The sequence below is a fragment of the Rattus norvegicus genome, chromosome X (assembly GCF_021556685.1).
Source record: "Rattus norvegicus strain SHRSP/BbbUtx chromosome X, alternate assembly SHRSP_T2T, whole genome shotgun sequence".
NCBI classification, from domain to species: Eukaryota; Metazoa; Chordata; class Mammalia; order Rodentia; family Muridae; genus Rattus; species Rattus norvegicus.
The window spans coordinates 30,945,061-31,077,696 of NC_141554.1; the positions used below are offsets into that span (position 1 = coordinate 30,945,061).

A 132,636-nucleotide genomic window follows, 5' to 3' on the forward strand; every position below is an offset into this window, starting at 1 on the left:
TGTCTGACCATGTGTCTGGTCAGTAGAGCAAACAGAGTCTCTCACCACAGTAAAGGCCAATCAGTACTGGCTTCTTTGATTTCCTGATTGGATGTAGTCTAATCCCTCACCTTACTCTTTATCTGGTTCTTTCTTGCTCCATCTGGCCTCTGCCTTTTCTCCTTTTCTACTGGCTGTTTTCATTCCCATATATACACATTTGTAATCCAATTTGTATGACTTTGAAATGACAATGTGCCTGGGAGGGTGGGGATGAAATTTGCCAAAACAGCCAGATATGGTGATCAACTGATTTTAGGATCTACAGAAAGGGAGAGGAAAAATGGCAATGGCAGTCTAGTGGTCATGAATGGTAGCAACCTGAAGCAAAAATGTCAGTAGGGACACACAACATATAGGGACATTCTGTAACACATGCGTCATCACAAACTAGATGCCTCCATGTCTGCAAAGGATCCCTCCCCACAACTTAAATCTTTGGCTCTCAGGTATTTTACATAAAGTTTAGTAATATTTGCCTAGAACCTACATGCTCCTCATTTTTACGATATTTACAATGTAAAATACTGTGTAAATGGTTGTTTTTTTTAACTGTTTAGGGAATAATAGCAAAAAAAAAAGAATTCTGTATATGCTCAGTACAAATATAACCACAGTAAGCCTGACTACACACTGCACAAAAGGACATTTTCCCCTCTCCTTGGCTAGTCAAATCCACAATTTGGGGACCTCGGGTATGGATGGAAGCCTGAATTTGTTTTTACAGTCCTCCACTCCTTTCCTTGGACACCTAATAATCATTCATGGACCACTAAAATGATGGAGCTAGCGAATCCCCTACACTATTGTCTTGTAGAGACTAATAAATACTTGAGGAGCAAAGAAATTTCTGTGTTTTAGAGGTAGATAGGAAAGACCTTTCTTGTACACCTTTGTTGGCAGTCTCTGAATCTTCACATTCTTTTTAGATACAATTCTCCCTGTTGTACAATAGTCCAATTTTTACGAGAAAATTGGAAGGTTATTAAAAAAAAACACTCAAGGAATGAAAACTACTGTGAACATTTTTGAGTTGCAGGGCGCGGAGAGCATGTTTCCCCCAAGCGACTTCCCGTGCGCAGTGAACTTCAACAGCTGGTTAAGACTTAAGTCATAATACTTTTACGTTATTGTGCTTAAAAATATGGCGGGCTGGGGATTTAGCTCAGTAGGGCTGGGGATTTAGCTCCGTGGTAGAGCGCTTACCTAGGAAGCGCAAGGCCCTGGGTTCGGTCCCCAGCTCCGAAAAAAAAGAACCAAAAAAAAAAATATGGCATGTTCTTGCGTTTTATGCTCTACTAGACTAGTCTATAGCTGGGTAATTTAGGGCAATACCCAGATTTCACTCTGGGGTCTCTGTTTCTCCGTTGTGAGACGTGAGCAGAACAGAAATTACCAGTTAGGTTTGAATGTGACCTGGCTTCCTGGCCAGAACTAGCTTTCTAGGTTCTCCGCTCAAACTGTGGGGTCATAGACACTGAGTAAAGAGCACAGAGAGGGGTTCTGGAGTCCAATGTAAAGAATCTATGTAGATCTCCTGAAGACCTCCTAGCTAGGTTGTGAGTTTGCTACCAGCCTAGATATCCTCTCGTAGTAGTGTCCCCTGTTTCAATCCAGGAGACGGTGGGTGTTCCTCCGCCGGCTCCTGTGGCTTCGCCTACTTTACAGTGGCTAGAGCTTTGAGTAGTCAACAGACCAAAGGCTCAGCCTCCACCCCCAGGTGCGCAGAGGGGAGGACCCCAGGCGTCTAGGGTCTGAGGGCGGGTGAAGAGCGGTGACTGCCCTCTCCAGGAGTCAGTTCTGAGCAGGCTGCGTCCGGGTGCAGCACCGTCCTCCAGGCTCTCCTTTCTCTCAGAGGTGGCCCGGGGGCGGACTGACGTGGCGGCGCCCGTCCAGGCCGCGGTGCGGATTCTCGAAGCTGGGGGAGGTGGTGTGAAGAGGGAGGGTAAGAAGGAGGGGCGAGAGGAGCCGAAGGAGGCAGGCAGAGGAGGAGCCGCCAGAGAGGACGTAGGGCGGGCAGAGTTGCTGAGCAGAGGTGGAGCTCGAGAGGGAAATGGAGGAGGAGCTGCGAGGGAAATGGAGAGAGGGGAGAGGCGGAGTAAGGGGCGGGGGAGGAGGAGGAAGCCTAGACCCAGAGCAGAGGTGGAGCCTAGGAGGAAGATGGAATGAGGAGCAGCAAGAAGAGGCGTGGCGAGCCTGGAGGGGGCGGGGCCTTGGAACACCCCGCCCTCCCGACCGGGCTGTGTGGAGCGAAGATGGCCGGACCGGCCTCTGGAGCGGAGGAGCGGCCGATAGAGGTGGCTGTAGCTCCGACTTGGGGACTGTGACTTTGCGCGTGGCACCTTCCTGGGCCATCCCAGCGCAGCGGACAGCGCAGCTAGCGGCTCACGAAGCCTGTCGGGCGCCGGTGCGCGGGCGCCCAGCAGAGGATGCGCCGGGTGCGGCGGGCGGCTCCCCGCAGCCGCCCCCGCGCCCCGGGCGCCCGGCCTTAGTGCTGGCGGAGGAGGCGGCGCGCGCGGGGCGGCCGGGCGGCGGCGGGGCCCGAGCCGTCATGCCTTGGTTGAGCGGCGGCCGGCGGCGACGGCGGGGTCAGTCGCGAGAGGCCCAGCTGGAGCCACCGCCTCCTGCTCAGCCCCAGCGGGAACCGCCAGCGCCCCCCGTCGCCGTTCCCGCACCCTCGGTGCCCTCGGTTCTGCCTCAGCCGCGGGCCCGTGAGAGCGCCGAGCTGCCGCTGCCTGCAGGCTGGGAGGAGGCGCGCGACTATGACGGCCGGGTCTTCTACATCGACCACAACACTCGCCAGACGTCGTGGATTGATCCCCGTGACCGGTAAGTGGGCCATCGGGGGCCGCGTAATTGAGCGAAAGTGCCACCACGGAGGATGTGCTGGAGATACGTCCAGCCCCAGCGTGGAATAGCCAGGAGTGCTCTAGGTGTCCCTATCCCTGGGCCCCCGGATCTGGATAGGTGTTGAGATGGGATCAGGACGCTTCTATTCTCAGGATTGGAGCTTTTCTGTAGTCCCTAAGTCCTGTTTGTGGTTGTAACGATTCCAACCTTTGGGCCCAGGGAGAGGATGGCGTACAGGAGGCCCTTAGGTCTGGGAGAAGTTCCTGTATCCCTGGTGTTGAGATGAGGATTTGTACTTCTCCACCGCACATCCCTTACACCCAGTACTTTGGCTGAGGACGGAAGGCGACCGCTTTAGAGTCTTCAGAAGGATAAACTCCTCTCTTCTCCTGGCCCCTTCTCGCGGGGTGGACACTCAATTGATTCCCTCAAGTCACCCGCTGTCCAGGGCCTGGGAGCTGGGCCCCTGGAATTTCCTTTCTGGAGTCTGACGGATGGCCCTCTTTTCCTTTTTCTGTGGTGTCCTCGCCCATCAATACCCCGGGCCTTCAGCGGCCCACCACCCCAGCTTTGGCGGGACAGGGATTCCCAGCCCCTGGCAGATGTGAGATGCGCTGTCACCTTGGATCACCAATGTGTGCGCCAGTTTTGAGAATGAGAGAATGAGTTCCCTGCCTGGAGGGTTTAGCCTGGTTTTCATCCAAAACCTGGTGCCAGACGGGCATTAAAAGTATTCCGAACCCTTCTGGAGTTAGGAGAGACTGTTCATAAACTTTTTTTGGTGCTCTAGTGCCTTTAAAATCAAGTGAGTTAAAATTCTGTTTGAAATAGCCTTGTGTATTGTGGTCAGAATGGGATATGATTAGTCCCATATGCTTTTGGAATAAGTGAAAAACAAGAGTTGAATTTAAGTTTCCTTTTTGTACATGGTATGCACAGGGCACGAAGTTGTTCAGTTCGTGTAAATAAATCTGATCAAGTAAAAACAGATTCTTCTAAATGCACTACCAGATTTCATTTAATTAGTGTCATGTAATAGATTCTCCTGCTTCCATTGAGTCAACTACGAGAACGCGCGCGCGTACGAGCGTGCGTGCGTGTGTGTGTGTGTGTGTGTGTGTGTGTGTGTGTGTGTGTGTGTGTATGTAAATGGGAATTCTGTTGAAACCCAGTGTTTCCACTGGTTATCTGATATCTTGTCCTCTGTGGAGCAAGTTCTCTCCACCCTGTCCTGAATGCCAAAAAGGAAATACTGTAGGCTTCCTAGTGATTTCAAGACTTGAAAAGGCCCGTGTGGTGACATTGTGCCTGCTTCCTCCCACCTACACAGGAAAGGCAGCTTGCATGGCACTGTTTGAAAATAAACTTTTGAGGAGGGAAACTGCTAACTTTTTTGAAGATTTCTATGGGTTTAGGTAGGGTAACACAAATCTAAACAATCATGGTTCCTGAACATTTTCTCTAACCTTTGCAGACCTTGGAATACAGACAGAAACCTACATAAATCCAATCTCAGCTTTATGGATTCAAAAATTCTTATTTTGAAAATCAGGTGACCAGTTGTAATCAAGTGCGAGAGCCTCATCTGTTTGACGAAACCTTGGATGTTGCTGAAATTGGTGGAACAGCTCAAAATATGATGTTCTTATGTTGTTGTATGTCTATAAAAGTCTTAAACAAATAGAAATATGAACAAATTAAAATAGTGTTTAAAGCAGGGCATGGCAGCATATGTCTGTAATCCCTTGGGAGGCTCAGACAAGAGGATCAAGAGTTCGAGGGAAGTGCTGTGCTTCATTGCATGACTTGGTCTAGATAAAAAAAAAGGTGTTTTGCTTAGGAAAGGGGAAGACCTACTTCATACAGCTAATATAACAGTTGTGGTTTTCCTGCAAATGAGATTTATAATAAAATACATAAATGTAAAATTTTATTTTAATGGTATAGCCAGCAATATAGGTGCATGTGTCCCACAGGAATCATCTTTTAGGATCTTCATTCACATCTGTAGATTTTGCTTTCCACAAATCTGTTTTGTTCCTGAACATTTTTTACTTATTTCAGATATAACTTAGATTGCAGGTTTTTAAAAGTACTCTTTCTAAGTGCTAAGTGTTGATTGAATGAACAAAAGTGGATATTTTATGCTTTTTTTTTTAAAGAAAAACGTGTGTACTTTCCTTAGACATTGTTTTTATAGTGAGTGAAAATTCAGCTGGGGACAGCTTGAACTTCAGCTCCCATAATACCTTGCACGAAATATGTATGGAATGTTCAGCAAGCCACAAACATTTCAGTGGAGCTTGCTGAAGGGTGTGCTAGTCATTCTTCCTCTTTGAAAACACAAGGTTGCCAATTTTTATAGGTGACTAGGAATTTTCTAAGGTTGTAATTAACTTTTATTATACGAACAAAACTGCATATCAGAGCACTATGTTTTCTCCATGTATATCTGACAGGTTTTGAAGCTTGTTTCATTCAGAGGACTGGAAAATGGTGTTCAAGAGACATTTATCATATAGCTTCCAAACAGGCAAAAAAATAAAATAAAAGTATGGAGGAATAAATGAATATGCTAGGTTAGATGAAAATTGTTGACTTTGGACATTATTTCATATGTAATTATTAAAATCCTTAATAGCATGAAGTATACTGCTGTAAAAAAATTACTGACTGCCAGAGGATATAAACAAAATCTCCTCTAGAATGTAAAAATAATTCTCTTCAGTGTTATTTTAATAACATTAGATATTTCCAGTTCAGCTTATTGGTGAATTATTAGACCTCTAAGTATTAAAATAGTAATGAAGAGCATGTGAGTGTAAGGCACCAATTTTACAGATATGGCTACACCTGTCCATGAAAAAAAGTCTATATTTTATTGACAGAACTTTTTAGTTCAACTATGAACTACTCTTTGGTTTAAATTTATTAATTTATGGGTAGATAACTGTTGATATGATTTCCATAGTGAGCTTAATGTATCCATAAATGTTGTTGGGAAATAATTTTGCCATTTCTATGGCATGAAGTTAATTTGAATGAGTCATGTGGAATTTATATTTTACATATATTATCTTAGTGTACAATGACCACCTGATAGAAAGTTATTTCTTATAGAAAATGATTACAAATCTTTTAAAACTTTTTTCTGCATCTCTCTGTCTTTCTGTCTGTCTATCTGTCTATCTATCTACATTCAGTTTATATCCCAATCGAAACTGCCCTGATTACAAATCTTATACTTGGAAAATATAGGGCGAAATTTTTTTGCTTGTTTTTAAAAAATAGTTTAGTGCCTTTAACAATTGTATGTATGTGTGTGCTTCCTGCATTGTTCTCTTGAATAACGTTGTTCACAGATCCACGTGTTGAAACTGGACATTTTGTTTCTTGTAGCCTAGTGCCATTATACAGTACTGAGAATGAAGAACAAACAGTGGGCAAAATCACATTTGAGAGCCACAAGATAGTCGTTAAAGGTGCCTGATGCCAAGCCTGATGACCTCAGCAACTTTCCCAGGACTTGTGTGGTAGAAGGAGAGAACTGGCTCCCAAAAGTTGTCCTCTGACCTCTACATGCATACTCTGGCACATTCCTCTCTCCAAATTAAAAATAAATCGCTGTGAAATCATATTTGAGATCAGAGCTGAGTGTAAATTATGGACTGCTATGATTATGTCATGGCATCAGAGTTGAGGGCCATTGGTTCACTAGATGAGATTTGACCTGGTACCACATGTAAAAATTCTATGGTATATTAAAAGTTCTCTGAGCAGGCTTTTTCTCTTTTTCTTCTTCCTCCTCCTCCTCCTTATCCTTCTTTTTTTCTTTGTACAGGAAAAGAACACACAAATTTATTATGTGCCCAAGACACAGAAGTATTTGACTCTAAGCTTTTGCCTTAAGGAGAAAACATTTCTTGGCTCTGGTATTTGCAAAGTTGGAGCCTTCTATAACAGAGCCAGATAACACTGCTACCTTCTTGGAACCACTATTCAGTATTAATTAATAGGAGCTTGACTATATTTACCTCACGGAGTCTATTTCTGGGTTATGTGAACTGTCTAAGTTGAGCTTTCCGATAAACAACTTAATGATTTTTCCATTTTTCATTCTTTAAGATTATAGATAGCGTTTGTATGAACACGGGGGAGTTTTTGGCTTTAAAAGCCATCAGGGGTCAGGTCCTGGAAAGAATCCTCCTTTTGTATCCATTTCGATGTTAACTACCACTTTTTAGTCTCATATCTTTTCTTTTTCTTCCCTTCTCTTTTTTATTTCTCTAAGAAAAGTAAATGGAAAAGTCATTGATTTCCAAAAATAGCTCTCGGATGTTTAGAAATCTCCAAGTTTCCTTCTCTTTCCTTTCACTCTGATTTGGGAAGTGGAAATAATATGTATCACAATCTCTGGCAGGTTCACTTCAGGAAATTGTGGGTCAAGTGACATGACAGGGTCACCTGGTAAGCCTGAGGTAGGACTTTTGGCTTCTTGCCCAGGGCCTTCTGCTGATGTTTGCCTTTCCAATAAATTCAATAAAATTAATATGATGGACTAAAAGTAAAGTTAAATCCTATGAAGCTCAATTGTCTGCGTCTAAATCTAATAAAACAAAGAAATATTTATGAAGTCTTGACCTTATGCTGGGACTATATATGGAAATCTGTTTTTGTTGTTGACGTTTTCTTAAAATAGGAAATATAGACTTTTTTTTAAAAAAAAGAAAAGGCAATAAAGGTCATGGGGAATGCCATGATTAATTCATTTCCTTAGGTGAAAATAACTTCTAAGGAAAGGAAGAAAAGTTCTCTTTTTGTTTAACATGCACTATTTATTTATAGTATATATTTTCTTCAGAATTTCACACATGTATATAATGTGTTTTGATCTGCTCTGTCCCTGTTCCTTCCCTTCTAATTCCTCCTCTATCCTCATCACTTTTCCCTTTTAATTTCATATGTTCTCTTTTTAAAAACTTACTGAGTCCACTTAGTGTTGCCTCTATGCGCATGGGTATGGGATTACTATATACTGAAGCTTGGGTAGTCTTTCAGAGATTTTTATCCATGATAAAAACCTCTCAATTGCCAACAGGGGTGGGACATCATGAGGTCCTACTTTTTCCATGCCACAATTTTTGGCCTACTTGTTCATGTTCAGGGCTTAAGCATGCAGTCACAGCTGCTTCAAGTTCAGGTTTGCAATGGCCCTTTGGCCCTGTCATGTCTAGAAGTCTCTTATTCTCTGTACCTTAACCATTTGTGAGTTTCTGTATTAATCGATATCTGCTACAAAAGCCACTGTCTCTGATGAGGGATGAGAGATCTCTTGATCTATAGGTATTTGGATAAGAGCTTAGGGGACAGTTTAATGCTATGTCAATTTAGTATTAGGTTCCCCCCCTAGGGGCTGTGATCTAGTAAGTCACAGTATTTTTGGCTCAGTTAACACTACTAGAAATTAATTCTATCTTATAGAATGAGCTTTAAATCCGGCCAGAAGGTGGTTGGCTACTCCCATAGCATATGAATGGGAATACCTCGCAGGGTTTACAGTTGAAGCCAGGAAACTAGTTAAGGGGTCATAGGAGGTATTTTAAGGTAAGGGAATTGAACACAGATGGAATGAAGGGAGAAAGGAAAATATGGAAGAAAAATGATTAAATGGTGTAGAGGATGGTAGAGCAGGTTAAAGGAGGGCATATGGGGAGGGATAACTTAACACTGAAGACCTTTGAAAACCTACTATTGTAGAAACTTCTTGAAACATTTACACACACACACACACACACACACACACACACACACACACAAGAGTTTAAATGGAGTTACCTTAGTAGTTGGGGCCTCTTCAGATACCATAAACTAGTAAACAAAAAATATAGTGCCAGGTATGCAGGTATGGGTCATCTTTTTTATCTTTTTGAGTTGTTGGCCAGTGGATTTCCAGTCACGCCCCACCCAAAAGTCTGATACTGATGGCACTGCTCTTGGTTATGGTATGACCTTATTAATGATATATTTGGGTCATAGGACATGGAGAGACCAAACTGGTACTGACTTCTATTTCCACTACCAGAGAGAGAAAAGTATTCATCAGTTTCTCTGCTAGGAGAGCTCTCCTGAATATGGAATGGGTTTTATCCTTGTTCATCAATGTCTTGGGGCAAGATATTCAAGTGCTTATAGAACCGAGTAAGATAAAGAAGTGCATGAAAAAAATGCTAGAGACAAGGAAATGCTGACCATGTACCAAACAAGTGAGAGACTGAATTGATATGACTGGCTCCGTGGTTGTATGTAAAGGGCTGAAGATTTGGGCCAGACCATTCCTAGCTGAGATTGCCACAGTCTTGGGGCCGGAAAAGCTAGGAACATCTTGTTCAAACTCCTCACACTTGAGAGCCCAGCCAAGTGGTGTGTTCTATCCATAGTTAGAAGGACATGGGCTCTTCTGACCCTTGACCCATTGCTTTTTCTAGCATGCAACTTATCCACTCAGTCCACGCCCATTTTAAGTATTCTACCTCTGTTCATTCAGTTGCTCATCTGTTCCATGGGGCATGTTGCACAGCTTCTTTCTCTTTGGCATTTTTCCCCAAGTTTCAGGACTCTAATTGCTGCACTCATGTCTTTATTTTTTCTCAGTAAGACCTCATGATGCAGTAAGGTTTCTCTCCATTGGATTCCATGCCTTTTTTTCGCACTGCTGGAGACATCTCAGGGGCTTGTTAGCGTCAAGCAAACACCTATAATTGCGTCAAACCCTACCCCCTGGGTCTGTGAATATGGTAGACATATGCTAAATATGTATCATGTGCCAAACATTTGCGTATATGCTTTCATCAGAAGCCCATCATAGTTGGAGGTGTATATGAACATGTGATTAAACTGAGGCCAGTGGGAGGCACAGTCAATGAAGAATAGGATACTTGACCCTCCCCTGAATTGGCTAAATTTTATGCCCTTTGTACTGTGCTGGGCTCACTGGTTATTTTATCTTGCTTTCATTGTTGCTTGATGTTGATTCCCCTCAGAGGTATCATGATCCCTTAAAGACAGATATATTAATGTCTTATTCTCTGTTAATAAGTTACCTTTCATAGCAAGATAAATTTCCCAGATACAATTCTGTTAAGGATCCTGTGATAGGGAGATGATCCTGCCTTATCTGGGTGGGCCCAGCATCACTATGGAGATTACTAGAGGGAGCAGAAAGATGAGGATAAGAGAGATGTGAAGATACGACAGTGAAAGCACATGGCCACGAACTAAGAAATACAGACAGCCTTTAGAAACTGGAAAAGGCAAATATAGGATACTTTCCTGGAGCCTGCAGAAAGGACTTCAGCCCTATACATACCTAGACTTCTAGCACAGCAAAACAGATGCTATGAGATATAATTCACTTGTTTTAGTTGAAGCCCCTTGGTTTTTGGTCGTTTGTCACAGCATCAATAAATATAACTACTGTATTCCCATGCTTTGTGTCTTGTGGAGAATAGAAGTATGCAGTCAGCTTGCTGTTTTGGAAAACAGCCTCTCATTTGTCATATGCCAGTGAAGAAGCAGGTGCTATGCATTTTCCACCAGTTCTGCTCCAGGATCCACCTTTTGTGTAGCTTGTGGTAGCTTGAGTGTGGAGTCTTATGTTGTCCACTGTGCTAGACTGTTCAAATAGGAGTGGTGGGCAGGTTGGCTATCTGACAGTATTGGAAGATTAGAGACTATTAGAGGCTTTTTCCGGTGATGATGGTCCTGCACTAGAGAGATCTGGAATCCTAGGTCATGAAAAGGCAAGGCTCCTATTGGAGAATATGGGAGGAAAACAGTAAGTGCAAAGGGTTTTGATAATGCCCTAAGTTATTTCAGTGACATGATCAGGGATTTCAGACTTCTTGCTGCAGTTTTCTGAGGAGCTGGGGTACTCTGGACTAACATGAAGGACTTCTTTTAGTCATTCTTGGAAGCCTTCATTCTTACCACTTTGTGTATTCAATAATATAGTTATAAGGGAGAAACCTGTTGGGTCACTTAAATGACTTAGAGTCCTCAAAGTTATCCTGATCATGAAAGTGTTACTAGACTAGGGTTTCTCTGCTATAGTAATCTTGGTGTTTGGGGACAGAGAGTTATTTGTTTAGAGGTTGTAGCACAGCATAGTTAGCATTATCTCAGGCCTCTATTTATTAGATCTAGATACTGGTAATGATTCCTTCCTAAACTCAATTTTGGTGATCAGAATTTTTTCAGACATTATCACATGCCTTTCGCATAGACAATACTTCTTGGTGACCATGCTTTGATGACTGCATTTTTATTTCAGCAGATTGCTAGCTCCTGTGATACTATATGTAAGCAGGTAAGACCATTGAGGACTGACTTGTTTCTCTATTTCCATGAAGAACAGACGTTCTACATAAGCATCTGAAAATCCTTGAACCAGCACTTCAAACTTTCAGAAATATATTGAATGCATATCGCTCTATTAGAGTAATCTCAATTGATAGGTATTTATGGTATATCTGTATATACAGTGGCACAGAGGAAAATGAATGTATTTATACTTCATTGTTTGTAGCAACCTCGAGCTGAGATGGTTCCCTATGTTGAATGTGTGACTGTGCATGTATGTACACTTATGTATGGTATCTGCTGCCAATGATGCTCTGACCCATTGAGTTCCCACTTAAATGCACAGAAAAGCAGTCAAAGGGGCTGCTTCTGCATTTGCTCAGGTCTTGAAAAAATGCAGAACAAGCACACACATCTCAAAAGGCTGCCTATGGGCTGTGGGATTCCCACTGGTTTTCATCTGGAAAATTCTCTATTTCTTTAAATGGAAGGGGCTCAGGGAAAGAGTGGGAAGAAGATGAGAGGAATGTTGATGCAGAGAACGAGGAGTACAGCCAGGCTGTCTGTACCACCCCCAGATGGCTAGCTGTGCAGTGTTGGTGGGTGGGCCAGACAGGACATCCTGAACAGCTCCTAAATATCAGCCTCATTCTTACCAGGTGAGAGAACTCCTACCTGGAGCTTGGCCGTGCATGTAACCTCATGTCTATTTTGACCTTCCAAAACTCTATGTCTCAGAATGTGGAGTTGACCCAATTTGTCTTTTTAAATAATTAGTCTGTCTATTGCTTAGTTTTAAACCTTTGAGATTTAATTCATATACTATAAGATAACCCATTTTAAAGGGGTACAACTTAGTGACTTTAGTCTATTCATGAGGTTGTCAGCCACTAATATTTGTTACCCCTCCCCAAAGAAACCATATGTTCATTAGCAGCCATTTCCTGTCTCCCTCAAAGCCAGTCAACCACTAATCAGTTTTCCATGTGTATCATCTCATAAATGACTTATGAGGTTGCCCCTAGACAATTCTTTATAATATTCCTGTGGATCTTTTTCAAAATGAAAAGTTAGGAAAAGGAAATTGGGGATTGAATGAACTAAGCAAAAATATGTTGTTGTTGGTTTAATCTCCTTTCCTTAAACTCATCCATACATTATTCTGCTTTGTCTACATAGTACCTGACATATAGTAGCATTCCTTCATAAATATTGAATGTGATCATGCTTTTGGGGACAAGTTTTATTGATTTGTAGCTGTCATTTTATATTTCTATATTTTATTGAGTTTTTCTCATGTGTTCTAGAGTACTTAAGAGCAATTCCTTCTTACAAAGATGTCAGTGCCTCTATTTTGTTAGACTGGCCTCTTTTTATCTTGACTCAGGATGGGATCCATCTTTAGCTCTTGTTAAAATCCCAGTTGCTCTTAGATACTAGATTTCAAATAGGGGAGGCTCTTGTTTTTCACAGGATATCTAACAGTATTTGGAGACATTTTGGCTGCTACAACAGGGGGAGAGCATATAGTAGGTGGAGGCAAAGGAGGGTGCTAGATAGTCTAAAATGCATATGATAGTCCTCATAACAAAAGTGACCTAGCCTAAATATTGATAGTGCTTGAGAATGAACTATGCCAAACATTTAGCATAAAAGTTTACAATTGGCTAACACAGAATTTCATGACCCAAATCTTTCCAGTTGAGCAGGGATGTGAGGAATGAGGCAGGAATAGTTGAAGAGAAGTCCTTCACCCCCATAAGGTGATGTGGAGCTAAATAATGTCCTGTGGGGCTAAGCAGCTGTTCTATTACCATTGTGTTAGGAAGGAACTGCTTGTGAAGTTGAAGTTAGGAAAACTGAAGGACTATTTATTCCCTTGCTAAGGTGTATGGATAGATGAACTATGCCTCTGGATTATCTACCCTCAGTACTTTTTCTCGTGCAAAATTAGAAATGTCTCCTTAACTTTAAGTCAGTTAATGTCTTTTTCTTTCTCAGCCCACTAGCCCACACAGGTATATTCATTTATATTTTCTACACAATGTGTCCTGTAGTTTTCTTTATGACTTGTTTGTTTGTTTGTTTGTTTGAAGAGAGCGTTTCTTTGTGTAGCCTTGACTTCTGTAGACCAGGCTGGGCTTAAAAATCACAGAGATCCACCTGCCTTTGCCTCCCTAGTGCTTGAATTAAAGTTGTATACAACTATAGCCCCAAATCTTCATTACATTTTTACTGGGGCCGTAGTCTGACACCAAGTACATATACTGACACTTGTTTCCCTTATTTTTAAGCATTTTGATTGCTTGTGATACTTAGGATGAAGTACTGTAATTGTAATGCTTCTGTGTACAACTCTTTTCCTTCCTTCCTTCCTTGTTCTGTTTTTTGTTTCATGTTTCCCTTAGAAGGGTAATGCTTCTAAATGTAGGTCCAAAAATGCTTTCTGGTTTATTTGTTTTGACACACTTTTGGAATATTTTAGCGTTATAGATGAGTTATAAAATTTGGGTAGCTTCCCTATTTTTAACTTCTAATATTATCATAGTAGCTTTGATGAAACTGTGATTCAATGCCAGTCTCTATCCAGATTAATGATAGGCGAACTCTAGATATTTGAATTTTACCAGTGTTTCTACCAATTTCCCTTTTCTGTGCCTATAATCCACCCCCCTTCTCCCTCACACACCAAACAATCTTGCTTTGAGACTTCATGGACTTTTGGAATCATGGAGCTTGGGAAATCAGATATAAGGGAGTGATGCTTTTCAGATAAAGGTGGCAGCATGTGGAAAGTTTGTATATACTTTTAGGAAGATCGCAGACTTCTGCAAGCCCAAATCTACTTTGTTGCTAAATGAGTATATGTTCCTGTACTTAACTATCATCAGCCTAGAGATATCAGAAAAGATTAATTCTACAGTGAGTCATTAAACCTTTTTTGTGATTTCCAAACACAACTTAAAACAGTGGGGTACAATCCCAAGTACAGGATAGTTTTCACATGAATAGGGAAATTATTAGACCAACTTAGAAACCTGAAGCTTAGTGAAACAATGTGAGGTAAAGTCAACAGATTGTATAATGTGATTACTGCTGTATCCAGAAACTAGAAATTTGTAGAGGTGGAAAATGGATTAATGGTGTCTGCATCTGGAAGTGAAAAAATCTGGTTTTGGCAAAAAGGCAAGAGGTATCTTATTGGATAATATCCTAAGATTGAAATGTATGTTGTACAACTCAGCAAATTTACTAAAATCATGGAGTTTTATACATGAAATAGGAAGAGTTTATTGTATGATGGCTATATACAGTAAAGTTTTTTACAAGCAATGTTTTTTAAAGAATTGTTTATTATATCTTTATGAGTACACTGTAGCTGTCCTCAGACACACCAGAAGAGGGCATCTGATTACCATTACAGATGGTTGTGAGCCACCATGTGGTCGCTGGGAATTGAACTCAGGACCTCTGGAAGAACAGCCAGTGCTCTTAACCACTGAGCCATCTCTCCAGCCCCTATAAACAATTTTTAAGGGGAAATCATTTTAAAATTCAGATAGCCACCTTGACTTTGTAGTTGAAGAGATCAGACTATATAGATTATATTTGGCAACCTCTTACCATGCAAAAGTATTTTGGGGCTGCATAAAATGTCCATACAATTGTCAGGGCAAGGTGCCAAGAAGCCACATGTTAATATTGCTTAGGAGCTTTGCCAACTGTAAGAGGAGAACAATACTATGCAACAGCCTGGTAATCATTACTGCCGCAGCTAGCTTTACTCAGAGCCATTGATCTTGTAGAATAGCTCACTCATATTTCTGTTTGTTTTAAGAAAGTTGAAGTGGTATCGGGTTACATGACAGGATTCGGATTATTCAGAAGGAGAATAGTGTGAATAGGGGATCAAAATTGGTATTTGGGCCTCCTTTAGGAATCAGCATTCTTAGGTGGTTGGGGGGGGGGGGGTAGGGGGATGGGATAGGGGGCTTATGGACGGGAAACCAGGAAAGGGAATAACATTTGAAATGTAAATAAAAATATCCAAGAAAAAAAAAGAAAAGAATCAGCATTGTCCCCCTACTCCCTGCATTTTGGTGATGAACCTTTGAAAATTGTATTATGCAGTTTATTTCTTTTTAAATTAACATTTGAATGAGTGGCCAGAACCAGGATAGACAGGAACTTTACATCATATCACTAATCATATGAACTGACTGTAAACATGGGACAGCTTTTCCAAGTCCCTGGTTCTATAATTTGTTGTGGGCTTTCTGATACTGTTGCCTCTTCTACAAAATGTAGTAGATTATTTTGCTTTCTAAGTGTTTTGGAGGATTCAGCAAGATGGTATAGAAACTTAAGTCAGTGTTACTGTAGAACAGGTTCTATATTTTATTGATCCTATGGTCACTTTTTATTTGTGTCTGTGTGTATATGTGGGGGGAGGGTGTTCTCATGGATGTGTAGGTGCATATGTGTTCATGTGCAAGTCAGAGAACAAACTCAGGATTCTGTTTCTCAGATACCATCAACATCGTGTGTGTGTGTGTGTGTGTGTGTGTATGTGTGTGTGCACATGTGAGTGCTGTGTGTGTGTGTGTGTGTGTGTGTGTGTGTGTGTGTGTGTGTATTTAAGATAGATTCTCTCACTGACCAAATGCTCACCAAGTGGACTAAGCTGGCTGTGTATGATTCAGATTTCCCATGTTTCTGATCACATGTACAAATCACTATATCTGCCTTTTTTTTTATAGATTCTAGGGATTGAAGTCAGGTTATCTTGTGTGCAAAGTAAGCAATTTACCAATTAAGCTATGATCCCAGACATTTTTTAAGAATCAGATTTTATGTAAGGTCAGGATCTTCAGCCCACATCTTCTTGTAGCTCAAAGAATGTGTTATTAGGTTTGACAGGGTTAGAGAGAAGCAGTGGAAAACAAGGAAGAGTTAATGTCACTGTAAGCTTAGATATTTTTCTAGCAGCATGTGGCCAAAGTTGTAAAATATCTTCACCCTTAGGTTCACAAATTCCATTGAAAGTGGTGGTTCTCAGCCAGGGATAATTTTTGCCTTCCAGGGGACATTTGGCAATGGCTGAAAACATTTTTGGCTGTCATAGCATGGTGGTGGGTGGGGATAGTATGGGCTAAGGTCATGTAGTGGGTTGGAAGCCAGTAACATTGCTCAGCATCCTACCAAGCCCAAGAAGGCCTTTCATGACAAAGAATGAGCCATCTCTAGTGTCTACAAAGTAGAGATCGAGTAGTTCTATTTTGTCCATATGGAACGTACAGTAGTGGTTGTAAAGAGCCATAGTGAATATATAATTATCTTCTAAGGTGAAAATTCTGTTTGAGGGGTGTTGGTGGGGATCGTAAAAGATATAGGTAGCCATTTTATGGAGGACATCAGGAAAAGCCTCTCCAGATTCAGAGATTCAGGCAGTGGCCTTTGAGCTAATTCTTGCAGAAGGCCAGATGGGATCCTATCATCTTGCTAAAGAGCCTTTAAGGGAGAAAGACCCATAGAGGTTGAAGTGAAGAACAAGAGGCCAATTGGAAGGTGATATTTGTAATCTATTGACATGGACTGTGGGTCTGATTCTAAATAAGCTAGGAAGTCATTCTATTGAGTTAACATTTTACTTGAGGTTTTCTCACTGTTTAGAAGACTACGGTGGTAGGAGCTAACACTAGAGAACTAGTTAGGAGATGTTTTTTTTTCTTAAAATCAGACAGTGATGGCTGAGGGCAAAAAGGAAGTGGCAATGTTCCCAGACATGTATTTTCTTAAGTCCCTGGATGCTGTGCTTTGGTCATGTGTATACTTCATCTTTCTTGCGACCCTCTCTCAGATCCCATGTCAGCTTGGGCAATATCAGGTCCTGTCAAAATGGATGGTCGTTCATAGTGGTTTGATCAACACGAAGGAGCTGACTTTTTCTCTGTATTATTCTCAGCTCTGCTGCTGGACCTACAAGAAATGTTGTGTGATGGAAAATGTAGGGTAGTGCATATATTATGTTCTTACTGTTTTACTACATGTATAGTTATGTATTTAAAAACGGTATCTATAGAGGAGATCCAAACACTTTATGAATGGACATGTTCTAGGTAATGGTGCTTAGAAAGTTTTATTATTATTTAAAATTGGTGATTACTTGCTAATGGACAGAATGATTAAGAGTCTGAAACAATGGTGCTTGAGACTCTGGTGATCACCTCTACAGAGTTTATCTCTACAAGTACATTAACTTTTCTTCAGAAGTACTATGGGCTCGTTTTATTTGCTATACATATATTTATTCAAAAGGCATTCAAGATAAATCATTCTGTGATTGACCTGATCCAGGTTAACCTAAGATTGTCATCTTGTTAATCTTAGTATTAAAAGCCAAGACACCAGAAACCAGCCTTCCCTTCTCTCCAGCCCATATCATAAACCTCCAAAATGTCACCATGTACATGGCATATTGACAAAAATGTCAAGGATTACCAAGAATAGCTTCTTGCATTCATATGCAGTTATAAGAGAAGGACAGAGTAGCTTTTGAATTTCAAGTGCCCCTGCAGTGGCCTTAACCAACAATTCTTGTTTGAACAACTTCCAAAGCTCAGCTCTACCGTGGGGTTTTAGAAATACGTCATACCTTGAATGTTAAAATATGAACACACATACTTCTTATGCTTCTAAAGTTACTAATGAAATTATTTTTTGTTCTATTTTTTGTTATTGTATTTATCACACAGTTCCCTCTTTAAAATAAAAGATGGCTATAATGTTTTACATAAACTGGTAACTGATTTTTTTCCCCTGACTTATTGTCAGAGTCTCAACTCTCAAGCTTGTGCCAGTTCAGTCAATATTTGATGAAACTCAAAGTCTACATTTCGTTCAGATGTGACCATTTTCTCTTGTCACTTAGAGACACATAGTGCTTCTTTCTCATCTTTTTAGGAATGGTTACTGGCCACTTACTATTTGCAGGAAACTACATTTTATTTCAGGAACCAAATCCATTTCTGTCTGATTTTATAGTTCTAAAACCATGTAAGTTAACCCAAACTGGTGGTGAGAAACAGGAGTTAACTGTTTTTCTTCTACCTTCATGCCTCATGAGACCGATGGGGAAAAATGCTTGACAAGCTTGTAGCTTGGATAATTAGGACTTCTGTCGGTGGTGAGATATTCACTGATCACTTTACAGAAGGGATGAATGTGCCTTTCAGCCTTTTATGTCTTTTCTGTGGTTGTTTTAGGTCTCACTGGTATTGGGTTGATTGTGTCTTCCACCCTGAGTTAATGAAGGGGCTTCAGCATAATCCAAACTACTAAAATAAATGGAAATCAGGAAGTTTTCCATGAAGCAAGCCTATGAGATAATGACACTTCAGGCATATGAGTTACTGACATTGGTTTTGCTGAAGTTGTTTGCCAGCAATATTTAATATTTGCAAAGGTAGGAGGTATAGGTGTGTGTGTGTGTGTGTGTGTGTGTGTGTGTGTGTGTGTGTGTGTGTGTGTGTCAGACAGAGAGAGAGAGAGAGAGAGTTTTCTCTTCCAAAGAACAGATCCACATGAAAGTTAAATTCTTCTATTAATGATTGCATTTTAAGTGAAAATTGTCCTCACCAGTTGTTTAAAAATTACAGATGAATTACAGATGAAAATAATACAGAAGTATAACATTTGATTCTCTGACATGCTGCCATCATCTGCAAAGTTCGTACTTGTAAAGTCTGCTGTTAAGTTACATTTTTAAAAAAAAATATGATGCTTTAGTACGTTTTCAGTTCTGTGTTAGGCCACATTTATAGCTGTCTTTAGTTGCATGTGGCTAGTGGAATACAGGTTAGACATACCTGGTATTAGATCATGATTCTTCTAGTAATTAGGTCTTATATTTACTGCAATGATAGACCATTTTTTTAAACACAAGGAAAAGAAGATACTCGAGAAAGTTATTGTTTGTAGCCTAGTCAATAAAAAGACAAATGAATAAATTTAGTGATCCTTCGTTGCAACTACTCCAGTGCAATTATTTAAACAGTGTCACGTTCATTGGACCTCTGATTTAATACCTGATATCTGACACAATAGCAAAAACTATTCACTGTGAAGACAATTACAATGTCATAGGCTTGAAGCCTGTTTTTATGGTGGGAATCACAAATGCAGTGTCAACCCACCAGCAGTCCTGTGAGCCTTCCTATCCAATGATATCTCTAACCACTGGTATTTGGGACAACTTCTAGTTGCATCCATCCATCCATCCTTCCATCCACCCTTTCTTTCTCTATTGAAATGATTATGGTTGCAGCTGAAGCTTCACCTACCCTGCTTGGTTTACCTATCCTGCTTAGTTCGGCAAAGAGTCCATTACTGTTTGCCCTTGTTTAGAACTTACAACAATCAAGCTGGCTCTTGACAAAGGTTCTCTAGTTCATCTGTAATACACTCTGTTTTTCTGTCAGGTTATGTAAACATGAGGCATTCTCACCTGCTACTTTCAAATACTAACTAGCTACAAGTACAATTAACCTGGGGGGACTTTATAATAATTATATATAAACACACATGTATCCCCCACGCATGTGCACACACACACACACACACACACAAACACACACACAGACACATACACACACACACACACACACACACACACACAGCCTCTTTCTAGAATATTCTGATCAGTAGGTTCTAGAATGCCCCTGATACTCATTACTCCTCCTTCCACAAATAAAATTTATTTAGGCTAAAATTTAAAATAAAATTTAAACAAAATTAACCACTAACATTTTAAACTGTATAATTCAGTAACATTCAGTACATGTACAGTATTGTGCAAATATTACCTTTATCTTGTTCCAAGACATTTTCACCAGCCTCAAAGAAAACCCTGTACCTATTAAGTAGTTACTCTTCATTCCTCCTTACCTTCAACCCTAGGCAGCTACTAATCTACTTCATGTATTGGTGAATTGGACTGTACTTCACTTCTCGTGTGAACAGAACAGAGTATGCATCCTTTTATTTCATTAGTTTTACTTTAAAATAATGATTTCGGGATTCATCTGTATTATAACCCAGGTCAATCCTTTTGCTTGTATAGCTGAATAATATTCCATTATATGGGTAGGTTATGTTTTATTTATCCATTCATCTATTGATGGACACTGGGGTTGTTTCCACTTTTTAAATAGTGCTGTCATGAACATCCATGTGTGTAAATGTTTGGACGGGGAACATTTGACCTTGGAAACTGTTAATGATGTCACTTGTAAAGGAAGAACAATTGTGGAGCAGTTATAAATGCCATTGCATTATTTCTTTGGAGCAGAGGCGTGAAATGAAGATCAGGACATGAGTCTGATGTTCTGCTGACCACAAAAATATTTATATTAATGTTGAACAGCAAGTTTCCTGCTATCAGCTTCCTTTATGCTGTCTAAGCCCCACCCATAGGGTGAGTGTCATGTGTTGGGCAGTAGGGATTTGTTATTTGTTTGCTCCCAGGTAGAATCAAATTCCTTGAGGTTAACTCCTGGCACTGAAGATCTCAAATAGCTTTTCTTCAGTGAATAGTTAAGCAAATGCATAGCACTTTGTAGTATTCATGGAGCTTTTCCTAGGGTGGGGTCCTCTAGTGCTCTCATCCTTAGCCAAGGTGACATGCCTGAGGCTTATTAACATCATTTATCCCAAACTTCCTGCACGCCTCACCTGGCAAGTGTTCTTGGTACGTGCCATCTGGCTGCCCAAGTTGTTCCTTAGGAAGGATTTCCCTTCTCTGTGTTCAGCTTGCAGGGGTCATTGCACACTAAGGTGTCCACCTGGCTTGGCTCACACACAGTTAGCCAGATGTAAAATGTTACAGAGTGGTGGGGGCTGTGTGAAGGGATGGTACTAGTCAGAATGAGCCAATGTTTTTGACTTAGTGGACTTTTACTCGTGTGTACCAGCTCTTATCTTTTGTTTGTTTGTTTTTAGGATTTTATTACAGAGTTTGAAATGAAATCTTCTGAGTTAACTGCTGACAGCCCACTGTAACAATGGCAGAGCACCCCCAGGGCATGCATACTCCACTTACCCTCAGAGATGGAAAAAAGGGGTGGCCATGCTGTATTCTGGGTAAACTTTTTAAACAAATGTTTTGGTTTTTTTTCCCTATGTACCTATGTGGTGACCAACAGTTACAGATGATTTTGGGGGTCTTCTCTTGATCTCTACTCCTGAAACAGTTAACCAAAAAGTGATTGTATATCAAGCAATTTGTCCCTAATCTTCTCTTAAAAGCACTCTCACATTATTACAGTGTCTTTTAAAACATCATTTAAAAGTTACTGAGTTGGAGACATAGCTCAGTAGGAAGAATACTTGCCTAGCATAGCAGCACAGCATAAAACTAGATGTGTGGTAAGCGCAATGCTAGGGAAATGGAGGCAAGGAAGATTAGAAGTTTAAGGATATCCTCAATTTGATAGTGTGTTTGAGACTAGCCTGGACTACTTGAGACCCTTTCTCAAGAACAACAACAAAACATCCCAGCTATATTTTAGAGGACTTCTATTTTGAGTATTCTCCATCCATAGCAAACCTCACATAGAGCAATTATTGAATGAATAACTTACTTTTTAAGACAGGGTTTTAAGATAATCTAGACCCAGCTGGGATTACAGTTGTGTACCACCAAGCCCAGCTAATGAATGATATTTTCAGTATGCATAATTTGTTGAATCATGACCATACACACACAGATTTTTTTATTTTATTTTGTTTTGAATTTTGGCTTTGCATGTTCGTTTGTGACTAGGTTTCTCTGTGTAGCCCTGCTGTCTTTGAACTTTAAACCAGGGTGGCCTTGAATTTACAGAGATTCTCCTGCCTTTGCCTCCCTAGTACTGTGATTAATGGTTTGCACCTCACCAGCTGCTACATATTTTTAAACTTATACATATTTTATTTATTTTTACATATGGCATTTGGGGTCCTAATATTCTCTGTGATGGGAATACTCTATATATTAGGGATGTTTGGCATCCTTCCTGATATCCACTCTTAGATACCAGGAACATTGCCCAGTTTGTTTTTGTTTGTTTTTTCCATGCAGGATTTTTTAAATGTAGCCTGGCTGCCCTGGAACTCATTCTGTAAATTAGGATGATACTTATTTTAGAGATTTGCATGCTTCTGCCTTCTGAGTGCTGGGATTAAAGGCATGTGCTCTTGGTCCAAGCTGGTCTTATGATAACTGAAAAATAAGTCTCCAGATGTTGTCAAGTGTTCTTTGAAAAAAACTGTGGCCCCGGTTTAAAGAACACTGTACTAGTGTAATTAGTAAACTGAAAGGTATCAATGTCTTTTTAAGATTTGACGTCTTGACCTGTTGTTTAGTGCTTACGTTTGCTCCCTGTTTTACCAATTTTTTCTGAGGCCTTGGGTTCTTCCATTGTCTTTGGCTTTCATTACAGAATGCCTCTGATTTGGGGCCTTCAACAGAGAGCATTTCTTTTCTCATAATACTGGAGACCAGAAGGTCCAGATCATGTTCTGGCATATTTTCTTACTGGTATGGACTCATTTTCTTTGCTTGCAGACAGTTACCTTCTTAATGTGTCTTAACAACAAGGGAATCAAGCTGTGATTCCTCTTCATCTTCTTTTGAGACACTATCTTACTATGTAGCCCAGGCTGACTTTGAACTCAATATCCTGTTGCCACTGCTTGTAGTCTTGTCAGAACCTTTAGGTACATCTTCCCTATAAGATTAAGTCCCGTGTCCTTATGACAACATTTAATTTTTAATACCTTTCCAGAGGCCCTATTTTCAAATACTGTCATTTTCTAGATTAGGGCTTTAACATGACCTTTTTGTGGTACATAGTTTAGTTCATATAGCATTCTACCCTTAGCCCCTCAAAATTCATGTCCTTCTTACAATTTTTTTCCATTTTAGTAGATGATTTAGTAAATGTAGTAAAAAAATAATTTTAGTAAAGTCTCCAATTTAGTAGAATGAATTCTGAACTCATTCCAGCATCAACTTGAACATCTGATGCCTAAAGTTTCTTCTAAATAGTATCTAAATCAGATTTGACTGAGATTTGTGTGATTCATTCTTAAGGCAAAATTCCTTCCCATCTCTGAACCTGTAGAACCAAACAAGCTGTGTGCTTCTTAAGTATACTGGTGTGATAGGTTTATGGTAGAGAAAGAAGCAGGAAAGGAAGGAGTTGGCAGATCCTAGGCAAGTCTGGCAAGGTTAATTCCATAAAAATCTTAAGGCCAATGTCTAGTCTTTGGCTTGAGACCCCACTTTGCATTACCCACATAGCTCTGCAAAAGCCTTGATTCTGAAACCCAGAAAAAAAATCATCATTCTTGGGCTGGTAGTAGAATGATCTGGCAGCTTTGGTGGTCTCTGAGTTAGCTTCAGGATAATTCTTTGCTTTTTTTGAAAATTTGTTTATGTTCAATTTTGAGCATCTCTGTGGTTTCATCATTTAGGTTCCAAGAAGTCTGACATCCTTCATTCATTTTTGTCCTGATTTCTGCATCCACTGAAGTTCAAACTGGCAGTGTGGTACAATATTTATTTATGACTGCTGCTGAGTTAGCTGACATTGTGGGGGAAATGTTTGTAGGCAATGTATGTAGAGCATGACTTTTCAGAATCATTTCTATTTCTATACCCTTTCATTGCTCCTTTTCTATCTTTAGGTCTGTCAGTCCATCCTTCTTTCCATCCATCCATCCATTTATTTTCACTTCTTTCTTACAGCCCCCCATTTGTCACAGAACACTCTGGGGTACACACTAGGTCCTGGGGAACAAGACCTCTTCATGATGCACAGACATGAGAGACATTTGAAGGCAATAGTTTTTCAGTGAACTCTCAGAACACAGAACTTTGGGATCAAGACTTTCTGGGCAATTGGTGAGGCAGCCTATCCTTGGAAAGGATAATATGAATGCATACAAGGATGGGATATTTTGATATCATTTCATTTTGGGAATTAAAGCCCCAGGATGCTTTGGAAGATACAGAAAAAAAGGCCTCCCTTGTATCCTCATTCTGAATGATGGAAATGCTAGGTCACCTCTCAAAGCCAGAGAAGCATGAACCTTTGGCCTTCTTTGCCTTCTGGATCTCAAGATAACTGCTTAGCTCTTTCATGTTCCCTCTCCCACCATGAGGTGGACCTTGAGCACACAAGGTTTGTGCCAACAAAGGAACTCAGCATGCAGTTCTGATAAGCATTATTCCAGTGGTACAGGTGGCCAACTAGTTGAGCTCATTAGCAGGTTCAGTTTACCTGACAGTTCCCTTTGATGATAATATTGAACTCTTTTTGGACAAGCACCAAAACTCTACCCCCTGAGGGAAATAGCTTGAATCCTATGTGCACAGCCAGGCTTGATTGGCTATGGCCTAATACCTGCATGCCAGCCTGAGAGCTTGCTAGGCTGCTTGGATTTCTACAGATATGTTATTTACTGTAGCTTTTAAAGGGGTTCAGTATGGCTGCTAATGACCTTCTGGATCCCATAGGGTCTGCCAGAATGTCTGGGCTATATGGCTTGGTTCCACACTCCTGAGTTGGAAGTAGTTTGTGTGATATAAAGTATTTACTACATTCTTTCAAGTGTAGCATTCCAGCTTCTTTGCAGTTTTAAAAGGGAATTTGTTATCAGGCAGCCTCATAGAGTTGAACAGAGGTCTGGCCTCCAGATGTTTTGAGTCAAATTTTGTTGTCTATTGTCCTGCTCTGGGGATTTAATATAAAACACCCCTCCCCCCCAACAAAAATACAATTCATATGAGTTGATTTTGAACAGAATGACAGTCAGTCCCTTCATCAGTGCCTTTTATTGGGGGGATGGAATCCTTTATTCTAGAGGGAGTCTAAATCTAGCCTAGGAACACTATCATTGAGTCATTGATTTACACATTTGTGTGTTGAACCTCTGCTGGAGACACTGTGAAACAGAGACCAACAATTATGTTCCTGCCCTTTAGGAGACTAGAGCAGGGGAAAGCTCTGTCTTTCAGAACACTTTAAAGGAAAGCCACTGTAGTGGGTGGAATGATAAGAAATGTTCACAGAGGAAACCTAGTTGTCCCTGCAAGTAATTTTCCCATAGAATACAGTGGACATATTATTCATTAAATCCTGTGTCAGAGACTAAGTGATTGACTTCATAGTGATATCTAAGACCCTGGCCCCACCATACCTATTCCCATTTAGATCTACCTCAAGATTGCTGATTTTCTGTTCTGCTTGCCAAATGGCTCCCTCCTGCTCACACCTCCCCTGTCTGCTATCCACTTTCTCTGCATCCCAGGGTCTCTTTTGCAAAGCCGATCTGCTGAGGACACATCCTCCCTAGTTCCTGGCACCTAGTGGCTCCATGCCACCTACAGAGCTCAGCTTGTAATCTTTATCAGGACATCCTAGGCTTTCTGCAGCAGCTTCCCTTCTAGGGCAGTTCCCCAGTCTACAGTGAGACTGACTTGTTAAGGTTCAAGAGTTTTGTCCTCTTCCTCTGCACTTTGGAGGTGTTATCTTGGTACCTAGGTTAAAACCAGCCTTTCGACCTAGAGCTGGGGCTTGTTTAACCCATAGTGATGCCCTGGGAAGAGAGCTTTGAAAATAGGCTTCCTGAAACTAGAGTTCTAATACTAGCAGCATTGTGAGTATCCCGAGTTGGCACATTTTTCTTCTAGGAAGATTAATTAATGCCCGTCTCTAATACTGAAAGAAATTCAGGTCCTAAAGAGAACCACTATCTCTGAGAGCTTATGCTCTACATACATTTTTGACATGCAAGTTTTTAATATCATAAAAGTTTGGCATTCCCCACCCTGTGCCTATAAAGGTTATAGATGCAGTTGGCAAAGATGCGTTTATAAACAGTGACATTCTCATGCCTAAACAAAACAGACTAAATGACTACTGGCAATGTGCTTTTGCAGGGAAAGGTGATTGGTGTAGAAAACAGTGAGTGATAAAATCCTGTAACTTTTCCTCCTAGAAGTATGGGGCAGGCTCCAACACAAAAGTCAGAACTCCATCTTTATAGTCTTTGAAAAGTTTACTATGAGATGGTAGGGCCCAAGGGACTGTGACATTGCTGCCTTGGGATGCCTGGGGATATCCAAGAACCATCCTGGGTCACCTCCCCTGTGATGCTATTTCTAAAGAATGTTATTGTTCAGGCTCTTCCCTCTCCTTTGGCCACTGTGGTTTTCCTTTCCCATTTCGGCTGAATTCACTTCTTCCGTTAATTGTTACTATTTGTTTCTTTTTTCCCTAAATCCTTCCTTAAAACCTCCCCTTTTAATTTTTAAACACTTCTTCCTGTCTCTTATCTTTAGGAGTAAATTAAAGGACAAATTATTATAATATTGTATTATATGTTTAAAAGACTCTGTCAAAACCCATTGTATCATTTTGGCAGTATGAAAAATAAAAGAGGCTGGTCAGTAACTTGCCTCATGCTTTCACGAAAGTAATCATAATTAGAAATCCTCTCATATATTATGTAAGGGACTTATCAAGAGACTAAGGATAAGAAAAACAGGCACTGAAAAGCAGAGTGTAGGGAGCACATTTGATTATTCTAAAGCGGTCAAAGAACCCCTTCGAATTTTGCTTAAAATGTGACTAGTTTGGTGTACAGGCTTTGACTGGTCTCATTTGTATCTCTCTCTTCTTAGTTTCTACTCAGGTGAAATGAGTATGGAGTCCAGGGTTTTTTGTGGACCACCTCTGAAAAGTTATATGATGATGAAAGAAAATTTCTTGTGTTTGACACAAGCATTTATATGAATAGTCACTTCTAAACATATATCTGTAGGTTCCTGATCTATTGATTCAATCAACTTTGGATTAAAAACATTTTTTTTTAAAATTGCATCTCAACTGAGCATATACAGGTCTCCCCCCATTATGTCCAATAAACCATATAGGTTAACAACTACTTACATAGCATTTCCATTGCATTTGATATTATAAACCACCTAGAGATGATTTAAAGTAGATAGGGGATAAGGGGTAGGTTGTATACAAATACTGCATGTATCCTTTTGTTGTGAGGAACTTAAGTACATAGGGATTTTGGTACCCAGAAGGATCTTGAAACCAGTCCCTTTTGGATACCAAGAATGACTGTATAAATGCATCCTGAGGTATTGTTTTCCAACTATTAAGAGGACTATTTTACATCAGTACACAAAGAAAATACAGTCTTACAACATACTATGCATGGTACAACTCTTATAAAATGTGATATGCTCCAATAGTTTAAGGATTTATTTTTATGTGTAATTTGTATGCACACATGTGGATACAGGTACCCCTGGAGGCTAGAAGATAGTATTCGATCTCCTGGAAACAGAGTTATAGGCAGGTGTGAACCACTCAACTTGGGTTCTGGACTGGGCACCAAATTTGGGTCCTCTCCAAGACAGTATATCATTTCAACCACTGAGCCAGCTCTCCACAGTGACCTACTCATCACAATTCATTGTTCCTTTGTGGGTTGTGCTTGTGATGTGAGAATCCTGATAGAGTTAAGGTGCTGAATGAACACAAATGAATGTATTGGATCAGATGTCAGGGACCGAGATAAATTTACATATATTTTAGAGACATTCTGAGATTTTACTCATTGAAGATATATAGATCGAAGTAGCCAGAGCATATAACAACTTAAAGCAAAAGAAATGACCATGAAGCTAGCTTCCTCTGATGTTTCTTTTTCTTCCTCAAGTTTTTCATAGGATTTGGAATCCTGAAATTGTTTCTTCCCAGTGCAAATTAAATACTCAGTAGGAATCTCATTGTTTGTGTGTGTATTGTAAAACCTGTGTTTCTTGGGGTATAGATTCCACTTATTTTTTTGCAGAGTTTGCTGAGTTTGGAACACACACATTACACACACACACACACACACACACACACACACACACACACACACACACACATTTACTTCCCACCATGTCCATGTTGGTCTTCTTGCCCTGATTCCTCTTTAGAAATAGATGTTTCAAAAGCCTGACTTTCCTGGGTGTGATCATTTCTTCCCCTTTCCTGATGAATGAAGTGAGATGCTTGGGGATCTTTCCAAGGGCCAACTTCCTTTTTCTGAGGTTCAGGAAGAAGGACTCACATGTGCCCCCCAGAAGATACTATATATGTGCCCCCCAGAAGATACTATGGGTTCCTCTGCACATGTATAGATAAACCTGAGGTTTGAGAGGAGCTTCAGGAAGAAAGGGCAGAGATGACCTTCAAGACTTACTTATATGAGCCCTCCAGTCTACTTTGGTTGCTCTTTAGCTCTCTGTCTAGAATACCATTCCTAATTCAACAAGCCCATGTTTCTGATAGTGCTGGTAAACAGTCGAGAACACCTGTTGTGCCCAGTCCCCAAAGAAGAAGGCATACATCTATCATGTTGGAGGCCATTCTTCTAGACCAGTATTGCAAGACTCAGATCTGTAATTAACTCAATTCATGAGTTATATTCCCTTGAGAGTAGCAGCAACTAAACAGTATACTAAACCTGTTGTATATGACACCTATTTGCATGGCGATCTGCATTCAGTGTTAATCAAGTAAAGTCTGACTCATTCTGTATATGCAACAGAGCACCTGCTAGGCATGCCCGAGAGTTCCACTGAGGTTGAGTCAGAGTTAGAGGAGATGCCAGTCTAGCCCTTGAGGCACCAATACTAGGGGGGGGATGTGACATATAAATAGGCACATCACAGAATATCGTAAATACTGAAGCCAGTCAAAGAAAGGCACCTTGCTCAGGTATTGAGTCTAGACAGGAGGAATATGGACCACAACTTGGAAGAAGCAGGAGGTGGGTGAGGGAGAACTGTGGCAAAGAGAAAGAACAATTCAAATTTGGATATAGGGTTGCTTGAAAAGCAGATGGACAAGGGGCCAAAAGTTTTTTCTTTGTTGTCTTAATGGTTTCTGAAGCCTGGTTCTTTTATAATTCCAACTAGGAGCTTGCAGAGGACAGCTTCTCTGCTCAGACAAAGTTTTAGGGCTCTAGCATCAGCCAGATAGTTTTCTATTACCATCAATCATAGAAAAAAATTGTAAAAGTTAGGTGACACCCTAGATCTGAGGTTTCCAGGATGGTATGCATAAACCATCCGACCCTGAAGAGTTGCTTTTGGTAAGTTCAAAGTGGGAAGAGCTCAGTGTGTAAAGAACATGCTTGATTTTAAGGACTTTATACAATTAAGAATATAAACATCCCAGTTATACTTTTTATAGTCGGTACATTTTTAAATGATGGTGTTTTTCAGTATCTAAAGAATAAAATATTTTATTATAATGAGTTAAATAAAATATGACTTTACAATTACCTATGTCTTTTCCTTTTAAATTAAGTGTTTGACTTTCAGTGTCATAATACTTCCCTAGGAAAATCATTTTGCTAACTAGGCTGAATTTTACTTTTATTTCACCTCACTTTTTATATTATTACAGCTTATACATGGAGAGGAACAAAACGTTTTTATGTCACCTTCGGAATGTGAGCTTGATGGGCTTGCAGAGAGATTCTTTTTCTTGCTCCTGCTGGGTGACTGTGATTGGATTGGTCAGGCCTCCTCTGGGTGTGGTTTCCTTTGGGTGGTACACCAGCAGGTTGGTCTGAGGTCAAATTGCTTTTAAACTATGTTCCACTCATACAATATTATGCTGCTAAATCAGAATAGTAATGACATTCTTCTAGTTTTTACAGGAAAAAAATAACACAGAAGGAAAATAAACCTTTATGGATTATGAAGTAAGTTCCAGAAGTCTTGATACGGTTTTCTACTTTTCTGCTCCATCACCCACCTAGAAAAGAAGAAGAAACTGAGATAGGAGATGGAGTCATTTGTCTGGGCTCAACAACATTACTGTATAGTTGTTCACCTTTATAGTTTTAGAGAATTGCCATTGTCTATGGATGTGAGTTAATAAAATTTATATTGAGGACCTTACATTCAGCCACTTGTCAACTGATAACATGTCCCAGATCTTCTCACTTCCATTACACGAGTACCTGAACATTTTTAGAACTGTTTTAATAAGATGGCTATGAGAGCTGAGCCTGGGAAGTTTGGACTTTTTCCTAAATGCCTCCTCTACTGATTTGTCTTAGGACAATTTATTCTTTGCTGGACGATAAAACATCTTGCCAAGATCTTACCTCTAGATTGTCTTCTCTGGCTACTTCCTTTCTTATGGACAAACCTACATTTAGGAAGCCATATAATGTATCTCAAGTTGGCCTAGTCAGTAGAGAATCAGAATGAAAAGATACAGGAAGTCTTCACTGATTTTTCACTTGACTCTGGTAGTCTTTCCCACTATGAAGTACATCAGCTTAAAAAGAGAGATGTCTAAGGAAGACCTGATCCTGGCTTCTAGAGTCGCATGTTTTTTATCATCTAGGTTTTGTGATTTCAGTTGCAAATTTTTTATGTATATGAGTACATGAGCTGTCTCCAGACATACCAGGAGAGGGTATCAGATCCCATTACAGATGGTTGTGAGCCACCATGTAGTTGCTGCAAATTGAACTCAGGACCTCTAGAAGAGCAGAGTCAGTGCTCTTAACCACTGAGCCATCTCTCCAGCCCTTGAGTCTTCTAATAGACTGTTTTCTGTCTACCCACCTCCATACAACGGTTTAGATTTCTGAAATCAACTGGATTAATTGATTAAACACTTCATTGTTTTGCTGGGGGCTCCAGCTCAGATGAGTAAGTCTCAAGGAACAGAATTCCTTCATTCAAGAAGCTCATGGACTAAGTGGATCAAGGACCTCCACATCAAACCTGATACACTCAAACTAATAGAAGAAAAACTAGGGAAGCATCTGGAACACATGGGCACTGGAAAAAATTTCCTGAACAAAACACCAATGGCTTATGCTCTAAGATCAAGAATCGACAAATGGGATCTCATAAAACTGCAAAGCTTCTGTAAGGCAAAGGACACTGTGGTTAGGACAAATCGGCAACCAACAGATTAGGAAAAGATCTTTACCAATCCTACAACAGATAGAGGCCTTATATCCAAAATATACAAAGAACTCAAGAAGTTAGACCGCAGGGAGACAAATAACCCTATTAAAAAATGGGGTTCAGAGCTAAACAAAGAATTCACAGCTGAGGACTGCCGAATGGCTGAGAAACACCTAAAGAAATGTTCAACATCTTTAGTCATAAGGGAAATGCAAATCAAAACAACCCTGAGATTTCACCTCACACCAGTGCGATTGGCTAAGATCAAAAACTCCGGTGACAGCAGATGCTGGCGAGGATGTGGAGAAAGAGGAACACTCCTCCATTGTTGGTGGGATTGCAGACTGGTACAACCATTCTGGAAATCAGTCTGGAGGTTCCTCAGAAAATTGGACATTGAACTGCCTGAGGATCCAGCTATACCTCTCTTGGGCATATACCCAAAAGATGCCTCAACATATAAAAGAGACACGTGCTCCACTATGTTCATCGCAGCCTTATTTATAATAGCCAGAAAATGGAAAGAACCCAGATGCCCTTCAACAGAGGAATGGATACAGAAAATGTGGTACATCTACACAATGGAATATTACTCAGCTATCAAAAACAACGAGTTTATGAAATTCGTAGGCAAATGGTTGGAACTGGAAAATATCATCCTGAGTGAGCTAGCCCAATCACAGAAAGACATACATGGTATGCACTCATTGATAAGTGGCTATTAGCCCAAATGCTTGAATTACCCTAGATCCCTAGAACAAACGAAACTCAAGACGGATGATCAAAATGTGAATGCTTCACTCCTTCTTTAAATGAGGAAAAAGAATACCCTTGGCAGGGAAGGGAGAGGCAAAGATTAAAACAGAGACTTAAGGAACACCCATTCAGAGCCTGCCCCACATGTGGCCCATACATATACAGCCACCCAATTAGACAAGATGGATGAAGCAAAGAAGTGCAGACCGACAGGAGCCGGATGTAGATCGCTCCTGAGAGACACAGCCAGAATACAGCAAATACAGAGGCGAATGCCAGCAGCAAACCACTGAACTGAGAATAGGTCCCCTATTGAAGGAATCAGAGAAAGAACTGGAAGAGCTTGAAGGGGCTCGAGACCCCAAAAGTACAACAATGCCAAGCAACCAGAGCTTCCAGGGACTAAGCCACTACCTAAAGACTATACATGGACTGACCCTGGACTCTGACCCCATAGGTAGCAATGAATATCCTAGTAAGAGCACCAGTGGAAGGGGAAGCCCTGGGTCCTGCTAAGACTGAACCCCGAGTGAACTAGTCTATGGGGGGAGGGCGGCAATGGGGGGAGGGTTGGGAGGGGAACACCCATAAGGAAGGGGAGGGGGGAGGGGGATGTTTGCCTGGAAACCGGGAAAGGGAATAACACTCGAAATGTATATAAGAAATACTCAAGTTAATAAAAAAAAAAAAGCACAAAAAAAATGGGGTTCAGAGCTAAATAAAGAATTCACAGCTGAGGAATGCCGAATGGCTGAGAAACACCTAAAGAAATGTTCAACATCTTTAGTCATAAGGGAAATGCAAATCAAAACAACCCTGAGATTTCACCTCACACCAGTGAGAATGGCTAAGATCAAAAACTCAGGTGACAGCAGATGCTGGCGAGGATGCGGAGAAAGAGGAACACTCCTCCATTGTTGGTGGGATTGCAGACTGGTACAACCATTCTGGAAATCAGTCTGGAGGTTCCTCAGAAAATTGGACATTGAACTGCCTGAGGATCCAGCTATACCTCTCTTGGGCATATACCCAAAAGATGCCCCAACATATAAAAAAGACACGTGCTCCACTATGTTCATCGCAGCCTTATTTATAATAGCCAGAAGCTGGAAAGAACCCAGATGCCCTTCAACAGAGGAATGGATACAGAAAATGTGGTACATCTACACAATGGAATATTACTCAGCTATCAAAAACAACGGCTTTATGAAATTTGTAGGCAAATGGTTGGAACTGGAAAATATCATCCTGAGTGAGCTAACCCAAACACAGAAAGACATATATGGTATGCCATCACTGATAAGTGGCTATTAGCCCAAATGCTTGAATTACCCTAGATGCCTAGAACAAATGAAACTCAAGACGGATGATCAAAATGTGAATGCTTCACTCCTTCTCTAAAAGGGGAACAAGAATACCCTTGGCAGGGAAGAGAGAGGCAAAGATTAAAACAGAGACTTAAGGAACTCCCATTCAGAGCCTGCCCCACATGTGGCCCATACATATACAGCCACCCAATTAGACAAGATGGATGAAGCAAAGAAGTGCAGACCGACAGGAGCCGGATGTAGATCTCTCCTGAGAGACACAGCCAGAATACAGCAAATACAGAGGTGAATGCCAGCAGCAAACCACTGAACTGAGAATAGGACCCCCGTTGAAGGAATCAGAGAAAGAACTGGAAGAGCTTGAAGGGGCTCGAGACCCCATATGTACAACAATGCCAAGCAACCAGAGCTTCCAGGGACTAAGCCACTACCTAAAGACTATGCATGGACTGACCCTGGACTCTGACCTCATAGGTAGCAATGAATATCCTAGTAAGAGCACCAGTGGAAGGGGAAGCCCTGGGTCCTGCTAAGACTGAACCCCCAGTGAACTAGACTGTTGGGGGGAGGGCGGCAATGGGGGGAGGGTTGGGAGGGGAACACCCATAAGGAAGGGGAGGGGGGAGGGGGATGTTTGCCCGGAAACCAAAGAATTATTATTAAGTATTAAATAAATTAAAAAAAAGAAGCTCATGGACTAATAGGGAAGGTATTGCCTACATTGACAAGTAAAAATTGATAATGACCATAATAGAAATATAGACACTGATCTTTCTTAGTCTTTCCTTGTAAGACTCCAGAGTATATGTATATGTTTTGGGTAGGGAGGGGAACGAAATTCTGTAGTTGCTTACATATCTTGTGAATCACTAAAGAAACATCATCAAATGAGATGAAATAGACATTTCACAGATTCAAAACATCGTTCTTTCATTGTCTTGCTCTTCAAGTATGTTATAGCCAGCAAACTGTCAAACAATCATTCATGAACCTAGGTTTTTTCCATGGTGTGGCTCCCCCATCTTTTGGGCCTTTGCTGCTATCTACCTACTCCTTTGCTTTTGGACAATAGAATAGGGAAGAGAGATCACATGAGGATCCTGCCAGAAGCTTATGGGACAAGCCCAGAAGCAATGTGTGTGTGTGTATGTGTGTGTGTGTGTGTGTGTGTGTGTGTGTGTGTGTGTGTGTGTGTTTGTGTGTGTGTGTGTGTGTGCTAACCTCACATTTCCTCAATTAAAGCCCAGCCACAAAACCCTACCCAAGCAAGAGAGGCTGTGAAGTATGGCCTTTCTATAGACCCAAGATACAAATCACAGTTCTTTTTCCATTATTTTGAGTAACAAGTACTCAGTCAGATACATCCTTTAAATATTGGCTTGACAGAATAGTCCCATCTTATTGGCTGTTGAAAAAAGCACTTGGCACACTTAATGTGACATGAGTTTGTGGCATGAGTGATACTGCTGCTAGGCTATTAGTACCACTGACCTTCAAACTTAGGCAAGTGGGCTGTAACCAGATTGCTACACTGGGCAAAGCTGTGCCCCAAAGAACATGGCAGTGTGTGGCTTTACAGGTAGGGTGTACAGCACATCCTACATACCCGATGGGAAGTTGTGCTCCTGGGAGAGTTATTGTCATTTAGAAGAATCTCAGTAACAGTGACACACCTACTTGAAAGCTATAGATAATTGTTATAGCTTGTGGCCATCAAAGCAGCAATATAGATCTGGTGATTTGCCTTTTGTCTGTCAGAAAACATTTAGGCTGGGCGGGGGGACTCACAAATATACTAGTGAATTGCTTGGGGTACATCCAATTCTCTTTTATCATTTGCTTTTACAGAACTATTCCCATTAATGAAAGTTGTATATAGCTCTTTACTCTGAGGGAAGATCCAGGAGCCGTTTGTTGTTCTGAGTAGCCCATGAGTTTATCCATGTACCTTGACAGTTTTGTGTTAGTAACAATGAAAAGATTAGTCAATGCTTACTTTAAAAAAAATTCTTCTCCTCACTCTTTTTATTCAGGATTCACAATTTTTATTTAGGAATGATTAGTTCTAAGGATCTGTCATTGACTAGGACCTTCACATTTCATTAGGGCACGGCATGTGTCTGTAATAGACTGCTTACTGAGTAATATTACTCTTCACACTAAATTCTTGAGTGGGGACTTGATTATTAGTGCCAGTTCCATTTTTATCCATATTCTAGTTAATATTTGAGGCTAAAAATGCACTTAAACAAATAATCCAAATGGCTTTTCAGAACTAACGCAGCAGGTTTGTGACATAGTACCTATTGTTTAAAACTTCAGCAAGGGGTGTTGAATTTTGTCAAATGCTTTCTCAGCATCTAATGAAATGATCATGTGGTTTTGTTCTCTCAGTTTGTTTATATAATGGATCACATTGATGGTTTGCCGTATATTAAACCATCCCTGCATGCCTGGGATGAAGCCTACTTGATCATGGTGGATGATTGTTTTGATGTGCTCTTGGATTCGGTTTGCCAGAATTTTATTGAGTATTTTTGCGTTGATATTCATAAGGGAAATTGGTCTGAAGTTCTCTTTCTTTGTTGTGTCTTTGTGTGGTTTAGGTATAAGAGTAATTGTGGCTTCTTAGAAGGAATTCGGTAGCGCTCCATCTGTTTCAATTTTGTGGAATAGTTTGGATAATATTGGTATGAGGTCTTCTATGGAGGTCTGATAGAATTCTGCACTAAACCCGTCTGGACCTGGGCTCTTTTTGGTTGGGTGACCTTTAATGACTGCTTCTATTTCCTTAGGGGTTATGGGTTATGATAAAAACTGCATGGTATTTCTACAGAGACAGACAGATAGATCAATGGAACAGAATTGAAGACCCAGAAATGAACTCACACACCTATGGGTACTTGATTTTTGACAAAGGAGCCAAAACCATCAAATGGAAAAAAGATAGCATTTTCACCAAATGGTGCTGGTTCAACTGGAGGTCAACATGTAGAAGAATGCAGATCAATCCATGCTTATCACCCTGTACAAAGCTTAAGTCCAACTGGATCAAGGACCTCCACATCAAACCAGATACACTCAAACCAATAGAAGAAAAACTAGGGCAGCATCTCGAACACATGGGCACTGGAAAAAATTTCCTGAACAAAACACCAATGGCTTATGCTCTAAGACCCAGAATCGACAAACGGGATCTCATAAAACTGCAAAGCTTCTGTAAGGCAAAGGACACTGTGGTTAGGACAAAACGGCAACCAACAGATTGGGAAAAGATCTTTACCAATCCTACAACAGATAGAGGCCTTATATCCAAAATATACAAAGAACTCAAGAAGTTAGACCACAGGGAGACAAATAACCCCATTAAAAAATGGGGTTCAGAGCTAAACAAAGAATTCACAGCTGAGGAATGCCGAATGGCTGAGAAACACTTAAAGAAATGTTCAACATCTTTAGTTATAAGGGAAATGCAAATCAAAACAACCCTGAGATTTCACCTCACACCAGTGAGAATGGCTAAGATCAAAAACTCAGGTGACAGCAAATGCTGGCAAGGATGTGGAGAAAGAGGAACACTCCTCCATTGTTGGTGGGATTGCAGACTCGTACAACCATTCTGGAAATCAGTCTGGAGGTTCCTCAGAAAATTGGACATTGAACTGCCTGAGGATCCAGTTATACCTCTCTTGGGCATATACCCAAAAGATGCCCCAACATATAAAAAAGACACATACTCCACTATGTTCATCGCAGCCTTATTCATAATAGCCTGTAGCTGAAAAGAACCCAGATGCCCTGCAACAGAGGAATGGGTACAGAATATATGGTACATCTACACAATGGAATATTACTCAGCTATCAAAAACAATGACTTTATGAAATTTGTAGGCAAATGGTTGGAACTGGAAAATATCATCCTGAATGAGGTAACCCAATCACAGAAAAACACACATCGTATGCACTCATTGATAAGTGGCTATTAGCCCAAATGCTTGAATTACCCTAGATGCCTAGAACAAATGAAACTCAAGATGGATGATCAAAATGTGAATGCTTCGCTCCTTCTTTAAAAGGGGAACAAGAATACCCTTGGCAGGGAATGGAGAGGCAAAGATTAAAACAGACACAGAAGGAACTCCCATTCATAGCCTGCCCCACATGTGGCCCATACATATACAGCCATCCAATTAGACAAGATGGATGAAGCAAAGAAGTGCAGGCCGACAGGAACCAGATGTAGATCTCTCCTGAGAGACACAGCCAGAATACAGCAAATACAGTGGCGAATGCCAGCAGCAAACTACTGAACTGAGAATAGGACCCCCGTTGAAGGAATCAGAGAAAGAACTGGAAGAGCTCGAAGGGGCTCGAGACCCCTTATGAACAACAATGCCAAGCAACCAGAGCTTCCAGGGACTAAGCCACTACCTAAAGACTATACATGGACTGACCCTGGACTCTGACCTCATAGGAAGCAATGAATATCCTAGTAAGAGCACCAGTGGAAAGGGAAGCCCTGGGTCCTGCTAAGACTGAACCCCCAGTTCAGCTTGTGGTGGGGAGGGCGGCAATGGGGGGAGGGTGGGGAGGGGAACACCCATAAAGAAGGGGAGGGGGAGGGAGAGGGGGATGTTTGCCTGGAAACTGGGAAAGGGAATAACACTCGAAATGTAAAAAAGAAATACTCAAGTTAATAAGAAAAAAAAAACAAAAAAAAACAAAAAACTTCAGCAAGATGCCTCAGCAGGTAAGAGTATTTGCCACCACGTTTGATGAACTGAGTTTTATCTACCAAGTCTCACAGTGTAGAAGGGGAGAATTACTATAAAATGTTCTCTGACCTCCATGCATTTGCTGGGGGAGATGCATGCCCATGTACATTTGTGTACAAACACACAATAAATGCAATAAAAATTTGGCAGACATCCACAGAATCTTTTTTAAGAAAACCCTTGCAGCTTCATTTTTGGGGCCAGCAATGTCCCCAGAAATCTGTTGCTTGCTACTAAGTGAGAAGCTTGGCTCTGGGGTATAAATGTTATGCAGCCAAAAGTTTGGAGAAACAACTACAACAGCTCACAGTGTTGAATTCACTACATAAGTAACCACAAACAAACTGTGTCCAAGTTCCGGTGGACTTTGAAATATACTCAGAGCCAGGCATCTTAGAAAAGGTGAAGGAAGTCATTATAATTTCTTGAGGATTGGTTGGCTCTGAAATTGAGATTAATGGTATCCTCTCTGAATAGCATATTAAAAACAAGCATGTATTAGAAATATAAAGACTACTTTGTTCCAGAAGAGTGAAAAGTGTAGTTCAAGGGCAAAGGATTACTCTGGCATCCTGATAACAGAATGTGCAAAGAATCAGTGCCTTGCTCTCCTTATACTTCCTACTACTGGCCTCTACTTTTCTATAATTTGATGATTTAGTGTGGCTTGGGCCCAGTCTGGCTGGGAAGGAGAGTGTGAGCTAGGCTCATCTTCTCAGGGCCCTGCTGCCTTACAGTTGCTGCCTTATAGTGGGCAGAGTAATAGCTTTGAAGACATTTGTGTCTAGATACCTGTGAGTAAATTGTTTGATGTGGCCAAAGGGACTTTACAAATGTGATATTTTGATGGGAAGAGGTGGGCCCCATGTCATAGCAAAGGTTTATCTAAGTGGGAAAAATCAGAAAAGAGCAAATTTGGCCTTCCCAGCAGTGTTTCTTTGAAAATAGGAGGAGTAGGGGACTACAAGCCACAGCCTCAGGAGTTAGAAAAGGCAAGGCAACAGCACCCCGCCAGGTGTGTCCATCCAATCTGTGGCTTTATAGAATACATGTGACTAAAGATAGCTCTGAATGTGATCCAATGCAAAATCAAAACCTTAGGACATTACGAGACTTTTATGTGTTATTTATTCTGCTTTGTAATTTTATTGTACTGTGTATAAGCTTGAAATTTTTAGATGACTGTTGCAGTGTCAAAAGGCTGGACATACTTAGAAATATGAAGCAAAACTCTGTAACTATGTTAGGTGTCTTCAGACCTCTGAGAATGGTCAGAGAACAATGGGCCAAACAGCCTTTATGAATGGGAGAGGGGAAACTTGACTGTTTGAAACCACCCCTTTGGTTGTAGCAAAAAGCAAGCAACCCAGTCTGAAGCAAGTGCAGTGAGATGGCCGGAAGGGGACTAAGTGCCTGCTGGTCTCCATGCTGCCACCAAGGAGGCCACAGTCAGCCAACATGACCCCATGAGGTTCATCTGGTTATCCTCAGTGTAAATATTAAGAAACATGGGCTGGGGATATAGCTGAGTAGCAGTGTATTTCCCTTGGCCTGGCAGATTTTAGACTGTAGGTTAAATGGCTCATACTGAGAAAGAGAGAGTATTAGGAAACTGAGGCTCAGGGTAAAGTGGACTGACTCACTGAAGGTTTAATTCATGAGAGTACCAAGCTCTTTTAGAGCTGGCATTTAGACAGCATAGCAGGATGTGACAGACAAAACAAAAAGAAATTAGAGTCTGGGCTTTTGCCACTTTCTTAGTTCATACTGCCCTGCTTTGTAAAAATGGCCAGCAGAACATAGTCCCTCTGTAGAGGCCAAAAAGTATGATTTTTTTTTCTCAGAGGAGAATCTGCCATGGCAAGATCTCTGGGTTGTGGTTCAGGAGAAAAAGTGATTCTTCTATTCTCAGTTTTTACTTCATTCTTCTACCTTTCCCACATTCTGAAAATGCTGTTCAGCTCATGGCACTATTGGGCCTCCCTGCCTGTTCTCTCAGGATAAAGCACACTCAAGCCAGATGGACCTATTCTGAGCTCTGGAGTACATGTATTAAAAATATCTCCAGAGGGTGGTGACAGACCTTACTTCTTTGGCTGGAGGGAGCGTAAGGTGGTGGCTAAGCTCTTTGGCAGTATGTAGCAAGTTTTTAATATAAGTGCATGTCCATTATTTATCATAAACAGCAGACCATTGGGACATGCTTGAACTATAGAGGCCTGATGAATAAATTGGGTCTGCTACAAAGAATGAAAGATTGCAGGTCTCAGAAAGTAATGTGAAAAAAGCTAAAAGAAATAAATACCCAACTAGAAAAATCAGCTTATGAAATTATACATAAGTATACATATCATTTGTGTGAAGAGGTAGGAAAAGTCAGAGAAGGAGCAAGCTAACACGTGAAACTAGGACTTATGTAGTATTATGAGTGTTTTCTTGCTGATCTTTTAGATTTTACTATCTGGTTTTGTGTATTGAATTTAAATAGAGTCGAAAAACTTCCCAAAGCCATATAGATAGATCATGTTTCATTTACTCAGTATTTCCATCTTTCCACTATTAAAAATAAGGTTTTGCTTTGGACCATGGAGTATAAGGTGTAGAGGTGTGTGTGTGTGTGTGTGTGTGTGTGTGTGTGTGTGTGTGTAGATATTTTTATTTTCTATGTATATCTATCAGAGGAGGGGCACTGGCTCAAATAGAAATAAGTATATGTTTAACTCTTTAATAAATTGCTGAATTGTTTTCTAAAGTGAATGGTTCTTATGGATACTTATATTATTGAAAATCTGGACTTAATATAGATGTTACTAGTTCAACAGAGCTTGAGTAAATTACATTAATCCGTTGACCGAATGATTTGTACAAATACAAGTTATTTATTTAGCAAGCATTGTGGAACACCTATTTCATTTAATTTCATTTTTCTTCCTTTCTTTCTGTGTGTCTGTGCATGAAGGTGTGAGAGCTTAATGTGCATGCATAGCATGGTGCATGGGTAAAGGTCAGAGAACAACTTAGAAGAGTTGATTCTCTTGTAACACATAGGTTCTGTGGATTAAACTCCGGTCAGTAGCCTTGGCAAGAGCCTTTACCTGCTGAGCCATCTAGCTAACTCTGAACACCTATTTTATACCTTGTCCTGGACAAGATCAAAGGCACTGTAGATGAAATATTAGTTTCAAAGGAGCTTGAACTATTCACCTAATTCAGGTGATGTTTACAAATGCTTTATGACAATGGAGACAGAATCCCTATGCTGTAGTGCTGTTAGAATTTCTAGAAAGACTTATGAGTTAAATGTTACAAACTTAAGTAAAAACACTAAAATAAAAATTTATATGCACTGTGTGATCATGACTATGTCAGATATTTAAGTCTATAAATTTTTATACATTTTCTATAATGAAACAAAACTATCAGTTATCTGTGCATGAAAACTGTGGGGTGGAGTAGGTGGATTGTGGGGCAGGTGAAAATTGAAGAGGACAGACAGGCTTTCTGTGTGTAAAGATGAACCTTGGGAAATAGTGTGCTGTCTGCTAGACTTGATCCTTTCCTCCTCTCCTTCTCAGACAAACTGACTCCTATTTGATGTACTTTGCCTGTTCCTGGTCTTACCCAGACATCAGCAATTGCCCTGCTGAGTAGTTAAATAGGAGGCTTTTAACTTTTTTCACTGGGAAAATAGCTCTTCAAAGTTAAAACCTTAACCATGTTTTTGTAAGAAGACAAAATTGAATTGCTTATTTATTTGCTCAAAGAGCATTATCTAATCTTTTTCCATAGATTAGAAAGGATTCCAAGACTAGAGCTGAGAAACTGCCCAAACCAGCTAATCTACTAGTCTTGATGATTCCAGAATGTTCTACTTGGGGCCCGCCTGAGCGCCTCCCTTGCAAACAAGCCCACTTATCTCCATTTTAAACATTCGGATCTGTCTTACCTGAAGGGGTGGGTAGGAGTGGTGAAAAGCAATAAGCCAGCATGATTTTACTTCTGATGAGCAAAGGGCAGCCAGAAGTGTCAATGTGGGGGATTCCTACCAGGGTTGGGTGAAACACAGCAGAGACACCAACCTTAGAACAAAAGTGCCTTTCTTTTTAGTTTTGCCTTTTTTGTTTGTTTAATATTTTTTTTGCTTTCTGAGATTATAATAAAATTACATTGTGGCCTCTTTTTCTTTAATTGTTGTTATTGTTGTGCTGCTGCTGCTGTTGTTGTTGTTAGTGGTGATGGTGGTGGTGGTTGTGGTGTGTGTGTGTGTGTGTGTGTGGGTGGGTGTATCTGTGTGTGTGTTTGTGCCTGTGCTTTCCTTCTTTTCATTTTGCTGGTGTAATATAATTTCCTGTGTTTTGGAGTGGTTAACATCCTTGGGTTTGGAGTTTTCTTTCTAGTATCTTATCTGATGCATTTATCCACTCCTAAAAATAAAGATGCAACCTGCTCAGTCTGTATAATGTTACTTATGTCTTATATCTTTTTCAGGGCTGACCATTTGCTATTGGATAAACAATTGGTGAGCTCTTAGTTCATTTTTCCAGACAGGGACTTACTATGTAGCTCAGCCTGACCTCAAATTCCTTCTTGCTTCAGTCTCCCCAGTGCTGAGATTATAGGCATTTGCCACCATGCCTTACTTTGTACTCCTCCCCTTCATTGATTCATTCAGAATCAAGTTAACGACTTTTATTAGTTAATATGTTTCATAGGAAAAAAGATGTAGGAAATGGGTAAGGGTTATGACAAAAAGAATAATATGTGTGTTTCTATATATCATTACTTAACGTATTTTACTTGTGTGCTCAACAGTGACACTAGTAAAAGTAAATATAATAAAAATAGATAGCCCTTCCTTCCTTCCTTCCTTCCTTCCTTCCTTCCTTCCTTCCTTCCTTCCTCCCTCCTTCCTTTATTTTTACACTCCAGATTTTATTCCCCTGCCGGTCTACCCCCCCAACCTCCCCAGGCTCCACATCCCATTCCTCCTCCCTGTCTCCCCATACACAACCCCTCTTGGCCCAGTCTCCACAAGGATGTTCCCCACCCTTCCCCACCCACCCCACCAGACCTCTAAACTTCCTGGGTACATTTTTCAACATAGAAAATGTTACCCTTAGTGATAATGTAATCACAGTTTGGAAATCCTACCTGCTTGATAGTATTAAAAAAGCAGCTACATAAGTAAAAATTAAGTATAAAGAAACAAACTAAAAGACAAAATTGCTTAAATGAACTCATCAAGGCTGTGGTGATGCATGCCTTTAATCCCAGCACTCAGTAGACAGAGAAGTGGATCTCTGTGAGTTAGAGGCCACTCTGATTTATAGAGTGAGTTCAAGGACAGCCGCGGCAGCACAGGGAAACCTTGTCTCAAAAAACCAAAACCAAATAATAACAAAACAATCGTTAAGTCTGAAAAAAAAAAGGCAAAACTATCCAAACAACCAAACAAATAGAAAACCCTCATGATAGTCTTCATGAATTTTTGTCAGTGGATAATACCATAACACAGGAGGGTCTTGGAGATACTAAGACATTTGAGTCTTTGGCATTTTATTTAATGTCTTTAGATTTTGTGATTTGAATTTTCTCATTTTTAGTTTTTGTCTCCTTCCCCTTAATGAGCTACATTGTTTTCTGTCTGTTTCTGCTTCTGCTTTTTCTTTCCTGCTTCTGGATGGTATGTAAGGAATTATGCAAAAGGTGAAAGACTTCAGGGCCTTGGGGGAGGTTGGAAGGAAGGGTCTCCAGTCCAGAAGTGAAAAGGATGTAAAAAGGTCAATTTCTGCCTTATCTTTTTCATATTGTCTTTGACATATTTCTTTTTGTTCAGTTCCATTAAATCTGTCCTTTTCATTTTGGATTCAACTGAGTCCGGATGTTATTTAAAGGTTTAGCCTTTCCACATACTGAGCAATTTCCACATTTGTTTTAATGGCATTAAGTTCATACAAGCAATCTGCTAACATTGCCAGTTTTGTTTTTTCCGTCTTTTTGGTTGTGATAAAATAACACAATCACAACACCTTTTTAAAGGAAATGTAAGCCAAGTTGCTGTGAGCCTTCTTGGCTCTTTCTGGTTCTCACTGCCTTTGTGCTGAGAAGAGTTCTGTGCTTTTTTTCTACCCACAATGACTTGAAAGCCATATGGTAAGATGTAAAAGTTTGTACTTATTGGTGTTAGGCATCCTGAAGATGCCTGAATTCTCTAGAGCTCTTCCCATGAGAAGGCGTGCATCCTGTGTTCATTGAGAAATACAAGAAGGAATCTGACTAGGAAGGGTAGTTGTAGGGTTTGGAGTTATTTAGATTAAAAGGCTTGATTTTCTGGAATCGGAGATGCGAATTTTATTGTAGGGGTACTATAGCTGACTCAGTGAGGATAGGCCTTTCTCAGGAGGAAATCAAGGCTGCTTTCCTTTACAAGGTCTCTGCTGGAATCTGGTTGAGTAAGGCCATTAAACAGTTAGCCTTATACCCTTGGAAGATGTACAGAAATGTAGTTGATGTGGCTCAGAGTACATATGGCAGTTTTCCTGCCCACTCACCCAGTGAGTCAAAAAAAAAAATGAAAATTGCTTCCACAGCAGAAAGGGTTTGGGAGTTGGACAAATCCTTGCTAATGATTTTTGAGGGATGAAGTGACCTTTTCAGATCTTCAGATCTTGACAGAGGAGTAGCTTTAGTAACACGCCTAAGAAAGACTAAAGGCAAGGTAGTAGACTGAAGAGGGCATGGATTTTGCAGGGTTAAGGGGAGGGGATCAGGGAGACAGAGTCTACCTGGAATAAAAGTGTGTGTGTTTGTGTGTGTGTGTGTGTGTGTGTGTGTGTGTGTGTCTGTGTGTCTGTGTGTCTGTGTGTCTGTGTGTCTGTGTGTGTGTAGTGGTTGAAGTAAAAAAGAACAACATATTTATGGGCTTGTTTGGGGAGGAGTAGAACACCAACCCAAGGGCCTGGAACACTCATTTTTGTGTACACATTTGTGTATGTATTCATGTATGTTCTTGGGGATGGAATTAAAGGTGTTACACATGTTAGACAAGCACACTATTGCTAAGCTATACTCTGAGACCAGTGTTGAACATTTTTGTAGAGAGCCACTGAATTTGAGGAAGAGTCCTTGTCTCCCTCTCAAGTGAAGGTTGATAGCTGGCAAGACAAAGTAACATGACATTTGTCCAGGATGATACCTTGTACCTTGCATTTGGTGCTGTGTGTTTGCTTCCCAATGAAGGTCTGTCATGAATGGTTCCCCAATCTCACCCTGAAAAGTCAGGAACCTGGCTAGAGAGATGATTCAGCAGTTAAGAGCACTGACTGCTCTTCCAGAGGTCCCCAGCAACCACATGGGGGCTCACAAGCATCTGTAATGGGATCTGGTGCCCTCTTCTGGTGTGTCTGAAGCTACCGTGTACTCATCATTATATAAAATACATAAATTATTTTTTTTAAAAAAGTCAGAAACCATCACCCTAAGAACTTCACTTTTCAAATCCCAGACAGTGCCCGGAGGCAATATCCTCATCATTCATGTGATCGAACAGTTTCTGAAGCTGTATAACTCATGATATATTTATTCTTAAAGTAGTATTTTCCCAAACACCTTTTTGGCAGAATAACAATTTTTGATATTGGTACAGTAAAGACATGATGAGGTAGCTTAAGCATCTTTGGAATGTGATTATGGTTTTTCTCAAAGCCAGTGGTGTAGGAGAATGTGGTGGGTGCTGTGGATTCTGAGACCATCTTCAAGGACTTCATAACTTTTCTGTGGCTATAGAGTCCTTGCTGTTGATATTAACTGAGGAGTAGCTCCTCCTTGGCTTGCATTGAGGCACTCATTCTGTGCACGATTATAACAATTCATGTTTGACATAGAAAGGAATGGAATCAGGAGACATGCCAAAATAAGATTCATCAAAATGGCAGAAGTACTATTCAGTTTTCTTCTGGAACAAAGAATATGGAGTTGTTATTATAACAACTTGACTTTCTTTATAAAATATGGAAACATAGCATCTTGTAATTTTCCAGCAGTTCTTAAGTCTAAAGTAAGTGGATTGAGCTCAGCAGTCATATAAAAATATGTTTCCCACTTGCAAATGTTATTAAATCATATCATATATGTAAATAAACTTCAGATATAACTGTCTCTGGGCATGGTTCGCTAGGCTTATATATGAATATTTACTATGCTGGGATGGCAGTGATATATTCAAGCTGCAATTTGCATTCAAGCAGAATTATTTTTGCTGTGATCTGTTCCCATCATGAACAATATCCTGCCACTGCTGGCTTAACATGGGAAGCATACCATTACCCTATTTTCCCTGGAAGTAAATCCTGTTTCAAATGTGTGTTGTGGAATGAAGCAGGGAAATGTGCAACAGATTGTTCTCTGTGGTTCTTCCCTTCCTCCTGTGCCTGCTCCTCCTCCTGCTTCTCTTCCTCCTTTTTAATGTACCATATTGTGGAGGATGGCTATAGCCTATTTTATCTTTTATACATTTTTATTTTGCAATGACCATAGCTTCTTGAAATCATATGTTTACAATGTAGGTTAAGGGGTGATTGGAATCAGTGCTCTGATAATGTTTATTAAATTTTTTCAACCATCCCAGGAGAAAGAGCTTTGTTGTCGAACCAGTTTGGGGGAAATCTCATGGGGACTAGCTATGGTTTTGATGTCTTCAGTTTTCTGCAGCCAGGGACTTGAACAGAAGAAGTGGGAGGACTGAGCTTGTGAAATTTAGATTGTCAGATTCCCATGCATGCCAGTCAGTGTGCATTTATAGAGACAACCAAAGAGATAGCTGCCCAGACTCAGACAATTATAGGTGTGTCCTGTTTTATACAACAGCTGCTGCTCTCAAACCGGCTTGTCAATCAACATGATCATGAGAGTGGGGGAGGGAAGTGGCTCTGATTAAAAAAATTATCCATGGTACACCCTTTACTTTCTCTATCTCCTGCTAAGCCCAGGATTCCTTAATCAGATTTCCTCCAAGAAGAGATATTTGTAGGCATTGTGCTTTGGCTGTTTTTCTGTAGGAAATGAAAAAGGGGACCCTTTGAAATCTTTGATCCTTACTGTACAAGGAATGAAGTACTCAGAAGGCACCTCACTATTATTGTTAGGTTTCTTGGCTTTTTACTTTTGTGCAGTGGTTGATATTTGATTTATTAGTGGGGAGATGACAATATTGCAAGTACTCGTACATAGACCTAAGGCAGTATTCATGTGTATTATGTGGAACTGAAAGTTGTGAGGGAGGACATTTCTCAGGGAGGGAGAACAGAGCCTAGTTCTCTCCTATTTTGGAAGAGTTACATTCCACTGCCATGGCCTCATTAATCACACTGTGGAAGAAGATGCTTGTCTTACTTGTTTGGTTGGTCATTGTCAATATCTGTTTTCACTAGTCTTTAAAGTGTGCTTTGCAATAGTATGAGGCTTTTAATTGTGTTCATACTTACATGATTATTGATTGTTACTTAACTAGACCCGGTAAATTAATTTTCAAGTGAGTAGGTTGGGCAAAAGCTATCAGTTAGTAATATGAATTATATTTCTTACTAAATAATAATTTAGATCAGCAAAGTTATTCAAATCTGACCTGACTTTTAAAATTTGTTTTCATAATTTTATTTTGCAGGATAACAAAGCCACTGACTTTTGCTGATTGTGTTGGGGATGAACTTCCTTTAGGATGGGAAACTGTATATGATAAACAAATTGGAATTTATTATATGGACCACATAAATAGTAAGTATATTGCCACATTTGCATTGTTATTTTTTCTTTTTATTTCACATAGAATCTCAGAAATGCTAAACCCTTGTTCTCTAAAACAAAGTGATCATGGTGCCCCATGAAATATTGAGGTTTTGTAATATGGTATACTCTGTTCTCCTTAGCTGAGTAGTGAATACACAAAGCTATTTTCTATAAGGAATAAATTCCCCAGGCATTCAGAAACAGAAAATTACCTCATGTTGATTGCAAAGTAGAACCTACACATTCTTAGAAGCCGCTGTGATTGTCCTCCCCCCAGAGGCAATGTCTGGAGATATTTCCTATAGCCAAGCCTGAGAGAGGTGCTTTTGGCATGTTGTGGGTGGAAAGTAGGGTTGCTTCTCAACATCCTATAGTGCTTAAGATAGCTCCAACATAAAGAATGAACATACTTCTAATGTGAGAAGAGGTGAGATGTAGAAACCCAAACTCAGAAGCTATACCACATTCAAGATCTGTCCTCTAGGTCTTGCTCTTGGTGTTCTGCCTCTTCTTAATCATCAGCCTTCTTTAACCAGATCTTAATTAAGGTTCCATTTCTGACTCTCTTTGCATTTTAATTCTAGCTCCTTTCAGTACTTTTGTCATTATCATATTTTGACTGGCTTGTTTTCTGTGCTTCAGTTTATTCTGTATGGCTGTATACCCATGCTGTTCTTTACTTCTGTGACTTTGAAGTTCTTTTCTACTCTGGGCCTGTGAGGCTGACTACAAAGCTTTCAGTTTCTTGGAACTGAATCTTTGTGTCTTAGAACTTGGAACAGTGAACTTTCTGATGTTGGACACTGAAACTACAGCAGTTCCAGTGTTTCCAAAGCTTAGCCAATGATGATTGGAGAAGGGGAATAAGTACTTCTCTGGCCCTGCTGCTCTTCAGGCAGGTATCCAAGTATCGGGAAATTTTAAGGTGGATCTACTGAATACTGGAAAGGACAGATGAGAGACTGAAGCTAAAGGTAGTGTTTTCACTGGCTCTTAGCATGCCCGGCATCTCATCACTGTGGATGTTCAGGGGAAGGTGGTCGTCTAGACTTGTCTTCCTAGCTAAGGTTCTAAGGGGAAGTTTTGAATACATACTCTATTCCTCTCTGGGTCTCCTGGACCATGGGTATTGGCACTGTGGCTATATCACTAGGTTTTGTCCTTCTCAGGAACCCATGGCGTGGATGTTTATGCTTACCAAATGGCAAAGGGTCTATAAAGATTTCCTGAAGTTCCCAACTCTTAAGGGTTTAATATTCTCAAATGTAGACATGAACCTATGAGCAAATAGAGACAAAGGATTTTTTTCAGCCACCATAAAAGTATGTCCCACCACATAGGAAACAGTAGGTGAGGAACAACAGTTGTAGTGTCATACCAACTCCTTCCTTATAGATCTTCAGAGAATCCAACTTTGAAATTCTTTAAAGCACAAAATCTGAGGAATCAAGTATTAACATCGGAACTGTACAGGTTGATGATGAAGTAAGATCAACAAATAGATCCTAGACTGGCAGGCTAGAGGTTCCCAAGACCCTCAGGGGCTCTGAAATAATGTGAATAATGCTGTTCACCTGGCTGGTTACAGTGGGTCTCACAGCTGAATAAACATCAGGAACATCTGGGCAGTTATTAAAAAGCCCTGCCCTTGTCTTAAATTAAGCCAAGTGTATCTGAACTCCGGTGCTGGGGTAGAGTTCTGACTTTTGGTATTTTGCATTTTTATTTTCCTAATTGACATACTAAATGCTTGGAGAGCTTTTTAAGAGTCTGGGGTGACAGCGGTGACTGAATAGGGTCAAGTAGGTAGGGAGAGTATTTCCAAGGGAGTCTTCTTGGTTTGGAACATTTACTCTGTCTCTGCTTCAGCCTCTGTGTCTGCCTCTGTCTCTTTCTTCTCTCTCCTCTCCTCTCCTCTCCTCTCCTCTCCTCTCCTCTCCTCTCCTCTCCTCTCCTCTCCTCTCCTCTCCTCTCCTCTCCCCTCTCTCCCTCCCTCCTTCCCTCCCTCCCTCTGTGTGTATGTGCACATGTGCATGTGACAGACAATATATAATTTACCTTTCTAAAGCCCTTTGAGATAAAATCCATACATCATAAAGGAAGCCATTTTAAAGTAAACAGTCAAATTGTATTTTGTACATTTGTACAGCCAGCTTTAGTTGCAAAACACTCTTATTTAATGCAAAGGGAAACCCACCTCCTTAAGCAGTCACCCTGCAATCATCTTTTCCACAGTCTCTGGTAATTACCAATCTGCTTTTTATCCCTGCATTTTTGCCTATTCTAGACATTTCATATCCATGGGGTCAAACACTATGTTCCCTATTGGGTTTGGATTTCTTTAGTTAACATTGTGCTTTTAATACTCTTCCATGTTGGAGCCTCTCTATGCTATTCCAGCAAGTCTTCGTGACCCTTAGCATGTTATAGGAGGGGAAACTAAGACCTGAATTTCTTTGAGGATAGGATTCAGGTTGATTCCCAGTATGGCTAGCTCAGGTGAGGCTATTTTGTGCTGCTTACAGTAAAAGAGGAAAGCTTAGGATGAAGTAATATATTGTCTGGCATGGTCTTGCTTTCGATAGTGAAAGGCCAATGTATGAGAATGATTTGTGTTTTGGAGACTAGCTTACAATTACTTTGAGTCTGTGTAGAAGGAGTTGAAGTCAGGAAGTAGGAATTCCACAGACTGGAATTTGAGAAAAAAGATTGGAGCTGGAGACATGTCTGTTCCCTCCCCAGGCCTGCAGAATGAGAAGGCAGAAGTGGGGAATGTTACAGTTGTGTCAAGAGATAAAGAGGTCAAGAGAGAATACAAAGACAGTATTGGGGGCAGTAGTGTATAAATTATCCCACATTAAAGAGGTCTGTGGGAAGAATGTCATAAATACCCTTTAGCTTTACAGTTCTAAGCTCATTAAGGGTCATCTCCAATGCTTATTTTCTTGTATTTCCTTCCCTTTTATCTCTGTAGCATTTTCTTGTGTGAGCTATGAGTACTTTAGTAAAAGGTGTGACACTCTTCATAAAGGTTCATGATGTAGACTCTTTCATATTGTTCATTCTGGTAATTAGTTAATTAACTGGTCACATAAACACCTGTCAGTCAACTTGCAGAGTTCACTCTCAGCTCACTTGTGACTTTCCCTTTTTTACTTCAGAGCTTACTCAGATTGAAGATCCAAGAGAGCAGTGGAGGCGAGAGCAAGAACGCATGCTGAAGGAGTATTTAATTGTAGCCCAGGAGGCTCTCAATGCCAAGAAAGAAATCTACCAGATCAAGCAACAGCGGTTTGAGCTAGCTCAGGAAGAATATCAACAACTGCACAAGTTGTGTGAGGATGATGGCCGCTCATATACCAGCTGTGAGTTGACTTTTCTCCTTCAATGAACATCTGTTTCTTTAAAGCCACTCTCTTGGCTGAGTTCTCTGAATATGGTCAGTTGTATTTGGGCAAGAAAGCTTTGTAAAGTCTTAGTCACATACTATTAGGCAATCCATATTTATCAAGTTATCTGTGTTGGATGCAGATTCTGGACTATGGTGGTGACTAACAGAAAGATCAGGTATGAATGGTAAAAAGTAAATATCCATACAATTTCAGGCTGTGTGTGAAACAATCTTCCATTTCATGATTGCCAGGTTTCACTTGGAGGGTTCTGCTTAGAGATGGCTACAGTTAGCACTGCTTGTCTGAAAATGAGCTCTTGAGTAAGCCCACAGAACAGCTTTCTGAGTACTGAATGGGGGAGATTCGGGAGTCTGTAACTATGTCAGTCTCCTAACAGTGTAAAGGCTGTTCCTGGACTTTAGGACTTCATTGGTCAGAACACTGAGGGAGTCTAACCCAGGTATCTCTGACTCTTAAATAAGAGGCTGTTCTCTGCTGATCTCAAATGGAACCTTGGAAGGTTCCATTTAGAGGCTGCCAGAGGTGAGCTCTCATTTTACTAGTGCTTAGCAGGCACCTAGGTGTAGAGGGATCCAGGTTCAGTTTTAGAAACCAGAACCTTTTGTGACATGGACAGTCACTATATGGACATGCATGATCCTTCCCAAAAGAATTGCCTATACACATATCTTAGCCACCATTATTTTGGGTAGCAATAACCTTGGAGGGAGGGAAGGAGGGAGGGAGGGAAGGAGGGAGGGAGGGAAGGAGGGAGGAAGACAGAGAGAGAGAGAGAGAGAGAGAGAGAGAGAGAGAGAGAGAGAGAGAGAGAGATAGTGGTGGTGGTGGTATGAACTTGGTACTATTAGATTTTGCTTTATGTCTGATTGTGACATGGAGGGGTGGGGAGGAACCTACTACTGACACTGCATTTTTACCAGGTATTTACTGTGGTAACGGAGCTTTGACCACTAAAGATACAATCATAGCATTTTTGTATTGCAAGTCAGAATGGAATTGAGGCCAAAGGGCTGTATGCCTTGTGCGTTTTTTGTTGCAGCTGCTGAAGGTGAAAAGCTTAGAAGCTATTGCATATTGGCGAAGGGTTTCTCCCTGAATCAGGAATTTAAAATATTTCCATTGCTCTGTTTCTTGAGGGAATGGCAAAGGTATAATGATGTGTTGTTTTCAAGTCATCTTATCTCTTGGTCATATAAGACATTGGTTCCTCCTACTTTATTTTTTTGAACTTTCCACTAGAAAGTGATAGATCAACTCAGCACTGAGCTATAGAGGCTTTCTTCTCTCCACAGTTTTCTTTTAAGACTGATCTAATTTTTGTAGGAGGGCTGTATTGGTCTCATAGAATGCATTAACATGTATCCCTTCTGTCCTCTCTGAAAGAGTTTATGAAGGGTTTAGTATCCATGCTACCTTAACTATTGTGGTCCCATTCACTAGAAAAGTCCTGGTGTATAAACTTCTTTGTGGAAACTTCTCAAGTAGATAAAGACCTATTTAAATTTGTGTTTCTTCTTGAGTTCATTTTTGTATTTATATGTTTCAAAAGTTTATCTACTTCATTCAATTCCTAAATTAACAGTCTTTTCTGTGAAGTATCAGCAGTAAATATGTTAAAGTTTGTTGGCCATTCCATCTCAGTGCCATCTACTCAACCATGGTGTTATTGTGCTAAAACAGTTAGAGGCAGAATTTGAATAAACTAAATTATGTTCCAGTAAAAAAATATAAATACAGGTAGCCAGCTACATTAAGCCTATAGGAAGATAGTTAGATGGTAATCTGAGCTGTCAAGTCTGAAAATTATTTTTTTAATGTTCATAGGCAGACTGTGAGGTAGGTGGTCTCTTCCTTCATGCCTGATATTAATAATTTATGTTTTTTCTCTCCTGTGTGTGTGTGTGTGTGTGCGCGCGCGCGCGCACAAATTCACATGGAGACTAGAGATCTGTATCAATCGCTCTCTATATTACTTTTTAAAACACAGTCCCTCACTGAACCTAGGCCTCCCTGATCAGATTAGACTGGCTGGTTAGTCCATCATGTGGGTTCCAGAAATCCAATTCAAATCCTTGGGTTTGGCATCAAGTGTCTTACCCATTAATCCATCTTGCTACCCCTTTCTTTTTCTAGTTTTATTAAAGCAGAACTGTAGGTTAGTGATTTAAGACATTCTTTTTTTGTACATACCCTTTCAAATTATAAATTCATCTTTAAGTTCTGTCTGACTCTATTTCTAAAAATGTAGCACACGGGTCTTTTTTTCTATTTCTTTTCATATATATATATATATATATATATATATATATATATATATATATATATATATATATATATATATATATATTCTATTGCTCCCAGACACTATACTGAATGAAATTTCAGTCTTTTTATGGCCCATCATGTAGTGTTCTCAAAGTGTCAGAAGGTCACAGACTTAGAGCCTCAAGGTCACACTGAGCTGAAGCATTGACTTATACTTGGGTCTGAGGTAATATAGTTAGCAGCTATTAATCTCCAGAAAGTTACTTGGCAGAAACTAGTTTAATCCATATAAGATTAGCACTTTTTGTAGCTAAAGAAGAGGTGGATATTGACAGTGTTTTGTTTCTTCCTTGTTTTATGTTAGCCATAGTATTGTATTTCTTTCCAGAAATGCTTATGTGCTTTATTTCACACATATTTTGGTTATGTCCCCAAGAAAAGATCCAAATTCAGACTTTAGAAGGCAATAAATGGTATGAAGAGATGGCTCACAAGTTAAGAACTCTTGTTCTTCCAAAGAACCTGGATTTGGTTCCCAGAATCTACCTGATGGCTCACAACTGTCTGTAAATCCAGTTCCAGGGGATCCCATGCCCTCTTTTAACTCTGTCAACACAAGGCACATGTGGCACACCAACATACAAATGAACAGAGTAAAACATATCACCCATAAAATAAAATCAATAAATCTAAAAACAAGTTTTGTTTTTAAAAGAAGGAAACAGAAGGAGTGTATGTCAGGAAAACTTGAAAGAATTTTCTTTTCAGTGACTGGAAAAGGTAAACTTAGTCAAAGGAAGTATGTGCTAAGACCTGGCAACTACTAGTTTAGCTAGGCCTGAGCATTGAGACTCAGCAGTATATGACTTTGAAAACACAGACATCCTTAGAGTACTTGATTTGAGGAAGAGTAAGTGAGGCACTTCAGTATCGTGCTTAGTCTATGGAGCAAGGTTACTCACAAGTCCAATGGAACTAAAGCACTGACAAAATCATTTATTTTTTTTTTTAAATATTTCCATGGGCTTTTCATTCCATTGACATTTAGACAAATAAATAATTATACTCAATTACATTCCTTCCTCCAGTTCGAAAGACTCAAGATACTGTTTTTGAAGGGACTTCTGTGTCACCAGGAGAAGTATCTTATGACTCTGAGTATAGTGATATTAGGACATGTTCAACAGGTTCCATCTCCTGACTTGCCAGAGTAAACTTCTAGACTCAGTAGATCCAGGAGTAGGCTGTTTTGAAGGCCAGAGTTGGACCTGTCTGTTTTCAGGAAAAGGCTGGAGATGCCAATGGAGCTTCCTGGGGCCTATCAGCTCACCAGGGAAAAAGTCAGCTATGAATGGAATCTAGGAGTTAATCCAAGTGGTTTATCAAGTGGCTGCTGTCCCTAGGGTTTCCACCAGCCCTTTTCAATGTTCTGTTTAACCTGAGCTACTGATTACAATGAGGAAAACCCTGCTAGTCATGACTCAACTGAATTCTTTCTAGCCACAGGGTAAAGTTCAGTAGAGTCCTGTTGGCTTAAATGTCTATAATCTAACAGATGTCTTATACTGCCACAACAGAGGACCTGGGACCATGTTAGGAGTTTCTTCTGGCTGGATCCATAGCACATCTGGCTCCAACCAGCAACATTGGACCTCTCTGTATGCCAACTGGTCAATTCAAGCAAGGAGGTAGCAAGCCTCCTTGCTGAGGTACTGGGAACTGAGTGAGCACTGCCTATCTAGATTTGCTTCCTATTAATTAATTTTCTCCATTGGAATAACTTTAAGCAAAAGCAAAAATGTATTTAATAAGCTAATGTTTTGAATATGATTGCCAATTATAAGCACAAGCTGTGATCTTCATTGTTCTCTTTTTTTCCTCTTTGTTCTCTGAAGAAATTGAATATAAGCCTGGGAAGATAGATTAGTCATTAAAGTGCTTGCCTTCTGAGTTCAATCTCCAGAAACCATGCAAAAAGCTGGGTGTGGTAGCACATGCTTCTAATCCTAGCACTAAGGGAGGTAGAGATAGGTGGATTCCCCCAGGGATTGCCAGCCTAACCTACTTGGCAAGTTCCAAGCCAGTGAGAAATCTTGTCTCAAAAAGGTACTGCTTAAGAAACAAAATCTGAGTCTGTCTGTGAGCGACACTTGCATGCATACCAGCACACACATCTATTCTGTCACACAGATGAACAAGCACAAGTCCACACAAGCACAAACCTCAAGGTTGTGGAGAGAGACAGAGAGAGACAGAGAGGAGAGGAGATGGGAGGGAAAGAAAGTGAGAGACACTATCTGTGGGACTAAACTATTTCTTTCAGGCTATGTACCCAGATGATAGAAATTCAATTGGAACTCATTGTGTTTGTGACCTTCAATTGTCTATACTCTTTCTTAAACAACGAAGAGACATTGCAGAAGTGCTGGTTGCAATTTTGAAACACGTTTGGCACTCCTCCATTTTCAAGTTATCTAAAACTGATTGACTATAAATTAATAAGGTGTCTAGAAATTATGCAGAATACATGGGACAACTATAAGGGAGAGTACTTTCTGTTTCTTGACTTTCTTGTGTCCCACACAGGATCATTAATGAATGGATATTCATTTTTTGCACAGATATTTAGTACCTGCTGTTGATATGAATTTAAATGCTGGGGACACAATTTATCCTTAATGGCTGATTGTCAGGAAAATGAGGCAACAGCGATAAAATAGAAACAAACTAGAAGAGCCATTTCTAATGCCGGAACAGAAGGGTGTGGAGAGAATTGGAGGAGCGGAAGTGCATTTTGTCCACACCCTTCACACATTTACCCCCTGAGCTATATAGAATCACCAGAATGAAACTTTATTCATTGGAAAGAAAAGATTTTGTATCAATATTGGGCCATCTGGTATCTAAGAATATCCAAGCCTTGACCTTTTTGGTTCCTGACCAAAACAGATTCAGATGTTCAGATGTATTAGAGCAAACATGTCTCCAGGCACAGAGATCACAACCCTCCTAAATGTCTCTGAGCACCTGAACTCACTGCCTGGTATACAGTCCTAGTTTATGCTTTGTATACCACTGGAGATGAAGCACTTCTACAGTTGGACATACCTTTATTTTTCCTACTGTTCCATTTTGCAGAATTCTCTCCTACATGTTTCATTGCAACATATTCCTCTGTTTGTCTTCCTTTTACTGATTAATGCATTCTTTATCTCAGCATTTTTTTTCTGTAGTTACTCCCTCATTCTTGTGAAACTCTAGCCTCTGCATGAATTCAGATGAACTATGTGACCATTCACAGGAGCTTTTGGAAGAAATTCTTGCCTGGGGTAGAATTGTACTCTGAGCCACAGGTCTGCAAACGATGTTAGCCCTGCAGGCTAAATTCTATCAATGCAGGTGTTTGCAAAAACATTTTCTTGGAAATGAGCCATGACCATTCACTCATTTACTGTCTATGGCAGTTAAACAGCAGAATCAGGTATTTGAGACAGACTATATTGCCCAGAGAGCCAAAAACAAACAAACAAACAAACAAACAAACAAACAAACAAAAAACCCAACAACAACAACAAAAAACCAACATAATTTGTATTTCTCTCTTCATGGAAAAAGTTTCTATTCCTCAGTCTAGACCAGCAGTTGTCAACCATGGGGACAAGTCTCCTGGAGAGGGCCTTTTTCAACTGCTACCGACTGTTAATTATCAAAGGATGGAGTTAGACACTTTTATTGTTCCTATCTTTAAAGTCCTGTAGATAGTTCCTAAGTTGAGGTCTGGTGGTCTAGATTAACTGTGACTTGTCCCACCTAGCAGCGGGAATGTAACTTTATTATCCTGGTTCCAAGAATGAGCTGAGCTGCCACAAGTGTTTCTGGGTGCCTGGGAAAGAGGCAGTCTTATCTCCGGTGAGAACATGCTGACTCATCCTGGATTCTTTGGTCAGGTGGTGGCAAAGCTTGACCTTATCAGCCATCAGTGCTGCCAACATTCTTTCTGAGGCTCCAAGCCCATCCCACTCAGACTATCTGCCATCGGCACTCAGCTAAAGGTTTTCTCATCTGCTTGTCTGGTTTAGGATTGAGAGCTTTAGGCAGTCCTGTCATCCTTTTGTTTCCCTTCCCACAGGCAGGTTGGAGCAGGCCAGAGAAAAATAGATCACACAGCATTTTTCTCACATGTTAGTCAGCAAGCCTGAATTCTGAAGGCTACAGGAGGGCATGCCTATTTACTAAGAGCTAATCCCCAAGAGCTCAAAAAAGCTGTGGTTCCTCCTGTGAATGATGGAGTAGTGTAGGTCAAGTCACTACAAACACAGTGTTTTTCTTATAGAGGGAAAACACTATCCTTTTCTCTGTTTGACAAAGAGTTTTCTGACAATACGTAAAATACGTATGAAAGGCATTTCTGTGATAATAACGTATAATACTTTGCATTTTGTGATTCAGCTAAAGCTATAACATTATTGTTATCCAAAGCAACATTATGTTCCTGAACATATTCCTTAAGTTATTTAATGCCTTTCTACATTGAACCGCCAATAGAGAAGAGATTCTTGAGGTGGAAGCCTCAATGTTTATAAACATTGGATTGAAGATAGGTACCTTGTAATAAATGTGACATGTGTGCTGTGAAAAGGGGTCAGGAGTCCAAGGTATTTTTTTGGACTCTGAAAGTGATTCTGATAGATTTACTGGAACTGAGGATTTTATTTATAAATTGAATTATACTATTAAAAGTTTTGCCAGTGTTCACAACTATTCTTAACATCTAGACATTAAATATATTTGCAGTCATGGATACTCGGATTGCTTTTCCCTCATCCCAGAGATAGAATTTCTTAATTTTAGAGAGTAACAGAAATGATTTCAGTGTAGTAAAAGCTGACATTTCATATTGTTTTACCTGTACACGTGGACGACGTGTCTGGACCCACGTGCTTGGACACTAAGCATTTCATGAACAATGGAGTCTCTCTGAGATTGGGTAGAGGGTTTTAGTTGGTGGGTTTGGAGCCTCTGAGGTAGTAGTCTTGTTTTATTGAGCCTACCATCTAGATCTTAAGAATGCTGAGGATGACTACTGCTCAGTGTTAGGATTATGTTAGGGAGAAGCAAGAGATAGGGTAGGGAGAAGGATAGGGAGAGGTTGCTGTGTAGATGTCCAGTCGTGGCCAGCACAGCTCTCATGTATTTTTCAAGTCCCTGCTAATATTTTCTGTGAAGTTTCAGAGGCAGGAACAGTTTTATGGTGGTAAGTTTTACTTCATGTTACTTAGTCAGTCTCTCTCTCTCTCTCTCTCTCTCTCTCTGGGTGTGTGTGTGTGTGTGTGTGTTCAGGAGTACACATAATTCATAATTGTGTGGGGGGAGTGCACATATGAGCATCTGAGTGCAAAAGTATGTGGAGACTAGACCTCAGGTAATGTTCTTCAGGGGCTTTAGTTTGCTCTTACTATTATTTACTTTTCGGAGACAGTGTATCTCACTGATTAGGCTATTCTGTCTGGCCAGCAAGTTCCAGGGATTCAGCTATCTCAGCAGTGGAATTACAAATAGCCCCCTGCTCCCCCTCCCCCAGTGCTTGGCTTTTTACATAGCTTCTGTGGCAGGTACTTTATGGATAGAACTTTCTTCCAAGCTTGGTTGTTACTAGTTCTTAACATGAAGTTTGATGTTCAGTTTTAGTGCTAGGGGGGTTAGTTTCAAGCCTCAGTGGGAAGGATCACAGATATTGACTATTGGGGTGATCCCCCTGAATTAAATTTAAAAGTTTAACTTGAGTGTACTGGAGATTAACACCCCTTAGTCTCATTTACATATTACACTTAACTATTTAACTGGGGGCTTTTAAGCTTAGGTATGGGAGTTATACTTGATGTGGAGATCATGTGTATATGACGTGTGCGTACAAATGTGGGTATACACAGCATGTGTGTGGAGGTTATGGAGCAACCTTAAATGTTGTTCTTTATATTCCACCTTGAGACAAGCCATCTTGTCCTTTCACATCTCTGAATACCAGGATATGTAGCCCAAAAGCTTCTGGGTATTCTCTTGTCTTCACGACTTACCTGTAGGAACATTGAGATTAGAGATGTGTTATGGCTTCATGTGAGTTTGGGGGATTTAAACTTAGGTCTTGATATTTGCAAAGGAAGTACTTTGCTCATTGAACTGTTTCCCTGGCCCTGATGTAGAGATTTTCTAAAAATAATTTTTGCCTGATAAGAACAATGTGCGAGGAGGTAAAGAGATACCTCAGCAATTAAGAGCACTGGTTACACTTCTGAAGGAACCAGGTTTAATTCTTAGCACCTGCATGTTGTTCTCACAAACTCCAGTTCCATGGAGTTTGCCCTCTTCTTCTTTTTTTTTTTCAAGCAAAATAAAGTTTAATGTCACTTATAAATAAACAAGTCATTCTTTTTTTTCTTTTTTCTTTTTTTTTTATTAACTTGAGTATTTCTTATATACATTTCTAGTGTTATTCCTTTTCCCGGTTTCCGGGCAAACATCCCCCTCCCCTTTTTTATCGGTGTTCCCCTCCCCATCCTCCCCCCATTGCCGCCCTCCCCCCAACAATCTAGTTCACTGGGGGTTCAGTCTTAGCAGGACCCAGGGCTTCCCCTTCCACTGGTGCTCTTACTAGGATATTCATTGCTACCTATGAGGTCAGAGTCCAGGGTCAGTCCATGTATAGTCTTTAGGTAGTGGCTTAGTCCCTGGAAGCTCTGGTTGCTTGGCATTGTTGTACCTATGGGGTCTCGAGCCCTTTCAAGCTCTTCCAGTTCTTTCTCTGATTCCTTCAACGGGGGTCCTATTCTCAGTTCAGTGGTTTGCTGCTGGCATTCGCCTCTGTATTTGCTGTATTCTGGCTGTGTCTCTCAGGAGAGATCTACATCTGGCTCCTATCGGCCTGCACTTCTTTGCTTCATCCATCTTGTCTAAGTGGATGGCTGTATATGTATGGGCCACATGTGGGGCAGGCTCTGAATGGGTGTTCCTTCTGTGTCTGTTTTAATCTTTGCCTCTCTATTCCCTGCCAAGGGTATTCTTGTTCCCCTTTTAAAGAAGGAGTGAAGCATTCACATTTTGATCATCCGTCTTGAGTTTTATTTGTTCTAGGCATCTAGGGTAATTCAAGCATTTGGGCTAATAGCCACTTATCAATGAGTGCATACCATGTGTGTTTTTCTGTGATTGGGTTACCTCACTCAGGATGATATTTTCCAGTTCCAACCATTTGCCTACGAATTTCATAAAGTCATTGTTTTTTATAGCTGAGTAATATTCCATTGTGTAGATGTACCACATTTTCTGTATCCATTCCTCTGTTGAAGGGCATCTGGGTTCTTTCCAGCTTCTGGCTATTATAAATAAGGCTGAGTTTGCCCTCTTCTGGCTCCATGGACACCAGGCACTCCATGGCACACAGATATACATGTTGGCAAAACACCCTTACATATACAATTTTAAATTTTTAAAAATAATATTGTTTAACCACAAACATTCATTGTTGACCTTAAATGAAATCCATGAATTAGGTAACATTGAAAATTGTAGAATTTGGAAAGACATTCTTATCTAAGAATTCTGGTGTGTGGGGAGTAAATTCCAGGCTGGTGCATTCTGTGAAGATTTCTATGAATGATTTGTATTCCTAGCCTAAGAATTATAGATTTTGTTCTTGTTTGTACAGGGTCTCACTCAGTAGGTCATGCGGGCCCTCAGTTTAAAGCCGTCCCCTTGTCTCAACTTCCCAAATCCTGGATTACAGGCGTGAGCTACCACACCCAGCTAAAAATTGTGTTATAAAAATGTGTTTCTCCATGTCCTTGAGAGATCACAATTCTAAGTATAAGACAATTTGAGATAAAGTTGGCAGACACTGCACTCTTCCAGATATTTATTTCTAGTATATTCAGTTGTTTGAAGTTCTGACTAAATGGGGTTTAAATAGTAGATTTTCCATAGAGCTGTTTTTAAAATAGGAGCTCTGAACTGCTCAAATTAACTTTGGATGTGGTTCTAATTGAAGTTTTAAATAATCCTGCTGTGTAAGCTACTTGATGGTTTTAAGCTGTCCTTTCCAATATAAAGTGAGGGAAGGATCTTGAATTAAATTCTAGTTGTAAACATCTAAGTTAACTATAAGAGGAACAGTCTGTCATAGGTACTGAAATCACAGGAGGCTAATGATGCTCGGGTAGCTTGACTCACAGATAAAGACCATGGAACTGAGGAAGAGAATAGCGATTAACTTACTATAGTACAAACCACCAAGAATATAGCTATATAAACAAAGGTGATAGAAAGAGAAGGAAAAAAAACAGTATAGAGAGGTGAGAGCATGGGGAGAGAGGAGAAGCAGCTACTGTCTGTCTCAAGACTCTGGAATGCAGGAAAAAGTTTGTGGCTTTGAGAGGACAGAAATGGGCAGAATCAGATCTGTGGGGCCTATTCACACCATATTAATGACACCGTGTCTTTAGAAAGCATTAAATCACATTTATGGTACTGTTTAAGAGTCTATGGATTTATTTTAGCCAAATATCCAAACAGACCTAGAATCAAAGTATGATCATCTTACTTCAGTTTCAAGGGAACAAGTAACTTGTGGGTACACTATCTTAATCTGGTTAGACTGACATAGTAACTAGATTTTGACATAACTAGAAAACTAACTGCTTTATAATTTTATATATTTCAGTGTTCCTTTGTTTTCTTTCTTGTGCCAGCAATTATCCATCCGGAGAGCATATACAATAAAGAAATTCTTTAACATACAGCCATGGAGAATAACAATAGTTAACATGAATCTATCTGTTAGGCACTTCTGTGTGTTTATATGGGAAAGAGAGTAACAGAGAAAGAATAGTTTTCCATATCAATCTTTTTTCCCTTGTGTCTAAGTGAGCTTTATTCATCATAGGTTTGTAGTAGAAGCAAACAGTTTACTTCCTTGTAGCTTATGTTTCGTTAGGTGATAATTCAGTAAATCTTAATGCAAAAATCATTAAGGTTGTGAAATGTTAATTATTTAGGAGTCAGTGCCTAAGTATAAAACCCCAGACTGAGAATCAGTTATTAACATGATGAATCAGAAGTTACTTTTTTCTATTTGTTTAAAAGATGATAATATAAAATAAAATATTTTCATTTTCCTTAGCCTTCTCTGGATATTCAACTAATACAAAGTATGATCCACACCAGATTAAAGCAGAGATAGCAAGTCGTCGAGATAGGGTAAGTAAAACAAGGGTTTCCACAACTAGAAGCACAGTGTGTATTTTTATGTAACAATACTTATCATGATTCATTGTGGGATCATTGTATGGCTGACACTAAGACGTTGGTAAAATTTTTATTTCCTGAATTACTGATGCATTTTGCTTTATTTTTCACTTGTTTTGTCTTGGCAGAAAAAAACAAAGTTTTTTTTTTTAAGCAATTTCTCATCAGACAAAATGTAGCCAAGATCCATTGCATGTTTCATAGGGTAGACTATTCAACCATTTGGGATGATGGCATATCAGGGCCAAGTATCACAGAGCTGCTTCTCTGTGCCATTAGGATACCACTTTTGACCCTTGATAGTTGTTCTTCTTGGGTTGCTAGTCCCAAAGGGCTAGCTCCTATAGCAGCACTTTATCAAAAGTATGCTGATCCTTTCTTGATGACACCTTTGTTCTTTAAGTGACACCTTGTCTCATTTTTTAGACCCTTGTCCACCTGGTTGTCTGAGAGAGGACTCATGCATTGTTTTGTGACAAAGCTCAGGAAATATCTTGATACTAGTGTGCAATTCCTAAAGTGGGCTATGTGTTTTAGTTCTTAAGACTGATCACAGCAAAGAAAACCACCTGGGGATCTTTGTGAGCTTACAAGTTTTGTGGACCTATTTCTCAGTGGTTTGATGGAGAAGTAGAGTGGGTTTAGATCTGTGTAATGAACTTTATGAGGGGATTGAGGTTCAGGTAGTCAGAGGCTACAAGTATTCTTGGTACTATCTATGAGGAGTAAATACAAGGGAAGATGACAGAATCTTATTTGCTGTGTGATATGTACATTGTTACCCTCAAAAATAAGTACTTACCATTCCCTACTTGCATATGACCTGCCAGGATTAGGGAGTTAAAAATTATTCTTTGGAGAATTTCATTCATGTATCTTATGATATATGATCATATCTATCATGTTTCCTTCTTCTAGCTCTTTCCCTATCTATATAAACAGATCCCTTTCCCAACTTCATGCCCTTTTCCTTTTTTTCTTTTTTCTTTTTTTGATAGCCTATGTCCAATTAGTGTCGCCTGTATGTATGTGGGTATGAGGATATTTACATTAATATGGGAAGCCTACCAGTGGCCATATCCCAAAAAGATTATTTTTTCCCTTCCCTATCAGCTATTAAGTGCTAAGAACTCCTCAGTAAGGGAACGTCTTCCCATCTATGCTGGAATTTTGGCTGATTTGTTTTTGTGCAGGTCTTGCCAATCACAGTTGCTGTGAGCTCATGAGTGTAGTAACATGCTATGTCTGGAAGACAGTATTTCATCCCACTACTCAGGATTGGGGATTTTTAAGTCTATGCAAGGCAGTTTTCCTAGAAATAATGGAAGGTGAACGATCCATGCAGTTGAATGCTAAGGAAGAACTTGGATGACTGTTGTATAAATAATTTATCATGGCTTACATTTGGAAAAAAATATTTTTAGCTTTCCAGATTAAAACGAGAGCTGGCCCAGATGAAGCAGGAGCTCCAATACAAAGAAAAGGGTGTGGAGACCTTACAAGAGTAAGTTACTTGCATGTGTGCATGAGAGCATTTTCACATGTGTTTTCAAATGTCTGACACATTTGGTGCTTGGACATGTCATGTATCTTTTTCTTGAAACCACCTTGTTCTTTTAAATGGAAATACTTGGGAAATAAAACCCTTTATATATATGCATACTTTTCTATAGCTATACTCCTTAAGACACACATGACAATTTACCTTTAAACTCAGGATTTTATTAGTTTCTTTTTAATTTTTTAATTCTAAAAAGAAATTGAAATAAAATTCCAATCTAGTTCTTCAGTATTAGTAGTCACACCTGAAGTTTTCAACGGTCATATGTGGGTAAGACATATTTTCTCTATCATGACAATAGTGATATTTTGGGCTGGATAACTCTTGTTGTAGACCATCCTAAACACCAAGGAAGTTGTGTAGCATCTCTGACTTCTACACACCAGCTGTCAATAGCATTGTGACTGACTTGAAATGTGAGCTACCATGTGGTTGCTGGGAATTGAACTCAGAACCCCTGGAAGAACAGTCAGTGGTCTTAACCACAGAAACATCTAGAAATGATCCCTTGAAATGTGTCCAGACCAGTGGTTCTCAACTTTCCTAATGCTGTGACCCCTTAATATAGTTCCTCATGATGTGGTGACTCTCAACATAAAATTATTTCATTTCTACTTCATAATAGTAAGTTTTGCCACTGTTATGAGTTGTAATGTGAAGATTTTTGGAGAGTGAGGTTTGTCCAAGAGGTTGTAACTGACAGCTAAAGAACAGCTGATCCAGATGTTGTCCAATGCTGGCAATTAAGAAGCCCAGAGCTATCGGCTAGACATTGGGCAGCACAGGTTATAGATTCCCATCATCACAAAAAGTATTGTTAAATGGTGTCATCCAGAAGACTTCCTTCTTTTCACACCCTTGCAATTAGAGTTGTATTACTATAAACTTGTTGAAGACTAATTTTTATAATTAGTAAGTTGTATTAAATCAGCACATTAAGTCAACAAGAGTCTATATTTTGCAAATGATAATGGTGTTGGCCTGGAAGAGTTTTCCTTAAGAAACAGTAATCCGACTACTACTTCTTGGCAATCCTTTTAGAGGCTGGCTCCACTGGCTAACTTAGCATGTGCTTCATACTTCCTATGAATGTGTTTCTCCTCTTTACATGATTGTTTTAGCTATCTTGCCTGCTACAACAAAATACCATCATCTGGGGCTTGATGAACAGTCTTGAATTTTATAATTCTGCATGAAGTTTGGAAGTCTGAGTCCATTCCTAAAAATGACTTCGTCCCTGTCTTACAGTTACCTTTACACTGTATCCTTACATGGCTGAGAGAGAAGTCATTTAGTATTGCTCTCTCTCCCTTTCTTTTGAGGACTTGTGGGTTCACTTACGTCTTTGTCTAACCATCGGCCCTGTCCAAATATCTTCACATTAGAGAATAGGACTTCAACAGAAGAATTGGGGAGAGATACAAACATGCAGTTGATTAGCAGTGCTGATCAAGTTCAGTTGTCCAGAGTACAAAATTACCTGACACCTAGTTAACCTTCAACAAAGTATGGGTCTATCTGCATGGTTACTGTGGTTGGTAAAAATGAACAGCATAGAATGTTTTGTATTCTGAATTCACACTCAGTAACACAGTATCAAACATGAGGGCACCATTGTTTGTCTTTATGAAGAGGTAATGGTTTACTGTATTTGACAAGTATAGTTACCTTAGCCCTGTGAAAGGGGTATAACCTGAACATATCAGACTCTAGTTTTGAACATTAAATTAAGATTGACTAAGTTTTCTTTTCCACGTGTGTTTGTGGTATATTTGTATATGCATATGTGTGAACTGTATGACATGCACGTGGAGGCCTGAGACTGACACTGGGGAGTGTTCATCACTTTCCACCTTATTCATTAAAATAGGGTTTCAGTGGAACCTAGAACTCCTCTCTCCACCTTCTGAGTGCTACAATAATAGACCGGCTCTCACAGCTACCTGATAATTATATGAGTTCTGGGCATCCATATTCTGGGTGTTTGCTGCTTATCCACCAAGTACTTTAACTTGTGAGCCACTTATCCATCCCAGGAATGACTCTTGTAGTCTGCCAGGATTGGCTTCGTTCAGGGTTGTTTTATTTGTCCCTTTATTAATGTTAAGGTTGTCTGGGTGCCAGGGATGACAGAAAACAAAGGATTTGTTAGATTTTGCCTGGGGAACCCCAGGCTTTCTTTGGCTCTAATTCCCAGGAATGTTAAAAGATGGCCCTTTCTCAGAAACACAGGCATGCCCCCTGCAGGTGGGTTTTGGTAAGCCGATCAGCATAATGCCATTTGAGCTCTTTTAAAGTCATTACCCTCCCTCTTTGTTGTTCACTAGCACTGAGCAGTCTGTTTGTGTGGTCTGCCTCTCTTTCACTTCTGCAGTCTGAGATTCTTTTAATTAGTAGTTAGCACAGCTGTTTTTGTTCTTCTTTTTAAAAGTTTTTGTCTTAAGCAAATCAAGTTTCTTCTCCAACACTGCTCTGTTGGAAGCTGCATTGTCACCTTATACTTCCTGGCTACTGACTTTGATGCTCATTTGGTCCACTTGATGCAGCCAGTGTACTGATTCAGGCTCTTTATCTTCCCATCCCCCATCATCCAGAGAACCTACAGATCACCCAGTGTTCTTAGGATCTTTCCTTATTTTGAGGCTATTCTGCTAAAAGGGATGAATAAAGAATAAAAGCAAACCAATAAATGGATCTGATAAGTTATCAAAAGTTGCCTGGACTATGTAGTTGAATAGGAGTTTGATTTCCTGCTTTCAGTGTTCTTTGCTACTGATAGTTTTACTCTATGATGCTGGGTAATCTGACATTTTCATGGTGAGCTCTGTGTATGCAGTCCACTTCATTTTTTATTTGCAAATGTTTTAAGGAAATTGAGTGGGGTTCAGAAAGAATCTGAAAAATGTACAGCAGCCCCAAGGCTCACAGGGGAGCTGAACTATGCTTTTCCCTAAAGGCTGTGACTTTTGGTGGGGATTGCTTTTCTAGGTGCCCAGTGCTTCTTCTGGCCCATTGTGGATAACCTGTTTCCCAGTTTGAATACAATGTTTGTAATATCCAGTTAAGATTGTGTAATATAGAACCTGAAATATGCTGGGAACTGGGAAATGGACTTTCCTTTGGCCTTGCTGGGAAGTGGTGCATCTGGTGTAGTTGTTAGTGGCTCAAGGATAGGAGATGGCCTCTATTTCTCTTGCAGGGTAGTATGAATAAGCACAAAGAGAGAGGATAGCTTTCATGCCTGCATCTGACATGGAATATGAATTGGGATCCTAGAAGACAGAGATATGATGCTATTTTTAGTTAGCTTCTGCTTTACTGCAAGACTCCATGCTTGGGAGTAGTCATTGCAAACTTATTTCCTGTCAAAGGCAGGTTCTTCCGGCCTGCTAGAGCTCATGAAGATATCCACCCTACTCTGGTTATCAAGAAGTCGCTGGGGAGATTCTGGCCCTAGCCTTGGTCCTGAGGGGCTTACTTCATTTCTGAGCCCTACCATAGATCAGGCTTTGAATGCCTTCCAGGAAGAAGAAGAAGGAAGAAGAGGAGGAGGAGGAGGAGGAGGAGGAGGAGGAGGAGGAGGAGGAGGAGGAGGAGGAGGAGGAGGAGGAGGAGGAGGAGGAGGAGGAGGAAGAGGAGGAGGAAGAGGAGGAGGAGGAAGAAGAGGAGGAGGAGGAGGAAGAGGAGGAGGAGGGAGAGGAGGAGGAGGAGGAGGAAGAGGAGAAGAAGAAGAAGAAGAAGAAGAAGAGAGAGAGAGAGAGAGAGAGAGAGAGAGAGAGAGAGAGAGAGAGAGAGAGAACTCTTCTTAAATAGCATGTCACTGCTCTGTTGGAATCTTTACTGTCTCTATGTGCTTACTGTATTCTGTGAAACAGCCTCTCAAGGAAAAAACAAGAAAACATAGACACACCACTCTTAAAATGCCTGGGAAGTGAGTACAAGCTGGTACCTTGCCTTGAGTTCCACAGGCGATGAGATTTTTACAGTCCAATTATTTTCTGCTATTGAGGATTGGTTATTTATGTTTGTATCAAATCGTGCATATTAGTATTGTTCATTGAGAATTTTTGAGAAAAAAATCATCCTGCTGTCACCATGAAATCCATATAGGACATGGGCTATTGTATATAAACGTGAAACTTATTTATTTCAGTTACTAACATAGTTTAAGGCAGCAGTCTTAGGTTTTCCTCCGGAAATCATCTGCTCTTCTTGCTTCCCAGAAACTGAAGAGCACCTCAACAGGAGTTTGGCCTCTTATAACTTTTTAAACTTGACTTGTTTATCTTGGTGAATTTCCTGGCTCTGAGGAAATCCATCATTATGCTTGGATCCAAGGGAGGAAAAAAGAACCTTTTGTATTTAAAAAATCTATATATGCTACAAATATTTGTGGAGGGGAGCTGGCCTTGGATATGGATTAATGTTAAAATTTTATATATAATAGAAGAGAGAGAGGGGGGAGGGAGAGGGAGAGGGAGAGGGAGAAGCAAGATTTCAGTGATAAAAAATTAAAGTAGAGAGAAGTCTCCTACAGCCCTTTCTCTATTTTAACTCCAATAATGATTAGTCTTGGCCACTATGTAGCCCTGTTACATTCCCTAAGTTCTTATTGCAAGAAATACCCCCAAATCACATTAATTAAAAAGTCTTTTTCCTAAAACTGTAGATTTTTTTGGAATGAAATTGGAGTACTAACATCTCACGTACTAGTCACCCAGTCAGCAGTTTCCTTTCCTGTTTCCTCATTCTGTTTGTCTCCAGATTCCAATGAGGCCCTCACAGTGCAGTTGTTTGGTGCATCTGTTAAATCTATTCACCTGTGCTTCTCCTCTTTTTGTATTCTGAAAATTGATTTTCTCAGGAAAAGAATTTGTGTGTACTGTACAGTTTCCCTGGTGGCTTGCCTCAGCCATGCAAAGTATTTTCTATAAGCTTTCTGCCTCTTTTTGTACATGCACATTTTTAAGGATAAGTACCTGAAAGGTAGTTTGGTTGGTCAAGATAAATATATTTGTTTTATATTGAACACTGCCAATTTTTTCCTACAGCAACAGCATCATATTGTCTTCCTGCCACTTGACATGAACATTTCTATTTTCCATGGCTTTTCCAACAGAATGTGTTGACAAGCTAAGGCATGGCATTTTTGCCTATCTCATTGGTGAATGAGAGAGAACATCTAAAGGAATTATTTACGTACATTTCTTGCAGGACCCTCTGCAAAAGTCTTCAGAAAATAGAAACATCATTTATCCTTAAAAAGTCTTATGTGAGTTTTTCAGTGAAAGATCACTGGACTCTCCACAAGTTTTTGAAACCTAACTTGAAAATTACCTTGATGTGACTCATTACTAGTGTCCAGAGGCAAATAGAAGGAGACAGAAACTGAAGAGTGTTTCTGGAATGAACAAAACACAAGAATGGGCTGGGTATGCTCACAGATAAGGGCAAGTCCCCTTGGTACTCCCCTGTTTGGAGATCTAACACGGATCTTGTGCTAGTATCTGAGCTGTTTTGGCCAAGAAGCCCACTGACTTAACATGACTTTTCCCTAAGTTTCTCCCATTGAAGCCTTTATCTGCCTAACAGTATATGTGTCTGACACCTATGTGATGGCCAGAATGCTACTCTGACCACCTTGTTACCACATCTATTGTTTATGGTGTGATATTTCCATATCTGGCATGTGGTCCCTCTCACAGACTCTACTTTGACCACTCAGAGTTGACCCACTGTTGTGATTCATGATTCTCGTGAGTAACCACAGAGGTTCTTTTAAATGTTTCCTCAGCTTATGACCTTCAGGTGGCCTTCTTTCTCCCCTCGAATGTTAGCTAGACATGATGAGTTAGCTTCCTGAACTAACCTCATTTCCCTTTAGATTCTTTCTCACTCATCCATGCCAACCCCTTCACCCATCAGGCTGGCTCTCTGCATGCCTGGGACACTTGCTTTTAGTACGGACAAAAGCTTTTCCTGGACTGCTAGAATCTCAGGGGATCTGTATGTTGACCTGGTTATCTTCTTCTTAAGTTCTTTTCCTTCCCCTCTATATTTTGTATTATATTTCTTTTGAGCCCTTTGTTTTAAGAGGTCCTGCTAAATGATATTCACATTATTAAAAGGAGTGTCCACTAAGCAGTTCAACACCCACTTTCTACTAGCTTCATTGCTGGCACTCTGTGATCCTCCCAGTCTTATGATGGATTAAAGAACTTCCCAGTTAAGGGAGGATAGATAGAGTTACACCTATTTGTTTCCTTAAATAAGAGTGAGTACACACTTCTGAATATTTGATATCAAACTGAGGCATTACTAGATAAGAGAGTTAGCACTTTCTTTCTGAGGACTTAGCAGTTCAGGAAGGAATGGAATTGTGTACAACTAGAGTAGGGTTCCATCAGCAGTATCCTACTAACACAGACATAAGGTACAGACTGTGCAACTCCTGTCAGACAGTACCAAGATAGCAGTAAAATGCACAAGAATGGGATGGAAGCAAAAGGAACATTGTTTCCAGTGATGGGGTAGACCTAGCATTCCTAGAGGACCTGCTGTTGCTAGCAAGTAGCCAGAAGCTTCCTGATCTGCATTCAAGGCCTTTTCTAGAACTATCAATGTAAAATGTAGTGGCTGTAACAAAAATATTTATTCTTTTGGTTTTAATCTTCATTTTTAACATAGAGTAGCTCTAGAGAACTGACAACTCTTTTCTCCAAGATGATGGTTTAAGGTGTTAGCCTTTATTCTTCTGCTAGTGTATTCTACCGGCATTTCAGTTGATCACCAAAAATGGAAACCTTAGGGCAATATGATATAAATTTGATGATAAACATCTCTTAAATGTCTCTGACTGGTATCTTTTCCCCCTTTCCCCTCAATTTCTTGAAAAAAAAAACTATAAAGAGGATTTGGGAACCACATTTGGCTATAGTCTTAAGGTTTCACTCAGTAGGCCTTGGCTGTGTGTATATTGTTAACCTAGTGATGAAGAGGATTAGTACTAATAGGAAGAACCTTGTTTGGCCTTCTCATTGTATTTCTTACAGGCTATGTAGCCCTCAGCATGTTATTCAAGTATCCTGAAGCTATGTACAAAACATAGAGTACGAGTATGGAAAACTAAAGATTGTTGAGTCTCTGTACTGTTTTTTTCTACACTGCATAAGACCTTTTGTCCTTCTTAGTATTACATTTTATTCTTTCTGAGAAGTGATCACATTTCTATTAGTAGAAATATAGCTCATGAACACTGATTTGCACTCCTAATAATAAAACTAAAAAAAATTAAGACAGTTCTTGGCAGATATCTATGCATTTTCTTTATGAAGGAGAACATACTAATATTTTATAAAAGAAAAGATAATTGAATGGTCATCTGAATTTGACCAGAATTTCTATAAACATTTAATTTTAGAGACCAGGACTCATTCTATATCTCAGGATGACCTGAAACTTATTATTTATTCTATTCTTGGATTTAAGGTGATCCTTCTGTCTTAGTTTTCTCAGTAGTGTTTCTGAACTTTTCAAAATTAGAGGGAAGTCTTAGATAAGTAAATTTTACAGAACGGGAAAAAAGAGATTCCCTTCTCATTGAAGGTTTTGCTAGATAACAATTGAGTGCGACTGTAAAATGGAAGCAATTTGAGTTTTATGAAGTATTTTCTTGTACACAATCTATTTCTTCCCACTTTGGCCACTCTGTGACAGTATGATGGGTGACACACTGCACAGGAGGGACATCACCTTACTCTATGATTCTGTGCAAATTTTAAAACTAGGGAGTATATGGGTGAGTATTGAATCCTTGCCCTGCCACATATTAATTTGTCATCTGGACACTTAGTTAATTGCTCCAAACTCCAACTTCTTTATTATAAAGTCCAAGAGGATTATACTTATCTTATAGATCTGTTCATGGCTTAAATGAATACCCAGTGTAAAGCATGCAGCATGATTCTTTCATCTACTAGGAACTTGATATATTGAGTTATTTTTAGATACTATTTATATCATAGAACTTATGATATGATTGAATAACATAATTTATGTAACAGTGCATTTTGTAATAATATGCAACTATTTTGATAATGGATTTTTAGTGGCTCTTAGTTTTTGAAAGTGTCATATAATTGCTTTCTTTTTTAATAATTATTTTTACTTTATGAATGTTTTATCTGCTTGTATGTATGTGTACCATGTGTGTGCCTAGTATCAAGGATGTCTAGAAGAGCACATTGAATCTCCTGAAACTAGAGTTACAGACAGTTGTAAACTGCCATATAAGCATAGAGGGAACTGAACCCGGGTTCTCTACAAGACCTGGAAGTGCTCTTAACTGCTAAGTCTTCTCTCAAGATCCTTCCTTCACAATTTTTACAGCAAACACTTTCCCCATTTCCTTCTAGGCAAACAAACTTACACAAAATAGGAAAGCTGTGGAGATTGTATGTGGTCCAGAGGCCTACTTGTGTTAGGTTCTCTGCTCTGTTCCAGAGTATCCCTGAAACAGGAACTAAACAGCTACTCTGGTATATTCTCTATATCTATATCTATATCTATATCTATATCTATATCTATATCTATATCTATATCTATATATCATAGCACATATGTGGAAGTCAGAGGACAACTTCTTTTTTTTACTTATAGCTCATTCCTTTCTTTTTTCTTTTTTCAAAATTGGATATTTTTTATTTACGTTTCAAATGTTATTCCTTTTCCCAGTTTCTCCTCCATAAACCCCCTATCCCTTCCCCATCCCCCTTCTTCTATAAGGGTGTTCCTTCTCCCCAACTACCCCTCCTTTTGCCTCTTAGCCCTGACATTCCCCTGCAGTGGGAGATACAGCCTTGGCAGGACCAAGGGCTTGTTTTAGTGCCCAACAAGGCCATCCCAGAGGACAACTTCTTTTTTTCTGTTGAGGCAGGGTTGCTTATTTCTGAGGTGTTGCATATCAAGGTAATTTAAGCCATATGCCTCCAGCCAGTTTTCCTATAGGCTTACCTTAGGCTACTACTATATTTGGCTTTTAATGTAGGTTCTGTGGTCCAAACTCAGGTCATCATCAGGCTTGTATAGTGACTGCAGTTACACTCTGAGGCATCTTGCTAGTCCCTCATCTTTATTGTTTTTCACTGTCTCGTGGTCATTTAGGTAGAGCTGTGGCTAGAGCAAGGTTCATGCCTTGAAGTTCATTTTCATTCTCTAAAGGCTTCTGAAATGCCCACTATTAGACTAAATCACACATGATGCTGATGAAGTAAGGTCTTTTTCCCTTGATATGATTGATGTTCCTGTTGTGCAACCTAGTGCCACGGTAGGCTGCTGCTGGCCCACTACTAGGTTTAATGGTAGCCAAGCTTAGGGGCTCCAACTAAAAGCTGCAGGGCACCCACCACATTCAGATCTAATAGAGCAGCAGGTATAAGCCTGTATTTAGCTTTCACCATGGAACATAGTGTGTGTGTAGCTATGGATACTTATTGATACTCATCTTATGCCCTTGGAAAATTACATTTAGTATAGTCAAATTTCCCTTCTGTCCATGAGGTTGGTTGCAGGCCTCGTTCTCTTTTTCTGGAATAATAGGAAAGCCAAATAGCAGAGGCAGTGGCCATTGATGGTTAGATAGCAATTGAACTTTCCTGGCTTTCGGGTTTTTTTCTGAAGATCACTTTCCCCTTTTCTATAGATTTAATCAACCTACAGAGAATTCAGTTTATGATTAACAACAATATAGGGTAAAGCATTTCATGAGAAGATTAATACGAGACTTATTATTTGAATAAGCCCTGCAAAAAACATTTGGTGACTTCCTTGGCCATGAGTGATTTAAAATGTATGGCCCTTGAATTTTTCTTTGTGTTAGAGACTTGTTGCTCTTCCTACAGTATGTAAGATGGAAACATATATGAGATTTCCATGCTTTATGTGTTCCTGAATTGTGGGTCTTGATGCTGAGATGGATAGCTGTCAAGGGACTTTGGGTGGGTGTGGGGGGTGTTGGAAATTGAATTCAGGTCTTCACATATTTTAAGCATATGCTCTAGTCATGAGATACATTCTAGCTCCAGTAGAAGAACAGGAACTAACTGCCAGCATATATTCTTAAATTAGACATGGGTTAAAATAATTTCATCATTATTTGGGGGTGTCTCTTTGTCCTTCAGTAATTTCATAACAAAAGCCTTCTCTATCATAGAATTTTTTCTACTGTCCAGTCATGGGTCTTTGCATGTATTGAAGCCATGGACTTCGTTTTAATGGTAACTGCTTTATATGTCAGTGAATGATAATTAGTATAAGAAGCGGCTTCTCTAACCTTGTGGGAGATAGTTGTTGGATAAATTAATTTTTCATTTCTACCTGTAGATGATCAGGTTCTGCTGATTATCTAGTCAGTTTCTAGGCTCCCTGTCTATCACACCATTTAGGTTTGTAATATCCTCTGTATCTACAGACACACACACACACACACACACACACACACACACACACACACACACACACACAGAGAGAGAGACCTTGTCTTATTTTGTTTTAAGACATAGTCTTGTTGTATATCCCAGGCTGACCTCAAACTTGTGATCCTCCTGTATCCTCTGCCTGACACCTGCCATATATACCACAGTCAATAGAACTTTTCATATTTTATGGCTAAGTTTCATGACAACCATCTGGTTATTGTGGAGTTAAAGCTAATTGTCTCAATCAGTTGGATGAGGTATTAAGAAGGAGCCGGAGTGGAGATCCTTTTTTTTTTTCTTTTTTTCTTTTTTTTTTCGGAGCTGGGGACCGAACCCAGGGCCTTGCGCTTGCTGGAGATCTTTTAAGAACAAAGAAGAGGGGGTTGGGGATTTAGCTCAGTGGTAGAGCGCTTGCCTAGCAAGCGCAAGGCCCTGGGTTCAGTCCCCAGCTCCAAAAAAAAAAAAAAAAAAATAAAAATAAAAAAAGAAAAAAAAAGAACAAAGAATAATATCTACCACCTAAAGTTCAGTTCATGCTCATGTAATTTAACTTTTAGCCTATAACACTGTAGTTTAAAAATGTATGCAGCTCGCTGACAGGAGCCAGATATAGATCTCTCCTGAGAGACACAGCCAGAACATGTCAAATACAGAGACGAATGCCAGCAGCAAACCACTGAACTGAGAATGGGACACCTGTTGGTGGAATTAGAGAAAGGACTGAAAGCGCTGAAGTGGCTTGCAACCTCATAAAAACAACAATACCAACAACCAGAGCTTCCATGGACTAAACCACTACCCAAAGACTATACATGGAGTTACCCTGGGCTCCAAATGCATAGGTAGCAATGAATAGCCTTGTTGGGGCAACAGTGGAAGGGGAAGCCCTTGGTACTGCCAAGGTTGGACCTACAGTGTAGGGGATTGTTGGTGGGGGGAGCAATGAGGGTTGGATGGGGAGGGAAACACCCATATAGAAGTGAATGGGAAAGGGGTTGGGGATTTAGCTCAGTGGTAGAGCGCTTGCCTAGGACGCGCAAGGCCCTGGGTTCGTTCCCCAGCTCCGAAAAAAAAGAACCAAAAAAAAAAAAATAGAAGTGAATGGGAAAGTTTAGGGGGATGATGGGATGATGGACAGGAAACTGGGAACATTTGTAATGTAAATAAGAAATGCCCAACTTTTAAAAAAATGGAAAAAATACAGAACCTTTATATCAAAATAAGCCTTAATTATAACTGAAGTTGTATAGATATTTACCGTATTCTATTAAAATATATTTCCTATCAATAATAAAAAATGCATGCAGCTGATTAAAATAATATCTAAGTAAATGTGGAGTCAGATTATGATTGGATTTAGGAGCATCATTATGCAATATGTGTGGTCCATTGGTGCATTTGTATCTGTCTTTTTATGGAAAGGACTTAGGTTCTGTCTTCATAAATGTTCATAGTAGTTGATGGCTATCAGAGTTAGGCTCACTGCTTCTATTGCTCTGTTCCATCCAGGACTCAGTTTCTTGCTTCTGTATTTGCTTGTCTGTTCTTTTTTTTTTTTTTTTCGGAGCTGGGGACCGAACCCAGGGCCTTGTGTTTGCTAGGCAAGTGCTCTACCACTGAGCTAAATCCTCAACCCCTGCTTGTCTGTTCTAAGAATGCCAGTAGGTCAGGTCAACTCTGCTGCTGAGCTTTGCTTTGTGTTGTATCTTCTATGTCAAGGAATTTATTAATAATAATGAAATAGTAAAGTTGGCAACTTAATACTTTTTCTCCAATGAGTAAGTAGTTTTATTATACTGATATTAATCATTACAAACATTGCATTCTAGGCCTTCTGCCAGGTGAGTCCTTTCCTCATATATTCTCCTTAAATCTTATGACTGGCCTGTGGGAATAGTATTGTTAGTATACTTATTTGAGATACAAGGAAGTAGATCAAAAGACATGGTTGATTGTCCTAGGGTCCCATAGCTAATGAGTGGCAGTACTGGAATTCTACTCCTACTCACAGCATGCCAGATTTGTGTAGTGGAAAAGCAGGCAATTTAGGCTCGCAACCAATGATCCAGATCTTTAGGATAACCTGTGGGAAAACTTTTAGGCTCAGAACTTGTGTAATGGTGGGCTTGGAAGCTGAAGAATAAGGTAGCTAGTTTCCAGGGAAGGAATTCATTCCACATCCGGACCAGTTTCTCCATCGTTTTAGCCTCAAGGGCTTTCCAGATGTGAGACCTAGACTTGGGAGACGTGACAGAGGACATGCTCCCAAGACAGCCTGCTCTTGGAAGGTGGGGTCAAGTCTGGTCCTGTTTTATGTCCTATATCTACTACTCTGAGCCAGGCCTTCATGTGCATAGGTTGACTCAGTTGTGGATGAACAGACAAGAACAAGGAGAGTGGTGAGAATGAGGAAGGGGAAGGAAGGAAGTTTTGCTGGATGGATATTTCGACTGAAGAAAAATAACAGGGAGATAGAAAAGAGAATGATAAGTGATAGCTAGAATGAAATGTATGGAGAAGGCATACGTTTCCAAGTGTTGAGGGCTGAAGATATAGTGCAGTGGTAGAGTGAGCGCCTAGCCTGGGCAAGGTCCTGAATTTAATTCCCAGCGCCACAAGAGAAATTCCAATCTTTGTTCAAGTATTTTATTGAAACATACCACTTCTTGCTGTTTTCTGTATCCTCTCCTGGCATTACAAATCTCACCCATAAGTTTTTTTTTAATAAACATATTTGACCACTGATCTGAGGATTCTGAGAATAAATGAACAAACTTTGGTTGTCCTCCCAATGACGAACTATCCAATCTCATGTATTACTCAAGCCTGCTGCTTAGTTGGGGGTAGGGGCCTCCTCCCCTGCACAGGATCCTTCTGGATCAAAGGCAGATATCCATTAACCAGGTCTCAGGTCTTTCTGTTTCCTGAAATGAAGGAAAGTTTCATGGAGTCTTTGCTCTTCTGTGCCTAAACTCTGCTTTTAACTGTTTCTAACCTTGATGCTTATTGGTTTTTTAAAAGGATATTGTGATCTCATGTAGAATGGCTCTAATTTTTAATTTTTAAACAGGATTGACCGGAAAATGTCAAATACTCACACCACCTACAAACTGGATGAGGCCCAGGCTATTATGAGTGAACTCCGTACTATTAAGAAAGCCATTTGTACAGGAGAGAAGGAGCGACGGGATCTGATGCAGGTAAAGCTAAGGCTGCCTCCTGAAGACTCTGCCAGCCTACCTTTCTGTCATTTTTATTATATGCTATATATTTGCTGTATACATATCTCATAAGGACTGTATATGTGCATTTGGTTAATTTTGCCTGATAAATATATGATATAAGATATTATCTTATATAAACTCAAGATGACTGGCCTCTTCTAAAAACCATTGTTTTAGTTCTGAGCCAACTATCTGAGCTCTGTTGCACTTGTCCTTTCTGATTCTGATGTCTTCAACAATGCCAAAAGTGAATGGGTCCAAAGCCTAAAGAAATCGAAAACAATTCTATTTCTCTCGACCTCACAAACAAGCTCCATGTGCAAAAAGACATGATTTTCTGTAATTTTTGGCATACTATCACCCACAGGAGATTACTTTTGACCATGTAGCACAATGGGTGAAAAATCAGGTTATAAAAGTCTGGTCTGGGAGATGTTTTCATCTCTGGATTAGCTATAAAAATGTGAGGTGACATGCATCTTTATCAGACCCAGTTACTAATTAGGCATTTGGGATAGAAATGCTGTTTTAACTTAAGAAGCACAAACATTAAAAAAAAACAATAAAAATGGCCTCATAACTATTCTCTATTTCAGGTTTCTGTTACCAGAAGGATCTAGTTTTTCATTTACTTAAATGACTAACAATTTTATTTAAAGCATGTGCATTGAAAAAGATTCTTTTAGAAAAATCTAATGCTAATTGGTAGTAGGGTGGGGGATCTCTCTAGTCATAGGCTGTAAACCTCCATGAATCAGAAAAAAAAAAAAAACAAAAAACAAAAAACAAAAACCAGCTACTTCTAAGAGAAATAAGCTATGCCATCTCCACTCATAGAACTTGTCTTACTCTTTTCCAGAGTCTGGCCAAGCTTACTGACAGCTTCAAGAATAGCTGCTCTATTGTGGACACTCTACCAGATTTCTCTCACAGCACAGGTTCACTTGGTAACTCTGGTGCCTCTCAGCAGTTTTGTGATGCTGGCTCTCAGACCGACACTGTAGGAGAGGTATGCTCATCCAGGGCAGAGACATGAACGTGCTCAGAGGGGACTCACTGACTTTGGTGGTGTTGTCACACATTTAACTTTTAATTTCTACTTTAGAGATATTTTAGTTGATGTGTGAGTAAATTTGAAAGTCACATTTCTCAATTTAAATATAATGGTACAGTGGTATAGAATGCATGTTGTCTTGTGATTAGGAGTCTTAAAAATGACAGTTGCCTTGAGAGCAGTAAACCTAAGTATTTTTTAATATCCATGACATTTTAGAGCTTGGCTTAGCAAATTATTTCTGTGAAGAATCAGAGAATGAATATTTCAGGCTTTGAAAACTAGGTAGTCATATCCTTGAATGGTCTCATTATACTGCAAAAGTGTCTTGGGTGAAACCTAAGAAAATGGGCTTTTTGGGTGTCAATAAAACTTTACAAAACCAGGCAAACAAAAATCAGGCAGTGGACTGGACCTGATTCCAGGATCAGATTGCTGATCTCTGGTTTGCGCAATGATTTTCAAAGCTTTAGGAATATACATTGTTGCCATTTCTTGTTCTGCTAAAAGAATATTAAGAAACTGATTTTTTTGAAGTTTGAAACAATTTTAGCATGCTTTACCTTGACAGTCAGAAAAGTATCAAATTAGGCACAAAGACCAAATTGGGAAAATAATCATTTGAAACTGGGTAGTTAATAAATAATCCAAGACTTACTGTTGTAATTTCATTGGATGAAGTTAGAAATTAATTTGCTATCAAATGGAGAGCAGTTTGGAGGGATTCTTTTGTTTTAGGGTCATTATGTAAACATAATGTGTAAACATTATGTAAACATATTACAAGTGGAACTTGTAATAACCCTAACACTAAATAAAAGAAAGCTTACAAGAGAAAAACAAACAGTTTGTGGGGAAAAAAATAACAGTTTTAGTTATTTGGTAGTTTGAATGTTTGAAAAATAGTACCTTTCGAGGAAAAGTATAATATAAATTATGAAATGATTAGGTGTCCTGGAAATAATTTGTTTTCTATTTTTATTTTCATTATTGCTGAAAATATATTTAGACATTTTTGAAGAAGCATATTTTATTTAAAAAGCATTGTTACCACTTGTAATACACAGACAAGAGTCTATGAGCTAAAAAACTTTCTGATTTTGCCTAACGGTTTTGGAATGGAGTAAGGAAGCAAGCACAAGACTCGTTGAGTTCTGGAAATGACTTTTTTTCTTCTTATCCTAAAGTTGATTTAGAATTTATAGCTCTTAATTAGTTTGAGCAAAACAGATAAGATCAAAGCTCTCTAATGATTTCATAAGCCATTCTAAAAATGTCAGGCTAGGGGTAGTAACTGGTTCTGCCATTCCAGCTGTAAAATGTCATGGTTTATAAGCCCCTGAAGTATACTGGGGTTGGCCCTAGGATGGCAGCTTTATAGCTGTTATCTTAGTTTAACTAGTTTTTTGCTTTGTGTGGATTTTGTTACCTTTAATATAATTGGTATGAAAACATTTAAGCCTAACTACTAATAGTATTCCTATCATTTATAGTGCAACTTGTAGGTAATCCTTCCCAGTCCAGATACTGCCTTCTCCTCCCCCTTTTTAATACCTTGAGTCTTGGGAGGTATTGTTTATCACCTTCTTTAGGAAATTAGTCTGTCTAATGTAGACCTTGGGATTTATGAGTACAACATCTAATTTTGTCACTGTATTCATAGAATTGGTTGCTAAACCCCTTGGAATACCAGAATCCATTAATGATTATGCCCCATATGTCAGATGGCATGCTATTTGCACAAATCCCCATATACTTCCTGCTGTTAATTGCAAATCACCTCTAGATGATTTATAATACCTGATGTAATACAGGTAGTTATTATATTATTATACTTTATGGAATAATGACAAGGGAAAATGTCTCTTCATATACAATACAGATACAACCATTGTGGACTTAACTATATTTTTGAACCATGGTTGGCTGAATCTATAACATGGAACACACAAATATGGAGGGTTGACCATGTTTTGTATTAACTGAAGAATTGGAGAATGTACAGTACAAAGCAGGAGTGGATGTTTTGCCTTCATGTCACTTTACAATAGTTGTCTAGTTAATTGGAATGCAATTCATTTTTATTCATTGCAGTGAGTGATATAATAGATGAATATATTAATATATACTCACATATACACATAGATATATATCATATATATCATGAGATATATAGTCCTTGTTTTGAAAGCAAAAATAATAAGTTTTAGAAGCCAGCAGTTGTTCCAGCCTGCCTTTTAGTCTTCAGCAGTCAGGGGTAGCAGCACAGTATTACTTCTAGTGTTCCTCCTAGACCTTTGAAAAATACAAAAATACACTGTAAATGATACTGTGTTTTTTTCCCAAAAGTTTAAGTGTGAATTTTCTATTTTAAAAACGTGTTTTTAATATTTTTTTCTCTTTCCTTTTTTGTTCCTTGTGTTCTGGAAAGTTTCTCTTTGATGATAAAACAAGACTTGTAGACCGTGTCAGACTTAACTGGCAATATGAAGAAGCCCGAAAAAGGTAGGAAGTGCACGTCTACACTTTGGCCTTCTGCTTGCTTGCTTTCTTCCATAGAAGCAGGATGAGCATGTCTCTAGTATGTGACTGCCCATATTTTACCAGAAAGCAAATTCTGATAAAACAGAAATGTCCTTTATTCTTTGAATTTTCTTAATATGCCTGGTAAGCTTTCAAGTGCCCTTAAAATGTGAAATTCTCAGTACTGAAAGTTAAAATGATGTGAAGCCTTTAGCGACTTCTTCAGGTTTCTCTGTCATATCAATCCCCTCCCTGCCCTCCCTTTCTTCCACCCTATAAGTAGCATCCATCTACCAGGCCAGTGAAAACAAACTGTCTTGCCTTTTCACATGCAAGATCCCTTAGACTGATACAGTAAATCATTCATCTTACCACCAAAAGCAGTTTGGTACTGATATATATTACAGTTCATTTGTTAGAGACAAGTAACATCATTTATGTTGATATATATTGTATTTTACCTACCTTCTACAAACGTCACATTTGTCTTTTCTCTTTCCATCCCTCACTCCAGTCTTTATCACAGGACATTTGCCAAATCCTTGCAAAGTACAGTATTTTTGCCTCTGTGAGTTTAGTGTGTTGTCTTCCTCAAGTGTTCATGGTCTCAATTTTTAATATTTGAATGGTTTACATGGCCTCTTCTTAGAGACATTTTCTCTATTATGCCTTATGGAAAGAGTCCGAAAACCAAATCATTTTAAAATTTGTTTCAGAAAACCATGAACCATAGATTTTTGTTTTTATTTTACTTTTATGTGCAGTGCTGAGGATAGAACCCAGGCATCACACATGTTAAGCATGTGGCCTAGCACTGAGTTAAGTCCCAGCTGCCCTATTACCTTTTATTTTCGTTAGGGTCTCCCTCATTGGCAAGTCTGGCCTTGAACTCATGCTATCCCAGAGAAGTCTTAACTTATGATCTTCTTTTATCTGCCTCAGCTAGAGTTATGGGCCTGTCCCACATGTCCCAGACTAAAGAATAGCTTTAAAAACACTTTATTCAGTTATAGGTTGCATATTATCTTAATATCTTGGGCAGAAGAAGAACAGAATACCAGATAGGATGAGGGACTTCTGAGAAGCTTGGCATTTGGACCAATGTTCATTGAGATTTAGAAAACCACCTTTATGAAACTGTAACATTAATAGAAAAGCAAACCATCTAACTTCCTTCTATGGTGGTAACCTAAATGAAAACCTACTTCTGTTTACTGGGATACATCACACCAGCTCTCCTAGGACTTTTCAGGGTGGACTTGTGGTTGGCATTGAACTTCCCAAGTTCATTGGCCAGTGCTGGTTACCTCCCTGGTCATATGCTTCATTTTGCATGCATTCTTTCATGGTAGCTTTGGGTGCTTGTGGGGGCGATTGTTTCTTCTGACCAGTCCTCTACTTCTTCGCTCCTATTTTGAAGTGGGACTGCCAAGTGTGGGTGCTGGAATTTGCTGTGTTGTATTAAACACAGAAAATAGATTATTGCTACACTTACAACCATAATTGTTATGTGTTGCTGTGACATTTACCAAACATAGCAAGTGACTTCTTTGTTCTAGAAATGGTGTCAGTACATACCAAGTCACCTTTTAAATATTGAAGTACATTTGGGCAAAACATTGAGGATTTAAGATTATTCAATGGGCAGGCACTACATTAAATCATTACATTTCCACCAAAGTATGGTGTTATAGTTGCTAGAACCTTTTTAAGATGTTTACTGTAACTACTTAGAAGAATCCAATACCAGCATTTCTGCATTAGCAGGAGAGTAGAGCCTTCTTAGAAATGAAAAACAAACAGGACTCCACAGGTATGATAAGGTTAGGTATCTCAAGATGGGGAGAGATGTTCTTAAATGATCTAAGGAGGCCTACTTCCATGATCCTTGTGAGATACTCTGGATGGTCAGAGTGAGAGAATGCATAATGATTGGAAGTAGAAACCAGCTACAAACTGGAGGAAGCAATAAGATGTATTTGTTTCTAGAGGTTCTAGAAAGAACATAGCTCTGCTGACCTGTGGAACTATGGTCAAATAGTAGTGTTGTTTTAAGCAATCATGGCTGTGGATCAGTTTGTTTGTTTTTATACTAGGAAATAAAATATTTTAATTCAGTCCTTTTGGATATTGCTTGCTATCACTGATAAAAGCATATCTTTTAACTTAGTCTTCTTATTAAAATGCTAAGAATTTCCAGAAATTCTCTCATGCATACTGTCAGACATCATGTTTTGTCAACTATCTGGACATCCCTTAGCCTAGTCACCTTCACACATACTAAGTGACCATTATACATACCCACTGTAGACATATATGTTTCATATATTTCATATATGAGTGGTCAGAAGAAACAATCGCCCCCACAAGCACCCAAAGCTACCATGAAAGAATGCGTGCAAAATGAAGCATATGACCAGGGAGGTAACCAGCACTGGCCAATGAACTTGGGAAGTTCAATGCCAACCACAAGTCCACCCTGAAAAGTCCTAGGAGAGCTGGTGTGATGCATCCCAGTAAACAGAAGTAGGTTTTGATTTAGGTTACCACCATAGAAGGAAGTTAGATGGTTTGCTTTTCTATTAATGTTACAGTTTCATAAAGCTGATTTTCTAGGTGAATTACTTTTGTCAGGTCTACGAGAAGGAGAAAGTGATGTTTTTACATATTTTGAGAAAGTCTTTCCTTCAGTGCCTAGAGCTGAAGTTGTTTTAAAAAATACAAGATTATCAAAACTGTAGATTTCTGGATAGTGAAGGGCTATGTGTATGCTAAGATTTACAAGAAGTGTCTAGGAGTAGAACTTGTAATTCCAAGTGATAGTGTGAGAATTCTGGAGAATTATCTGGCCACACTACCACTGTCAGACGAACCTGTTTCGTATTCAATTCTGAGTTATATGAAGTATCCCAAGAGGGCTACTCTTACCTTTCCTTCCCTCCTGTAATGACTCCTTGTTTTCCCAAGGCAGACATTATTAGAGGGATATTTTCACATTTTAATTTTTTTGGAATATTTTTGAAATTAGAATAACGAGTCTTCTTGAAGCAATCCGGATGACGCAGATGGATCCATATTTTTAACCTAAGAGCACTTGTTCCAGAACTGTGCACAATTTGTAGCCGTTCCCATGGAAACATTCAGCTCAGATAGGAACAAAACATGTGGTTAGTCCAGTTCCTGTGTCTTCAGTCTTGCTGTCAGGGTTGTTCCTGGTGTTCATCTGTTGTCAGGATCCAGTGATTCCAGTTGAGTTTGATTATTCACTTGGATTTACCACTTCTTTTCTCAAGTGACTTTGCACATGAGCTTTGACAAGTAAAGAAAAGCATATTTGCTATTGTAGCTCCATCTTTTTCATTTGGGCAAAGTTAAGGAGGTGAACTTGCTGCTTTTCATTTTAGAAAGTATCTCCCTAAGAGCTCTCCTTCTCAAGGGGAGAAAATGTTAAAGAGGGCAGATGAGGGATGGTAGTATATTGACAGGTACTTCTTGTACCATGTGTTCTAGATGGAGAATTTTCCAGGTAGAGGTTAGTGAAATGCACACTAGTCTGTCAACATTCATTCTGTTGAGGAGATGTTGTCATATTTTCAACTTAGATCTCAGCTGAGATTTTCTTTGACCTTTCTTTCGTAAAAGTAAACATTCACAAGAAGAAAACTAAGTAAAAAATACGTGAGCTATCAGGGCCTGGAACTGAAATATGAAGACACAAGTTTCTAAGTTGCCATTATGGCAGTAGGATATGTTATGGCTTGTCACCATCAAAAATGGACAATAGAGTTCCTGAAATTGTTTGCTATTCCAAAAAGCCACAACATTTTAAGAACATGGAAAATTATACAGCAGATTAAAGATTTTAGGTATAATTTGGGGTTACTCTTGATGTGCTTCCAATGTTTTTAACATTAAAAATACACTATTCTTAGAAATTGCAAACAATTGAAAAATTTCCTGTTAACTGTGAAGATCTGAGTAGTTTCTTCAGCCTACACAGAGATTTCCATTCATGGTTTAATATGTTTTGGTTATGACAGAAAAAACCACTTGATCAGATATCAGAAGTGAGCCATAGTTCAAATTTTATTTTCTGCATTAGACCTTCTCAGGGAACAGAATTTAAAAATCACTTAAATAAATATGAAACCTAAAGTGAGATTTTGCTTTCATTTCTTTACTCTCAGGACATGAAGAAACACATGTCTTAAAACTCTTAAAGGCATTTGTGTAAGATTATATGTATGCCATAAGATGTTTTACCTGTCAAAAAAGAAACAATAAAGCATATAGTAGATTTGTACAATAAAGGAAGAAGATCCCTTCGAAAGTTTAATTTAAAGTGGCCCTTAGGGTTGTTTAAAAATGAATTTGGAAAACGTGTGTGTGTGTGTGGGAGGAGTGGGAGTTCCATAAACTTTCAACATGATCTTGCTTCTCAAGCACTTAATTTCATTGAAATGACACTTCTAAGAAAAGCCTTTCTGGACATTGTTTTTCTACAATGGAATGATGGCTCTTCTTGGGCCTTCAAAAAGTGAATCAACTATTTAGCATGGATCTAGAAGGCATATCAGTGTTTTCCTTGAGGCATGAACTCTACTTCCTCAAGGAACCTTCAGTAGTATAGATGCTCCCTGCATGTGACTCTATTCCAGGCTCTTAGCCCAACAGAGAAGGCATGCTACTGTAAGGCCAGGGAACTGTGCTAGTAGTCAGTTGTTGGGAGAATCCTTTCTTCTGGTGCTTTTTGGCTTCTAGAAGAGACAGACCACAGACAGATATGCCTCTTTTGATTTGGCTGGAAGGGCTGAGAAGTCAACATCCAGAGTGTGGTCACAAAGAAGGTGATTGCCTTTTCCAATATGTCAGTATTCTAGATTCCGAGGTATCTTGAAAAGCAGCTTACAAGCATTGTTGTGAAGTTGGAATTAACGAGGAAATATTCTTAAGCATGGAAATGCTTGCCTAGTTTTCAGCATGCCCCAAACAACTTTTCCAGATGGGTCACAAGAAATTGTCCTCATCCGGATCTTGTTTCTGCTAGAGAGGTTGGCCCTTCCTAGCACATTTTTCCTGTGAGCTATAGTTATAGTACATGGTTTAACTTTGGCTGTTCTACTGTTTTAGTATGCTTGAGGTAAGCAGGCTCTTTGGAAAAGTTCCCTGTGCTTCTCCTTTTTCCTATAAGTTTTTTTGGCTCATTGATTTTTTTCTAGATAGCATGAATCCCTTGAGATTTTCCTGGGAAGGATAGAATTATCTGGAACTGGATTTTCTGCCACCGTCAGCCAGTTGAATTCTTGTAGATACCACTGACATAGAGCTGCCAGGCTTAATGGAGTCTTGTATTTAAACCATACGAAATTCAGTTTGCTCAGGGTTTGGGGGTACGGTGTATAGTTTACTGATGATGAGTGGTTACTTAGCATGTATGCTATCCAGGAGATGGTTCTGGTAAAACACACATCTACAGGGAGGGGCAGGGATCGAGGAAGAGAGGGGGAGAGGGAGAGGGAGAGGGAGAAGAGTGCACATCTATACACACAAACACACATACACACAAAAAAAAATACCACTGAAAACTCAAAAGGAGTGCTTTTGAGAATGTGCCTGTATTATACGTGTGACAGATGTGACTATTTTTTGGGTAGCTTAGCTAAGCTTTCCAAAGAAGCAGATAAAATGAAATAAAAATCTGCTATGAAGACATAGCCAATTTTCTCACTACTCTTCAAGTCTTTTATATTTAGTTTTTAAATTTGTCTTAGCTTATAGTAGATTTTTCTAGAAATTTTATTGGGTATAATGTCTGATTTGGCAATGAATTATTTATGGTCCTGCTCAGAGTATGTTTTCATTGAGCTTCAGTTATATATTACAGCTATAAATTTTAATTCCACTAATTAGACTTCGGTGGATATTTAAGCCCTGTTTAGTTGCCTCTGACATTACTTTTTTAATTATATGATTTGGCATCATTTCCCAAATATTAGCTTTAAGTTAGAAAACAACTTAGCTAATAAAGCTACCGATGCACAAGTAGTGTTTCTTTACCTTCCTGGAGAACTAGGCAAGAGTAAAATACATACATTTAAGCTTTAGCTTGCAGACCCTTTTCCTTCTAGGACTATGGGTTTCAGGTTGATTCTATATGGAGGGAATGAGTCTTGTCTAATTCTCCATCCTTGGTGAGTTCCTGTGTATATTATCTAGATTAGACAGAACGTTATTTGATACAGGGTTAGGCTACAGTTTATTTAATGCATTTGGTAACTCCAGTCAATTGGTGGTATCTAAGTGGAGCTCAGGTTTGAGAAAGATTATGAGGGCTGGACCCAGCAGACAAGAAGCCAGACACAGTTAATGCCATGTGTCCTGGGCACAGGAGGTAGGCAGTCTCATGTGTGCTCCTGCCCTGCATCTGCCATTCCCATATTAGTGAAAAACAACATCCTGTCAGTCCCTGATGTTACTCCCTAAAGGTCATTTAGCACCTTCCAGACTGGGCAGAGTTGCAGAGGAGGAAGCTCTGAGAGTCCTGGCTGTTCAACTTGAGTGAGCAGCAGAAGTGCCCAGAGGACTTGCCAAGACCCCTACCTCATGGCGTAGGAGTCAGAAGATCTGAGCTTGGGCCTGATGCCTTTCTAACCGCTCCCAGGTGATCCTGAGGCGCCAGTCCTGAGGCTCTACTTTTATAATCATTGCCTTAAGGCTGTGTGGTGCCTGACACTTACATGTTTGCACAGATTTCTGTCATCTCAAAGAAATATTTGGACTTCATTTTTAGGCATGCGTGCCAAACTTCATACTCCCCAGCACTGGGTTCACATTGGGTCTGGCATTCCTAGTTTAGTCTTAAAGAAACCTTATCTAAAACATACTGCTCACGCTTTTAAGTATGTTTTCAAAACATGAGCTCTGTCTATTTCATTTAATCTGAATTCAACACCACTTCAGGGCACAAATGATGAAGTCTGTTTGCCAGGCAAGCACTTGGAAATTTAGGGTCATAGAAGTGTTCAAGCACTCAGCTTTTGTTGAGTATTTGCCCCCTCCTTAAGGTCCTTTTCAATCCCACCTGGCCAAGGGCTTTGGGGCAGGAAGGAACAGATGTGGAGCCTGGAGCCCCAGAGCTGTTCTTTTCAGAAACATTTTTAATGGATGCATTTTCCTCCTATTATTTTCTCAGTCTGTCTGTTAGTGCTTACCCCTGGATGAGGGGGCAGAAATGCAGAGGAGTCTCTTGGATGAACAGTTTAGATACCATGATGGTGGAGAAGGGAGCCATGAGCTTTCTCTCTGGGATGATATCATGAAAGGAGCAGAGTGCAGACTTGTTGAGGAGTAGTAGCTGTTTTTGTCAATTCTTTGAAACAAGTACAAAATAATTATTGTCACCTCACAGCTCAGATGAGAGATTACAAAGGACTTCTGCAGTGTTTTCATGACCCCTCATTTCCAAATTCTATTAAGTTGAAGCTCGGAGCAATTATCTTACCATTTATTTAACCGAGTGAATTTATAGAGTTGACGATAGCGAAGAAAATGTGCCCACACCAGGTTTTCTGTTCATTTCTCCCTGCCTCTCTTTCTTTCTCAGAGTCTCCAATATTCAGCAGCAGCTGGCTCAGCTGGCTAACGAGTCATGGCCAGGCATGGCGGAGGCCGACAGGGACCGGCTGCAGCTCATCAAAGAAAAGGAGGCCCTGCTGCAGGAGCTGCAGCTTATTATTCAGCAGCGGAGGTCAGCAGAAGATGTGGTTCGGCTGGAAGAGGAAAGGAGGCGCCTGGAGGATGAGATTCAGCGTGCTAGGGCCACATCTGCACAGGGTGCCACAGAAAGGTGTGTGGCTTTCCAAGACTTTGGGAGCAGAGGGTACTACGTCTAGAAATGAAGCAACTAGAAATACTAAGTGAATGACTTGTATATCGTGTGAGGGTATTCTTAATTGGTACAAGTTGAACAGTCCTTGTGTAAAAGCGCTTGAGCCCAGAAATGTCTTGAATTTTCCTGTGTTTTATCTAAAACCTTTTTATTACGTTTAATTTGTTTGGTATATGTCTGTATATGAATGAATATGAATGTGTACCACAATTCTAGTATGAAGATTCCAGGCAGGCAGCAGTCTGCCCTATCATAATGTGGGTCTCTGGGATCGACCCCATGTCACCAAGCTTAGCAGCAGATGCCATTTTACCTGCTTGACCATCTCACTTATCCTAGATTATTTTTTTTACATGTTAGGTTAACCTTTTAATCAAAATACAGCCCCTAGAATCCTTTTTCTTCTTTTTTTCTTTTCTCCTCCCCTTCCTTTCTTTCCTTTGTTTCTTTCTTCCTTCATTGTTTGCAACAGGGTCTTATGTACCTAGACTGGCCTCCAACTTGCTGTTATAACTAGTGGTAGCCTTGTGTTACTGATCCTCCTGTATCTACCTCTCAAGTCCTGGGATCACAGGCATGTGCTTTCTTTTGGGGCTAGAAGTTTGGTACGGTTTTGGATTTTAAATTTTTGAGTATTTTTGTAGATGCACTAATCTGAAAAATCTAAAATCTGAAATGCTCCAAAATCCCAAATCTTCACATCATACTTAGGTGACTAAAACAGCTTGAGATTTTATATCAATTCAGACTTGGGACTCATAAATGAGGCATGTTCTACTTCCCCTGAGAACAGTGACTGCCTGGCGTGTTCCTTACTATGTGGGAAGTGGAATCATATGCCTTCTGTGCCATAAGAGGAGCCAGCTGCTTTCAAAGGCTCCTGATACCGACTCAGAACTGGGACATGGAAGCCAGGTGCAGTGTCTCACACCCCTAATCTTAGCACTGAGCCTTGAGAGGATCACCTTGGGTTCAAAACCAGTTTAGGATATACAGTGAGTTTCAGAGATTGAGAATGGGCTATGAAGTGGCATCTTATCTGCAGAAAAAGAGAAACAGATATAAAGTGATTGAGGAAAGCAATAGAGAATGAAGGACAAGCATCATTTATACTGTTTCCTGTCTGATGTGGGTGCTTGGTGCTTCTGCTTATGTTTACAGAGCAGTGCCTGTGAGGGATTGGAGGCAATTTGGGGAGGGGGGCAGGTGGTGCTCTAGCTTCAGAACAGGGAGCCTCTGTTGCCTAGGGGAATTGCTCCTTGTAGCATTGTGGGTATCTCCCTACTGCTTTTATCTCTGACTTTGATTTCTAGCCAGGGAAGCCAGCTCTTACTTTTGCAGTAGGAAGTCGGCAGCCTTTGTGAGTCCCTTTCTGAACGTGCCTTTCCTCAGTTACTCTGAGACGCTTTCAAGCACAAGACACGTGAAGCCTCTGTCTTTTGTATTCTCTGATGCCAAGTTGTTCAGCCTTTCATCATGTGCCACATCTCCTGGTTTCCATTTGCTGAATGCAATTGCGGAGTGTGCTGAAGGCTGGGTCTGCTTTCCACATTTAACAGCTGTCAGTGCTTTATCTGTGGCTATCTGCCGAGCTTTGGGGACCCTCTCCTTTTGTTAATACATTGGCTTACTCAAATTCAGCATATTTGCATGACCTTAAATTTTATCTCTCTGAGCATTGTCTATGTAGAATTTAAGTAATAGGAATTACTTGACCTGTGCAAATACATATAGTGACAATATCATTGTGACTTCTTTTACATTTTATTTTAATTTATTTTTGGTTGTTTCTTTGTTTTGAGACAGGGTCTCATTATGTAACTCTGGCTATCCTGGAACTCCTTATATAGACTAGTCTGGTCTCAAACTCACAAGAGATCCACCTGCCTCTGAATGCTGGGATGTACCACTCTAACCCTTTTCATTGTGACTTCTGATTGTTCTTTGTGTTGCCTAGCAATCTTGATGTTTGGATGCTTATTGATAATCTTTAGGGGAGATGAATGGTGGCTTGGAGGCTCATTGCAGCATTGAAAGGAAGTGGTAGTATTCAGAGAGTTTAGCTTAGCTTAGTAGTGAGCAGAATGATGCCTGAGATGATAGCATGACCTACCATTACACTGTAAAACTAAAGTACAGTCTGAATCTCAAAAGGCAGAATGTAACTGACCTTTTCTTTTGTGCTCTTGGGCTTGGTGCTTTCTGAGTTATACTTTAGCTTTTCTTCTACCTTGGTATTCTCTTTTGTATGTTGTGGATAGGATGAGGGTCCACAGTTCCTGCTGTTCTCTGTTCAGCAGGGTGGATTTCATCTAGGAATGGTGCCTGCCTCGTCAGAACTTCCATCTATGCACTTTTGACTCTAGTTGCCCTCCTCATGTGAAGTTCAACATTGCCAGTGCTGTGGACATAGGATTCACTTCATATCTGTAGAACTCTCTGGGGACAGTGTTAGCTCCAGTACCTGAGTCTAAGGAATAAGACAACAAAGCTGGAGTACTTTTTACCACGAGTCTCTAGTGGGACCATACTGGGTAGTCAGTTTTGGGGAAAAGAGACCTCAATAATAGCTGAATAGACCCAAGTGAATTTCCTAAATCTGTGCAAAATGACCTTGGTTACTGGAAAACATATATGTGTGATAATTATCTTTCTCCTTTGTACTTTAAAGCTACTGAGTATGAGATGAGACCAAACACTTCAAAGGGTTCCCACAACTGTTGACACTCTGGTGGATGCTGGTCACATTTCTCAATGTCACTTCCACTAGTTTAAGTGTGAGGTTTCTTGTAGCTCAATCTGTATGGTTAGACTCAGAGTGGAAATAGAACGAAGGGAGTGAGCTTGGCTCTTTTTTTTGCTAAGTTGTGGCAGGCAATTGACCAGTTATGGGATCTGTCTTATTTCAAGGTCATTCATACAGAATTATGATTAGAAAACCTAGTGAGGGGACATAATTGAAACTTACTTTCTGTCTTAGTGGGTTTTTTTTTTTCTGTGAAGAGACACCATGACCAAAGCAATTCTTATAAAGACAAACATTTCGTTGTGGCTGGCTTATACTTTCAGTCCATTATCTTCATGTCAGGAAGCATGGAGATCCGAAAATAAGCATGTACTGGAGAAGGAGCTGAGGTTCCACATCTTGATCCCAAGGCAGCCAGAAGGAGACTCTGATCCCACACTGGGCAGAGATTAAGCATAGAAGACCTCAAATCATCACATTCTACTCCCTGGCCTCTAGAGACTTACATTTATAATGCAAAATGCTTTTAGTCCAACTTCTAAAGCACCTGTAGTCTATCACAGTCTCAACAATGTTTCAAAGTCCCTTTTGAGGTTCATGCAGTCTCTTAACTGTAATCTCCTATAAGATCAAAATAAAAAAAAAAAACAGATCATATACTTCCAACATCAGAGGATATACGTTACCATTCTAAAACATCACAGTGAGGAAATGTTGGACCAAAGCAAGACCAAAAGACATCTGGGAAATCTCCAAACTCTGTATTTCCATATGTGATGTCCAGTTCCTTTCAGCTTTGTTGACTGCAACACAATTCTTTCTCTTGGGATGGTTCTATTCCCTGTTAGCAGCTTTCCTCAGCAGACATACCACAGCTCTGGCATCTCTAACATCTTGGGTCTCCAAGGCAACTTCAACTTCACAGCTTCTTGTTCCAATGCCTAGTTCCACACATGATCTTATGAGCTCCTCTAAACGGCTTAGGTCACTTCTCTAGCTCTGCTCTTTGAATCACTCTACGATCTGGCTGACTCCACTACACTGCCACTGCTATTTTTGGTGGTTATCCACAGTACTGGCCATCTCCAGTACACTGGGTCTTCTGCTGGAACTGGGCTGTACTGTCATCAATAGCCTCTCATAGGCTCTCTCTTCATGGTGCCAAGCCTCAACATTGTTCTTTGCATGACCCATTCAGTCCTGGGGCATCAACTGCAACTAAGGCTGCACTTTCACCAATGGCCTTCCATGGCCTCTCACTGTGTCAAGCTTCTGCTGCTCTCCATGACCCGTTCAGACCCTTCAAAACCAATACCACCTGGGTGATTCTTACACATTACCAAGTCCAGGTGCAGCACAAGGTACAACCTTGTATATTTCTGGAACATACCTTTTTTTGTGCTCTCAGAAAACATTTCCCAGATTTCACTACAGTGACGCTAGTCTCTTCTTAATCACTGCTAATTTCTTAGCTCCAGCTAACGAGAAACAATTGTCCCAGTAGTCTTCTACTTTTCACTCTAAAGCCAGAGCCACATGACTGAAGGTGCCCAGTTCTACTCCTTGCTGGTGCTGGAACAACCCCTCTCTACCCCGTTCTATTACATTTTCACCAGCTTTCTCTTTTCCAATTCCCTTACTACCTAAGCTCAGCTATCTTGAACTTGCTCTGTAAAAAGACCTTGAACTCAGAGATCTGCATGACTCTGTCTCTGAGTGCTGGAATTAAAGACATGTACCACCACCTCTGAACCTAAGCTTTTCTTTTCCTGGAGCATGTTCTGTACCATGCTGTCTTTGAACTCAGAGATCTGCTTGTCTCTGTCTCATGGGATTAAAGTCATGTACCACTATGCCAGAACCTAAGCTTTTCTTTAATTCCATTTTACAAGATCTTTTTAAGTTCTGAATTGTACTTCAATCCATATATCGTCAAGTTGACAACTAAGAATATCCATCATAATTCATACCCTGTCAATTTGACACACAATCATATCTCCTTGTCTAAATGAATAAATGAATCTCATATCTAAATAAAAATAGTAACTCGGTCATAATAATGCCTAACATATAGCCATCCACCTTTCAACTGTAAACACATAAATAATAAGCTTAACTGAGTGGGATCTTGCCACACGGTCACCACCCCCTTAATCTGTTTATCTCCTTGAACATAAGATTTTGCTCCATTCTGCTTTCTGGTGCCCTTTTAATACTTGAACCATACATACTGTATTTTTCCTTTTTAAGCTTGCTATGCTTGATAAAACTGCTCTTCCTAGGAGTAAACCACATGACATAGTCTATGCTATGCTGTTTTGAAATTTTCTTCCTCAAGGCAATTACTCTAAATTACTCTAAATTTCTTCACTTTAGAGCTGCAGGCAGACTCTTTAGACAAGCAGTCACATTCTATCAGAAGAATGATCTCTAGGCGACATTCTAAAATCCTTCTCCTCTTAAACCTCTTGAGCCAAGCCTCTACAGTTCAAATCAGCCTCAATACAACTATCTTCCATGTTCCTACTAGTATGGCCCATTAAGCCCCACTTAAAGCATTCCACTACTTTCCTAACCCAAACTCTCAAAGTCCACATTCCTCCAAACAAAAGTGTCGTCTGGCTTATCACAGCAATACCCCAGTCTCCGGTACTAACTTCTGTCTTAGGGTTTTCTTGCTGTAAAGAGACACTGTGATCAAGGTAATTCTTATAAAGGCAAACATTTCATTGGGGCTGGCTTACTTTTTCAGAAGTTCAGTCCATTTTCATCATGGCAGGAAGCATGGCAGCCTACAGACAGACACCAGGTGAGAGAAGGAGCTGAGAGTTTTACATCTTGATCCAAAGGTAGCCAGAGGGAGACTGTTTCACAGGCAGTCAGGTGGAGGCTATGATTTCACACTGGGTGGAGCTTGAGCACAGGAGATCTCAAAGCCAACCCCCACAGTGACATTCTTTACTTCCAACAAGGCCACACCTAGGAGTGCTACTCCCTTTGGCCAAGCATTAAACTATCACACTTTCTTTTATTCTTTCTCCATTTTTTGAGAAGAAATTACAGATGAATGCTTGGTGCCTTAGGTAAAAACTTAAGTGTGACTCCAAATTAAGAAATGTTTTGTAGTAAAAAGAAACTCCCTTTCTTGTCACATATTAACAACAGAATACAAATGCCAGGAAGTAGAAGCAATAGAGCCTGGTAAATTCAAACTAATGAGTGAGCCTTGAACTTTCATAGCCAAGGCAAGTTACTTTGATTTCATGAGGGTTTATTTCCTCATCTGTTAAATGGAGGATACAGTCAAGTGAGTGACAAGAAATGAGGTGCAACATGATTCCAAGTGTTAAGGGCATTATCATTTTTATGCACTCACATGATTTCTAATATGTTAAAAAGTCAAGTTTTCTATGAACAAACAATAATATATTTTCTTTCAAAATTATAGGTAAGTTGAATCTTTAAATACATTACATTAAAAAGAGAATATTGTAGCTCTTCTCAAGTTGTTGGATCCCAGAATTTTCTTCCACTGTTAAAATGATTAAGAACTCCCAAGGAGCTTTTTCTCATATGAATTTTTATCTATCATTATGCTAATGATTTAGAAATTACTTTGACATTATTATTTGATTAGAGATAACAAGGCCTTATTAAAAACAATTTTATGTATGATAATGTTTTTGAAACCAAACAAAGAATTAGCATAGAACTTTAACATTTTTATAATAAACTTTTTAAACATCTGGTTTTCTAGAAGGCAGATGCTAAAGCATTTAGCCTGTTGTTGTATGTTATTTCTGGTGAACACATGAATATTTCGCTGCTCACAGACATGTAGTAAAGAAAAGGGGACACTTTTGGACCCTTGAGGTCTGTGGGCCATATTTTAATGTATGTTATTCAACTTTTAAATGTGTTGTGTAATGGCTCCTGTCTTAAAGGTGTTTGACTCAAAGAGAAATGCTATAGGGCTTGTTTTACTATAATGCCAATGAAACTTTACATAGCTTTTTGCTTATAAGAGTGCCTAGGATGATAGAATTATGTTTCTAGGATTCTGTAAGGAATCTCAACAGATTAATGCATGCTGTGCATTTGGACCCAGCTGGGACTATAGTGTCCCATTGTTCTGTCTATTTTTTACCTATTTATCCTGAGATCTTCACTCACCTTAACCACCTATTCATATGACCACCTATACCACCTTGCCCTCCCACTACTTCCTTGTTCTCAAGTTTATGTCTCCAACCTTCCCTTTTATCCTCTTGCTCCAACCACCAAGTATCTATAGTCTTTCAGCCAGCTTCAAGTGCCAGAGATGTATTTTCCAAATATGACAAGACCCTTTTTATTATGTTGCCATTTATAATGGATGCCTTTAGAATTCACGTAATCACTTCAACCAGAATGATTTACAGGGCATTTATAGTTGAATTTCTTCTGTCTTTTTTTTCTCTTCCTTCTACTTCACTATCCTCTTTCCCTTCCTCCCTCCTGTCTTTTGCCTTTACCTCTTCTACAATTAGGTGATGGGGATTGACCCAGGTCCTTAGGCATGTTAGAAAAATGTATCATCAAACTACATTCCAAAACCCTAAGCTGATTTTTTTTATAAAAACAATTTCCCTGCCCTTTAGACCCACCAACTGACTATTTTTGTATCTACAGGATTTTACTTCAGGAAAAAAGAAATTGTCTGCTTATGCAGCTGGAAGAAGCTACACGTTTAACATCATATCTCCAGTCCCAGTTAAAGAGGTAGGCTACTTTTGAAGGGAATATATACTTACTAATTTTATTATTTTATTACATGAACATGTATTATATTACAGTAAAGTGAATGAACTTCATAGTTTCTTTTAGCTTAGATGTTCTACTACTAGTAGTGATTGGAACTTGAAGTGGGGTTAAACGGAGCAGAAAAGTAAATGTGTTTTGTTTTGTGCATAACTTGCTGACATACAACTTAGGTAAAATGAGGAAAACCAAATTTGACTTCAGAATAGTAAGTCTGACCCTAGGATGTTTATACACACCTGTAATTCTATCACTTGAAAGTTGAGGCAGGAGTAAATGGAGTTCAATTGTGAAATCAAGTTTATTAAAGGAATGTATAATTTATATACCAGCTTCAGAAATATTCATCTATGTACATTTTTATTATGGGACTTTTTGTAAAAAAAAAATATCTGGATGTGTAATGGCAGCTCCACTTGTCAAGCTCTTACTGTACTGTGAAGCAGGAAGTTAAGGGCTTCATATGAATGACATTATCGGTTACTCCTCCAACTCAGGAAGGAGTCTGCTGTTTCGCACTGCCCCCAAGTGTCATTCAAAAGAGATAAGAAGCAAATTCTGGCCAGATGCTCTCAAGCGTCCAACTGCCTGCATTCCTGTTAGCTCTGTTCTTCCCTGGGGCTACAGCTCTGGTACCAGGTGATGGGTGGTGGGAGCAGCATGCGTTTTTCTCATACCATGGCTTTTTCATTTCAGCCTGTCTGCCAGCACCCTGACTGTGTCCTCTGGGAGCAGCCGTGGGTCCCTGGCCTCCAGCCGGGGTTCCCTGGCCTCCAGCCGTGGCTCCCTCAGCTCCATCAGCTTCACGGACATCTATGGCCTCCCACAGTATGAGAAGGCTGATGCTGAGTGTGGCCAGCTTCTGCGCTTTGATCTGATCCCCTTTGAATCTCTGGGCCGAGATGTTCCCTTTACAGACCCACAGAGCCACTCTGGCTTCCATAAGCAGAGGAAGTCCCTGGACACACCACAGTCTTTGGCCTCTCTGTCTTCTCGCTCCTCCTTGTCCTCTCTGTCACCCCCTAGCTCTCCCTTAGACACACCCTTCCTCACAGCTTCTAGGGACTCTCCTCTGGCACAGATGACTGACACCTATGAGGCAGCAGGCCTGGGAACACTGGACAGACTGAGGTCACAGGCCTCTACTCTAGGAGATGAAGATTTGCAGGGATCTGCGATACTTCAGCCACATGGAATCCCTGTGGATGGAGAAGGACCCCGTGAGCGGGGACCTCAACCTGTGGCTCCTACTAGTGCAAGTAAGTGGTGATAGGAAGAAAGTCCTGAGTTTCTGGGTGTAAGGGATATGTGTGCTGTGGCTTTGAGGATAGTGACTTTCAAATTGCTGGTGAGCTGTTAGTTTTAGAATAGTAACAGGAGTAGGATGAGTCCAGACCTTCATTAGTCTTCCCTTTTTGTGTCAGGAATGCAGGCATTGATGAAGCTGTATTTGGCTTATTTGTGGAATGTACTTCTTAGTTGTTGAAAAATAACATTAAGAACTACATAGTCTTCCATATTCAAAGGCAAATAAGGAGGTGGTAGGACCTCAATGTACCTTTGCAGGGCATGAGCTAAGATGGAATTTTCTGTGTATGTTCCCCTTAGACCAGCATGTAGACATGCATCTGATTATACCTTAGTAGAAATGTCCACCTCTGTCAGTTTGGCTTCTCTTTTTAGCCATATGGCCTTGTTTCTGAGTATATAATTCAATCAAAAGTAGAACTAATTCTGATTATGTCATGTCAATAGACACTCTAGCTTGCACCAAATCATTTCTCCAGATGGAGAGTAATCAGACTCTGTAGGAAGCTTCATCTGCTCAGCTGTGTTATAGTTCAACCCTTCATTGATACCACAATGATGTTTGAGAAACAATAGACTACTATAATGTAACACCAGGAACAAAATTTCCTATATCTGAAGTTCAGCCCATGTAGTTAGTTAACTTTCATTTACCCAGCAAAAACAATGTTCTAGACATTCAATTTGGACTAGCACTAGTTAATTTATATAGAATAGATAGTCCTTCCTCCCTGCCCTGAGGGAAATTTGGCAATGTCTAGAGAAACACTGAGCTCTCATAGACTGGCAGAGGGGATATTCTGGCACCTAATGGATTGAGACCAGGGAAGTTACTAAACCTCCTATAATACACAGCACAACCCCTACCACAACAAAAATGATTTAGCCCAAGGTGTCAATAGTATGAAGGCTAAGAATCCTAAGAAGCATTCTTTTGACTGTGTATCCAATAGAGTACAATGTGGTGTAGTAGAAATGGCTTCAAATAAGCAGCCTGCAGGCCAAGTTCCTTGTCACTTTGACCTCTAGTTCCATGACTTTCCATGAATTATCCTACTTTTCTTGTCCTCAAACAAGATGATCTTTATGGTTTCTTCCATTTGCCACTATTTTTTAACCTAAGAAATGAATCGATAGATTGATAAAAAGATAATCTTTCAATTAGCTTATCTATAATGTAGCCATCTGCTAGCATTTGTGTGTTTGCCTGGAGATCATTATGTTCTGGTTTACCTCTTGACTTTTAACATCTCTGTTATTCTGGTGTCTTATACTATGTTTGCAAACACACTTGTATGCCCCCTGAAACATTGTTTCTATAATTCACACATCCAGATAACCTTCATTCACTTTATTCTTCTTTACAATTACAGGGTTCTCCCTTCATACTTATTCCTTTCAGCATAAATGAAATAATGATGTAAACCCATTGTTCTTCTAGTCCCCTCCATCACTCCTTATTATGTTCTATTTAAAAGTTGAAATTCAAGAATATTAGTTTGGTTATGGGGAAAGTCTGTTTGAGGGTCTTCTAGGCCAGGGAAAAGGCAGGTTTGGAGGGAGAAGAGCTGAGTTAATTTCTGATTCTAATTTCTTTATTTTTCTTTCTTATTCTATGACAGACATTGATTGTCATGTTTCAACAATTTAGACTGGGAGTGATTTGCTTCATCTACATTTAGGGACTGCCACCTGGTGGTAGATTCATAGATGGCACTGTCAGTTGACTTGTGTCTTTAGGAATTTAACAGATTAAGTTCCTGGTCATGCTAGGGGCTCCCAGAATCCTAAGCAGGGGAACTGATTTCAAACCTAAACACCTGGGTACTCCTTGCCTTCCTGTGTGCTTTGACAGCTGCCGATCCCAGAGTTAGAATTCATGCATGCTTATCAGACCCTCCCCTCTCCCCCATTCCATTATCTGGTGATGTTTAGGGTCATGCAATTCCCTCAATTTTCAGCCTTCGTCTGTAAATCTGTTTGGTTTCAAGCAAGTTTTAGTGAAATTAAAATTTTACTAAGATAAAAATCTAAATTGCCCAAGATAGAAGGAAATGATCCCCCCCCCCGCCTTGATTCCTTAAGGTAGTCAGATGGGCAGATGGCAAGACCAAGAGTAGATTATAATTTGGGACATTTTTTACATTTTTTGCTACAGTTTTGTTTTTACTGGATTTTTAAAGTTAAATGTATCCTAATTTTGAAATACTTTCCCTTTTTTAACTTACTGGTTAGTCTATGCTAACAAAATCCATTAAATTCTTTTGAGTTGACTGTCTATTTATTGATGATTGTATTATACATACCCTGTTTAAAATTATCAGCTAAAATCTTAGAGTTTTCACTCTGTGATTTTTTTTATCTCTTCCCATGCTGCTCCACAGAAACGTTTACTGTAAGTGGCCTTGGTATTCTCCTTATTCTTGCTCAGGCTGCGGGCAAAACTTTTACAGTGACTTCATGCTTAGGATGGCTGGGAGGTGATAGCTTATTGGTTGTCACTATCACTATTATTTCACTGCTGTTATTCTTAATAATCATGTAAGAACAGGTTTTTTTCAAAAAGCTTTCAGTATTTATTTCCTATATGTATTTTTCTCCAAATTCTAACAGCATTTATTATTTTAATATACCAGTTGGCAGCTTTGGCTATTGATTTTCAGTTCTTTCCCCTTCTTATAAAGCAGTTTTTAGTATGTTCCTTGGTTTTAGTGTCTGTTTTAGTAAAGAAAGAGCAGTGTGGTTTTTGTTTGTTTTATTTTTGTTTTTCAATAAATGTGTAATAGATTTTCTATTCCCTATATCATTTGTACTACTTCTCAATCAGTCTTGAAGTCCTGGAGTTTTGAATATGTAGTATGGACATTGCTGTGTCTTTTTTCTTTTGGGGGACATTACTCCCTGTTGCTGTGTGAATTCAGTGACACCATCTAAGCTTTTAGTGTCCATCCTCCCTGAATGGACTTGTAAAGATGAGAAAAAATTTGGTTAGAGCTCAACTGTGGGATAGGACTGTGGAAATGGAATTGTTACCTAGTGCTGTTTTTTCAAAGGGATTTCAAGCTGGTTAGAAGAATCATCTTTGGTAGGTGTCAGGCTAGGGAGTAGAAACAAGCATTAATTTAACTTGTAGAAACTTGTAATATAGAGGTTCAGACCCCAAAGATTCCACATGGAGTCAGAGTTGGGGTCATTTCATGGGACAGGGACAAAGACAAGAGCGGGGCATTGGCTTACAATTTGAGAGTTTTATACCTTTAGTTACTTCAGGATAAAGCCTACTTCTATCCTTGGCTGATGAGAGCAGTAGTAGCTTACCCCCGTAGTTAGTACTACAGATGACTGGAAGGCCAGCTTTTGTTTCCAGTTGACATTACAGACCAAATGCCTTATCTGTTTAATATGCTTGGATTTAGTTGGTATGGGTAATAATTTGGTTATAATTTGGGTTGTCATTTGAGCCATCCTTTCTTTTAGTTCAGAATGTAAAGTTATCAGTTTGTGGAACTAGGATAGCCAAAGAGAAGCAGAGAGACCACAGAGATACCTGTATTATTAGCCAGTGGCAACATGAAGTCCAAGTAGTATTTCTCTTGGAGCTTCATATGTATTCTGTATTTTAACAAAGCATGCCCCCTATAAAACATAGATTTTTACATGTATAACCACATGTATCATAAAAAAGTTGAGTATGTTTGTATTGATTTTGTTTAAAGAAACTCATTTCAATGAAAGAAAAGGATAAACTAGGTAAGAAAATATCAGTGATTATTTAGGGCTCTTAAAGGTAGAAATGAAAGATAAAAATCAAATACTCAATAATGGTAGCATTCTGACCCAGAAAAGCAATTCCAGAAAGCAGTTTGGCCTAGGGTGTGTCTAAGGAGGCTTCTACAGTGAGATCAACAGACAGATGTCAGTCTGTGTAAGCCATAGGTCTCTAAGACTGTTTTCAAAGGATGGATCTGTGTTTTTGATTTGAAGAGCATTGTTAAGATATATTTGGATAATTTTAAAAAGTGATTATAAGTGCAATATCAACAAGGCTTATTGTCTAAAATATGGAGAATACCAAATAGCATAAAGAAGGAAAGTGAAAAATAACACCTCTTTTTATATCTGCTGTTCTCCTGAGCCCAAATGTCTTTCTTCTTTTATTTTTAAATTATTTTTACATTTTATTCAATCAGTATATATTACATAACATTATGATATATTTGAACAAAGTGTGTGTTTGTGATTCTGCTTCTCCCCAATCTCCTCCAACCCCCTGTTACCTCTATCCCCTCCTTGTAGCTTTCCCCTCCCAGACTCTTTTAGGGGTTTCTCACTTCTGTCATCTTATTCAGTATGTGCTCACCCTCAAAGGGGAAATACAAGATGTATGAGTCCAAATATATTTTTAGACAGGTAAGAGATTTTTTTTATAGGAAGATACCAGTGTCACCTCTGGCTTTTGTGTGTCAGCCATAATGCTTCATACAGTAATTCCAGCATGCAGGAAGATAAGAAACATCTCAAGTCCAAAGAGCAAGGATTACATAGTGAACCTCTGCCTTAAAAAAAAAGCAAGAAAGAAGTAGTACCCAGAAGTCTGTTGCTTTGGCTTTGCTTGTGATTTTCAATATTAAAGACAATCATGCACAGTGCCTATCTGCATGCACATGCCATGGCTTGTCTTTGGAGTACTTAGTGACTTTTCAACACTCTGCCATATATGTCTAGGCTCCTGTGCTATCACCTCCTGACCTAGGTATGTCCCTTGTTTGCAGCAGTGACCCTGCGGGAAGACAGCGCCAAGAGGTTGGAGAGAAGAGCACGCCGTGTTTCTGCATGCCTGTCAGATTATTCCCTTGCCAGTGACAGTGGGGTTTTTGAACCTCTAACCAAAAGGTTAGGAGCTGATCACCTTATTTCCTTGTTCCTAAGTACCCTTTCCAGAGTGCTATTGGTATGCACACCAAGAATCCATATGGAAATAATTAGATTCTAAGCTTTGTTTCTGGCTCCATTTATATTTTTCTATCGCCTTTAATCTTTGGAAGGTTGGGTCTTAGAAGCCTGTGGAGAAAACACCTCTAGCTTACGTGTGTATTTGGCTCTTAGTGTGTTCTGGAATGCCTTTTCTCCTCCTGGTCCTGACTAGTAGAGCTGAAAAAGACCAACTATGCACAGTGCATAAAAGGGACCAGCATTCCTAGCAATGAAGTCCCTCCCTCTCTCTCTTTAGCTACAGGGAGCTCCTTGTGGTCAAAACAAAACCTTTGGAAATTAGGTAGTTCATTTTGATTAACTGTCTTTGTTGTCATTGCAAATTTGTATAATTGTAAATCTCAAGTATCTGTAAAGACATTGTAGTCAATGCAAAATTTTCTTAAAGTTCACTTTTTGAAAACTGCCTTTAGTGTGCCTTTCAAAATGTATGCAATTATTTTCTAAGACAAAGCAAAACCCCAGAACAACACAAATAAAAAACAAGGCAGCTGTTGCTATAGTTGATATCTATAATTTTGCCATTGTGGAAGCTGAGACAGGGAGAAATGCCACAAATTTGAGCCAACTTTGGGCTATAAAGCTCTTGCAGGGGACCTGATATCAATTCTCAGTACCCACATGGCAGCTCACAATCATCTGTTCCTTCATTTCCAGAGTTCCAGTGCCTACTTCAGGCCTCCATCTCCACTACATACGTGCAGTGCCCATACTTACAGTCAGCAATACACTTACATCTATAAAATAAAAAGGAGTCTTTTTTTTTAAACCAAGGGAGTGATAAAAAGAGAAAGATGTTTGTGGGCAGGTACTGATGAGATAACCCATGATGGATCCGGGAACCAGCTGTTCCTTTTGAGCCCCTTAATGAACACAGATACTTGAATCAGAGTTTGATAAAACTCTTCTCAGTAAGAGATACTCTGAGCATGAGAAAAACCTTGTACATGCTTACAATGCTGAGGTCCTTTTAGAATAAACCTAGTGTATTTGCCATTATGTTTAGAAATGAAGATGCTGAAGAGCCTGCTTTTGGAGACATGTATGGAAACAATGAGCCTCAGATCTATGTGGGATATCTGTGAGTATAGGAGCCAACTTGCTGTTCTTTAATATGCCCTGTAGAATAAGGCCTGCTTGGGCGATATTCTATCAGCTTTGATACTCCCTGTCATGTCATCAGCCTTAAAGATGCCTTGTAGATGCATTTCCATGGACAGGTGAAGGGAGATAGACGGACTGTATGAGCCAGGTGTTGCTTCCCCATTCTTGTTAGCTCCCATCTTTCTTTTGACTCAGATGAGTTGGCAAGGGTAGAAGGTAAGAGGGAAAGAGAAAAGTGACTGCATTGCTGTCTTTCATTCCAGACACCACAGCTGAGGACTGTTAGCTTAGACTTGGGAGTCGGCAACGTGGGATACTCAAAGTCTCATCTAACTCTTAGGAGCATATTTTCACATTTATGTTGGAAGTGGACAGTATTCCCCATAGTACAGATATCAGAATCCTTCCCTTATCCCCAGAGTGAGTCATCCAATCATCTGTAACAATGGCAGCTTTAGATGTCTAGCTACAGTTTCATTAAAAGCAGGTGCCATGATGTTTATACTGGCAGCACAGGAGTTTTGTTTGTTTGTTTTTTTGTTTTGTTTTTGTTTTTTGTTTGTTTATTTGTTTGTTTTTTTGTTTGGTTTTTTGGTTTTTTTTGTCTCTAGTTTGGTTTGCCCATTCTTGTTATTCTGGTTGAGTTTTCTTGGTTCTCATACTGCTCACTTTTAGAATCAGTTCATTTTTTGCTATGGTGTCCCCATCTTGTGCACTGTAGGGAATTCAGTTGTGCCCTTCACACTCTTGTTCCAGTTTTCATAATAAAAAATTCTTTGACATACTACCAATCTCGCTTATGGGTAAAATAAGGTAAAATACCCCTCAGACCATGGGCAATATTGGGGTTGAATGACAGGGTCATTTCTTCCATGGGGAATTTATAGTCTATGAATTTGTGCTTTATTTTCTAGGCATGATAGTACAAATGAATATCTCCTTGTGCATGTGTTGCAACTGAGGAACCTTGCTGGTCTGGTGATGAAGGAAGACTGTAAAATGTAAGTTCCTGATATTGAAGACCTGGAGGCTATATACAGTTAGTGATGTCCTTCCTCCAACTTTCCTCTGCATGATACAGCTCATTGCCTATTCTGCTCAGCAGACTGGGAACAGAAAAGCAGTTTGGGAGCCCGAATTTGCAGATTTGCAGTAAAAGAGTAGGGAATATCTATTTAAAGTACAAAGGATATATATATATATGTATATATATATATCCATATATTAAAAGAGCTTCATTAATTGAGACATATGGTGTACTGTGTTGCTGTCAAGGAAGGGCCTGTCACTGGCAATATTGAGGATTACCTTGTGATGCTAGTACAAGCCCGTTCCAGTCTGTGATCCTATTATGTGTATTAAGAAGCCTGAGACTGGGTTCAAGGAGTCTTTAGCCATGGAGAGGAATAGGAAATATGAAATGGGACCATTTTGAAGTCAGCTAGTGTTCTCGTTCTCACTGGCAGAATTGCTGCCTCTCTGTGCTCTGTGACCCTAGGTGAGTGTTCATAGAGGGTATCCCTAAGGTGGCTAACTGCCAATAGTCATCCATTCAAATCTGAGGTAATCAACCCCATACATTCCTTGTTGTGAACTAACTTTGTAAACATGAGGATCCATATTTCAATCCACCTCTCCTGGTGATACACACAGCAGTCATCACAAATATTTCACGCCTGTCAACTATTTGCTAAGTTCCAGACTGAGGTAGAAACCAGAAAATAGACTGTACTGCTGTGGATGTTAGAGCTGTGAGGAGAAAGCAGAAGAACTCTTGCTGAAAGAATGTCCAGCAGAACATCAAAGCTCCAAGTCTTATCTTAGCCAGTCAGGCATGCTCCATCTAATCTAAAGAGACACATTAGTCCTTTGGACCTGGAGGGTGGGAACCATATTAGCTCATGCTGACTACCAATATGTTTCCTTCCCTCTATTCCTAGCCATATTCGCGTCTACTTGCCCCCACTCGACTCTGGCACTCCGAATACTTACTGCTCCAAGTCTCTGGAATTCCAAGCTCCATTGGTGTTTAATGAAGTGTTTAGAATCCCTGTGCATTCCAGCATGTTGACATTGAAATCACTGCAGTTGTATGTGTGTTCGGTGAATCCTCAGCTACAGGAAGAACTGCTGGTATGTTTAGCAGTATGGCCTGTGCTCACTCATTTTCTCCTTCCCCCATTTTCTTTTTCCCTTCTCTTTGTTTTATGACTCCATCTTCTTTCTCTCTTCCTCTATATTTTCTTTGTTCCTAATTTTATCTTTAATTTCTCTTTTACATTACTCATATATATATATATATATGGGAGAGAGGCATGCAGCTGTGAGAGGGTGTACATGCTATAGTGCACATGTAGGTTCTGGCAGTCAAACCTGATATCTTAAAGGACAATATTTATGGAAAAAAACATTAAAATCTGGTTCTTGCTTTTACTTTTAACACCCATGCAGGGCATTGCTCAGATAAACTTGGCCGACTGTGACAGTTCAAGTGAAATGCAGCTGCGCTGGTATCCTGTGCAGGTCTTTGCCAGCCCTGATCCACCTAGGCCAAAAGAGCCTGTGCTGCGAGTTATGGAGAGCACCACACAGGAAACCATGAATACCAGCTCTGGAAAGACGGTACATGGCCCTGGCTCAAGGAGCCAATCTTCTCTGGCTATTTTCTTTACTTTGAGACTGGCTTTGCTCCAGGTACTCATTTCTAAGACAATTTCTTGTAGATTACAAGGCAGCATGAGTTACAGTAAAGAGTTTCAGGGGAAGGAATCATATGGGAACATAGCAATATAGAAGTCCACTTTCTGAAAATGATGTTTAATGCAAACACATTCATGATCACTACTTTTGTACAAATTTGTGGACACAGAGCTATAGGCCCAGGGTGAACACTGTGGTACTGTTCTCGTGTGTGGCCAAGAGATTAAACTGGTTCTCAGAAACATCCTTTCCTCCTTCAGGATGCAGTGACAGTGCTGCTAGCCAGAACCACAGCACAGCTACGAGCTGTAGAGAGAGAGCTGGCTCAGGAGCGTGTGAAGCTGGAATATACCGAGGAGGAGATCCTGGAGATGGAGCGTAAGGAAGAACAAGGCGAGGCAGTGTCTGAGAGGTGAGTGCCTAGTCCTCTGCCCTCTTAAGATTGCATGAAGAGGCAGAAAACAGTACAATATCTTAGGGAAGTGAAGTGAAGTTACTGCAAACAGGCTAGCCTGCCCAGTGCCAGTCAGCATGTCTCTCAGGGGAGTGTTTCTGAAAGCAAACCACTTTCCTCCTCTTTGCCTCTCTAGAACATGCTGGGACATGCTATCATGCCATTGCTCAGGAGCCTTATTGTGGTGGGGAATATCATGGTTATATTTATAAGAGAAATACCCTGACTTGTGTGCCCAATCCTCTTCCTTTAATTTCAGAATTTCTTTTCAGGACTCCACTGAACATTTTGGTTTTATGGAGATGGGCCCTTAGTGCTTAGTCTAAGGTGGCTTTGGAGTTCTCTTGCCTTAGCCTTTTTAGAGCTAGCATTATAGACATATGCCACCATACCCAACTCAAAGTTCCCTTCTGTTTTTTTGTTGTTTGTTTCATTTCTCTTTGGGTACTGGAAATTCAACCTGTGGCTTTGTACATTCTGGGCAGGCATTCTGCCATGGAGCTATACTTCTGGGCTATTCTCTTGTTGTTGTTTTTGTTGTTGTTGTTTTTGTTGTTGTTGTTGTTGTTGTTCTTAAAGCCCACCTTATAGAAATTTAATCTGTCTGCATTTACACTGTACAACTCACTAGTTTGGTATAGTATAATTATAGTATGCCATTTTTACTAACATCAGCTGTAGAGAACTTTCAGTAAACAAAAAGACCACCACACATACGAGGAATCACTCCCATTCCTTCTTCCTTCTGACTGCATTCAACCACAAATCCATTCTGCATCCTGGACACACTCCTCAAAGGAAGCATAGAATCCCATAACCAGGCAGCGTCACTAGCCACTACTGCTTAAAGTGGCCCATCGGTGTGACTCCTTGCCAATAGAGGCCTATGAGAAAAGGATGAATAGTTCAGGTGAATGAGCACCTCTGGTGTAGTGGCTTGTCTGATCCTCTGTGGGGGGGGGGGTCACATGTTGAATCTCTTCCACAGGTTTGCAAAATGAATATTGTCTTTGTGAGGCTTACTGTTTCTTCCCATGACTTTCTCTGAATTTAGTTTAGAGAGAAATGTGCTTTTGAAGCACCTGGCAGAGGGATAAGACATGCTATGCTGTTCATGGTTAGACAGCAAGATGGGAGGGTTTTCTAAAAGAGTTTTTGGTACCTTAAGTGGCTCAAATTGGGTGATAGGAAAACATAAAACTGTTAATGAAAGGATGCTTCCTTAGAAAACAGAAATACTCCTGCTTTATAAGAACAGCAGCTGTCTTTAATCATTGAAAAGAAACAGGTTTTCCTTGCTCTTTCTGCTGTTCTCTTCTGAAAACTGCCATGAGAGGCATCATCTCTGATGAGTTTTTCATGGACTGTTTCAATATTTACCTTTAGGAGTTGGCAGGCTGACTCGGTTGATAGTGGCTGTAGCAACTGCATCCAGACCAGCCCCCAGTACCCAAACTCCTGTTACATTGGTGCAGACTCTATCCATGGGCATGTGGTTACTGGCCAGGCAGATTCTTACAAAGCTGAGAAACTTCAACCCTTGCCTCTAAAGGTAAGTAAAAAGTGCCAATAGGGCCTTTGAATATTTAGTACCTGGCCATCTCTAGAAAGAGAAAGGAATTTTCCCCATACCTATTAAGGGAATTATGAGTGGCAGGGTAGATTAGTGGTAAGTGTACTGCAGGAAGCTAGACTGATCTGCTCACATGTAGGAGTAGAACATATACTCACTAATGGCCATGTCTTGTGGGTGTGAGAGGGTATGGAGATGGGTGGCATTTGGAGGTAATATGTAAGCAACAACTCTATATAATCAAGTGCTGAACTGTAGCATTGCCTAAGATTTGTAAGGGATTAATGTGAACTCAGCAGTTCCTACAGAAGTGTCCATCACCTGTAGATTATAAGAAAAATACAGCTCTGACTTAAAAAATTGAGCCTTTTACACCATTCTGTGGCAATCACTTCCCATCTTTAGGAACAAATAAGCTTTGACCAGTTGACAATGTATCTCACTGAAATATTATTGTTCTAACTATTCAGTGTACCAAAATATGCTACCACCATGGTCTCTGAAGCAACATGTATGAACTCTCCCCTAGGCAACTTCTTAGTCTTCAGCCTGTATAGCAGATTAGAGTACTTGCTTTAGATGAGGTCTCTAAGAATTGCTGCTGTTCTACTGTTTACATGCATGAAAAGTAACAGCTACCAAAGGAGTGGCTGGGGAGGCTAGATTGATGCCCCCTTTAACTTTATTTATACTTATATTTTGGAAATGACAGGGTTGCAAGATGGGATAATTGTTATGGAAACTGCCATGGCAGACCTTCAAAGTCTTCCAGTGGTTCATTCTTCTCATCCTACCTCTTGGGAAGATAAGCGAGGAAGAGTGCCTCAAGTTCAAGACAAGCATGGACTATATAATGAGTTTCAGGCCAGCCTGGGCTGCATAGCAAGACACTATCTCCAAAAAAATAGAAAAAGAGCTGATAGGAGTAGGGAGGGAGAAAATGAACTGCTGTCATTTCAGCAATGACAATTATGGGTGGTAGGTATAAAAAGGCAGGTAGACCAGCAGGAAGAAACTGAAGAGGAGTTTGTTCACACTAACTGTATTATTTGTGCTATTAAGAAGTCAGAGTAACAATAATCCTACTACCTAGGTTGACAAGGAAACCACCACAGAAGACCTTTACATGGAAGAAGCACTGGCTGTTCGAAAGGAATGGCCTAGCCGTCGTGCCCGTGGTTCTCCTTTTGTCCGTAGTAGCACCATTGTGCGCTCTCAGACCTTCTCACCAGGGGCAAGAAGCCAGTATGTTTGCAGGGTGAGTTGAAACTCCTTTACTCTTGCGTGCAACATTCTCTTCTTCTTTCTCTTTGTTATGTTCTCATTTTTACTATCTCTGATAAAAAATATATTTTCTCACAAGCCATACCAATGAATAAATGACCATCATATATGAGTGGAGATAAAATGAGCAAATGAACACTAGGCATTCAGCTCGCCACCTGGCTCTGAGCCTGTTGAATTTTGAATTTTCTCTGAATTCTACCTCCTAGAGATTTTCACTCTTCTATGTGATGGATCTCATGATCAGGAGGCAGGGCGAATATTTTGAGAAACAGCAAGTCAAAATGGAGATTGTCTTGAGTTAGATAGAAATCTATAGGTTGCATTAGCTTGTTCTTTTCATCCTTAGAAGTTCCAAAGGTACTGCCCTATTTGAATCCTGTAGGCTCTAAGGAATACATTCCAATTTTATACCTTTTGGGAAATAATGGGGATCCATAGTCAAATCACATTGAAAGGCTTCACTAGATACTGACACCCAGGTCCCACTCCTAGAGACTTGTCACTGGTCACAGGTGGGACCTGAGAATTAGAACTTTTGGAAATTCTAATGTGCACATGAAACTGGTAGCCTATAGGTAGGTGGCTTGGAGGTCCAAAGCACTGTAGTCATTGAAGGGAGGACAGTGAATTTGAGCTGATCTGGCCATTCCAGAGTGACAGTAACACCATTGACCTGGATAGTGAAATGGTTTTGAAGGGAAAATGGTCATGATGCCTATATGGGTGGTTAGACATATTCATCTGAATACCATTCTCATGGTCTCTCCTCTTTTGCCTATGCTCTGGCAGAACCACCACGGAACAGATTCAGATGCTCTTTGACAATAGGGTACTAGTAGGACAAAGTTTGCTGCTTAGAGGAAGACTGGCAGCTGACGGGTTGAGCTCTGTTCCCAGCATAAAAGACAGCATTTATTAGTAATGGTGTTAGAAGCCTTGATGTTTATGTGCATATTGGTATGACCACAGGGCAAGTAAGCTTCCATGCCACTGTGTTTCCTGAATATCTCCTGTAAACTGGTACAGAAAATAAGGCTGGGAAGCAAGACTTGGGCACTCACACAGACAACCATTGATCCACTACCACATGAAATCCGTAGGGGCTCCCATAAAGAAGTGTTCTTTATTTTCCTCTTTAAAACCACACCTTTCCCTTGACTGGCACAACACAGCATGGTGAATGTTGGCTTGTCTTTCTACCCGGAATGAGTCCTTTTTCCAAAAAGCCATTTTACTAAAGCCAGAAATAAATAGCAAATGTGAATGACTGCTAAACAGTGAAACATGCTGAAGACAGTACCTGCTTTCATAAGCAGCTTACTTAATATCAAATTGTAGTTGGTATGGATAGGAGAGAATTATGATTAATGTGATCAGTGTAGAAAGTTCATGTGGTTAAGTTGATGAGCATGAAAAAAAGATCAGGTTGGCAGCTTTGTTTGTTTTGGTTGGTTTTTTTTTTCTCTCTCTCTTAAAACTCTTCTGTTGGTCCAAAGACCTGGTAAATGCATCAACAAAAAATTTTAATGTGTTTTAAATGCATGTGAAAGGAAAAAATTAATCCCATTTGGATTCACAGAGATTGAATAGGAAATGAATAATAAATTGTTTCTGGATATTCTTTTTGGTGCAGCTTTATCGTAGTGACAGTGACAGTTCAACACTGCCCAGGAAGTCCCATTTTATACGAAATACTTTGGAAAGACGAACCCTTCGCTATAAACAGGTGTGTGCTACAGAAACTAATATGGAATCTATAACAGCTTGTTTTTTATTTGTATATTTTTCTTTATAAAGGTATTACTTTAGGAAATGCTTCAGGCCACATTAATTAAAAGACTTTATTTCCTTGTAACTTCTTTAGAATGTGCAATAGTATCATAATTCTATTAGCATTTCTTGATGATTTTATATCATTTGTGATTATTTTATTCTTATATTTATTAAATGGATAATCATTTCATGATTTTAGAAAGTGCGTGCGTATTGGCAAATTTCAGCTTCTTTTTTATGCTTTATTTTTAATTATGTATATATGTGTGCATGTGAGTGCAGATGCTTGTGGATTCCTGAAAAGAGTGCATGATCCCCCCAGAGAGGGAGTTATAGGGAGTTGTAAACCACCTGTCATGGGTTCTGAAAACACAACTCAGGCTCTTTGCAAGAGCAGTATATGGTGCTAACCACTTAAAACTTCTGTAGCCTCTACATCTGTTTGTTGACATATAGCGTGCTTCTATAGTTTTCATTGTCTTTGCTTGCCGTGTGTGTGTGTGTGTGTGTGTGTGTGTGTGTGTGTGTGTGTGTGTGTGTGTGTGTTGCCAGCTTTAAAAGTTGTAGTTTGTAAGGTAGAAGGTAAGTAAGTCCCTGTCATTTCTGGGCAAGCATCTTCTGGAATAGATACTTTAAAAATTCCAGATTCCCATGTGATGTACTGAGATTAGTTGCAGACTGCGGGAACTAAAAAAGTATGTAATTAGGCTTCAGAAGTTGTGTCTAAACAGCAGCAGTATGAACATTTTGAATTGAGTCATTGTTATTGTCCTGTCCTCTCTTTTTGAGCACCATCCTTGAGCTTGACCGATTGGATGCCAAAAACACCAGTTTCCTGCTGTTACATATTTAACACAACTCCCCCATTTTAAACTTTACCTAATTGAGTCACTTTTGTGATTTTCCAGTCATGTTTTTCAGACACCAGTAAAAAAATGAAATTTCAAAACAAAAAACAAAGCACATTTTGCTACCTTAGACTTATATTATCAAACAGCATTTCTAGAAGAATGTGTTTGTTTTATCTGAGAGCTTCATATGAGGGTCTGTTGCTCTATACTTTGACAAACAGTTGTAGGTCATGATTAAAGAAGTTTGCTGTTCTTATTTTGAAGTAGAGATTTAATCTTGCCAGAATCTGGTGTTTTAAAATATGGATATGGGATAAGTCAGGCTTAGAGAAATACTTGTACCATAGCTATGTCCTGTTAATTGTGGAAGAACCTTCTAGAAGATGGAGCCTATGTCAGCCCAAGCTGGTTGCATGCTCACTGGTGCCCCTCTGCCTGCCCTCCACAGTCTTGCAGGTCGTCTATGGCTGAGCTGATGGCCCGCACCTCTCTCGACCTGGAGCTGGACCTCCAGGCCTCAAGGACTAGGCAGAGGCAGCTGAATGAGGAGATTGGCACCCTCCGGGAGCTGAGGCAGCGTCTGGAAGATGCCCAGCTACGGGGCCAGACTGACCTCCCACACTGGGTGCTCCGAGATGAGCGGTTCCGTAGCCTACTGAAGGAAGCGGAGAGGCAGGTAAGACACTCAAAGGCCTGGTCTGAACTCCCTCTAGAATTCCCCATCTGTTGCTTATCCATGTTTGCCTCCCTCACCTTTAGTTGTGAGTGTTCCTATAATATAGTAATAGAAAGGATTTTATGTTTTATGAAATTCTCCCCTACTATGAACATGTAGACAGTGAGAGATTCTTCAAGGAGAGTGAGGAATACCAAGAACCTCCTTCCCTTATGTGTAGAATGCCCTGAGGCCACATTCAGCCAGGCCTGGCTCCAGCTACTTCAGGCACCTCTGTGGAGATTTCTTCTGTAGACACAGATGGGGCAGACCTGCGTTCTACATATCTGTGACTGATATTATATCTTCTGGACTCCAGAGATGGGAGTGAGCTCATTCATTCTTTTGTTTTAAGTAGCAGTAAAAGATTTTGCTCATCAAATGTTTCTGTTATAGACAAGACAGACCAAACTTGACTACCATCAGGAACAAGTAGCTGAAAAGATGCTGAAGAAGGCCTCCAAAGAGATCTACCAGCTTCGAGGACAGAACCACAAGGAGCCCATCCAAGTACAGACCTTTAGGTAAGTATGGAGTGAGGATGGACCCTGTGCCCAACATTACTGCTTACTGCTTTCCTATCACCATGATGCCTGGGTTAATATAAAAAGTACAGTCACCAGGAATCTACTGTAAACAGCATCTCCTGCCACTAGCAACATTTTGATGCTTTTACATGATGTTTATATTTTTATACTTTTTTATGCTACCTGCCATCAATGTAGAGTTTTTTGTTTAAAAATTAAAATACCCCACAATGCTACATGCTTTGTTAGCTTATTTCAACATGTTTTATCTATAATTCACCCATTTGCTCTATTTTGTAACCTAATGCTGCTTTCTAAATGTTTGCTACTGAAGGTAACTCAAATGCATACATATATACATCCTTATCACATTTGCTTTTAAATTAACTTTCAATTGAAGCCAGATCTACAAACTGCAAAGCATGCATATCATATAGTTGAGCTATCACAGTCTTGCTATCACAGGTATCAAGCATTTATCACCATCTCACCATCATCTATTTTCCTACATTATAATCACTATGGCATAGATTAGATCTACCTGCAAAGGTAGAATTAATGCATGGTATCTATATTGTCTGTGGCTGTGAAAAATTGCAGAGAATTTAGAAAGCATAAATTTAATGCATTTAAATATGTCAATAACAATTGCTGCATCAATAATGTCATGTTCCTACTCCTCCCATTTAGTTCTCAGATACTGTCCTCATCCCCTAAAGGAAAGTGCCTCATACTCCTTGATGGTCAAGCCCATACCCCTCCCTGAGCTCTATGTGCCACTCCCCTATCTCTACATTTGCCTCTTGACTATTTCCTATTAATAGAATCATACAACACGTAGTTTTCTGTTTCTTTCTCATTGCATTTAGCATCAGGCTTCTGAAGGTCATCCACATTGTAGCATCTATCTGTGTCAATTCTTTTTATTGCTAAATACCACATTTGACTTGCAGCTTTCATGTTTTAAAATCTTTAATTTTCATATCCTTGCCATAATTAGCATTAAGGAGTATGACATTCTGCCTTCAGTTATGATTTAGAACTTGTTTACTCACACAACTCTCACCCTCATATTTATTTCTTAATAAAACAAGTATTTGTGTGTGTGTGTGTGTGTGTGTGTGTGTGTGTGTGTGTGTGTGTGTATGTACCTACCATATACAAGTGAGTATTTTAGCCACCATAGATGAGCACACCACAGGACTTCTTCATATAAACAGTTGTCACTGGCAATTTTAATTCAGCTCCTGCTACTGGGAATTGATTCCTAGGACCTTATATAAACTAGACATTAACTCTCCCACTGAGCTGTGTCCATATCGCTTTCAGATCTACTTCTAATGCATAATTCTTTCTAATTCTAGGGAGAAGATAGCATTTTTTACAAGACCAAGGATTAACATACCTCCTCTCCCAGCTGATGATGTTTGATGTAGTGCATTGTGCACATGAAGTATTTATCTGCCAGTTTTATTTTCATGAAGTTCTTAGATTAGCAAAATTTGTCTTTAAAATATTTGTGCAAAGCTATTAATATACACATTTTGTAAAAAAAAACATATATCTATACATATATATTTTATAATAGTGACGGCAACAGGGCTTGGTTTTTCCTTGTTGTGAAATTGACATCTCTGAAGACAGGTTATTTTATAAAAGATCAACTATCATGTTAAGAGTGTATAGTTTTTACACGGTTTTATTTGACTTAAAGGCTGGAAGACAGAAACGAAGTGAGTTCAGGCAAATTCACTGTATTGTAATTTATTTATAGTACTTTTTTCCTTGAAGGAAAATACTGACTTTAAGGTATATTTTAAGGCTGAATTTTTGTTCTTCAGTATTTGTCATGCAGTAGAATGGAACTTGGGGCCGGTTGTATTTCTGACACCTGAAACAAAAACACTATGTGCTGAGTTTGTCATGTGTATCAGTTTCTCATAGGTGCATCTACTATGTATATTGTACACTTTCACTCTCTCTGTGTTTTGTTAAAATATCAACTGCAGTGGTTCAGTCATACTCTGCAAGCTGTGTGTGCATTGTAGGGCTCAGTGTCCTGGGCACTGACAACTCCTCATTGCTGTGTTGTCATCTAATGTATCTTTCTGTGCTTTCCACAAATCTGAAGCTGGCAACAGAGCTTCCGGCATCCCAGGTTTCAGCGTGCCTGTCCACTGGTGACTGGTGACTGTTCACATTGCTTACATTTGTCAAAGCATGTGCAGCTGCCTTTGCCACCTCTGGCTGATCTGATAGACATGGTGTGGGCGTGCTCTCCTGCTACCCTACTGTTTTATGAAAGAGTGAAAAGAGTGGATACAGCAGATACTAAAGGCAGAGACAACCTTTGAAGGTGCTTTTTTGTGTGTGGAGAGAAGGGCATGTGGGTAACATAGCTTGCCCAGCAAATCATTGCAGGGGAATATTTGAGTTAAATCAGAATGCTTCTCTCACATTGGAGCTAACCAATATTCCTCATAGAATCTTAGAACTAGCTCATGAGGGAAAAAAATTTAATGGAATAAAAATATGCCATGATTCTTTTAAATGCCAAACAATTTAGTTTGCCTAGCACACATTTATTCTACATAAATGTGCTTTCCTTTCTGAGGCCTTGAATGAATAAATGAAGTAATCACAGGAAATGTAAAAGAAAACAGAACTCTCTTCCTAGATCTTTCTTCCCCTCCTTGGAAATCTCCCTTTTAATCAGGTCTCCTTTCTCATCAGTCTGTAACCCTTGTATAACCCACTTTCATTTTTGGTTTTATTAAAAATGAATTTTGTTAAAAGCATTTCATTGACATGTGACCAATCACAGACAATGGAATTTGTCAGTGGTGGTAAGACTGAAAACCTTTTTTACAGTTGTCATCTCTTGCTGTGCATTCCTGCTTCTAGTCTTGCTTATTTGCCCCATCCCCAATTTCCTTTTTGTATGAATCTACAATAGAGGTAGAGACCCAAGGTACCAGTCCTTAGAGCACTGCCACTAGCAAGCACTATTGCTGAGGAGGCCTTTCCCATATGCCTGCAGAATATTGGGACCTTAATCTCCAGCCAGAGCCAATGTGGCTAACACTGCCTCACAGGTATAGCTCTTCCCAGGCCATTCCCAAGCTGGAACGATGTAGCTTTTCTGCCAACTCAAATTAGGGAGCAGCTAGGAAAACCAATTGTGCCAATACAAAAAGACTCCCAGATGTATTTAAAAAAATCACTGCCTACCTTATACCAATTTATGTGGGGAGTGTTGTCTTCTTACTCTTGCCCCAAAGGAAACACATGCAGTCCCTGCTTTAGGATGAGTCTGAAGAGGAGCACCTAGGTTTGATACCTTTCCATCATAATATCTCCCTGCCATCTGGCTTTGCAACATGTGGAAGGTGAATTGTGTACAGGTGTACTGCATTGCATGGACTGTTTGCTGCCATAGGAGAGACATGGTACCCAACACCCTCATTTGCTTCCTTTTGGCAGCTACCAACCTCTTAAAACTACAATGTTGGGAATACATTGCCTACTTCAGACAAATGAAGGTATATGGGCATTAGGGAGCTGGAGGGAGTTTCCATCTGCTGTGTGAGATTGCATATGTGCTTAGCCTGGTGAGAAAGAAAACCACTGTCTCTGAACAGCTCTGGTCATGCAACAACCTGAATTCTGCCACCAGGGTCTCTGAAACAGCACTGTGTGTAAAAGGGAATTTGGTTTTTCACTTTATCTAATCATTGCCTTGTCGGACTTTGGTGATTATTGCTGAAATAAGTAACCTTCTGTTGTGGGAATAAGTTATAATCAGTATTCATCTCTTTGTTTTGTCACTGTTCTCTCTGATTGTGTAATTTGTATCGTTTGAAAGTATTTCTTCTATAAAATTAAACTAACCTGCCTTAAGAACAAATGGAAATGTGTGGCTTGTTTTTTAAATATATGTAACTTACAGGAGACTTTTTAAATAAACAAAAATGGTGCTGGAAATGTGGCTCAGTGGCAGAGTATGTATTTCACATGTACAAGGACATGGGTTCAGTCTCTATAGCAACAAAGAAATAAAATAGAGACATTGTATTAGTTAAGATTCTACAGAGAAACAAAATTATAGAATGAATCTACATCCATATAGAAAGGGAATTTATTAGACTAGCCTACAGGCTGTGGTCCAGCTATGAATGACTGCCTATGAATGGAAGTTTCAAGAATCTATTCCACAAGGCTGGATGTCTCTCAGTTGGTCTTTAGTATGTGCTGGAATCCCGAAGAAGTAAGTTCTAATGTCAGTGAAGGAGTGGATTTGCCAATGAGAGCAAGAACAAGCAGGAAGAGAGCAGGCTTCTTTTTCCATGTCCCCTATATAGGCTCCCCGAACAAGGTGTAGCCCAGATTAAAGGTATGTCTTCCCACCTCAAAAGACCTAGATTAAAGGTTTATCTTCCCACTTCAAAGGGTTTAATTAAGAAAAAAGTCTCCCACATGTTTGCACAATCACTTAGATTTTAGTTAATTCCAGATGTAGTCAAGCTGACAACCAAAAATAGCCATCTCAGACCGGTTTATTTTAAAATACCAAATAGAGGTATGAGAGAATAGTGCAACAACAAAATGCTCACTTAATACCACCTTGCTTTCAAACAAACTATTAGTGTTCCCCCAACTCTCAAATCTTCTGATTTGGAGCAAGTTCCACACACCTTTTTTTTTCATTTTAAAATATTTCATTGTATATTATTAATAGGAAAAATTATTCATATTGACTTTATTATTACTTAGGATCTAATTACCCCTTCATATTTAAACACCAGAGTCAACAGCTCTGTTTAACTCTGAACAGAATCCAAATAATCAATCCATTCATTAATTTTATATATATGACTTTTTTGTTAATACCTTTCTTGAAATAGAATTCAAGTAACAGAATGTACTCATTTAAAGCACATGACTTGAGTTTTTTCATATATTTAGAGTTGTACAAATATTACAATGATTAATTTGGATATTTGATCAATCTCAAGGAAACCTACACATCTATCAGCTGTCACCCTTCATTCTTCTCTCCTAGTCTACTTACTTTCCTATGGATTTGCCCACTTAGGACATTTCATCTGGAGGGACTCATACAATATGCATCTTTTTTATATGCCTCCCTTCATAACACATAATGCTTCCTAGATTCAGGGACACTGTATTGTCTATCAGCATTTTATTTTTACAGCTGAATAATCTTCCATTATGTGGACAGACCATATCTTATCCATCCATTTGTCACTTGGACATTTAGGTTGCTTCCATATGGGGATGATTATATGTAGTGCTGCTCTGAGCTTTCATGTTCAAGTTTTTATGTAGACATGTATTCATTTCTGACTGAGTTCTATTGAGAGGAGTTGCTGAGTCATGTGACTCCTTGTATGCTGGAATATTTTCCAAAGTAGCTGCACCATTTTACATCTCTAGCAGGTATGCACCAGGCCTCCAGTGTCTCCACATTCTGGTCAATACTTGTTTTGCCATTAAAGTGACAGCAAATCTTGAAGGTGCAAAGTGGTATTGCGTTGTAGTCTTTGAGTCTGCACAGACACACAATCTGTCACAAGTCCTACAACTCTTCCAATTTCTGGACTTAGTGGATTAATCTCTGGTATAATTGAGCATTCTCTACAAAGTTTATTACTTATAAATCTGTAGTTGCATGGTGGTATTGCTGGGGAGATGTTGATTTGTTTTTCTCATCAACAACAGGCCAAAAGGAGAATACCACCAAGTATGACTTGGCGGACCAATGCATTTATGGAGTTACTTACAAAAGCAAGGGTGATTCACAAAGCTAGCCACAGCATGGGAGTCATCTCATGAAAACTAGAACCCTGCAATGCTCTGCACAAATTGCAGGCTCCACAGGTTGGAGAGTATCTTTTACTCAGTGCGGACCTTACTGTTTATATAACCTTAGGGAGAGTGTAACCTTGTGCATATGGTAGGTTTCAGGAAATTGCTGAGACTTTTGAGTTGGTCACTTCTTGGGTCTCTTTTAATTTTTAAAATGTACTTTCATTTTTGTGTATGTATGTTTTCATGCCGAAGGTACAGGCAGTTTGTGAGCCACCATATGGGTGTTGAGAGTAGAAGCAAGGTCCTCTGGAAAGGTACCCAATGCTTTTAACCACTGAGCAATCTTTTTAGCTCCTATTTTAATTAGATTTTAGATTTACTGTATTTTTTAGGAGAGTGGGAAAGGAAAGGTGAAAGAGAACAAGAGAGAAGGCTGGAGGAAGGGACAGATCAAAGGAAAGAAAATGAGCACTCTTGGAGAAGATGGCAGAAGGTGTTGGATTCTGTGGGGCTGGAATTATAGGGAGTTGTAAGCCACCTAGAGTGGGGGTTTGCAAGTGAACTCTTGATCCTGCAAGAGCAGTGATTAAGGAAGTAACCAGTATTCTTCTCATTTTTGTTGGATATTTTCTTTATGTACATTTCAAATATTATTCCCCTTCCCCGTTTCCCCTCTGAAAATCCCCTGTCCCATCCCCCCACCTCCCACTTCCATGAGTGTCCTCCTCCACCTACCTACTCCCTTCTGCCTTCCAACCCTGGCATTCCCACCTTCACTAGAATCAATGGGCCTCTCCTCCCATTGATGCCTGACAAAGCCATCCTCTGCTACAAATGCAGTTAGAGATGTGGATACTCTTTGGTTGGTGGTTTAGTCCCTGGGAGCTCTTGGGGGTATGGTTGGTTGATATTGTTGTTCTTCCTATGGTGTTGCAAACCACTACCCAGAGTGATCTCATTAGTTCCTCTGATTTTATTGTTGTTTGTTTGTTTCTTCCTTTGAATTAAAACAGGGCCCCCTTTTAAAACTTTCTCAATCTTAATGAGCTTTCCTCCAGGATGGACTATTTCAACTCAAAGGAAACTGCTCCTTGACAGTAGTTAAATCTGGAAATTCATTTTCTTTCCTTTCTTTTTGAGAGGAATGACTGGGTAAGATTTCCATATGGTCGTCATCTGGTAACTTCCAAAATCCCGTGTCTTTTTGTAATGTCAGCTACTGTTGATAAGACCTAGAGCAAGTGATTCCCTAAGGATTAATTAATGGTAATCTGAGTCTAGCATGTTTTTCTACTCATGAATTGAAATACATTTAAAAAGATGCTCATCTATTTGGTTACCTTGTGATAACAGTTTCTGTGAGGAAGGCCTGATAAATGCTTAATTTTTTTCTCTTTTTTTTTTCTTACTGGTTTTCAAAAGAGCAAATCATGCTACCAATGTACAGTGGTGAGCAATTTGTTGTTGTTTCGTTTTTGAGAGCTTTAACATTATTATTATTAGCACACATTATTATTATTATTATTAGTAGTAGTAGTAGTAGTAGTAGTAGTAGTAGTCTGTGAAACTGTTCCTAGTGTTTCCATGAACTAGACTTGTCCCTGATTGTCAAATTTACTCACCTTTGGCTGGAGGAATCTGCCCAGCTCCAGTGCCCCTCTGCTCTGAACTTAGTATGACTCTATGCCCTGACACCATTTTCTCAAAGGCAACATACTTTCCTGCTAGAGACCTCTTTTTACTATTGTGTTGATCATTGTTTTTAGGTTATTTTAATGGTTCGAGTTAGAGAACGTGGGGTGGAGGAAATAGATGTTAGTACTAGACTATCATACCACCATTCATTTGTTTTAACCCATGTCATGTGAGTACCTTCACAATAGTTTAATAATAAGGCCACAGTACTATTAATGATAGAATTGCTGCAAACCATTTGGAATATTTTTCTGCAGTCTCCTGAGCCTTAATGCATTTCTTATTGGGAATGTAAAGTCAATTTACTTTTAAAATTTTATAATTATCTAAATAGTGACATAGTGCTAAAGACAAATATACACTGTGAGGTATATCCAAACAAATCGAATTTTTATCTTTGCCTTTCTTCCTTATTTCGTTTCTGTACAGATAACTACTTTTAAAATATTGTTTTTTATTTGATACAAACACATCTGAAACACAAATATATACAAATGTACACATGGATATAAATACACAAATACATACACAATTACATTTGTGTTTCTTCCCTTGCATAATAATATTTTCCACTTGATTTTTCAATATCAACATATATCTGAAGGGCTGTAAGTGTAGCTCAGTGGTAAATCATCTGTGTCACATCCACAAGGCTGACAGTTTAATCACCCCTCTGCAGATAGTGTGCAGTCATGTTCACATGCATGCATATGCTTACACCTCTGCACTGCTTGTTATAGAAGTTTCTGTCTAGTCACTATCCCCATCCACTCATTATTTAGTCTCTGTGTTTCTGTCTCTAGTAAGAACATATGCCCAGACCCGGTGAGAGAGAGACCCAACCGCCTGGTCAGGTGGGCACTCCTGAGGCTGCAGAGCGGAAGAGACCACCAACACTGCTCACCCCTGCCCACATCCCTGGCCCAAGAGGAAACTGTATAAGGCCTCTGGGCTCCCGTGGGGGAGGGCCCAGGAGCGGCAGGACCCCTGCCAGAGACACCGCTGGACCCTGAAGGAAACAGACCGGATAAACAGTTCTCTGCACCCAAATCCCGTGGGAGGGAGAGCTAAACCTTCAGAGAGGCAGACACGCCTGGGAAACCAGAAGAGACTGCACTCTGTGCACATCCAGACGCCAGAGGAAAACACCAAACGCCATCTGTAACCCTGGTGCACGGAGGCTCCCGGAAAGAGCGGCGCAGATCTTCCCGGTTGCTGGCGCCGCAGAGAGGACTTAGGCAGCACCCCACGAGCAAACCTGAGCCTCGGGACCACAGGTAAGACCAAATTTTCTGCTGCAAGAAAGCTGCCTGGTGAACTCAAGACACAGGCCCACAGGAACAGCTGAAGACCTGTAGAGAGGAAAAACTACACGCCCGAAAGCAGAACACTCTGTCCCCATAACTGACTGAAAGAGAGGAAAACAGGTCTACAGCACTCATGACACACAGGCTTATAGGACAGTCTAGCCACTGTCAGAAACAGCAGAACAAAGTAACACTAGAGATAATCTGATGGCGAGAGGCAAGCGCAGGAACCCAAGCAACAGAAACCAAGACTACATGCCATCATCGGAGCTCAATTCTCCCACCAAAACAAACATGGAATATCCAAACACACCAGAAAAGCAAGATCTAGTTTCAAAATCATATTTGATCATGATGCTGGAGGACTTCAAGAAAGACATGAACACACTTAGGGAAGCACAGGAAAACATTAATAAACAAGTAAAAGCCTACAGAGAGGAATCGCAAAAATCCCTGAAAGAATTCCAGGAAAACACAATCAAACAGTTGAAGGAATTAAAAATGGAAATAGAAGCAATCAAGAAAGAACACATGGAAACAACCCTGGATATAGAAAACCAAAAGAAGAGACAAGGAGCTGTAGATACAAGCTTCACCAACAGAATACAAGAGATGGAAGAGAGAATCTCAGGAGCAGAAGATTCCATAGAAATCATTGACTCAACTGTCAAAGATAATGTAAAGCGGAAAAAGCTACTGGTCCAAAACATACAGGAAATCCAGGACTCAATGAGAAGATCAAACCTAAGGATAATAGGTATAGAAGAGAGTGAAGACTCCCAGCTCAAAGGACCAGTAAATATCTTCAACAAAATCATAGAAGAAAACTTCCCTAACCTAAAAAAAGAGATACCCATAGACATACAAGAAGCCTACAGAACTCCATATAGATTGGACCAGAAAAGAAACACCTCCCGTCACATAATTGTCAAAACACCAAACGCACAAAATAAAGAAAGAATATTAAAAGCAGTAAGGGAAAAAGGTCAAGTAACATATAAAGGCTGACCTATCAGAATCACACCAGACTTCTCGCCAGAAACTATGAAGGCCAGAAGATCCTGGACTGATGTCATACAGACCCTAAGAGAACACAAATGCCAGCCCAGGTTACTGTATCCTGCAAAACTCTCAATTAACATTGATGGAGAGACCAAGATATTCCATGACAAAACCAAATTTACACAATATGTTTCTACAAATCCAGCACTACAAAGGATAATAAATGGTAAAGCCCAACATAAGGAGGCAAGCTATACCCTAGAAGAAGCAAGAAACTAATCGTCTTGGAAACAAAACAAAGAGAATGAAAGCACACAAACATAACCTCACATCCAAATATGAATATAACGGGAAGCAATAATCACTATTCCTTAATATCTCTCAATATCAATGGGCTCAACTCCCCAATAAAAAGACATAGATTAACAAACTGGATACGCAACGAGGACCCTGCATTCTGCTGCCTACAGGAAAAACACCTCAGAGACAAAGACAGACACTACCTCAGAGTGAAAGGCTAGAAAACAACTTTCCAAGCAAATGGTCAGAAGAAGCAAGCTGGAGTAGCCATTCTAATATCAAATAAAATCAATTTCCAACTAAAAGTCATCAAAAAAGATAAGGAAGGACACTTCATATTCATCAAAGGAAAAATCAACCAAGATGAACTCTCAATCCTAAATATCTATGCCCCAAATACAAGGGCACCTACATACGTAAAAGAAACCTTACTAAAGCTCAAAACACACATTGCACCTCACACAATAATAGTGGGAGATTTCAACACCCCACTCTCATCAATGGACAGATCATGGAAACAGAAATTAAACAGTGATGTAGACAGACTAAGAGAAGTCATGAGCCAAATGGACTTAACGGATATTTATAGAACATTCTATCCTAAAGCAAAAGGATATACCTTCTTCTCAGCTCCTCATGGTACTTTCTCCAAAATTGACCATATAATTGGTCAAAAAACGGGCCTCAACAGGTACAGAAAGATAGAAATAATCCCATGCGTGCTATCGGACCACCACGGCCTAAAACTGGTCTTCAAGAACAATAAGGGAAGAATGCCCACATATACGTGGAAATTGAACAATGCTCTACTCAATGATAACCTGGTCAAGGAAGAAATAAAGAAAGAAATTAAAAACTTTTTAGAATTTAATGAAAATAAAGATACAACATACTCAAACTTATGGGACACAATGAAAGCTGTGCTAAGAGGAAAACTCATAGCGCTGAGTGCCTGCAGAAAGAAACAGGAAAGAGCATATGTCAGCAGCTTGACAGTACACCTAAAAGCTCTAGAACAAAAAGAAGCAAATGCACCCAGGAGGAGTAGAAGGCAGGAAATAATCAAACTCAGAGCTGAAATCAACCAAGTAGAAACAAAAAGGACCATAGAAAGAATCAACAGAACCAAAAGTTGGTTCTTTGAGAAAATCAACAAGATAGATAAACCCTTAGCCAGACTAACGGGAGGACACAGAGAGTGTGTCCAAATTAACAAAATCAGAAATGAAAAGGGAGACATAACTACAGATTCGGAGGAAATTCAAAAAATCATCAGATCTTACTATAAAAACCTATATTCAACAAAATTTGAAAATCTTCAGGAAATGGACAATTTCCTAGACAGATACCAGGTATCGAAGTTAAATCAGGAACAGATAAACCAGTTAAACAACCCCATAACTCCTAAGGAAATAGAAGCAGTCATTAAAGGTCTCCCAACCAAAAAGAGCCCAGGTCCAGACGGGTTTAGTGCAGAATTCTATCAAACCTTCATAGAAGACCTCATACCAATATTATCCAAACTATTCCACAAAATTGAAACAGATGGAGCCCTACCGAATTCCTTCTATGAAGCCACAATTACTCTTATACCTAAACCACACAAAGACACAACAAAGAAAGAGAACTTCAGACCAATTTCCCTTATGAATATCGACGCAAAAATACTCAATAAAATTCTGGCAAACCGAATTCAAGAGCACATCAAAACAATCATCCACCATGATCAAGTAGGCTTCATCCCAGGCATGCAGGGATGGTTTAATATACGGAAAACCATCAACGTGATCCATTATATAAACAAACTGAAAGAACAGAACCACATGATCATTTCATTAGATGCTGAGAAAGCATTTGACAAAATTCAACACCCCTTCATGATAAAAGTCCTGGAAAGAATAGGAATTCAAGGCCCATACCTAAACATAGTAAAAGCCATATACAGCAAACCAGTTGCTAACATTAAACTAAATGGAGAGAAACTTGAAGCAATCCCACTAAAATCAGGGACTAGACAAGGCTGCCCACTCTCTCCCTACTTATTCAATATAGTTCTTGAAGTTCTAGCCAGAGCAATCAGACAACAAAAGGAGATCAAAGGGATACAGATCGGAAAAGAAGAGGTCAAAATATCACTATTTGCAGATGACATGATAGTATATTTAAGTGATCCCAAAAGTTCCACCAGAGAACTACTAAAGCTGATAAACAACTTCAGCAAAGTGGCTGGGTATAAAATTAACTCAAATAAATCAGTAGCCTTCCTCTATACAAAAGAGAAACAAGCCGAGAAAGAAAGTAGGGAAACGACACCCTTCATAATAGACCCAAATAATATAAAGTACCTCGGTGTGACTTTAACCAAGCAAGTAAAAGATCTGTACAATAAGAACTTCAAGACACTGAGGAAAGATATTGAAGAAGACCTCAGAAGATGGAAAGATCTCCCATGCTCATGGATTGGCAGGATTAATATAGTAAAAATGGCCATTTTACCAAAAGCAATCTATAGATTCAATGCAATCCCCATCAAAATACCAATCCAATTCTTCAAAGAGTTAGACAGAACAATTTGCAAATTCATCTGGAATAACAAAAAACCCAGGATAGCTAAAGCTATCCTCAACAATAAAAGGACTTCAGGGGGAATCACTATCCCTGAACTCAAGCAGTATTACAGAGCAATAGTGATAAAAACTGCATGGTATTGGTACAGAGACAGACAGATAGACCAGTGGAATAGAATTGAAGACCCAGAAATGAACCCACACACCTATGGTCACTTGATTTTTGACAAAGGAGCCAAAACCATCCAATGGAAAAAAGATAGCATTTTCAGCAAATGGTGCTGGTTCAACTGGAGGGCAACATGTAGAAGAATGCAGATCGATCCATGCTTATCACCCTGTACAAAGCTTAAGTCCAAGTGGATCAAGGACCTCCACATCAAACCAGACACACTCAAACTAATAGAAGAAAAACTAGGGAAGCATCTGGAACACATGGGCACTGGAAAAAATTTCCTGAACAAAACACCAATGGCTTATGCTCTAAGATCAAGAATCGACAAATGGGATCTCATAAAACTGCAAAGCTTCTGTAAGGCAAAGGACACTGTGGTTAGGACAAAACGGCAACCAACAGATTGGGAAAAGATCTTTACCAATCCTACAACAGATAGAGGCCTTATATCCAAAATATACAAAGAACTCAAGAAGTTAGACCGCAGGGAAACAAATAACCCTATTAAAAAATGGGGTTCAGAGCTAAACAAAGAATTCACAGCTGAGGAATGCCGAATGGCTGAGAAACACCTAAAGAAATGTTCAACATCTTTAGTCATAAGGGAAATGCAAATCAAAACAACCCTGAGATTTCACCTCACACCAGTGCGATTGGCTAAGATCAAAAACTCAGGTGACAGCAGATGCTGGCGAGGATGTGGAGAAAGAGGAACACTCCTCCATTGTTGGTGGGATTGCAGACTGGTAAAACCATTCTGGAAATCAGTCTGGAGGTTCCTCAGAAAATTGGACATTGAACTGCCTGAGGATCCAGCTATACCTCTCTTGGGCATATACCCAAAAGATGCCTCAACATATAAAAGAGACACGTGCTCCACTATGTTCATCGCAGCCTTATTTATAATAGCCAGAAAATGGAAAGAACCCAGATGCCCTTCAACAGAGGAATGGATACAGAAAATGTGGTACATCTACACAATAGAATATTACTCAGCTATCAAAAACAACGAGTTTATGAAATTCGTAGGCAAATGGTTGGAACTGGAAAATATCATCCTGAGTGAGCTAACCCAATCACAGAAAGACATACATGGTATGCACTCATTGATAAGTGGCTATTAGCCCAAATGCTTGAATTACCCTAGATCCCTAGAACAAACGAAACTCAAGACGGATGATCAAAATGTGAATGCTTCACTCCTTCTTTAAATGAGGAAAAAGAATACCCTTGGCAGGGAAGGGAGAGGCAAAGATTAAAACAGAGACTGAAGGAACACCCATTCAGAGCTGCCCCACATGTGGCCCATACATATACAGCCACCCAATTAGACAAGATGGATGAAGCAAAGAAGTGCAGACCGACAGGAGCCGGATGTAGATCGCTCCTGAGAGACACAGCCAGAATACAGCAAATACAGAGGCGAATGCCAGCAGCAAACCACTTAACTGAGAATAGGTCCCCTATTGAAGGAATCAGAGAAAGAACTGGAAGAGCTTGAAGGGACTCGAGACCCCAAAAGTACAACAATGCCAAGCAACCAGAGCTTCCAGGGACTAAGCCACTACCTAAAGACTATACATGGACTGACCCTGGACTCTGACCCCATAGGTAGCAATGAATATCCTAGTAAGAGCACCAGTGGAAGGGGAAGCCCTGGGTCCTGCTAAGATTGAACCCCCAGTGAACTAGTCTATGGGGGGAGGGCGGCAATGGGGGGAGGGTTGGGAGGGGAACACCCATAAGGAAGGGGAGGGGGGAGGGGGATGTTTGCCCGGAAACCGGGAAAGGGAATAACACTCGAAATGTATATAAGAAATACTCAAGTTAATAAAAAAAATGTTAAAAAAAAAAAAAGAACATATGACATTGGATTTCAGGTCACATGGCTAATCCATGATGATCCCAGCTTAGGATTTTTATTTAATTACTTTTGCAAAGACTCGTTCTAAATAAGGCCACATTCTTGGGTTCATAGGTGACAAATCTTTTGAATCATCAAAACCACCATCTGAAACAGTGTACAGTCAGGTATAGTGGTGGAGACCTGTAATCCCAGCACTTGGGAGGCCGAGGCAGGAGGATCCTGAATGGAAAACCAATCTGGGCTGCACAGCAAATTTGAGACTGATCTGAGCTAGCTTTCCTAAAAATAAAATCAGCTAACCCTCTACAGTATGCTTTCTACAGCTACCAAATTTAAATCTGTCCTACATGCAAAACACATTCTTCCAACTCCCATTTCTGTCATAATGGTTCATAGAGGATTGATTATTCAACCTTTTTTTTTCACTTTTGCACACTGCATTGGTGAGTGTGAGTTTATCTAACCATCTTCAGATTGTTTCTAGTCTTCTACTGTTAAAAATAAATTCATTGATTAATTTTTTATAAACACATTTTCACATTTTGATGCCAGGATTTCTTGGGGGATGGACCCTAAAAGTAGAACTTTGAAGCCAAAGGGCAACTGCATGTGGAATTTTGTGAGATATCACTGTGTTTCGCTACTCAAGGTGCCCTATTTTGTATTCCCGTTGTAACATATGTCAGTTTCCCCACAGCCTCACCGATAGGATGTCACATAGGTGGGTCCTGGTCATTCCTTCAACTGGGAGAAGCTATTGATAGTTCTTAGTTTTCAATCCTAACCCCCTTCATTTTTCTTTTCAGTACTTTCCTACCGATTCTTGCTTGTTTGTTCTTCCAAGTGACCTTTATAATCAACTTATCTGGCTCCAAAAGCAAACAAAACAAACAAACAAAAACAAATTATGTCTTTGGACATTTCTTCTCTTCCCTATTTTGTTTTTTTCTATTTGTTTGTTGTATTAAAGGCAGAAAATGAAGTTAGGATAAATACACATACACTAAAAGCAGTACTTTTCACTTCGACATTGTAGCATGTTCCCAAAATCCCAGTATTTTAGAGACTAAGAGTAGACTGGAATTCATTATGTTGTCCAGACTTATCTTAAACTTCCAGCAATTTGACTGGCTCAGCCTCCCAAGTGTTAGAATTAGAGGCCTAAATCACTCGGTTTGAAGCAAATGTTTTAGTCTGCTTACTGATGATATAATGAAATACCTGATGCCTGGTGACATAAAGAATATAGATTTATTACATTAATTGTTCTGGAGGCCAATAATGCCATACAAGTGGTCACAGTGTAAATGAATGCAATGGCTTCACCTTTTAGTGGATGCAAGGCTGAGACCAGAACTAGTGGGAAATAATAAAGATGTATTACCTACTAGTCTGTGGTGGAACACACCTTCAATTCTAGCACCCAGGAGGCAGAGACAGGTAGATCTAAGTGAGCTTTGAGGCTAGCCTGGTCTACAGAGTTCATTCTAGGATAACCAGGACTAAACAGAAACACCCTGTCTTGAAAAACAACAAACAAAAAGACTTATTACCTGCCACAAACAAGGAGAGTACAGACCCCCACCAAAGCAATGCCCCTCCTTGAGCAAAAGAAACATGAAGCAAAGTACCTAATGTAGGAGTTCACCCTGGAAGACATAGGTTTACTTAAAGGCTAATAACAGCATCAGTTCAATTTCTGGTAGGTACCTGGTACTGCATCATCAAAGCATAATGGAAATAAAGGCAAGCAACTACATGTGGAATAGATAATTTGGGGTATATTTAAACACTACCACTGTCAATAACCTGTTTCCTTGAGAAAGGCAATGATGTATCTTAGCAACTAATCACCTTATAAGGATTCAACATCCCAACACCTGCAAAAAATCAATCAAATTTCAAATATATTTTGAAAACTACAATTTTATTCAAACCGCAATAGCTAGGGTTTCCCCATTAAATTAAGATGTTGGTTTCCCCATTAAATTAAGATGTTGTGGAGGTAAATCACACACACACACACACACACACACACACACACACAAACAGCATGTTCATGTGTGTGTATTAATAGCCAATTGATACTCTTTTGAGTGATTTTACATTTCTTCTCATTTTTAAACATTTTTTGTTTATGATTATTTTGTGCAAGTCTCTATACCACATGCATGTGATACCCACAAAGGCTAGAAAGAGGTCCTCAGCCTCCTGGGACTGGATTTTAAAGTGACTATGAGCCATGATATAGATGCTGGGAATCAAACCTGAGTCTTTTGGAAGAGCAGTCAGTACTCTTAACCTTTGAGCCATTTCTCCAGCCTTCTTGGGTGCTTTTAGGTCAGCATTGCTGGGGAATGAAACATGGGCCTTCACAGGAGTTTGGGCATGTATAGTACTGAGTTCAGCTCTTTCTTGAGAGTTTTTATAATAAATAGGTTGAATTTTCTTCACATTATTCTTCTCCATCTACTGAGATAAATATAAAAATTTCCTTCTTAGCCCTGAAAGTATTATGTTAATTGAATCTGGTAGAGGATTGCTTGCTTTTGTAAAAATGAACAACAAAGGAGAATGAGTATATTTTGATGTGCTTTGAACCTGGTTTGCTAGCATTGATTATTTTTATATTAAAACAGTGTAAATTTTGTTTGCGATACAGTCTCTTTCGAATAGCCCTGACTGGCCTGCAACTTGACATGTAGACCAGGCAAACCTCAAATTTGTGGCAATCCTCCTGTCTCTTCATATTACATTCTAAGATGCCATGTGTGCAATACAATGCTGTCTTTGCAAATAAAAATTAAGGAAATCTTTGCCAAGCGAAGTGTTAACGTCCTATTCCATAAAATGAATGATGGAGTATTCTCTCTGTGTCTGTGTGTCAGTATGTCTGTCTGTCTCTCTGATTACAATTATGAACAACCACACATCTTTTATAGACTTATGGATTATATGTGTTAGGAAAACACTACCCCTCTAAGGTATACCTCCAGCCCCACATTTTTGTTTGTTTTGTTTTTTGTTGTTGTTGGTTTTTGTTTTGTTTTGTTTTTCTTGGTTTGGGGAATAAGTTTGGAGGAATTCTTCAGTGAAGCTATCTGGATCTGTTCCATGCTCTATTTTTTCCTTTCTTTCTTTTTTTAGAGAAGTGCTTTAAGCTATTTTCTTAATACTTTTTCTATGGAAGTTTGCCTTTTAAATTTTTTCTCTTGATCTATTTAGTTTAAGTAGGATCATTCGTATGATCATTGAATGAGAACTATCCATTATAGCCTGGTGGGGTCACCAGAAGAGATACAAGTGAAGACCGTCTGAATCTGCCAGTGGCCAACTGAACAACTTTGGATAGTACCCCTGACCTCCTCCACCCTCTCTGCCTGTTAACAGGCCTATTTTTGTTCAAACCCAGTGCA

General features: G+C 39.7%; 1 protein-coding gene across 1 annotated transcript; it reads left to right on the forward strand.

The window, feature by feature from the left end:
• Nucleotides 1-2,288: 2,288 nt before the first annotated feature.
• Wwc3 (WWC family member 3) lies at nucleotides 2,289-118,382 on the forward strand. The gene is given in 23 exon segments (NM_001427611.1): nucleotides 2,289-2,868; nucleotides 47,824-47,933; nucleotides 51,107-51,310; nucleotides 62,796-62,872; nucleotides 64,345-64,424; nucleotides 78,027-78,156; nucleotides 79,040-79,189; nucleotides 81,666-81,739; nucleotides 89,361-89,603; nucleotides 97,063-97,152; nucleotides 97,888-98,450; nucleotides 103,272-103,392; nucleotides 104,498-104,572; nucleotides 105,510-105,596; nucleotides 106,536-106,728; nucleotides 107,047-107,217; nucleotides 107,556-107,707; nucleotides 109,136-109,301; nucleotides 110,416-110,580; nucleotides 112,243-112,335; nucleotides 113,682-113,909; nucleotides 114,345-114,472; nucleotides 115,840-118,382. Coding segments are annotated over 23 exon segments (3,645 nt in total). The 5' UTR covers nucleotides 2,289-2,590; the 3' UTR covers nucleotides 115,907-118,382.
• The last annotated feature ends 14,254 nt before the right edge of the window (nucleotides 118,383-132,636 follow it).